The following is a 144,179-nucleotide window of genomic DNA, read 5'->3' as shown; positions in this document are numbered from 1 at the left end:
AAGTAATCCCTGAAAGAGACCTGAACAAAGTCCAAGAAAGAGGATTAGAAAAGTAACTTAGAAGGGCCCGACATGATGAAGTCGGCCCAAAACACAAAGTTATAGAAGTAATCCCTGAGAGAGACCTGAACAAGGTCCAAGAAAGAAGATTACAAAAGTAACTTAGAAGGGCCCGACATAACGAAGTCGGCCCAAAACACAAAGTTATAGAAGTAATCCCTGAAAGAGACCTGAACAAGGTCCAAAAAAGAGGATTACAAAATAACTTAATCCGACATGATAAAGTCGGTCCAAAACATAAAGTTATAGAAGTAATCCCTGAAAGAGACCTGAACAAAGGTCCAAAAAAGAGGATTACAAAATAACTTAATCCGACATGATAAAGTCGGTCCAAAACATAAAGTTATAGAAGTAATCCCTGAAAGAGACTTGAACAAAGTCCAAGAAAGAGGATTACAAAATAACTTAATCCGACATAACGAAGTCGATATACATAAAGTGCAAAGGCTACAAAAAGTAATACTTGCCAGAGACCCCACAAAAGGTCCAAAATAACAAGAATTTTTTGCCTCAAAAGGAATCCAAGACAAAAGCACCAAAGCCACTCAAAGAGATCGAGCGACAAGACCCTAAGCACTACCAAAAGCCTAGAAAAAGTGCCTAGACGAGAAAAAGATCGATATAAAAGGCGCGAAGTTGTGATAAAAACAAATTCAAAAGGGCTGCCCAAATCAGCCTCAAGAACTTGGAAGCTATTTTTTGTTTTTAGCATAAGGTTGCTAGACAAGCAACTAAACAAGCATCAACAGTCAGCAAAATACAATTTACAAAATAAAAAGTTTAAAAGCCCACCAGTCAGGCTATCTACACAACCAAAGATAAAAAGTTCAGTTAAACATCAGAAGCCTTCCCGGTAGTATCAGCACGGGGAGAAGGAGGGCGAGTCTGAATGGGCACAGCATCCACGGTCCCATCATCTCGATTCAGGATTTGACAGTCCAGATCGGATACGGGATGACCGACATCAGCTGAAGGAACTGAAGAAGTTGACACTTTGGCAGCAGGCGCAAGGGGAGGTTCAACATCATCGTCATCTGAGTCATCAGGGACAATCTTACCATCCCTCATAACATTGTCCAGGCTGAAGAGAGACAAATCGACCTCGGGAGCCAGAACTCGAACCTGCTCCTTCAGGTTCTCATAAGCAGCATTCACGCTGCCGACAAGGTGACCTTGGAGCTCGGAGTAATCAGTTCGGGCAGACTCTAACTCCTCCCTCAGACGCATTACCTCCCGATAGGATGTAACATAGCTGTCTTTATGCCTCAATGCCGTGTCCTCGACCAACCTCACAGAAGCCGCCAAGGCAAGGGAGCTAGCCTTCTCGTTCTCCAGCTCCTTCTCCAGTTTTGTCACTTTCACTTCGAGCCCCTCCTTCAAGCCCTTCATCCGATCAAACTCCTGTTTAGCCTCCTCAATGAAGGCTTTGGTGGCATGAAGAGGAAGATTTTGGGCAGTTCGGTAGAAGGCAGCCTCCATGTGCGCCATCTTAACACTACTCCGAGTTATAAAGTCCAAATAGCAAAGGAGCGATACATCATCCATAGGGAGGACACCGTAAGGACCGATCTGCTGATCTACGAACTCGACCGCATCAAAATCCGGGGCATCAAGGTTGAAATGCTCAATTGTTTTTTACTTTTTATTGGGAGGAGCACCAGAAGTAATAACAGAGGCTTGGGGAGGATCAATCAAACGAACCCGGGGAGTTGGGATTACCTTCCTCGCCCCAGGTGAGCTCGGAACGGACGGCTTTGACTGAGCCTGGGAAGATCCCTCCCTGGCAGCCTTGGCCGAGATGTTTTTTGTTGCGGTAGCTTTCGTCGCCCTTTTAAAAGCCTTCATAGATTCATTATCCTTAATCATCTCTGCAAAGCAAAACACAAACAGTAAGGAATCAATTAACAAATCAGAAAAGAGCTTGCAAACAGTATAGGAGCAAACAAAAGAGGAAAATCAAAAAATTAACTACCCAGCTCAGTTCGGAGGAGAGAGGGGTTCGTTAAAAACTTCTTTGTGTCGAGATGGGGAGGCTGACCCCAGGTCTCTTCCAAAACAGTCATGAAAGCTTGCTCAGCCTCATCCAACATTTCCCATGAATATCTAGATACCCTTATGTCCTTTTTCCATTTCCAAGGGAAAGGCGGGCTCGTCATTTTCATCCAGAAAAAACGGCCGAGCTCTTTCAACAGCTCGGACTTTAAAAAAGTAATTTTTAAAATCACGGAAAGATTCATCAAACATGGAGAAGACCTTCTTTCCCTGGAAAGCTCGTAAAGAAACCCAAGCAGCTTTTTTCTTTACTACCCCAGGCTTCGTCAAAACAAAAAGATAGAAGAAAAGAGATTGCGAGGCAGGAATACCAAATCCATGACACAACAATTGAAAGATTTTTATGAAACCCCAAGAATTGGTGTGAAGTTGGGAAGGAGCAACATTACAGGACCATAACAGGTTGGTCTCAAAATCAGTAAAAGGAAGGGTGATACTCATCGGGCCAAAAAAGAAATCGTAAGCATAGAAAAAAGGGCGATCTCCAGCAACCCAAGTAGAGAAACAAATTCTCTCTTCAGAAGTGGGAGGTACAAGTTCGTAATTCTTTTCCTCACCAGCACTACTACAAACCCTATGAAATTGCCTAAGCTGCTGACAAAATTTAGAATCAACCAAAGAAACACACAAAAGAACCATTGAATCCACCCAATCAGCCATGTCCTCAGGGACCTGGGAAGATGTCTCAACAATGTTCTTGCGAGAAGACATGAAATCAACTAGTCCTACAGCAAGAAGAAAAGAAAACAGATTACTAACCCAAAAACATCTCGGATAAAAACAAAATATCTCAGAACAGCTCGGACAAGTGCGATTCGGAGCAATACAAACAAAAGAAAACCCCGGGACTCACATTAGAGACCCAGGGGCATCCTTTTGGGGGCAAGTTAGGGAGCGAAGACTCAAGGAAACACTACAAGTTTACATCTCTACACGACCTGACAGGAAGATAACACTCCGAGAAGAAAAAGTTGCGAGTTACAAATCAAAAATCATCAAAATAATTACCTCCTAAAATTCACAGTCTCAGACAGAACTAATAAGCAAGAAAAGCATCAAGAGGAAGTTAAGAAAACGCACTCCGAACAAAAGGTGAAAATTAAATTATGGGTATCGTTATCTCCTACAAAAGTACAGCAACAAGGAAAGCCACCAAAACAGAGTAGTAGTCAAGGGGGAATCTTTTGAAATTGTGAGCAAGATACAGTTTTTTCAAAAAACAGTCAGAAGCAACAGTAGAACATGCAAAGCCCTAGGAAGCCCCAAACGGAAATACCAGGAATATGCATAAAAATGAAAAAGAAAAAACACATTACAGCGACAAGTAAACACAAGATCATAGAAAGGTCCAAGCTTTTTTCATACAGTCAAATATCAAAGAGTCACCAAAAAACAAAAAACAAAGCAACGAAAAAGTGAAGAAACTGTAAATGAAACCAACTTGGAAAAAAGCAGAAAGCTTCAGAAGAGTCGAGGATGGGAGACGAAATCCTGAATCGCCCTCGCACAAGCAAAAGCACCAGGCAATGTCGCAGGAAGAAACGCGAAATTACAAACTCCAGGCGAAAACAGAAAATGAGAAAGAAAAGGGAAGTTACGGTAACAAGAGAAGAAAAACCGTCTTTTCTGTGTGTAAAGATTCAAATTAGAAAGCCAAGAGAAACGGGGCATTAAAAACCAATTAATAAGGGTATTAAAAACCCTCGCCCGTTCCCAAGAACAGAGCGCTAATACAAAAGCGCGCGCTTTTAGAAGAAAACGTTCCGCATTCAAAAACGAAGACTCTACAAGGAAGAAGTCGACTGGTGCCCGAGTTCGGCTTCATCAGAACAGGATCGAAGTCATAAAAATAAAGACTCGACCTCCCAAAAAAAGACCGAACTCGAGCAGAGGCACTGTTCATACCCTGGGTCGAGTTGTCCGACCCGGGATAATTGGCGACAAAGTGACCGACCTCTTCCGGTCAGACTATCCGACCTCTTTTTAAAGAGAGCTCGGCCAAACCGACAGGAAAGCTCAGTAAGGGGCCCAAATAGAGGAACACGACCCAAATCCAAAGGCAGTCCAAGCCTATAGAGATAAGGGTGGTTCCCTTGAAGATAAGCTGACCTCACTCAAAGATAAGATAAGATAACTAACTTATCTTATCTAAAAAGGTCACTCTACACCATTATAAATACACTGGAGCACCCATGTATAACTCATACTCTAATTCTACTAAAAACTTGTTTAATACCCATGCTAACTTAAGCATTGGAGTCTCTTGCAGGTACCCCCCACCCTCCGGTGACTAAGGATCAGCAGTGCAGCCAGTCCAACAAGTTGGACACGACAGCTCTGGCCTTCACCCATCAACCGGACACATCATCTCTGACAGTATAGAAGATCTCGTCCGAGATTGACCTACAGTTTTAGGTAACCCTCGGAACAGTCGGCGGGGTGAAAACCAAATTCACCGCCCGATCAAGATAAAAGTCGGCAAAGATGAAACCAGAATTCATCGCCCGATTTCGACATGGTCGGCAAAAAAGTGAAAGCTGAATTCATCGCCCAATTATAAAGCTACAGATCGGCAGAAAGTGAACATCAAATTCACTGCATGATCACGATAAAAACTCACAAAGATGAAAACCAAATTCATCAAAAGGTCGACCAAACGGGGATCAAACCCAATTTCTACAAAATCGGCAAAGATGAAAATAGAATAATGCAAGAAGTTATCGAAAGTGGTCCATAGAAAGGACCTGACGAGGTCTTAATAAAAATGGGTTGCTAAATAATAACTTAAAGACTGGCCGACGTAAAGAAGTTAGACCAGTTGCAATAACCGAAGTTATAAGTAAATCCCTGGAAAGAGGTCTGGCCAGCCCTATAAAAGAGGATTACTATAACTTAGAAGGGCCCGACATGATGAAGTCGGCCCAAAACATAAAGTTATAAAAGTAATCCCTGAAAGAGACCTGAACAAGGTCCAAGAAAGAGGATTACAAAAATAACTTAGAAGGGCCCGACATGATGAAGTCGGCCTAAAACATAAAAGTTATAAGAGTAATCCCTGAAAGAGACCTGATAAAGGTCCAACAAAGAGGATTGCTGGAAATAACTTAGAAGGACCGACGTGATGAAGTCAGCCCAAAATGAAAAGTTATAAAAAGTAATCCCTAAAAGAGACCTGACAAGGATCCAAAAAAGAGGATTACTAGAAATAACTTAGAAGGGACCGACATAATGAAGTCAAAAAGTAATCCATAAAAGAAGATCCGACAAAAGGTCCAAATAAAATGGAATTACTAAGAAATAACTTAGAAGAGGATGACATGAAGAAGTCAGCCCGAGCCAATTAAAGCTACAGATTGGACCAACAAGAAGAAGTCGGACCAACGAAAGCTACAGCTTGGACCGACAAGAAGAAGTCGGACCAACGAAAGCTACAGCTTGGACCGACAAGAGAAGTCGGACCAATGAAAGCAAAAGAAGGATTGACAAGAGAAGTCGAACCAACGACAAACGTGCACTAAAAGGGACATAGCTCCGCCCAAAAAGCCACAGCTTGACGTTAGAGATTTTTGCCAGTAAAGAATGTCATAAAAACAGTCGCGTTGTGGATATAGTCTCTAAACCGAAAAAAATCCCTTCGTACAAACGTTTTGGGTGTCACAAGTAACAAACCCCTTTAGAAATTGTTAACTGAGTATTCAAACCTCGGGTCGTCTTCTCAAGGAACTGCGAAGAAGTATGTTCTTATTATTGGCTATAAAGGTTGTAATCGGGGTTTAGAAGATGAGAAGCAAGTAAAGTAAATGGCAGTTAAAATAAATAAATACTGTAAAGCAGACTTTTGGCAAGGTAAAAGAAGTTGGAGGTCCAACGTAGTTATTTCGCTCAACTATAATGAAAGTTGAATCTAAACTCCACTTGGTCGACCTTTACTAAAGCAAAGGAGATTCAAGGGACTAATTAATCTGGCCTTTGAATCCTATTTATTTCCTAAGAAAAGGTTGGGATTATTTAAGTTCAGCTTAATTAGCAAGATAACGATTATCAATTATGTTGAGTTTAATAACTGTTGAGTTACTAAATTCTTAACCAGAACCAAAAGGGGAAAAAGTAAAATTGGTAGAATAATAAAAATATCCTTAGATAGGAAGCAATGGTAACTTAAATCAAAGAGAACAATCATAAACTGAAAATACCTCAATTATCATTAATTCAAAGAACAATCTGTGACATAGAATAATTCATAAATCAAATTATAATAATCAATTCAAATGTTGGAATAAATAAATAAAAGTAAAACTAAAATAAAAGAACATTAAACCTGGGATCCAGAGTTACTCTTAAGACAAGAAGAAATCCTAAATCCTAAAAGAGAGAGAGAAGATCTCCCTCTCAACTAAATCTAAATCATTGAAAAGTAAAATATATGTGAGCTCTCCTTTGAATGAGTGCATTCCCACACTTTATAACCTCTGGTCTATGCTGTCTGTACTTGGATCTGGGCCAAAAAGGGCTTCAGAATTCGCTGTGGGCGTATTCTGTAATTTCTGGTGCGTGGCCTCTGTCACGCGTCCGCGTGGGTCACGCGATCGCGTCATTCGAAGCTTTTCCTTGCCACGCGGTCGCGTCAGTCATGCGACCGCGTCAGTCATGCGGCCGCGTCGCTGCTGATTCGTGCTTGGCACGCGATCGCGTCGTCCATGCGATCGCGTGAATACCAGTTTCCTTAAAAGATCCGTTTTGCTTTCTCCTTCCATTTTAGTATGTTTCCTTTTCCATCCTTTAAGTCATTCTGCCTTAGAAAATCTGAAACTACTCAACACACTAATCACGGCATCGAATGGAAATAAAGGTAATTAAATTAATTAATTTTAAAGCTTAGGAAACATGTTTTTCATTTACATCACATAATAAGGAAGGGAAGGTAAAATCATGCAATTAATGTGAATAAGTAGGTGAAGGATTGTATAAATCACTCAAATTAAGCACAAAAGAACTCATGAAATATGGGTTTATCAACCTCCCCACACTTAAACACTAGCATGTCCTCATGCTAAATCCAAGGTAAATAATTAAGGTTAAAGTGATGGAATGTCATGCAATGTAACCTAATTTAAATGTAACTACCTAAATGAATGATGCATTATGCAACTCTAACTTATTCACTTATATATAAAGCTTACATGTAGTCAAGTTAATTCACATTCTCAAGGAGTCATGTATATGTATAGCCAACCCTTAAATAATAAAGCATTTTAGCAAATGAAATGGGAAAGAAAGCATTGTACAAACTTGCAAAACAATCAGTAAATATAAGCACAGATATATGTTGATGAGTTATAGAACCCTCACTGGATTTTGTGTTTACTCTCTAGTCACTCAGTAATTGTTGGGTTTATTCACTCTATTTTTCTTTTTATTCCTACTTTCTATAACTTTGTTCTTCATCTAACCAATCAACAATTATAGAATATAGTCATACCAAAAAGTCATGAGGTCTTTAATTAAGGTTGTAATGGGGCCAAGGTAAAGGTAAGGATTTATGTATAGGGTCAAGTGAGCTAATAAGTGAATCCTTAATTAGACTAAGATATCACCTAACATACATATTTAGTAAAACAAAACTTCTTTGCTTATTCTCCCATATTATCCCACTTATTGTTACATGCTCATGTTTCACTTTTTATTTTTATCCCATGTGCATTGTTTTTATTTTATTTTATTTTATTTTATTTTATTTTATTTTTTTTAATGCACATGGTAATTGAATCACTTAGATTTTCTCATGAGCATGCTCCCCAAATTTATTTTGTTTCTTTTAACTTTTCTACCTTTTTGTTTCTATCATCCATGTTCCCAAAAGGTTTCCCACATTTAACTCTATTTGTAATTTTCTATCTTAAGCTAACCAAGGATTCACTTGGGATTTTCTTTTGTTTTTCTGCTTAAGGCTAGTAATTTGGCTAAATAGAATAAAGGGGTTTTAAAAAGGCTCAAGGGGGCTGACAAGGGTGATGTAAAAGGTAGGCTAATTTGGGGTAAGTGAGCTAAAATCAAATGATGGCCTCAATCATTCTCTTGGTATGTATCTATTCTATATTCTATAATTGGACATATAGATTAAAGCAAAGTAAAGAACATCAGAATAAAAAGAAATGAAACACACAGAAATGAAATTATGGTTTGAATGCAACCATACAATTAAGCTCAAAACTCACAGGCTGTGTGTTCTCTAACTCAAGCATCATATATCATTTATATATTGTATGCAGGTTTAGTTAAAAATTCCCATTATTCTCATAAAAAAATTGTTTAGGGTAGCTTTTAAAGTTTTAATGTTCCTCCTTGATGAAATGTTGTCAGCTTAACTACATCATGTAATGCTATATATAAGGTTTGTGGATTTAAATCTGATATGTTCAATTTCCTAGCTTACTTCCTTTTTATATTTTTCTATTTAAACTATACTATCTTTTGCTAAAAAAGGGTAAACTATACTAATTAATCCACTAATAAATCAGAATTGCAAACTAAACTAAATAACTAAAAGAAACTAAATGGCTAAAATGTGAACTAAAGATGCAAAATGCAGAAAATAGAGTAAAAATACATAAAAGCAATGTATAAGTACTCAGAAAATAACAGTAAAAAGAAAAATACAAAAATATCCAAAATAAAAGAAAAAGTATGTAGTGGTTCACCAAAATAAATGCTAGAGATGGCGACCTCCCCACATTTAAAAGGAAGCATCGTCCTCGATGCTCAATCAAGCTGGGTGTGAAGGAGTGTCATCACTAGGAGGGATGGTAGCTGGAGTCTCAGTGGTGGTGGTGGGCTGAGGGTCTGGCTGCTGTGGAGGAGGTGCTGACTGGATCGGGATCTCAAGATCCGCAGCCTCAATCTGATGTGGGACCGCTGCCTGTGGTGTGGCAGGTGTTGCCTCCTGGGGATGGGTCTCTGCCTCGGGCGCATCTGCCTCCTCCTCAGATGCCTCGGACGGTGTGTCGGGCTCGGAGGGGATGTCACCGGATCGTATCATCAGCTTTAGGTGCTCATAGTGCCGCTTATTGCGACGCTCTATCTGGTCAAGTCGTCGGAACAAGCGGTGCACCAGATGATATACGGGCTCTGTGGCAGGTGGAGCTGCAGTGGTGGTAGCAGGGGTAGGTGGTGCAGCAGTGGAGGAAGAGGGTCCAGCAGACGGTGGGGCTGACTCATCAGTAGTAGTGAATGGTGGTGGTCTGTGGCCCAAGGCTAAGAAGTTCCGGCTGTGCGGAATGATCTTCCTGCAATCCGCTGCTGGTGGTCTCTCATCGGCATCCTCCCATGGCACGTCAGCTCGACGGCCAAGCTGTGTAACTAGATATGGAAAGGGGAGGATGCCTCGGACGTGGACCCTGGCCATATAGTGCCGAATGAAACGTGGCAGATAAAGGTCCTTACCCTCCAGCACACACCAAAGGAGGGTGATCATAGCAGCCGGGATCTCCGTCTCGTAAGTACTCGGCATCACATAATTACTCAAGATCTGATGCCATAACCGAGCCTCATCGTTTAAGTATGCTCTCTTGATCCCTCTAGGCATGGTAGTGTCCTGACCCATCTCCCAAGGAACAGTCGGGTCGAGAGCTAGCCGTGCCTTCACGGCATCCCAATCAAACTGCATCTGACGCATGTCCTCCTCAGCCTTTGAATAACCATCAGGCTGATCGGACTTGGCTGGGAGCCGGAGAATGTCCTCTAAGGCCTCTTCAGTGATCAGAATTTGTTTTCCTCTCAGGTTCACTGCATCTAGGGTAGTGAGATAGTAGTTGCAGTAGAATTTCCGTACCCAAGATGAATTGACCTCTGTCAGTGTTCTTTCTAGAAAGAACCAGCCCCTTTGCCTGATTTGCTCAGTGGTGTACTGCTGGAGGGCTTCTGGAATCTTCAGAGTTCGTTCCAGGTATAGATTTCTGGAGTTTGCAAAAGCCGGGTACTTCAGCTCACAGTACCGGTTTGCAAATTTTATAGGATCATTTGCAGGGAGCAACTGGTCAGCTTTTTCCTGCTGTGTGAAGTTCTTCTCCCGCCATGAATAATCGTGCATTAGAGCAATGATGGACTGGGAGGAATCTCCTCTCTTGCGCTTGCCAGTAGCCTTGCCTTTTCCTTTCCTCTGTGAGGCAGACATCTTGAAAAACAGAGAACCAGGATATGGATAAAATAGGAAAGCAAATAGGCAATTAAACAAAGAAAACTCAAAGCATCAAGGGAGAATTAAAATAAGGAAAATGAGTATATAAAATATGATTTAATTTATGTTAAATGGAAAAATAATCAACATGCCATGGTTAGAAAGTTAGAGGAAAGTGAAAATAATCAGAAAAGAGATCAAAAGGGTTAGTATGGTTAGAATTTGAAAAAGAAATTAGTAAATTAAAATTAGTGAGTTAGTAAAGTGCGGGTTAAAGTAAGTGGCATAGAAAAATTCCATATAACAAGGATTCACAGGTAAGAATAGAAGTACTCATAATCGAACAAGGAAAACAGGGTGATGCTAATTCGAATAGAAATAAAGAAAGCAAAAATTGGAATCAGTGAATCACAAATGCAGTTTACAAACCAGGAAATCAAAGAGGATAAGAATGTCTGCCATAGCATTCATGAAATGGTTTGGGTAAAGTAGAGTAAAACAGAGTTTAGAAATGCCAAACCAAAACATGAATGAAAACAATTTTAAAAAATTTGGGCAGCATTCCGGCTAAAATTGGATTGTCCCAAAAAATAAATAGCAATCATAGCAGTTCATATGAATTAAAAACTTGCTGCAGTTATCAGTAATGAATAGAAACAGGAAAATTTAGAGTAACAAGCAGCAATTGCAAGAAAGCACAGCATATGAACGAGGTCACAGGAACAGCAGAATGGTAGTTATGATAAAACATAAATAGGAACAGTACAAGTAAACAGACCTAGATTCACTAACCAGAGCCTAAGCTACCTAACAACCTAAAAATCCACTACAGCATGCATATCTATCTATCCTAATGATGAACAGAAACGGAAAAAATTACAGAAAAATGACAAACGGATAAAAAGGGGTTTCATTTTGCGGAACCTAGTAGGCGGGAGGGGTGGAACGGGGAAGAAGGTGGCTGCGGCGGCGTCCGGCGTGGTGGCGGGGCACGGCGTCGCGGTGGCGGTTGAGGGGGTTAGTGGCGGAGAGGGTTTTGGGGTTAGGGATAGAGGAAGGGGGGGTTTTCGGGTGGGTGGCGGAGAAAGGGGGCGCGGCTGGGTGGCCGGCGGTGGGGGGCGGTGGACAGTGGTGGAGAGGGGAGGAGAGAGGAAGAAGGGAGAAGAAGGGAGGGGAGGGGGCTGCGGCGGCGGCATCCGGCGTGGCGGCGGCGTCTTGGTGGTGGCGCAGTGGCGGCTGGGTGGTGCTGGGTGGTGGTTGGAGGGAGAGGGAGCAGAGAGGGAGAAGAGGGTTGGGGTGGGGGGCTGCGCGACTGAGAGGGTTCGCGGGCTGGGGGGTTATATTTTCGAATCCACGCTGCCGCGTGGGGCACGCAGTCGCGTGGTTGGTGCGAAAATGGGAGTGATGCGATCGCGTGGGCGGCGCGATCGCATGAGAGGGGGGAAAGAGAGGTGATGCGATCGCGTGGGTCACGCGATCTCGTTGCTGGAATTTGTGCTAAACGCATGACTCCAGCGCCGTTTTAGCGCAACTCTCTATCTCCTTTTGGGGGTGATGTGCAATCCATGCGACGCGATCGCGTCGCTCACGCGGTCGCGTGGGATTGGTATTGTGCAAGTGATGCGATCGCATGAGGCATGCGATCGCGTGGGCCAATTTGTGCGAAACGCACCAGGGCCGCACGATTCCAACCTAACTTTCTGTTTGTTGGATCCTTACGCCGATATATATATCACGCGGCCACGTGGGTCACGCGGTCGCGCGGGTGGTGTTTTTCGCAATATGACGCGATAGCATGGGGCATGCGGTCGCGTCATGCACCCCTTTTTTTATATATATATGCATGAAAAATGCATAATGCAATGATTAACATGAATGCTATGCATGATTCCAGGTTTAATAAATTAAAATGAAAAAAATAAAAAATGAAAGCAGTTAACAAGAAATAAATTGAAAAAGAAGCGACCACACCATGGTGGGTTGTCTCCCACCTAGCACTTTTAGTTAAAGTCCTTAAGTTGGACATTGGAGGAGTATCCTGTTATGGTGGTTTATGTTTAAATTCGTCCAAAAATCTCCACCAGTGCTTGGAATGCCAATAGCCTCCGGAGTCCCAAACTAGGTACGCAAAGCTTCTAAACAGCTTCAAACAGATTTTCAGGCTCCTGGGACTACGATTGTCAGGATAGAGTCTAGGATTCCAAGCCTTGCTTTTAAATCCGCCTCCGTCTTGATCTACATGTTTTCATTCGGGTGGGTTAAAAAGTAGAATCTCACCTTGGTGACCATGTTTTCTGTGATCCATGTAATTGAGCATGATACCAATCCGTGTACTTCGAAGTGAAGCGTGGAACCTTATTGAGCCTTGTGCACCAGCTCTGAGTACAAGCCATTTCCCTCTTACTCTTAAAGCCGCAGAGAGCTCTAAGCTGGCCATCTGTTTCAAGCAAACCATATTCAAGTGAATAAGTAAAATTATAAGTTAAGGATTGTACCCACTTGAAGCTTGTATTAGGTGGTAATGGCCTTGGGATAGGTGTTTTTGGTGGTTCTGCAAGTTCCGTTTCCTTATGTCCTTTTGTGAATTCCTTCACTTCTTTGCAAAGATCTTCAATTGTATCTGTGTCCTTGTCAAAGTCTTCTATGTCTTCCTCATCACTTGAGTCATAGATTGGAGGTTGAGAGAAATCTACCTCTGCATCATCTTCATATTCACTTGGGGAAGATTCTTCGATCTCAGAGAATTCACTTGCGGATGCAAGTTCATCACTAAGAGAGTTAGACTTGTGACTATCATCATCAAGGGAATTTGCTTCTTGGATTATTCCGTCTGATTCTTCATAAACGACTTGCCTTGGAGAAATATCCTCCTTAGCATCAACTGTAGCATCTTGGACGGAGTTTGCCTCAATTCTGGATTCCCATGGAGGTTCAGCATCTCCTAGATCTTCAACCAACTCTTCTTCTTGAACAAAGACAGCTTCTTCTAATTGTTCTAGTACAAATTCATTCTCTGTCTTGTCCACTGGAGTTTCTGGTATCTCTTTCATGCTGCGCTCTTCATTGGGTTGTCCACATGGAGCTGTGGCTGATCCTTGTGTATTTAAGCGCCTAGAAGCCCATTGAATCATTGCTTGCTCCAGTTGTTTAATGGTTGTTTGAAATTTAATTACTGTTTCTCTTAGGCGATCCTCTGCTTCTCGGGTTGCTGGACTTGGACATGATACAAAGGAAAGTGGTGGTGATTGGGAGTGATTGGATTGGCATTGGGGTAAGGAAGGATCATATAGTGGCGAATGGTGAAGAGAAGCTTGTGAGTGTGGTGGTTCGAGGTTATGTTGAAAGGATGGTTTATATGCACGGGGTGGGGCTTGTTGGTAGTTACAAGGTTGTCCACCATGTCTTTCAGCTGGGTATGCACTGTAGAATGGTCTTTGTCCAGGATATCTCGGAGGGTGTTGCTGCCAAAAGGGTTGATTAGATCCTCTTGGTTTCATCCATCCTTGATTGGTCTGACCTTGATGCACATTCCTGCTGTAACTTCTATTTCCTTTAACAATATTAGAACCAAACTCAAAGCGAGAGGGGTGAGAGTTCATAGTAGCAAATAAAGATAAAAAGGAAAAACAAAAATAAATAAACAAGCAAAGGAAAAATATTTACAATAACCAATAATAAGGCACACGTTAGCAGTTCCCCGGCAATGGCGCCATTTTGACGTTAGAGATTTTTGCCAGTAAAGAATTTCATAAACACAGTCACGTTGTAGATATAGTCTCTAAACCGACAAAAATCCCTTCTTACAAACGTTTTAGGTGTCACAAGTAACAAACCCCTTTAGAAATTGTTAACCGAGTATTCAAACCTCGGATCGTCTTCTCAAGGAACTGCGAAGAAGTATGTTCTTATTATTGGCTATAAAGGTTGTAATCGGGGTTTAGAAGATGAGAAGCAAGTAAAGTAAATGGCAGTTAAAATAAATAAATACTGTAAAGCAGACTTTTGGCAAGGTAAAAAAAGTTGGAGGTCCAACGTAGTTATTTTGCTCAACTATAATGAAAGTTGAATCTAAACTCCACTTGGTCGACCTTTACTAAAGCAAAGGAGATTCAAGGGACTAATTAATCTGGCCTTTGAATCCTATTTATTTCCTAAGAAAAGGTTGAGATTATTTAAGTTCAGCTTAATTAGCAAGATAACGATTATCAATTATGTTGAGTTTAATAACTGTTGAGTTACTAAATTCTTAACCAAAACCAAAAGGGGAAAAAGTAAAATTGGTAGAATAATAAAAATATCCTTAGATAGGAAACAATGGTAACTTAAATCAAAGAGAACAATCATAAACTGAAAATACCTCAATTATCATTAATTCAAAGAACAATCTGTGACATGGAATAATTCATAAATCAAATTATAATAATCAATTCAAATGTTGGAATAAATAAATAAAAGTAAAACTAAAATAAAAGAACATTAAACCTGGGATCCAGAGTTACTCTTAAAACAAGAAGAAATCCTAAATCCTAAAAGAGTGAGAGAAGATCTCCCTCTCAACTAAATCTAAATCATTGAAAAGTAAAATATATGCGAGCTCTCCTTTGAATGGGTGCATTTCCACACTTTATAACCTCTGGTCTATGCTGTCTGTACTTGGATCTGGGCCAAAAAGGGCTTCAGAATTCGCTGGGGTGTATTCTGTAATTTCTGGTGCGTGGCCTCTGTCACGCGTCCGCGTGGGTCATGCGATCGCGTCATTCGAAGCTTTTCCTTGCCACGCGGTTGCGTCAGTCATGCGGCCACGTCGCTGCTGATTTGTGCTTGGCACGCGATCGCGTCGTCCATGCGATCGCGTGAATACCAGTTTCCTTAAAAGCTCCGTTTTGCTTTTTCCTTCCATTTTAGTATGTTTCCTTTTCCATCCTTTAAGTCATTCTGCCTTAGAAAATCTGAAACTACTCAACACACTAATCATGGAATCGAATGGAAATAAAGGTAATTAAATTAATTAATTTTAAAGCTTAGAAAACATGTTTTTCATTTACATCACATAATAAGGAAGGGAAGGTAAAATCATGCAATTAATGTGAATAAGTAGGTGAAGGATTGTATAAATCACTCAAATTAAGCACAAAAGAACTCATGAAATATGGGTTTATCACGGCTCCATGACAAGGCTATCAAAATTGTTCAGACCAACTAAAAAGGTTCTACCAAGATCACTAAAAAGTTGTCGGACAAGTTAGCCCCAAAGGTCATCCCACCTAAACCGAAGACGGACTAAACAAGAAGAGGTCGGACAGCAAAGTACCAACACTCTATAAACATCTCACAAAGGCCAAGGAAAGGTCAAAAGACCAAAGCCAGAAGTGCTTCGCTGAAAAGTACAAAGTCTTGAAAAAAGACACTACTTAAAAAGCAAAAAGCACGGCCTCAAAGACGGAGCTAAAAAGTCGTCCAAACAAACTATAAAAAGGTTCCCCATTGGAATACTACCTAAAAAATTGTTGGATTATGACTAAAAAGCCCGAGCAGTGAAGACAAACAAGTCGGAAGAAAGCTGAAAAGATCTCTCAACAAAAAAGGGCAATACCAGACCCGCACAAAGAGAAACTACTCAAGATCGACCAAAATTCATGAGCATGACTTCCCCAAAGAGATCAAAGCTCTGAAAGCACGATCTCACGGAAAGATCCGAACTCAAGCAGGGGAAAAGTCGTACAGGTCGACGTCAGCTAAGAAGAGGCACAAGTACGATCTCAAAAAAGAACAAGCCAAAAGGTTGGGAAACAACTTAAGGCTCAAATGTGCTTAGCTAAAAGGGATACAACTCCACTCAAAGAAGGCACAATCTCAAATAGGGCTACGAACGTCATCCGAGACTAAAAAAGGTTCTATATAAAGAACACTAAAAAGTCATTGGACAAGTCACTAAAAGCCCGGATATCAAGCCGCAAGGATAACTTCGCTAAAGCAGAGGGTTGTCAACACAAACTTAAAGCAAGGCGTGATCCAGAAGGCAAGGGTAGAAAACCGACACTACCACTCAAAAGAGGTTGGACTCTGAAGTACCAAAAGCCCTAGAAAAGCACGATCTCATGGAAAGATCCGAACTCAAGCAGGGGCACTGTTCATACCCTGGGTCAAGCTGTCCGACCCGGGATGTTTAGCGACAAGCTGACCGACCTCTTCAGGTCAGACTATCCGACCTCCTAGAAAGTTGGCCCATGACCAACCTCTTGGAAGGTTGGCCCATTACCGACCTCTTTACAAAGAGCTCGGCCAAATCGCCGTAAGAGGCCCAAGCAGGCCCAAACGAAGGGACACAGCCCAATCTAAAGGCAGCCAAAGCCTAGAAAGATAAAGGCGGTTCCCTAGAAGATAAGATGACCTCACTCAAATATAAGATAAGATAAGATAAGATAACTAACTTATCTTATTTAAGAAGGTCACTCTACACCATTATAAATACACTGGAGCACCCAGGTATAACTCATACTCTGATTCTACTAAAAACCTGCTTAATACCCTTGCTAACTTAAGCATCGGAGTCCCTTGCAGGTACCCCCACCCTCCGGTGGCGAAGGATCAGCAGTGCAGCCAAGCTCAACAAGTCGGATACGATAGCTCCGGCCTCCACTCATAGCCGGACCCATCATCTCCGATCAGCACAGAAGATCTCGACCGAGATCGACCTACAATTTCAGGTAACCCTCGGAATAGTTACCTAATTCCCTTAGTCTAGGCCAAGGGTATAGAAAATTACTCTAATAGTAGTAGAAATATTTTATCAAACACCTAGAGTACAATAAGAGTAAACATTACAAAATACAAGAATTAATAAAAACCATAGCTAACACAAACAAGAAATCAACAATAGCAACTAAGATATACATAAAAAGACATGGAAACAAAAAATTGCATTAAAGAAAATAAAAATTCAACAAGGGTTCATGAAAGTAAAAATGGCAAAATAAGGAAATTAACAAGAAAATCCAAGAGGATTAAGACAATAGAACAATAAAATATAAAGAGAGTTGAACTAAAAACAAGAATTAAAAGTTGGATCTAAGAAAGTTTGACCTAAACTACCCTAAATTCTAGGGAAAAGGGAGAACTTCTTTCTCTAGAATTCTAACCTAAAGCATGATGAAAAAAACTAAACTATGACTACTCCCCCCCCCCCAAATTCCCTTTCAATTCTTGGGTTCAAAAGCATCAGAAATGAGTTTGATTTGGGCCTCCTTGAGCTCAGAAATCGCCCTCAGTGTTTTGCCTTTAATGAGGTCACATGCCGCTTGTCACGCATATGCATGGGTCACGCGTACACGTCGCTGGCAATTTCCTTCCCACGTGCACGCATGGGCCTCGTACACATGTCGCTGGAGATTTTGAAAATCCCATTTCTTCATGAATTTTCAATTTTTGCATGCTTTTTCTTCATTTCTTCAACCCAATCTTTACCTTCTAAACCTGAAATCACTTAACTAACATATCAAGGCACCGAATGGAAATAAAGTGAATTAAATTTATCAATTTTAAAGCCTAAAAAGTATGTTTTTACTCTTAAGCACAAATCAGGAGAAATTCACAAAACTATGCTATTTCATTGAATAAATGAGATAAGTTGATAAAATCCCCCAAAATTAACACAAGATAAACCACAAAATTGGGGTTTATCACCGACATACTATTGGCGATTTTCGACTCCAAAAATCTAAACCCTCATCTAGTGATGGGGGACCGGGAGAACGGTCGGTCCCACGTAGGTAAATCATCATCTTTATCTTTCCTTGTTTGCTTTCCTTGATTCCTATTCTTCCAGGGTTTTTGACACCCTATTTATTGACTTCGTTACTTGTGTTTTTTTGCGTAGTTTCCATGGCTGCCGAAAAAATACTATGGCTGCGTTGATAGCCAATTTTCTTGGTGGAAGTGATGACGAAGACTCCTCGGTGACTCATTCGGAGGTCTCGGGTCCCGATGTCATTGGAGAGGGCAGTGGTCGGTTTGTTGCAGAGGATCAAGGTGATTCCCAGCCTTCTGGGAACGCCCAAACCGAGTACCTTCCGGAGGACGTGGCTGTGGAGGAGCCGATTCAAGAGTGGGAGGTTGGTCCCAAGGCTGACTCCGATCTGGTCATTGTGCCCAACCCCAAGAAACGAAAGGGTCCCACGGGGAAGACTCTGACGGTGATGGAGAGGAACTTTGACGCCAGTCATTTTGTTGATTCTCAGATTCTCCCTAGGACTGAAGGATTCTTTCAAGAGGAGGACTTTGCTGCTTAGGTGAGGTAGACCTATCGTAACCTCCTCCGAGCCTGAGCCATTGCACAGAAGGTGGAGCCCGTTCTGGCTCAGTGCCAGGCTCTAGAGGGGAAACTTCGTGCCTCTTAGAAAGATATTACTGAGTTGAAAACCCAATATGCCGAGAAAGAGAAAAGGGCGAAGGAGGACGCTGATCAAAAAATTGGTGGAACGTGACCTCTCCATCTCCAAGGAACTGAACACTGCCCGGCGTCAAAGCTATTTCTTCTGAGGCCAATGTTAAAGAGCTAGAGAATAAATTAAAAGAACTGGAGAAAAAGCACAACGAGGTTGAGAGGTTGGCCCAGGCCACACATTAAGAGGTCGCTTCCTTGAAGAAGAAAAATAAAGACATTGTGAGGGATGCCAAGAAGGTCGTTAAGGCTACCGAGGACGAGATCAAGGCCCAGATTGCCGTCTTGGCTCCCGATCTGGATACCTCCCTGGTTGGGGCCTTCAAGATGGTTCAGGATGGCGAGATTGTAGACATTCCCAAGAAGTCGGGAACTCCTCAGTATTTTTAGTCACAGTTGTTTTGACTTGTCTTTCTGTAATTTTAATTTGTTGTTTTAACTTGTTGGGCTGATGCGATGCCCTTGTTTTGTAGTACTTTTAATTTGTTAGGCCAATGCGATGCCCTTCTTTGGTGATACTTATCACGACTTGCTTTATATTGTTCTTGGCCCGACTAGTTACCTTTGAAGAATATTTGTAGCTTTCTTATTTTCGAGCTTTATCGTTTGGCCGGTAGGCTGTATATTTTGCCTTTGTGGTATTCTTTGCTTCGGCTGAGGCTCCCAGGGTGATCAGTCTCGGTTAGCTGTGGAAGGGAAAAATAAAGATAAAACATGTAACTTTAAAATCAGTAAAATTACACAATGCAAGTGTTCATGGTATTTATAATGAAACGAGATAACAAAGTAAAATAGAAAAGCAATGAACAGTAGTGAATGAAGTATTTATAATGGAACGGAACAAGGAAACAAAGTAACGAGCGAGGTAAAAAAAAACAGTTAAACCGGGGTCGTCTTTTAAAGGTAGAATCTTTTCAAGTTCGCTGCGTTCTACGTTCTTGGCACCACGCTCCCATTCAAACTTTCCAACTTGTAGGCCCCTTTACCGAGTACTTCTCTTACTCTGTATGGGCCTTCCCAATTAGCCGCTAGTTTGCCTTCTCTCGGAGTAGGTAACCCAATGTCGTTTCGCCGCAGCACCAGGTCATCTGGTTTGAAGCTCCTTTTTAGAACTTTGGCGTTGAACCTTAAAGCTACCCTTTTCTTTAACGCAGTTTCTGTTAAATGGGCCATCTCCCTGGTTTCGTCGATCAAGTCCTTCTCCACTGCCTTATCAATGCCCCCAAGAAGTAGCCTTGGGCTCGGTTCCCCAATTTCCACAGGAATTACCGCGTCGACCCCGTAGGTAAGCCGGAAAGGCGTCTCCCCAATAGATGATTGCGCGTTGTCCTATATGACCATAGGACCGAGGCCAACTCGTTTGCCCACAAGCCCTTTTTCTGGTCTAATTGTTTCTTTAGGCCTTGGAGGACGATCTTGTTTGCCACTTCTACCTGGCCATTGCTCTGTGGGTGCCCGACTGAGGAGAACTTCTGTTTGATCTCCAATCATGAGAGGCCAAACTTTTTATCCATGAACTGTGTCTAGTTATCCGAGATAACGACCTCAAGGATTCAAAACTTGGAGACCACTTGCCTCTATATGAACTTCCAACAGTTTGCCGACGATATACTGGCCAATGACTCTACCTCAATCCACTAGGTATAGTAATCAACGGCCATGATTAGATACTTAACCTAACTGGGATCCACCGGGAACGAACCTAGGAGGTCAACTCCCCACTGAGCAAAAGGTCGGGAGGCCATCATTGAGGTTAACTCCACCGCTGGGGACTTGTGAAAGCTGGCATTCTCTTGGCATCTTCTACACTTCCTCACGAACTCTTGTGCATCCGACATCATGGAAGGCCAATAGTATCCAGCTCTAACAAGCTTCCTAGCCAACGCCTTTCCCCCAATATGGTGGCCACAACATCTTTCGTGGACTTCGCTCAAGACGTAGTCCGTTTGGTCGGGGCGCAGGCACTTCAGCAGGGGTTGATTAAGCCCTCGTTTGTATAGCTGATCCTGTATCACTACATACTTGGTCACCTCCCGTCTTACCGTTCTAGCATCCTTCTCGTCCTCAAGGAGCTCGCCGTTCTCCAAGAAACGGAGGATCGGATCTATCCATGAGGGAGGGCTCAGTGCTTGTGTTACGTAGAGAGTTACCGACGACTTCTTTACCAGCCCTTGAATCAAAGATCGGTTTCCCGTGCCTGGCTTTGTGCTTGCCAGCTTCGATAGGAGGTCAGCTCTCGCGTTTCTTTCTCTAGGTACATGTTGAATCATGACCTCTTCGGAATCTTTGCACAACTTTTTCACTTTTTCCAAGTACTTCTGGTGTAAGAAGTTACTAGCTTGATATGTCCCATTGACCTAGGAGGTAACGATTTGGGAGTCACTATTGACCTCAACTCACGATGCTCTGACTTCTTTGGCTAGGAGCAAACCCCCTATCAAGGCTTCCTATTCCGCTTGGTTTTTGGAGACTGGGAAGTCAAACTTAACTGATTGCTCATAAGTCATCCCAGCTGAGCTTTCGAGGATTATTCCTACCCCTCCGAATGCTTGGTTGGAGGCTCCGTCAACATGGAGCTTCCACTGTGTGCTCGTGTTCTCGGGAGCGTCACCAATTACCTTGACCAAGAAGTCTGCCGTCGCCTGGGCCTTGATCACGTGCCGGGGTTTTTAGTGTAAGTCTTATTGAGATAGCTCAACCACCCATGTCATCATCCGGCCTGCCAGGTTGGGTTTTTGTAACACTTGGCAAATGGCTTGATCGGTCCTGACGGTGATCGGGTGTCCTTGGAAGTATTGCCTTAACCTCCGGGAAGAGGTTAGTAAAGCATAGGCCAATTTCTCCAACTTGGTGTATCTTAGCCCCACTCCTTGGAGCGCCTTGCTAATGAAGTACCCCGGCTGTTGAATTTTATCCTCTTCTCGGACAAGGACTGCCGCCAAAGCTTGGTCTGTTACTGCCAGGTACAAGAACAATGTCTCCCCTTCTTTTGGCTTGCCGAGGACAGGGAGCGCTGATAGTATCCTTTTGAAATGACTGAATGCCTCTTCACAGGTCAGGGTCCATTCAAAAGCTATTACCTTTTTCATCAGATTGAAGAAAGGGAGGGCATTTGCCGCTGAGGCGCCAAGGAAACAAGATAAGGCGACAAGCCTCCCAGCCAACCTTTGCACATCCTTGTGTTCCCTAGGCTCGTCATTTGTAAGATGGCTTTACACTTGTCTGGGTTAGCCTCTACTCCCCTCTACGTTATCATGAAGCCAAGAAACTTTCCGGCCTCCATAGTGAAAGCGCACTTGAGGGGGTTGAGTATCATGTTATGCTTACGGAGAGACTCAAAGACGGTCTCTAGGTCTCTGACCATGTCACTTGGCTCTCTAGTTTTTACCAGAATGTCATCAACATTAACCTTAATCGATCTACTAATAAGGTCACTAAAAACCTTGTTCATCAGCCTCTGGAAGGTTGCTCCGGTGTTTTTTAGTCCGAACGGCATCACTTTGTAACAGTAAGTAACAGTGGGCGTTATAAACGCCGTCTTCTCCTTATCAAGTCGGTGCATGGGTATTTGGTTATACCCAAAGTATGCATCCATGAAGTTTAAGAATCACTATCCCGCTATTGCATCAACCAGAGCATCAATGTTTGGAAGGAGAAAAGAGTCTTTTGGACACGCTTTGTTAAGGTCCGAGTAATCGACACACATCCTCCACATCCTGTTGGCTTTCTTGACGAGCACCACGTTCGACAGCCAAGTCGAGTACTCAAGCTCCCTGATGAACCCGACATCTAAGAGGCTGGCCGTTTGCTTGGCTACCTCATTAGCTCTTTTCTGCGGCATTTTTCTTCTTCACTGTGCTATGGGCTTAGCATCCGGTTTTACAGCATGCCGGTGAGACATGAACTTGGGGTCCACCCTTGGCATGTCGGCAGGAATCCAGGAAAAAAGATTTTTGTTTGCTCTGATAGTTTCATGAGAGGTCCTTTTAGGTTGCAGGAGAGGTTTCTATTCACAAAAGTGAACTTTTCCTCCATGTTCCCAACTCGAAACTTCTCTAAGTCCCCCTTGGGTTCTGGCCTTGGTCTGTCGTCTATTCTTGCATCCAGATCGGCTAGGAAAATCCCAGATGCCTCCTTTGACTTCTTCCTCAGGGAAAGACTGGCGTTGTCGCACGCGACAGCCGTTTCTAGGTCTCCTCTGGTGGAACCAATAGTTCCGGCATCCGTGACAAACTTCATGGCCAAAAACTTGGTGTATATTACAGCAGAGAACTCATTGATTTTCTTCCTTCCTAGGATGACGTTGTAGTCTATGGAGTCTCTCAAGACAACAAACTCCATCATTACCATCCTCTTTCCTTCACCTGACCCTATACAGACCAGAAGGATAATTACCCCGTCGGGTTTTATGTAGTTGTCCCCAAGGCCTATCACCCCACGTTGATGGGTCTTGAGGTCGGTTTCTCTAAGTCCCAAGGCATCGAACACGTTTCTAAACATGATATTTGAGCCAGCGCCAGCGTCAACGAGAATTCGTTTGACTAGACCCATCCCAATTCTTGCCGTGATCACCACGGGTGGGTTTTTCTGAAGCTCGCGAAGCCATTGATCCTCCGGGCCAAAGGATATCCTCGGGGGGGTCCTCGGATTGAATCCTGTGGCTTCTTGATGACACGGCTAAAAATTTGGCGTCCTTTTTTGTTGCCTACTTAGACTTGGGGGCGCATCTCGCCCGATCACAACGTTGACAACTACCGTAGGGGCGTCGTCAGCGTTCTGAGCTGGCGTTTGCTTTGGTTTCACAACCCGGCTACGATCTTCCTCGGATCATTTGCGTTCCCTTCATCTCAACTCCCTTATGAATTGGAAGAACTCAGTTAGCTTCCCCTTGCGAATGGCTTGCTCCAAGGTGTCCTTTAAGTCAAAGCAGTCCTGCGTCTTGTGGCCATATCCTTTGTGATAGTCGCAGTACAAGCTTTTGTTCCTGTCTGTCCTGTCTTTCAATTGCCAGGGCTGTGAAGGGGGTGTAGTTTATGAATTTTCCCACCTGCGGAAATGACTTAAACTGTTTTGCTGGTGCCCCTTCCTTGAGGGCCTCTTTCAATCTTTTAACGTACCCGGCCTGACGAGTAGGTGGATTGGTCGGCTGCCATTTGTTGGCTGCAATAACTTGGCTAACCTCCTCATCGCCGATGTACTCTCTTGCCACATTCTGGATCTCTTGCATGGTCTAGACGGGTTTAGTGGTAAGGTATTTTCTGAAGCCTTCATTCAGCAAACCATTCGTCAAGCACAGGTTGGCTACCGAGTCGGTCAAGCCATCGATTTCCAAGCATTCGTCATTGAACCTATCCAAAAATTTTCAGGTCGGTTCCTCATTTTTCTGGGTTCCTAGAAGGTTGATCGGGTGTCTGGCCTTGGCGATCACGTGGTAAACTGTGCCAGGAAACTGCGACTTATATCCGAGAAGGCCGTAATGGACCCCTGCGGAAGCGCGTTGAACTAATAAATCGCCGGGCCTGCTAACGTTACCGGGATAGCTCGACACCTCACTGCGTCGCCGACACCTCACTGCGTCGCCGACACCTTACAGGTTCATCCTGGCCTCGAAAGTCGTCAGGTGTTCTTGGGGGTTTTGGGTGCCATCGTACCTCATGTCCGTCGACTTGTCGAAATATTTTGGTAGCCAGACATTAAGGATGGAGAAGTGGAAATGGGTAGCTCCCATGATGATGGGTTCTCGTCGTCTTCTCGATCTCTCTCAGTGGGTCTCTTCGTGCCCTTCGGATCTGTTCCGAGGGTTACCTGAAACTATAGGTTGATCTCGGACGAGATCTTCTCTGTGGGTCAGCGCTGATGTGTCCGACTCGTGGGTGGTGGCCGGAGCTGTCGCGTCCGACTTGTTAGACTAGTTGGTGATGCTGATCCTTCGTCACCGGAGGGTGGTGGTACCTGCAAGGGACTCCGATGCTTAAGTTAGCAAGGGTATTAAGCAGGTTTTTAGTAGAATCAGAGTATGAGTTATACCTGGGTGCTCCAGTGTATTTATAATGGTGAGGAGTGACCTTCTTGGAGATAAGATAGTTATCTTATCTTATCTTTATTTTTGAGTGAAGTCATCTTATCTTCAAGGGAACCACCCTTATCTCTATAGGCTTGGGCTGCCTTTGGATTTGGGTTGTGTTCTTCTGTTTGGGCCCTTTTGGGCCTCTATAGTGATTTGGCCGAGCTCTTAGAGAAGAGGTCGGATGTTCCTGACCAGAAGAGGTCAGTTGGCTTGTCGTCGATCATCCCGAGTCGGACATCTCGACCCAGGGTATGAACAGTGCCCCTGCTCGAGTGTGGTCTTCCTTTTGAGATCGAATCTTTCTCTAGAGAAGCCAAGCTCGAGCATTGTCGATTTCTTCCTTGTAGAGTTTCTGTTCATATCCTGGGTCGAGCTGTCTGACCCAGGATGTTTAATGACAGGTCGACCGACCTCTTCAGGTTAGGACTATCCGACCTCTTCTCAAAAAGCTCGGCCAAGTTACCAGAAAAAGCCCAAATAGGGCCCAAACAGAGGAACACGACCCAAATTCAAAGGCAGTCCAAGCCTATAGAGATAAGGACGGTTCCCTTGAAGATAAGATGACCTCACTCAAAGATAAGATAAGATAAGATAACTATCTTATCTCCAGAAAGGTCACTCCTCATCATTATAAATACACTGGAGCACCTAGGTATAACTCATACTTTGATTCTACAAAAAACCTGCTTAATACCCTTGCTAACTTAAGCATCGGAGTCCCTTGCAGGTACCACCCCCTCCGGTGACGAAGGATCAACATCACCCACAAGTCCAACAAGTCGGACACGGCGGCTCCTGCCACCACCCACAAGCTGGACACATCAGCACCAGCCAGCACAGAAGATCTCATTCGAGATCAACCCATAGTTTCAGGTAACCCTCGAAACATTAGCGCCATTGCCGGGGACCTGAAAGTCATCCCATCATCATGGTGGACAACCTTGACAATGACCACAACTCTAATTTAGAGAACAGAATGCCACATAAGAATACGGAGGTCACAATAGACGATACTCCTCAACCCAACAAAGACAAAATTTCTCCAAACACGGGAGCCATGGAGGCACTTCAGGATCGCCTAAAACAACTCGAAAAGGAGGTCGAATATCAACGGGAAGCCGAGAGAGACCTACGAAGGGAAATTAGACGATGACGCAAGTTAGAGGACAAGCTCCTAAAGCTCGAAGCGGATCTCAAGGCCAAAACTACTCGATCCAGCCACGAAGATAGCTCGTGTAAGGACCAAGACCCATTCACCAAAGAGATCATGAAGACCAAAATCCCAAAAGACTTCAAACCTCCCAACATGACTCTATACGATGGCACAGCAGATCCTAGCCATCATCTCAGTAATTTCAGAAGTAGAATGTACCTCACTGACGCCTCAGATGCAGTCCGCTGCAAAGCCTTCCCAACTACCTTAACAAAGACAACAATTAAATGGTTCGACAACCTGCCTCCTAGGTCTATCTCAAGCTTTGACGACTTAGCCAAGAAGTTTCTGGCCAGATTCTCCATTCAAAAAGACAAAACTAAGCACGCCCCAAGTCTATTAGGAATCAAGCAAGGAGATCGGGAAAGTCTCCGCAGCTACATGGAAAGATTCAATAAAGCATGTCTAGACATACAAAGTCTGCCAATGGAAGCAGCGATTATGGGTCTCATCAATGGCTTGCGAGAAGGACCTTTTAGTCACTCGATATCGAAAAAACAACCCACATCCCTAAATAAAGTGCAAGAACAAGCAGAGAAATACATCAACATGGAGGAAAACTCTCGACTGGGAGAGACCTCAAAGTTCGGATTCTCATACTCCTCCCGGGATAAGGACAAAGAGTCCAAGAAAAAAGAAGATCAGCATGGAGAAAAGATCAAGAAATACCATAATTACACTCCTCTTCGGGTGTCTCTTGTAGATGTCTACCGAGAAGTATGCCATACTGAAAAGATACCCCCAGCTTGCCCACTCAAAAGCAAGAGAGGAGGAGGAAATCGGACTGAATACTGTGAGTACCATCGAATCCATGGACATCCCACCAACGAATGCTTCGACTTAAAAAATGTCATAGAAAAACTGGTGAGAGAGGGAAAATTAGATCGGTACTTAGCCAGCAGGGCAGACGAAACAAGAAAAAGAAGAAAGGACGAAGATATCGGACGAACTGAACGACCACCTCGTACACCGAAGAGACTGATAAACCACTATTTTATGGTTTATCTTGTGTTTAATTGAATGGTTTCATCAAGTCTTCACCCACTTATTCATACTAATTGCATGATTTTATAACTCCTTCCTAATATTATTTTATGATTGAAAACTTGCTTCCTAAAGATCTTTAATTAGTATATTTTAATTCTCCTCTATACCATTCGATGCCGTGATCCGTGTGTTAAGTGTTTCAGGCTTCATAGGGCAGGAATGGCTTAGAGAATGAAGAGGAAGCTTGCAAAAATGGAAGGAACACAAGAAACTAAGGAGATGACCATCGAACACCGACGCACGCGCATGGCTCACGCAAGCGCGTGGAATAGAGAAAATCGCAACGACGCGAGCGCGTGCTTGACGCGTACGCGTGAATTGGAGTCTGCACGAATGACGCGAACACGTGGACGACGCGTACGCGTTATAAGGAAAATTGCTGAATGACGCAAATGCGTGGACGACGCGTACGCGTGACCTGCGCGATCTGCAGAATTAACAGAAAATGCTAGGGGCAATTTCGGGTCGTGTTTTGACCCAGTTTTCGGCCCAAAAACACAGAATAGAGCCAGGGAACAAGCAGAGACTCAACACACACACATAGACAGAGATACACATTCATATTAGGATTACTTTTAGTTTTAGATCTGAATCTAGAGAGAGAATTACTCTTCCTCTAGTTTCTCTTTACATTCCTAGTTATTGTTTCATGCTTTTGGATATTGAATAGTCATTACCTCCGTTGAAGACATTATTCTAGTTTGTTTCCTTACTTACTCTTTTATTTATTCCATATTCTTAATTCTTGTTTAAAGTGGTAATTGGATTATTTTCATGGATTATTAGTGAAAAGTATTATTTTATCTTTAATTAATTTATTATGTCTTCTTATATTTTTCTGAGTATTATATTCATGTCAATGGAGTAGATTCCATACTTGACATGGGGATTGATTAAAAGGAGACACTTGAGTTGGAAGGCTTAAGTGCTGATTAAATTGGAAGTTGTTGGCTAGTTCTGTATTCACTAACGCTAGACCTTCCCAAGGGAGAGGACTAGGATTTGCAAATAAGGATTAGCTCAATCACTTGAATTTCTTTTATTTAGTAAGGGTTAACTAAGTGAAAATAACAACCTTTTTGATACCACACTTAAGAGATCCCAACAAGGATAGGACTTCCAATTAACCATTCCCCCAGTCAAGGCTTTTTATTAGAATATTAATAATCATTCTTAGTTTTATTGCTTTAATTTATAATTATTTAATTGCTTATTATCCAAACTCAAACTCTCTTGAAAATTTCTGATTAATAAGTTAGCACCCTTTCCTGCAACTCGTTGGTAGATGACCTGGAACTCATACTCCCAGTATTATTATTTCTAAATTTCGTGACAACTTTTCTAAATTGACAAGGCGGATCTTAACTGAAAAAGAACTATACTCTCAACGCATTCTCTATATTGATTTCTTAATTGGCCGACTTCTGCCTGCACGTCAGTTTTTGGCGTCGTTGCCGGGGAGTTGCAATTGTGTGCTGAATTATTAATTAGTGTATATATTTTATTTTATTTTCATATTTTATTTCTATTTTTACCATGAGCTATATGTTTCTTTCATTGAATGATGCGTTCACTACCTGATTCGAGCTTAGCCGCGTTTGATCCTGAAATTGAAAGAACTCTTTCACATATTAGGTGAGCTCGACGCAGGATAGTCTCTGAGGGTGGTGAAGTGATTGTTATCGATTCACCAGTCTCATCTGAGGGCGAATCTGAACCGCCATCTGAGAACAAAACAAGCTCCTTTACTAGTGATTCAGCTAATTCACGTGCAGATAGAATGGCAGCACCTAGGAGGATTACTCTCCAGGAGGCTGGAGCCCCAGATTTTACACTGCTGCTGTATCAAGTGCTTCATCCAACTCTGGCTGCAGATTTTGAACTAAAGACTGCACTAATTAACTTGATGCCCAAGTTTCATTGCTTACCTGCTCAAGAGCCTATCAAGCACCTAAGGGATTTCCAGACAGCCTGTTCTACTGTTAGGCGTAATGGTGCAGATGAAACTTCTATTCTGTTAACCACCTTCCCGTTTTCTCTTGAGGGAAAGGCTAGGGAGTGGTACTACTCCCAACCTGAAGCGACTGTTACCAACTGGGATACGCTCAGGAGAGAATTTTTGGAAAAATACTTTCCAGCTGAAGTCACAGATAGACTGAGAAAAGAGATCTCCTGCATTGTTCAAGGAGAATTAGAGACTCTTTATGAGTACTGGGAGCACTTTAAGAACCTTCTAGATGCATGCCCCCATCACATGATCGACAAACTGGTGTTGATCAGCTACTTTACACAAGGCATGAAGCCTCAGGATAAAACTACACTGGATGGTGCTAGTAATGGTTCTATGAAAAAGTACAAGACCGCAGATGAAGCATGGCAACTGATCAGCGACTTAGTTGAGTCCACTAGGAATCACAGGCACAGGCACAGCCACTCAAAAGCTGTTCAGAGGTTTTCTCTAGCATTGAAACTACTGCTCTTACACATAGTATATGTGAAATGACCAACCTACTGAAGCAAATGCAGTTAAACCAACAACAACAAGCTTAGCCTCACCCACCACAACAGAGCCAACAGTTAGTCCCACAGAGAGTATGCGGAATCTATGTTGATTATAGTCATTATACTGATGAATGTTGATAAACCCCAATTTTGTGGTTTATCTTGTGCTTATTTTGGGAGATTTTATCAACTTTTCTCACATTTATTCAATGAAATAGCATGGTTTGTAATTCTCCCTAGATTTGTGCTTAAGTGTGAAAACATGCTTTTTAGGCCTTAAAATAGCTAAATTTAACTCACTTTAATTCCATTCGTAGCCTTGATATGTTTGTTGAGTGATTTCAGGTTCATAAGGCGAGTATTGGATGGAAGAAGTGAGGAGAAAAGCATGCAAAGTGGGAGAACTCATGAAGAAATGAAGGAACCGCAAAGTTGTCAAGTCTGACCTCTTCGCACTCAATCGACCATAACTTGAGCTACAGAGGTCCAAATGATGCAGTTCCAGATGCATTGGAAAGCTAACATCTGGGGCTTCGAAATGATATAAAATTTGCCATAGTTGCCTGACGTATAGAGGTGCGCACGTGCCATGTATGTGTGCACGCCGATGCAGCACATGATTCACTAAAAGTGAAATCGTGGCCAGCGATTTCGCAGCTCATTTTGGGCCCAATCCAACCCATTTCTGATGCTATTTCATGCAAAATTCAAGCTTGGGCAAAGGGGGAGCAATTGTTTGGAGTTTTGGCATCATGTAGTTTAGTTTCTAGAGAGAGAAGCTCCCTCTTCTCTCTAGAATTAGGTTAGGTTAATCTCTTCTAGATCTAGGTTCAATTACATGCTTTCATCTTGTTTCTTCTACATTTTCATGCTCTAGTAGTGTAATTCTCTTATTCTCTCTTGTTATTTTCCCTTTTTGCTCTCTTTTGTGATGATGAACTCTTGATGGATTTGGATCTCTTTTATGAAATTTATGTTTGATGTTCTTTTAATTGTTGATTTGAGTTGTTGATTTACTTTCCTTGCAATTAGTTGTTATTAGATTTTATTATTCTTGCAATTTATGATGTTTACTTTTATTGCACTCTACATGTTTGATGAAATATTTTCTTTAGTTTTTGAGTAGTTTTCTTGACTCTTGGCCTAGGCTAAGGGAATTGGATAAACTTGAGTCATTGGGTATAATGGATTGGTAATTTGAGAACCCTTGGTGATCAATTTGATACCCATTGACACTAATCCACTACTAAGTCAATTAGTAGATAGGTTGGGACTTATGAGTTGATGTGATCAAATCTATTTGACATACTTCAAGCTTAGGAGTAGATCTTACGTACTTAAGGCTTTTGGGAAGTAGACATAATGTATTGGCATCTCATAATTATCAATATTTGGTTTGTTGACAAGGATGGTGACCTCAATTTCCCATGTCTTAGCCAAGAGTTGTTTACCATTTCTTTATTAGTTCTTATCTTTTTACTTTCTTGCCATTTATTTTCTTGCCCTTTTATAAACAAAACCCATTGTTTTCTTCATAGCCAATAATTGACCATTTCATTGCAATTCCTTGTGAGACGACCCGGAGTTCAAATACTCCGGTTAATTTTCATTTGGGGTTTGTTACATGTGACAACCAAATTTTTGATTGGGAGAATTGTTTGTTGGTGTAGAACTATACTTGCAACGAGAATTCATTCATTTGTGTGAAATTCTATACCGACACAAGAATTCACTCATCAAATGTCTGCAGCTCCAACAAGAAGACAACACTGTGGCAGCTACTCATAACTTCTATGACCGCCCGAATCAATGATACAATCAACAAGGCGGCAATTACAACCAAGGTGGAAACTATAACCAAGGATGGCAGGATAACTCCAACCAGGGTTAGAGAGATAATTCCAACCATAGCTGGAGGGACAACTATAACAGAGGAGGCAGAGATAACAATGGAAACCAGAGGTGAAATAACAACAACAGACAGCAGAATCAAAACCAGCCTTACAGAGCACCTCACCTAAGACTATCTCAAGGATCCCAACATAACCAACAACAAGTTTCTCAAATCACCTAGCTTAATTCCTCATCAAATGACGAGATGCTTCGTTCTCTTGCACAAGGACAACAAGACATGCAGACACAGTTGAACTCCACTTTAAATGGTCTAAATGCCACTTTACAAGCTCTCGCCTCCAGGATAGATTCATTACCTAATTCTATTAACCAACCCTCAAGCTCCAGTAGAATTCCTTCTCAACCCCTACCTAATCCCAAAGGTGGCAACAATGCCATCACATTGAGGTCCGAAATCACACTGCAAGAAAGGAACCATGAAGAGCCAAGCCCACCAGAACACGCCCCAACTGAGAATGTGGTGGAAGTGGAAGATGCTGAAGAGGAAGAGGACGTACAAGACATAGTTGAAAAAGAAGCAGCTCAACCAAGGAACGGAGAACCAAAGGAAGCTAAAGCTGTACAAGACGCCATCCCTATCCCATTTCCACACCTTGCAAAGAAATCCAAGAAGCAGATGGAACTTGATCCCAAAATGGTAGAAATATTCAAAAAGGTTGAGGTAACTGTTCCCCTTTTTTATGTCATTCAGCAGGTACCTAAATACGCAAAGTTTCTAAAAGATTTATGCATTCATAAAAATAAAATTAATGAGTTAGAAACTATTCCTTTAGGTAGTTCTATATCTGCTTTAATGGGAGGTATACCTGAAAAATGTAGTGATCCAGGTCCATGCATTGTTAACTGTACCATTGGAGGTGTAATATTTTCTGATTGCATGTGTGACTTAGGAGCGTGTGTTAGTATAATGCCTTTGTCTATATATGATACCTTGAGGCTCCCTCCCTTAAAAAGGTCGGCAGCTCATTTTGTGTTAGCAGATAAGAGCATTATTACAGTAGTTGGAATTGCTGAAGATGTATTAGTGAGCATTAAAGGGCTCACATTTCCTATTGACTTCTATATCCTGGAAATACCCCCTAATGACTCAGGAAGACCATCCTCAATCCTGCTTGGAAGACCATTCCTGAAGACTTCAAAGTTCAAGCTGGATGCATTCTCAGGAACTTACTCCTTTGAAAAAGATGACAGAGCAGTGAGTTTCAATTTAAATGAAGCTATGAAGCACCCTCCGAAAGATCATTCTATCTTCCAGTGCAACATTATTGATGAAACTGTAGCTGAAGTTCACCAAGTAGAAATAGAAGAGAAGCACATGGAGCAAGGTCCAAGTGTGGGGACACCCTATGAACACAATGCGGACACTTTGCCATTATCTCTAGCCCCGAATGATCCAGAGCCCAGCCAAGAGCATAAATTAGAATTAAATCCCTCCCTCCACACCTCAAGTATGCTTACCTTGAGGATAATCAGAAGTTCCCAATTATCATTGCAAGGGAACTCACTTTTCAACAAGAAGAGCAACTGCTCAGTGTGCTGAGAAAACATAAGAAAGCAATTGGATGGAGCTTGCCGGATATAGTAGGCATCAGCCCTCAAGTTTGTAAACACAGAATATTCTTAGAAGAGGAAGCAAAGCCTGTCCTTCAGCCTCAAGGAAGATTAAATCCAACCATCTTAGAAGTTGTCAAGAAAGAAGTAACCAGACTACTTGAAGCAGATATCATTTACCCCATCTCAGACAGTGAATGGGTTAGTCCAGTACAGGTGGTGCCCAAAAAGTCTGGAGTCACAACAATAAAGAATGAGCATGGAGAGCTCCTGACAACTAGAGTGCAGAATTCCTGGAGAGTTTGCATTGACTATAGGCGTCCCAACCAAGCTACTCGCAAGGATCACTACCCCTTGCCATTCATTGATCAAATGCTTGATCGCCTGTCAGGTAAACCCCATTATTGCTTTTTAGATGGTTATACAGGCTACTTTCAAATTCATATAGCTCCTGAAGATCAGAAGAAGACTACTTTTACATGTCCCTTTGGAACGCATGCATATGAAAGGATGCCCTTTGGCTTGTGTAATGCACCGGCTACTTTCCAAAGATGCATGATGAGCATCTTTTCAGATCTTATTGAGAACTGTATGGAAGTATTTATGGATGATTTTAGCGTATATGGTGATTCATTTAACCTTTTCCTGGATAGTTTATCTAGAGTATTAGACAGGTGTGTTAGTACAAACCTTGTATTGAATTTTGAAAAATGTCACTTTATGGTAAAACAAGGAATTGTACTAGGACATGTGTCTAATACTGGTATTTCTGTAGATCCAGCAAAGGTAGATGTCATTTCTAGTTTACCTTACCCCTCCTCTGTGAGGGAAGTCTGTTCGTTCCTTGGCCACGCAGGTTTTTACAGGAGATTCATTAAGGACTTCAGTAAGGTAGCATTGCCTTTATCCAGACTGCTGCAGAAAGATATTGAGTTCGAATTCAGTGAAGATTACATGAAAGTCTTTGATAAGATGAAAATCGCCCTGAACCAAGCTCCAATGTGAGAGGACCAGACTGGAGCCAGCCATTTGAAATTATGTGTGATGCCTCCAACCATGCAGTAGGAGCAGCGCTGGCTCAGCGCAAAGGTAAAGACCCTTTTGTAATTGCTTATGCGTCTAAGACTTTAGACGCTGCTCAGTCTAATTACACTACTACCGAAAAAGAACTTCTAGCTATTGTTTTTGCTCTGGATAAATTCTAAGCCTATTTACTTGGTACCAAGGTGGTAGTGTACTCAGACCATGCAGCTCTAAAATATTTATTAGCTAAAAAAGAGTCCAAACCAAGGCTAATACGTTGGATACTGTTGTTGCAAGAATTTGATTTAGAAATTAAGGATAGGAGTGGTAACCAGAATTTAGTGGCAGTCCACTTGAGTCGCCTTGAGCACATTAAGCATGACTCTACCCCTATCAATGATACTTTCCCATTTGATAGTTTGCAAGCAGTATCTGAAGTAGTTCCTTGGTATGCACCTGTAGCTAATTATCTAGTTAGCCATACTTTCCCTCCCAATTTTACTAAGCATCAAAGGGACAAGCTGAAAAGCGAGTCTAAATATTTTATATGGGATGATCCATATTTGTGGAGGTGTGGTACTGATCAGGTAATTAGAAGATGTGTACCACAATCAGAATTCCAGTCCATTTTAGAGGCATGCCACTCTTCTAAGAGTGGAGGACATTTTGGCCCTCAAAGAACAGCTAGAAAAATCTTAGACTGTGGGTTCTGGTGGCCTACTCTTTTTAAAGATACTGCTAAATTTTGTAAATCTTGTTCCCCATGCCAAAGGTTTGGTAATATATCCAAGAGGGATGAGATGCCTCAACAGATTATGCTTTTCTATGAAATTTTTTATGTTTGGGGCATTGACTTCATGGGACCCTTTCCAAACTCTAATGGTTACCTTTATATATTGTTAGCTGTAGATTATGTTTCTAAAAGGGTGGAAGCAATTCCTACCCGTACTGATGATGCTAACATTGTTGTTTCCTTTGTTAGAAACCATATTATTTGTCACTTTGGATCACCACGAACAATCATGAGTAATCAAGGCACTCACTTTTGTAACAGGAGACTGACAGAATTACTGAAAAAGCATGTGATTGTTCATAAAGTAGCAACAGCTTATCATCCCCAAATCAATGGACAAGCAGAAGTGTCTAATAGGAAGATTAAACACATTCTAGAGAAGATAGTAAAACCTCATAGGAAGGACTGGAGTGCCAGGCTACAAGATGCACTCTGGGCATATAGAACAGCGTACAAGACACCCATTAGGATAAGCCCCTTCCGCTTAGTATACGGAAAGGCTTGCCACCTTCCAGTGGAAGTGGAACACAAGGCTTTCTGGGCTATGAGGGAGTGCAATATGAATTTTGAAGAAGTTGGTATTGAAAGGAAGCTGCAACTAGTAGAATTGGAGAATCTTCGCCTAGAAGCATATGACAATTCCAGGCGATACAAAGAAAAGATGAAGGCTGTCCATGACAAGCACATAAAAAGGAGAGAATTCAGACCAGGAGAGCTGAGGCTCATGCCAGGTAAACTAAGATCAAGATGGGAAGGTCCCTATAGATTAGAAAAGGCAGAGCCATACGGAGTTTTTCACCTCCGTCATCCTTCTAGCTCTAAATTCATCAAGGTCAATGGACATCGCCTGAAGCTTTACCATGGAGAAAAGATTAAGGATCACAAAGAACTAGAGGTTTTCCTCTTGGAAGACCCACCAACAGAAGTAGAATGAGCCTAAAGAACGTCCAACTTAAGGACGTAAAAGCAAAGTGCTAGGTGAGAGACAACCCACCATGGTATGATCGTTCAGTTTCAGTCTTAGTTTTATTTTACTTTATTCTATTTTTATTTTTGTTAATGACTCTTCTCATAATCTCTGCATATAGCCTGCATTTGCACTTGCATACTAATATATATATATATATATATATGCACGCGACCGCGTCGCTGACGCGTCCGCGTCATAGATGCATTCGGAAGAAAAGAGAATTGAACAGAAAGTCATGCGAGAGCATGGCTGGAGGCGTGCCTTAAGCACAAATATGCCCACGCGACCGCGTCGCTGACGCATTCGCATCATGTTGAAAAATAGCCTCCCACGTGACCGCGTCACCCACGCGACGGCGTGGCCCTACAAAATTGACGTAAAGAGGTGTATGGCAGAGAGTTATGATGGAGCTGGGCTGGACTCGTGCTAGAAACACAAACCCTATCACGCGAACGCGTGCCCCATGCGTCCGCGTCGTATTTCAAAATATGGCCATTCACGCGACCGCGTCACCCACTCGAACGCGTCACTCAGATTTTTGGCAAAATGCGTATAAAACAGAGAGTTGTGCGTACGCGAGGCTGCACTCGTGCCAGTAGCACAAATCAGGCCACGCGATCGCGTCACCCATGCGTCCGCATCACATGCGACGCACAGCTTACACAGATCAGCGCCAAATATCTTATCATTTCTTTCCCCAAATCAACATCTTTTCCTATCCCTTCTTATTTCTTTCTTCTCCCTTCTTCCTTCTTTATTCTTTCTCACTTTTTACTTTCCCCCCTCATTATTTTTCACATCCATTATCAAGGTTCTTTTCTTTTCTTCTTCCTATTTTAGTTTTCCATTATTATTATTATTTTTATTTATGTTTTCTTCTTCTTTTTCTTTTTACTTTCATTATCTATATTTTCTTTTTTATTATTCCTATATTTGGTGTTCGAAATTTATTTGGGTGATTATTTTCTTTTACATTTTGCTTGTGGATTATTGTGGAATTGTTTGACAATTAGTATTACTTCTTAAAGGGTTGCTTGCATATTCAATTTAATATTTTCAATAACATATTTACCATGCATGCTAAGTGTTTGTGAAAAAGCCCGTATGGCATCATGCATTACTTTTATGTCATTCTACTACTCTAATGCCTGTTTTTCACAAAACTTCTTTTATATTTTATTGATTAAATATAATTGTCAATACAAACAGGTTGTTAGTTTGAAAGAGTTGATAATCTAACTTGAGCATTTGATGCTTGATCTATGCTACTCATGCCTTTGCCAGGATGCCAATAAACATGCATTTAATTGTCATCACCTGCACTTGCTATATTTCCAGTGATGAACTTTTTCACATGTAGTCATGACCATGTATTAATGACATCCTTCTTTACCGTGCATTGATTATCACGCATCCTGTCCTCTTCCTTGCTCTAACCCTTGAAGTTTTAAAAGTACTTACCCTTTCCCTTTCAGGATGGCTACCAAGAAGGGTAAAGAGAAAGCTACTCCCAAACCACCAGCAAGGAAAGGAACAAAAAGAGCACTAATGGCAGAGCCATCTTCAACAGCGATGAAACCCTCAACAAAACGAATCAAGAGGATCATCAAGGTCGATGAAAAAGAAAAAGCTTTTCCAGCAAAGGACACTGCGCGGTTCACTAACCGCTACTGTGAGCAGATGTTCCCTATCCTGGCTGAGAGGAATTATAACAATGAGCACCTTCTTATCCTCTCGACTAACATTACTGAATTTGTTGAGTCCCGCATTGAGCGTAGACAATGGGGATTCCTACAGAGACAGCCACGGCAGGTTAATCTATCATGGGTAGTTGAATTCTACTCCAATTTTCACATGCCAACCCTACAGTCTGTCTATGTCCGTCAGAAGCAAGTCCCCATAACTGAAGAAGCCATTCAGCACGCTTTAGATCTTCTCCCTGCTCCAGAAGGATTGGACGTATTGTAAGAAGCCTCACTCAAGCGTAGACATACCAATTTGACTGGGATGCCGTTCTCAGAGTTATCGCACAACCTGGCAGCATATGGATCTACGGATACCATCGGTCCCGACCTAAGGGCATATTGGCTTCAGCACTCACCTTGGAGGCTCGAGTATGGGCACAGATCATGTCCCATTACGTCTTTTCGAGCACTCATGAGTCCTCCTTCACTGCAGACATGGCTGTTCTACTCTGGTGTATCCTTACAGACCAGCACCTCAATTTACCAAGACACATTCGGCATGCTATGGAACACGTACAAATTGCGGGCAACTTACCTTTCCCCGCCTTGGTTTTAGATCTAGTCGCAGCAGCCGGAGTCTCCTACAGAGCCGAGGACACCAAAGCCATGATTCCACGGGATGATCAGTACGTCCCTAACGGGAAATATATCAAACCCCCAGCAGCCAATATCAACTGGAGCACAAAACTAGCAGAAGATATCCCTTCTTCTACCACATCACAAGCACCTTCAACAAATCAGCTACTCCTACAGATAATTCAAAAGTTAGACCGGCTTGAGCAGAAAGGAGAGCAGAGGGAGCGCCGTAACAAGCACCGATTTACATACCTCAAGGAGCTGATTATTGGTAACCACCCACCTAAAGAAGACCCAGATACCCCAGACTCCACTTCATTTACCAGCACAGGGAGCCATGACGGTCCCAATGGTGGAGATGCTGCTACCAGCCCCCATTTGTTCCTGACAGATGGCACCGAGGACGGTGCAAAGCTTTAAGTGTGGGGAGGTCGGTCAATACCTAACTTCCGAAGGTAATTTCTCTTCCTTAACACCAATAAAATAGGATATTTATTTTATTTTTTTCTTCTTTTGTTAGGATAGGATAAATTGCATAATAATAGGTATTTGCATGCATGTTCTATTTGGTTGAAAAATTAATAAGTTTCTTTTTAAGACCCTATTTTTGAAAATTTTCACTAATTTAAATTAAAATTTTTGTGTTAAAATTGTTAGAAGTTGTAGTTGGAACATAGTCTAAAAAGCTAAGAACACACAACCTGTGAGATTTGAGCCTAATTACATGGTTACATTATTTAACCATAAATATTATTCTTGTGTGTTTACTTCTCTATGATTGTAATCTTTATTTTGTTCCATCCTATATGTCCAATGTTTAATGTGTTATATGCATGCGTATGATTGAGGCCATTAATTGTTTTATCTCACTTATCCCAAAATAGCCTACCCTTCCTTTTACCTTGTTAGCCACTTTGAGCCTTTTAAACCCCATTTATTCTATATTTTACCACATTACTAGCCTCAAGTGGAAAAACAATTAAATATTCTAATTGAATCTTTGGTTAGCTTAAGATAGAAATTGTGTGTCAATTAAGTGTGGGAAGATTGTGGGAACATGGGTTAATAAGGGAATGTGTCATGAAAAAATAATGAGAATTTGGGTACCTACTCATGTGAAACTAAAAAAAATTGAAAATCCATTTGCATTGATAATGTTATGTTTATTTTTATGCTAAAAAAAATCCAAAAATACTCAAGTAATTAAGTAATTAAATAAGGGGACAAAATTATTCCAATGCTAAGTTAAGTTAATGAAAAGATCAATGCATATGTGATAAAAATTAAAGGAAAAGTTTATGCATGAGTATGTAATGCAAATGTGAGAATTTTGGGTAGCTAGGCATGAACTTAAAGTATATAGAATGTGTATATAGGTAAGAGATTATGTTAATCAAGGATTCAATTTATAACTCACTTAGCCATATATATACCCTCACCTTTACCTTGGCCCCATTACAACCTTGAAAAGACCTCATGATGTTTGCATTGGTACATTAAATATTTGTTGATTGATTAGGTCAAGAACAAAGTTTAGAAAGCATGATTAGAGAAGAGTAGAGTGATTACCCTATACACTAGAGAGACTAGAGTGCATATACACCACCAGTGAGGGTTCAATGCTTCATTCTATGTTCCCTGCTTTCATGAGCTGTCTTCTTACAAGTTACTTGTCTTTACTGTATAGTTTGAATTAGTGGAGTTTGAGTTATTTTTGTCTTGAAAAATTTATATATTTTAACCAAGTAGACAGAATCATGTAGTTGCATTCATATACATAGGTTGCATTGCATTGCATGAGTCTTACTTTTCCCTACTGTATTATTTTATCTCCTTAAGCTAAGCATGAGGACATGCTAATGTTTAAGTGTGGGGAGGTTGATAAACCACTATTTTATGGTTTATCTTGTGTTTAATTGAATGGTTTCATCAAGTCTTCACCAACTTATTCATACTAATTGCATGATTTTATAACTCCTTCCTAATATTGTTTTATGATTGAAAACTTACTTTCTAAAGATCTTTAATTAGTATATTTTAATTCTCCTCTATACCACTCGATGCCGTGATCTGTGTGTTAAGTGTTTCAGGCTTCATAGGACAGGAATGGCTTAGAGAATGAAGAGGAAGCTTGCAAAAATGGAAGGAACACAAGAAACTAAGGAGATGACCAGCAAACACCGACGCACGCGCGTGGCTCACGCGAGCGCGTGGAATGGAGAAAATCGCAGCGACGCGAGCGCATGCCTGACGCGTACGCATGGATTGGAGTTTGCACGAATGACGCGAATGCGTGGACGACGCGTACCCATGACAAGGAAAATCACTGAATGACGCGATCGCGTGGACGACGCGTACGCGTGACCTGCGCGATCTGCAAAATTAACAGAAAATACTGGGGGCGATTTTGGGCCGCATTTTGACCCAGTTTTCGGCCCAGAAACACAGAATAGAGCCAGGGAACAAGCAGAGACTCAACACACACACATAGACAGAGATACACATTCATATTAGGATTACTTTTTGTTTTAGATATGAATCTAGAGAGAGAATTACTCTTCCTCTAGTTTCTCTTTACATTCCTAGTTATTGTTTCATGCTTTTGGATATTGAAGAGTCATTACCTCCGTTGAAGACATTATTCTAGTTTGTTTCCTTACTTACTCTTTTATTTGTTCCATATTCTTAATTCTTGTTTAAAGTGGTAATTGGATTATTTTCATAGATTATTAGCGAAAAGTATTATTTTATCTTTGATTAATTTATTATGTCTTCTTATATTTTTTGAGTATTATATTCATGTCAATGGAGTAGATTCCATACTTGACATGGGGATTGATTAAAAGGAGACACTTGAGTTGGAAGGCTTAAGTGCTGATTAAATTAGAAGTTGTTGGCTAGTTCTGTATTCACTAACGCTAGACCTTCCCAAGGGAGAGGACTAGGATTTGCGAATAAGGATTAGCTCAATCACTTGACTTTCCTTTATTTAGTAAGGGTTAACTAAGTGAAAACAACAACCTTTTTTACACCACACTTAAGAGATCCCAACAAGGATAGGACTTCCAATTAATCATTCCCCCAGTCAAGGCTTTTTATTAGAATATTAATAACCATTCTTAGTTTTATGCTTTAATTTATAATTATTTAAATGCTCATTATCCAAACTCAAACTCTCTTGAAAATTCCTGATTAATAAGTTAGCTCCCTTTCCTACAACTCGTTGGGAGACAACCTGGGACTCATACTCCCAGTATTATTATTTCTAAATTTCGTGACAACTTTTCTAAATTGACAAGGTGGATCTTAGCTGGTTAAGAACTATACTCTCAATGCATTCTCTATATTGATTTCTTAATTAGTCAACTTCTGCCTGCACGTCAGAGTCATGTCCACATGATACACGGAGGATTTGCAGGAGGAGGAATCTCCAAATCATCTCGCAAAAGACATCTTAAAGAAGTATATCATGTTGAGGGAGGAGAAGAAGCACCCGACATCCCCACTATCACTTTTACTACAGAGAACGTAGTTGGCATCATCTCAGGACATGACGATCCCATGGTCATCACTATCATATTGGCCAACGCTAATCTCCACCGCACACTGGTAGACCAGGGAAGCTCGGCCAACATCTTGTTCACAACCGCCTTCGACAAACTCGGCCTAGAAGAAAAAGAACTTAGAGCATATCCGAATAGCCTATTCAGGCTGGGAGACAATCCAATCCAACCACTTGGATACATCTCACTTCATACAACCTTTGGAAAAGGAAACCGATCAAGAAAACTCAACATAGATTACATCGTGGTCAACGTAAGTTCAGCCTACAATGCCCTAATAGGGCGGACAACATTAAATCAGCTCGGCGCAGTAGTCTCGACTCCACATCTGTGCATGAAGTTTCCAACCGCAGAAGGAATAGCTACGATAAAAGCAGACCAGAAGACAGCGCGTCGCTGTTATAATGAGAGTCTAAACCCTAGTGGCAGAGGAGAAGAATTCCATACCATCGAATTGATTTGTGTGTTAGAAAGAACATGTTCACCCGAGATGGTTTTCTTCTATTAGGATTTTTCATTTCCTATTAAGAAAAAACACAATCAACAAAAAAAAACTAGCAAATAAGACAACAAAAACACATTAATTCTACTTCCTCTTTAAGTATTTCAACAAATGTTTTCAATACTGTTGTATGTTGACTTGTATTCTTTGCTCTACTAGCTTTATTCTTCTTGCTTTGTTCTTTTAAAATCATAAAAAGATAATTGAATAATTAAGCCTAAAAATACACAAACAAAATTAGTTAGTATAACTAAATAGAATGTCAAGAAAATTACATGCAAATATTTAATATACCTTAATCATATAAAAACTCCAAAATTGTACAAGAATCTTCCAATAATCATGTGGAACGGCACAAGGACAATTCTTCATATTGTAAGCTAGTGCCATGTTCTCCTTAAAATATTGTTTTTTCAACCAACTTTTATATGTCCTCCAAGATGAACCTAAGGTTTTGAAAACCCACCCTTTATCAAGTACTCAAATGTCAAACTTTTCCTACACCATAATGATCATAGACATGATAATTAATATTTAGTTTTTAAAACCAATCAAGAAAGAAAAACACTTAAGCTAAAAGAGTAAAAACGTAACACAATGATAGCTTCTCACAAATCTTCCCAATTATCTTTAAGTCCACGCTAGCTTATGTTTGTCAACGGAGCAAGGTGTGCATTTCTAACCAAAGTCCCCAAATGACTGCTTAACTTGGCTCGATTACAACCAAATGGTTGATCACGCTTATTTAATCTAATTGCAGCTGATCCTCATAGCTTAAACCATGAGTTTTAAGACATTTTGACGGACCCCTTTTCCTCTTGGTTGTTGGTCCTGGAATCAATAAATAAAAAATAATTATGCAAAGAATAATACACATTTATTATTAGTATTAAACTAAACATAAAACATAATTATTACTTATCAATATCATTAGCTTCAGGTGTTAAAGCTGGTCTTATTTCAAGAATAAGAAAGTCAAAAAGAGAGAGGAGGAAATTTCTGAAATACATCTATTTATTCATTCAATCTAACCTTGTAAAAATGCAATTTCACCTAGATCAAAACATAGTAGAAAGCAGAGCACCTAAATCGTAGATATAGTAACTACCTAAAATATCTAATAACCATTTTCACACTATATAACAATAAAAATCACATATCATTAGTAAATCAATTACTCACAACACTCAAAATATATAAAAAAAATACAATAGAGGCACACTTACTATCATCATTGGCATGTGGTACTAAAGGTGTTTGTGAAGAGCTTGATGCACTGTCCTCTAGCTCACCAATGATATTAACCATAGACCCACCTTTCAATCCTCTATTTTTCTTCACAGTGGATATTAATTGAGATTGATGAGGACCTAATCTAATTTGCTCTTCTTGTTCATAGATGATATCTCTTATTGAGATGCTTGACCTTAAAGCTTTGTCTTTCTTGTTTGCCATAATCCTATAACAACTATAGAAGGTATGTAGGATAAAATCTCAAGGCCAAATATAGGAGAAGTACCTCCCCAAACTTTCTACCAAACAATTAGTAGAAGAGATCAAAGAACACTTGATAATACAAGTTTCTTTTACAATTTTGAGCCCACTCATTGGCATTTGTGCACAACAAAAGAGTAGAGAAAAAAGTGGTACCGGGCTTATGAATTGGGGTTCGGGATTTGGGTTCGATGCAAAAGAAGCATGAATCTTGTTCTAGCAGAACGAAGGATACTAGATGTACAAATTTCAGACCAAGCAGCTTCAATTCAAACAGGTCCAAACCTTCTATCTAGCCAACTGATAATTACATGACATTATTCATCAAAATCTGATTCTCCATCAGTTTCTTCAAATTCACTGTATTCCTACCAATCATCAACAAAAAAAACTATTTTCATAACAAGGTAAACTACACATATTTTGCTTCAATAGTTTTTCTACTTAGTAGTATGAAAGGTCCACTGGTTAAGCATTAAAGGGAACATTATGCTGGGTGCATCAAAATTCAAATAATTGAACTAGCTGGATAACACAGGCATTTACCATTCAGTTATGATAAAAGTCTATCCAAACCTGATTAAAATATAATATATACAAAATTCCACATACATGACATTATATATTTTATATATAATGCCTAAAAGATAAGTTTGAGATAAATAAGGCTTCAAACCAATTTTCCAAAGCTACATATCTACCATTCAAACAGAAAAGTATGCACTCAAAAGTACATGATTTCCATTAAGTACATCTTCAATATAATTATCATTAAAAGATATTAAGAAACAGCTGACTTCCATGGGATGGAGATTAACCAATAATGCCTAGTATTTTTTTATCAAGTGTTCATCTTCATCATCATCATTATACAAATTACAAATGACCAACTCCATAAGGAACTATAACTTTTGATTAGATTATACACTTAGGACTCATCATTGTATGCAAGATGACAAAAAATACACCAAAACATAAGCAATTAGTCTTGGATCAATTGTTCATTACAACACTAAACGAAATGACAGCATCCATAACAAAAGATAACCTTTGACCAGATTATACACTCATCATATTATACAAAACAAAAAATCCAGAAAAGAAACTGTTCACACCCTGGGTCGAGCTATCCGATCCGGGATGTTCAATAACAAAGCGACCGACCTCTTTAGGTCAGGCTATCCGACCTCTTCTCAAAGAGTTTGGTCAAATCGACAGGAAAGCCCAAAAAGGGGCCCAACTTAAGGAATACGACCCAAATCCAAAGGCATCCCAAGCCTATAGAGAGAAGGGCAGTTCCCTTGAAGATAAGCTGACCTCACTTAAAGATAAGATAAGATAAAGATAAAATAACTAACTTATCTTATCGAAGAAGGTCACTCCACACTATTATAAATACACTGGAGCACCCAGGTATAACTCATACTCTGATTCTACTAAAAAACCTGCTTAATGCCCATGCTAACTTAAGCATCAGAGTCTCTTGCAGGTACCCCCACCCTCCGGTGACGAAGGATCAGCAGTGTAGCTAGATCAACAAGTCGGACATGACAGCTCCGGCCGCCACTCACCAGCCGGACACGTCATCACCGACCAGTAAAGGAAATCTCGTCCGAGATCGACCTCCAGTTTCAGGTAACCCTCGGAACATTGGCACCATTGCCGGAGAACCTGAAAGTCATCCCATCACCATGGCGGACGACCATGACAACGACCACGATTTGGATCTAGAAGATAGAACACCGCACAAAAACGCGGGAAATACGCTGAAAGATACCCCGGAATCTAACGGGGACAAAAACTCATCAAATCCGGGAGTGATAGAAGCGCTTCAAGATCGTTTAAAGCAACTTGAAAAAGAAATCCAGTACCAACAAGAAGTTGGGAAGGATCTACAAAGAGAGGTAAGGCGACGCCGAGAATTAGAAGATAAACTTCTAAAACTCGAAACCGATCTCAAAGCCAAAGCTACTCGGTCCACCCCTGAGGATAACTCTCGCAAGGATCAAGATCCATTCACTAGGGAAATCATGAAGACCAAAATCCCCAAGGACTTCAAATTTCCGGATATGACTTTGTACGATGGCACAACAGATCCCAACCATCACCTCATCAATTTTAGAAGTAGAATGTACCTCACCGACGCCTCAGATGTAGTTCGCTGCAAAGCTTTTCCAACAACTCTCACAAAGACAGCAATTAGATGGTTCGACAACCTACCTCCAAAGTCCATCTCAAGCTTTGATGACTTAGCCAAAAAGTTCCTGGCCAGATTCTCCATCCAAAAAGATAAGGCTAAACACGCCCCCAGCCTATTAGGAATCAAGCAAGGAGATCGGGAAAGCCTTCGCAACTACATGGAAAGATTCAACAAAACATGCCTAGACATACAAAGCCTACCAACAGAGGCCGCCATCATGGGCCTCATCAATGGCCTAAGAGAGGGACCTTTTAGCCAATCTATATCAAAGAAGTACCCCACATCTCTGGACGAAGTGCAGGAACGAGCGGAGAAATACATCAACATGGAAGAAAATTCTCGACTAGGAGAAACCTCAAAATTCGGATTCACCTACCGAGACAAAGATAAAGAGTCCAAAAAGAAGGAAGATCGACAAGGGAAAAAAATTAAAAAATATCATAATTACACCCCTCTTAGGGTGTCCCTGGTGGATGTTTACAAAGAAGTCTGCCACACAGAAAAAATACCCCCAGCTCGACCACTCAAAGGCAAAAGAGGAGGAGGAAATCGGAATGAATATTGTGAATACCATCGAGTCCGTGGACACTCCACCAACGAATGCTTCGACTTAAAAAATGTCATAGAAAAATTAGTGAGAGAAGGAAAACTAGATCGGTATCTGGCGACCCGAGACGATGAGCAAAGAAAAAGGAGAAGAGATGAGGAGGTTGGATGAACCGAGCGATCACCTCGAACACCAGAAAGACATGTCCATATGATACACGGAGGTTTTGCAGGAGGAGGAATCTCCAAATCATCTCGCAAAAGATATCTCAAAGAAGTATATCATGTCGGAGGAAAGGAGGAAGCACCTGACATCCCCGCAATTACGTTTACCAAGGAAGATGCATCCGGCATCATCTCAGGACACGACGATCCCATGGTCATCACCATTATACTGGCAAATGCAAATCTCTATCGCACACTGATAGACCAAGGGAGCTCCGCCGACATCTTATTCAAAACTGCCTTTGACAAGCTCGGCCTGGAAGATAAAGAACTCAAAGCATATCCAAACAGCCTGTTCAGACTGGGAGACACTCCAGTGCAACCACTGGGATACGTCCCGCTTCACACAACCTTTGGAAAAGAAAACCAATCCAGAACACTCAAAATAGACTACATCGTGGTCGACGTGAGTTCAGCCTACAACATCCAAATAGGTCGGACAACATTAAATCAACTCGGCGCAATAGTTTCAACTCCACATCTATGCATGAAATTCCCAACTGCAGAAGGGATAGCTACGATAAAAGCAGATCAGAAGATGGCGCGCCGCTGTTATAACGAAAGTCTAAACCTCAGAGGCAGAGGAGAATAATTCCACACAATCGAACTTGGTGGAGTTCAGAGGCGAGAAGAACTCCGTCCACAACCTGAAGGTGAAATAGAGAAAGTCCAGATCGGAGACATCCCGGACAAAACAACCAATATTGGCACGACTCTAAAAGGAGACATAAAAGAATCACTCGTACAGTTATTACGAGACAACGTCAACCTCTTTGCGTGAAAGGCTGCAGACATGCCAGGCATAGACCCCGAGTTAATGTGTCATAAGCTAGCAGTCTACCCTGGGTCTCGGCCAGTACAATTGAGGCGTAGAAAGCTCAGACCCGAAAGATCCCAAGCTGTGGAAGAGCAGGTAAAAGCTCTACTAGAGGCAGGATTCATAAGAGAAGTGAAGTACCCACTATGGTTAGCTAATGTAGTCTTGGTGAAAAAATCAAATGGGAAGTGGCAAATGTGCACCGACTATACAAATCTCAACAAAGCCTGCCCAAAAGACCCTTATCCATTTCCAAGTATCGACACTCTGGTAGATGCTTCCTCCGGATATAAATATCTCTCGTTTATGGATGCATATTCCGGATACAATCAAATCCCCATGTATCCACCCGATCAAGAAAAAACCTCGTTTTTAACACCAAAAGCGAATTACTGATACATCGTGATGCCTTTTGGTCTCAAGAACGCGGGAGCTACTTATCAAAGGCTAATGAATAAAGTCTTTTCAGATCATATCAGAGAAGTCATGGAAGTCTACGTGGATGACATGTTAATAAAGACACAAAGTGAAGAGACATTATTGTCCGACCTGGTCCAGGTGTTCAACACTATAAGGAAGCATGGCATGCGACTTAATCCTGCAAAATGCACCTTTGCAATAGAAGCAGGCAAGTTCTTAGGTTTTATGCTCACACAAAGAGGAATTGAGGCAAATCCAGATATATGCCAGGCTATACTCAACATGAAGAGACCAACTTGTGTCAAAGAGGTTCAACAACTCAACGGGAGACTAGCAGCCTTATCCAGATTCCTAGCGGGATCAGCGATAAGATCTCTTCCCTTCTATGCTACTCTAAGGAAAGGAAAGAAGTTCGAATGGACAACAGAGTGCGAACAAGCCTTCCAAGATTTCAAAAGATTTCTAGGATGGCCACCTATTATATCTCGGCCACGAGAAGGAGAACCACTCATATTATACCTCGCGGTAGGGAGTCGGGCAGTAGCCTCAGCACTAGCTCAAGAAGAGGACAGTGGGCAACAACCCGTATACTTCATCAGTAAAGCATTACAAGGATCCGAGCTGAACTACCAAAAAATAGAAAAGTTTGCCTATGCTCTCATACTAACATCTCGACGACTTCGCCTATACTTCCAAGCTCACACTATTAAGGTTCGGACCAACCAGTCCATAAAAGGGATATTGCAGAAAACAGATCTAGCAGACAGAATTTTACAATGGGCAGTCGAGTTATCCGAGTTTGACCTCCAATATGAAGCTCGGACAGCCATAAAATCACAGTACTTAGCCGACTTCATTGCAGAATTTACAGACACCCCGGAAACCCCCACAGAATGGAATCTCTACGTGGACGGTTCCTCGAATAAGACTGGAAGCGGCGCAAGTGTGATAATTGAAAGTAATCAAGGAACCCAAATCGAACTCTCTCTCAAATTCGGGTTTCCTGCCTCAAACAACCAGGCGGAATATGAGGCACTACTAGTTGGTTTAAAGCTGGCTAAAGAGGTCGGAGCTCAAAGACTCATTATCTTCAGCGACTCACAGGTGATCACTTCACAAATAACGAGGAGCTACCAAGCCAAGGACCCCAATATGAAAAAGTACCTGGGCAAAACCAGGGAATAGCTCGGACAATTCCGGGAATATGAGATCCGCCACATACCCTGCGAGCAGAATGCCCGAGCTGACGCACTCTCAAAACTAGCCAGCACCAAACCAGGATGCAACAATAGAAGCCTCATCCAAGAAATACTACAGAACCCGTCAATCTCGGAAGAGGAAAAAATCCTAGCCATAACAGGTCTAGATCAAGGATGGATGACTCCTATAATTAACTACCTCAAAACAGAAACTCTTCCTACAGATGAGAAGGAGGCAAAAAGGTTAAAACGGGAGGCACAATACTACACTATCATAAACAATACTCTATACAAAAGAGGAATTTCAATACCATTGTTAAAATGTGTACCGACTTCCAACACGAAAGATGTTCTAGAAGAAATACACAGTGGCATCTGTGGCAATCATCTCGAAGCACAAGCGCTCACCAAAAAAGTACTCCGGGCAGGATTTTATTGGCCAACTCTACAAAAGGAGGCCACAGAGTTCGTAAAGACATGTCCACCATGTCAAAAACATGCCAACTTTCACATCACCCCGCCAGAGGAGCTCATAAGTGTAACCTCACCTTGGCCATTTGTAAAATGGGGACTCGACCTTCTCGGACCTTTTCCTCAGGGATCGAGACAAGTTAAATTCCTCATATAGGGGTAGACTATTTCAAAAAGTGGATCGAGGCAGAACCCCTAGCTAACGCCACTTCTCAAAGAAGTCAAAAATTCCTATATAGGAACATTGTCACAAGGTTTGGGGTTCTATACTCCATCACCACAGACAATGGCACATAATTCACAGATGCAGGCTTCAAAAAATTAGTAGCCGACTTGAACATAAAGCACCAGTTCACTTCCGTCGAACATCCCCAAGCCAATAGACAAGCCGAAGCTGCCAACAAAGTCATATTGGCTGGGCTAAAACAGAGATTACAAGACGCAAAGGGAGCTTGGGCCGAAGAGCTCCCACAAGTCCTATGGGCATATCGAACAACGCCACATTCCACCACAAAAGAATCACCCTTCCGATTAGCATACGGGACGACGGCAATGATCCCAGTGGAGATCGAGAAGGGTCGCCTAGAGTGGTCCATTACAATGAGGAAGTCAACTCCCAACTTCAAAGGGAAGAGCTTGACCTACTTCCTGAAATCCAGGAAAGAGCTCGGATAAAGGAAGAAGCACTAAAACGTCGAATGGCTTCCAGATATAATCAAAAGGTAGTGCCAAGAAGTTTCGCTGAAGATGATCTCATCCTAATCCGAAATGATATTGGAATAACTCGACCTGGAGAAGGAAAGCTGGCAGCAAACTGGAAAGGACCCTACCGAGTCATCAAAGTACTTGGGAAGGGCTACTACAGACTATCCGAACTGGATGGGCGAGAGCTTCCTAGGTCGTGGCATGCCTGCAACCTAAGAAGGTACTATAGCTAGAGACGGTAAAAGATCTCAGCATAAGATGCACTCTTTTTCCTGAAAAGGTTTTTTAATGAGGCACCAAGTTGAGATCCAGAAATTATCCGACTCAAAAGGATAAAAACTCCGTATGTACATATTTTCATTTTCTTTCAAAATATATTAGACGTTCTACAAGTTTTCAAGATGCATTAATCTGAAACATTCATCGTCCGATTATAAAGCAACAAATTGGCAGAAAGTGAAAAACAAATTCACTGCACGATCACAATAAAGACCAACAGAGATGAAAACCAAATTCATCTAAAGGTCGACTAAACGAGGATTGAACTCACCTTCTACAAATCGGCAAAGATGAAAACAGAATAATGCAAGAAGTTATCGAAAGTGATCCAGAGAAAAGACCTGACGAGGTCTTAATGGATTGCTAAATAATAACTTAAAGACTGGCCGACGTTAAGAAGTCGGACCAAGTCAAACCAAGTTATAAGTAAACCCTGGAAAGAGGTCTGGCCAACCCTATAAAAGAGGATTACTTTAACTTAGAAGGGCTCGACATGACGAAGTTGGCCCAAGACATAAAAGTTATAAAATTAATCTCTGAAAGAGACATGAACAATGTCCAAGAAAGAGGATTACAAAAATAACTTAGAAGGGCTCGACATGATGAAGTCGGCCCAAAACATAAAAGTTATAAAAGTAATCCCTGAAAGAGACCTGAACAAGGTGCAAGAAAGAGGATTACAAAAATAACTTAGAAGGGCTAGACATGACGAAGTCGGCCCAAAACATAAAAGTTATAAAAGTAATCCCTGAAAGAGACATGAACAAGGTCCAAGAAAGAGGATTACAAAAATAACTTAGAAGGGCTCGACATGACGAAGTCGACCCAAAACATAAAAGTTATAAAAGTAATCCCTGAAAGAGACCTGAACAAGGTCCAAGAAAGAGGATTACAAAAATAACTTAGAAGGACCCGACATGACGAAGTTGGCCCAAAACATAAAAGTTATAAAAGTAATCCGTGAAGGAGACCTGAACAAGGTCCAAGAAAGAGGATTACAAAAATAACTTAGAAGGACCCGACATGACGAAGTCGGCCCAAAACATAAAAGTTATAAAAGTAATCCCTGAAGGAGACCTGAACAAGGTCCAAGAAAGAGGATTACAAAAATAACTTAGAAGAACTCAACGCGAAGAAGTCGGTCCAAAACATAAAGCTACCAAAATAATCCCTGAAAGAGACCTAAAAAGGGGTCCAAAAAAGAGGATTATCAACAATAGCTCGGACAAAACCAACATAATGAAATCGACGACCTTAGTGTTATACAACGAAAAGTTCCAGCACTACCAAAAACCTAAAAAAGGCACCAAGATAAGATAAATATCGACATGATATTAAAGGCGTGGAGATATAATAAAAACAAGTTCAAAGAGGCTACCCAAATCAGCCCCAAGAACTTGGAAGCTATTTTTTGTTTTTCAAAATAAGGTTGCTAAACAAACAACTAAAAAGTGTCAACAGTCAGCAAAACATCAATTCCAAAATAAAGAGTTTAATAGCCCACAAGCCGGGCAATATACACAAACAAAGAGAAATTTCAACTAAGATCTGAAGCCTTCTCGGTAGCATCAGCACGAGGTGAAGGAGGGTGAGCTTGGAGAGGCACTGCATCCACTGTGTCATCATCCCTATTCAAAATTTGGCAATCAGGATCTAATTCTGGAGGAACTGTAGAAGTCGACACTTTGGCAGCAGGCGCAGAGAGAGGTTCGACATCATCATCATCTGGGTCGTCAGGGACAATCTTACCATCTCTCACAATATTGTCCAGGCTGAAGAGAGTAAGGTCGACCTCAGGAGCAAGAACTCGAACCTGCTCCTTCAAGTTCTCATAAGCAGCATTTACGCTGCCAACAAGGTGACCCTGGAGCTCGGAGTAATCAACTCGGGCAGACTCCAACTCCTCCCTCAGACGCATTACCTCCTGATAGGATGTGACGTAACTGTCTTTATGCCTCAATGCCGTGTCCTCGGCCAACCTCACGGAAGCCGCCAAGGCAAGAGAGCTAGCCTTCTCGCTCTTCAGCTCCTTCTCCAGTTTGGTCACTTTCACTTCAAGCTCCTCCTTCAAGCCCTTCACCCGATCAAACTCCTGTTTAGCCTCCTCCATGAAGGCTTTGGTAGCATGAAGGGAAAGATTTTAGGCAGTTCGATACAGGGCAGCTCCCATATGTGCCATCTTAATGCTGCTCCAAGTTATAAAATCTAAATGGCGAAGGAGTGATACATCATCCATAGGGAGGGCACCATAAGGACCGATCTGCTGATCGACAAACTCCACCGCATTAAAGTTAGGAGCATCAAGGTTGAAAGGTTCAATTGTTTTTTGTTTTTTGTTGGGAGGAGCACCAGAGATAGCGACAGAAGTCTGTGGAGGGTCGGCCAGACGAACCCGAGGAGTAGGGATCACCTTCTTCGGCCTAGGTGAACTTGGCACGGGCGGCTTCACCTGAACTTGAGAAGATCCCTCTCCTGCCACCTTGGCCGATATATTTTGAGCAGCAGTAGCCTTCCTTGCCTTTTTGAAGGCCTTCATAGAGTCATTATTTTTAGACATCTCTGAAAAACAGAATCAACCACAGTAACGGGTTACAAACACAAAAAGATGAAGCAAAGCTAAAAACAAGTATAAAAACAAGTCAAACAGTACCCAAAGCAGTTCGAACCAGGGACGGGTCCCCCAGAAACCTTTTTGTATCAAGGTGGGGCGGTTCCCCCCATATATCTTCAAGAACAATTACAAAAGCCCGTTCAACCTCGTCAAGCATCTCCAATTACGAGACACTGACACATTCTTTTGCCATTCTAGAGGAAAAGCAGGCTCATCATTCCCATCAAGAAAAAAGGGGCGGGCCCCCTTAACAGCTCGAGCTTTAAAGAAATAGTTCTTAAAATCCTTAAAGGACTCATCATACATGGCAAAAACTTTATGTCCCTGGGCAGACCTAAAAGAAACCCAAGAAGCTTTCTTTTTGGAAGAAGCCCCAGGCTTGGCCGAAACAAAAAGATAAAGGAAAAGAGTTTGAGAAGGTGTTACGCCTAACTCCTGACAAAGCAGCTGAAAGATCTTGACAAAACCCCAGGAATTCGGGTGAAGATGAGATGGGGCAACGTTACATGACCACAACAAGTCGGTCTCAAAAGCAGTAAAGGGAAAAGTAATGTCCAACTGGCTGAAGAAATACTCATAGGCATAGAAGAAGGGACGCTCCCCCGCAACCGAGGTTGGAAAACAAACCCTCTCGTCAGAGTCGGGTGCTACAAGCTCATAATCCCTCTCCTGGGCACCGCTTCCACAAATCCTATGATGTTTTCTCAGCTCTACACAAAACTCAGCATCCACCATAGAGACACACATTAAGACAAGGGAGTCCAGCCAATCGGACATCCCCTCAGAAACTTTAGAAGACATCTCTATAATATTTTTGCGAGAAGACATGGCTAAACTAGTCCTACAAACAAGAAAAGAAGATTGGATTACTAAAAAATATCTCGGACGAAATCAGAATAACTCGGCCAACATAATCCAGTACAGTACAAGCAACAAAAGGAAATCCCAAGACCCATACCAAAATGATCTAGGGGCATCCTTTGGAGGCAGTTGACAGGACAAGGACTCAGGAAAACCTACAAGTCTACATCTCTACACATCTTAACAGGAAGATAACACTCTGAGAAGAAATCCACGAGCTACAAATCAAATAAAGTCATCAAAATAACTACCTCCCAAATTCACAGTCGCAGACGGAACTACCAAGCAACGAAAGTATCAACAAGGAGTCATCAAAGACGCCACCTTTTTCAGAAAATAAACACCCCAAACAAACAAGCCACTAGAGAAAATCATTAATTTCTACAAAGGATCATCAGTAAAATCATCAACAGAGCGAAAGTCATCAAAAGGAGCAACCTTCTGGGCAAAGTAAAATAGGTTCATAAAAAACTAGAAAAACATGCAGCACAACGACAAGTGAGCATGACAATGTAAAAAGATTCAAGCTTTCCAAACATGCATTCAAAACCAAAACTTTACCAAAGAACCGAAGGAAAAAACAACAAAAGAAGCACAAAGAAAGAAAAACCAACCTGAACGAAGGAAGAAGCTTCGAAGGAGAGTGAAGATAGAAAGATAGAATCGCCCAGAAAATCGGCAAATGACGCCGCAACGCAAGAAAGGCAAAATGTAGGCGAAAACAGAAAGCGAGAGAGTGAAGGGAGAGGTTACAAAGAAAAATGAAGAAGAGAAACCGTTTCTGATTGCAAAATTCAAAATAAAAAGCCAAGGGAAACGGGGCAATTAAAACCAATTAATGAAGGTATTAAACTCTCACACGTTCCCAAGAACAGAGCGCTGATATAAAAGCGCGCACTTTCAGAGGAAAACGTTCCACATTCAAAAAATTTCTACAAGGAAAGAAATCGACAAATGCTCAAGTTTGGCTTCACTAGAGAAGGATCGAAGTCAAGGACTCGACCTCAAAAAAAAAATCGAGCTCAAGTAGGGGCACTGTTCACACCCTGGGTCGAGCTATCCGATCCGGGATATTTAGTAACAAAGCGACCGACCTCTTTAGGTCAGGCTATCCGACCTCTTCTCAAAGAGCTTGGTCAAATCGACAGGAAAGCCCAAAAAGGGGCCCAACTTAAGGAATACGACCAAAATCCAAAGGCATCCCAAGCCTACAGAGAGAAGGGCGGTTCCCTTGAAGATAAGCTGACCTCACTCAAAGATAAGATAAGATAAAGATAAAATAACTAACTTATCTTATCTAAGAAGGTCACTCCACACTATTATAAATACACTGGAGCACCCAGGTATAACTCATACTCTGATTCTACTAAAAAACCTGCTTAATGCCCATGCTAACTTAAGCATCAGAGTCTCTTGCAGGTACCCCCCACCCTTCGGTGACGAAGGATCAGAAGTGTAGCTAGATCAACAAGTCGGACACGACAGCTCCGGCCGCCACTCACCAGCCGGACACGTCATCACTGACCAGTAAAGGAAATCTCATCCGAGATTGACCTCCAGTTTTAGGTAACCCTCAGAACAGAAACACTGCATGAAACTGAAACAATTCATATAACTTGCACTACTGCACAAATATTGTCAAAATAAAAAATCAGGTTTCATCCATAACATAAAATTTATGTTAGAGAGGCATCAAGCTTAGTTTTGCTCGATTGAAAGGTCAGTATTGCCCATTAGGAAACAAGGTGCTAAAAGAATCTTACAACTCTCTAACGGAACCTTTGAATGCCATTTTACGATATTCTGCAGATGAGTTGGTGGTGTTTTCATGATGAGAAATAGGGGATGGTGAGATAACAGTAAAATGCAACAAATAAACACATTCAAGAATTGAATTCAAAAATTGGAAAGACTTGAACAGAGAAATAACGATTCAAGAATTGAATTTTAACACAGTACCGATTCAAATTGTTTCTATACCAACAACTAATCACATTAAAGTATTTTGGGTACACAGGGACATTCCAATTTGGTAAAAGGAAAGTAAAGTATCATAAGTAGCCAAGTATGTGGTGTCAATCTTAACTAATATAACAATATTCACACACAGGCCTCCCATTTTTCCCAGTTAGATTTTATTGGCTTCACCTACTCTAGAAGCCGTTTTGGTATGAATGGATCATATAATTCCTAGATTTCTATCACACAATCCTAATACTAGTACTACTCTCTTCCTATTTCTCACTGTAAAATCATGAGGACCAAGATCACATACAATCGGGTCCCAACTCTCAAGTATAGGACACAGGGCTGAACAAAAATAGAATACATGAAATAATGCAGCCAGCATGTGACAAGATTACATGTGGCACTCAATAGTGATAATGATAAAAAAATTATTTTCGTTTAATTAAAAAAATAAGATAAATTAAGCACTACTAATCTTTATTTTATCATTTTAACAACTAGATAAAATAAGCAGAATAGATTATTCATTTGGATCTTTTCTATTTGTCATTGTTCGATCGGCATGAAGAACATAATGAAGCAGCCATTTAAGAACATGGTAAACAGAAAAAATAGTAACAGAATCTACAACCCAATAATGGCGATTCGCAATGTCCGAACCGCCTCGGTAGCGACTAAATCATCGTAGAATATCCGCCTTGGTGCTATAGCCTCTTGTGTAATCTTATTCTTCAAGGGACCGAAATTCTCTTCCCCTTAAAACAGAACAATATAGAAAACATAATCAATTATATAACATAATTCAAGTATTAAAAGACTATAAGCAATTAAACTTCACTTCATTTCTATAGACTACTCAAATAACTAATGCCTAATTATTCAATAATCATGAATAAATTTTCTTCTGCATTTTCCTAGTATCCTATTTTTAAGAAGTTGGTTAATTCAACTCTAAATCTAATATTTTTATGCAAAGAAGAAAAAAGAAGGAATGACAAGAGATGTTGGTGTTCAAAGCACACCTCAATATCTTAGTTCAAGCAGTCCTAGCCCTGCTTCAACACCTTCAATCATAGAAAGGGCAAAAATAAAGGTGCAGATTCACCTAATTCAAATGCCAAAACAAAATCTTAGGAAGAGGTATGTGTATGTGGTATGAAGTTTTAGTAGAATTTTCTTTTGCATTAATTACACTTCAATTAACAGCTCAAACAATTTAGGATTATGATTCCTTTATCTTTGATCATTAAGTTAGCAATGAAATTAGTGAAGAGTATTTTAGTGTTTAAACTTTAAATAATGAAGATACTAATTAGTCTATAGTATTTCCCTTTATGCAGGTGTTGGTCAATTTAATTTTTAATTTTCTGTATTTAGTATTTCTAACTTATTAGTGGCTTTCTCTTTTTCTGACAACTCATTACTTACTACTACACTGTCTTCATCATTAGTCTCAAGCAAGCATGGTTTACAAGACCTGAATTTGTATAAGTTGAATTATTATATCAATTTGATGTAGGATTGAATGTAAAATTAGCATTAACTAAAAAAAATATGATCCAAAATGTCCAAAAAATGAGTCCAAATTATTTCAATTCTCAGTAATAAATAACAGCAGAATGAACTTGCTTACTCGAAAGGGCCTAAATTCCCAAACTGAAGAAAACAAGAAAGAAGATAATGGAAATTTAACTTACAAGTAGAAAGTGATTGAGGAGGCAAAATGAGATCCAGAGATTCAAAGTGCTGAGAGATTGAGAAGGAGATAGAACAAGATGGAGAGATTCAGAGCAATGAGAGTGAGAGTGAGAACATGCGATGCTTACAGAGATCTTCCGGCATGGAGAACTGGTAGCTACCGGTGGGCTTCCTCTTAAATTTTCCCCTTCTCATCGCAATTCTGATTCAATCACTCACGTACACTACGATCAGATTAGAATATTGCTACTCTTCTTCTGCAAGTAACTTTTTGGAACAAAATTAAAAAGAAATCGGAACAAGCATAAAACAAAAATGAAACAATCAGAATCGAGAATAATCAAACCCTAGAACTAGATTGAGATTGAGAAAGGTTTGAAGGAGAATAAATCACGATCCAAAGAAAGAGAGGAAGAGATTGTGATGCTAATGGTTTTTTGATTCTTGATTTCAAAGGAAATAATGATTGTGAGAACCGATTGGAAGCAATGAGTGAGAAAACACACAATGGTTCATGAGAGAGTTTTTGGGAGAGTATGAACCAATAATTAACTATATTTATTATCGTTTTATTATAAATGTTTTCTAAAATATATTTTTATCTACATTGCTAACATTTAAACAAATGTTAAGAGACAAACATAACTAAATATATAAAATGTAGTAGTGGGTACCTTCATTAGGATCTCTAATACGACTTGGTGCGAAACTTAAGCTAATAATCAGCTTCCTCCTATTGATCCTTCCAAAGCCTTGGATATCCCAGGATTGTCCGTAAGAGTTATGGACAATGGACAATCTAATATGTTTCATTGTTGTCTCCAATTTTGTAGTAATAATTATTTTCAATTTGTAATGGATCTGCCGAGTGATGTTTGGTTGTGCTGCTATTTCATAATTATCTTTTGCTATTTGGTTCAACCCACTAGCCACTTTTGATCATGGAACATGCCCGAAGACTAGAATTGTATATATTCTTTCTGGGTCATACTTAATACATATATTATTGTTGATTTGAATACTGCAGTATATATAAAAGCACTATATATTCTAATTCCACTCTTTTCACCGAAAAAGAAATAGCAAACTTATATAGTAATGGGTGTAATGATCTTACAACTTTTGATTATGTGCATATTTTATAATTCATGCAACTTTTAGGCTATATGGGACTTCTTGTGATTTTGTTTAATTGTTTTTTTTATTTTGTTCAATTGCTTTGGTGATAATTAGGAAAATGAAAGAGCAGTACCTATTGTTTTGTCTAATTGGTTGTGCACAGTACTTATTATTCTGCTAATAATTTTTAGGGTTTTTTACTGTTTGTCGCTGTAAAAGTTCTGTAATGGACTTGAAATGACAAGTGGCTATTCTATTGTTGACAATAGCGGTTACTATTGTCCTATACAAGATTTTTCTGTGCTACTAGAAGAAATGTAAACAAGTTTAGGAGGATTTTATTCAACTAGATTGGAGACTAAGAAATGTTTTAAATCCCGCTAGAGAACAAGACAATTTCAGTAAGTATTTAGGCTTTATATCTTAAAAATTTGATACTTTATATTTATCATATCCTTCACTGTTTTAAATTTTCAGACAACTACTGGGAATTTATTGCAAGTTCTTCTCTTGAAGCATTGGACCATATCAACATGAAGGGGCAGAGTGAATTCTTCTCTCTCCGCAGGATTTAGTGAATTGCATTGTTAAGATGGAAGATGACAAGATGGATGGATTTTAAATAGAAAATACATTCCATTTGATAAACAAAAATTGCATGGTGTTCGAAGAAGATTGTCCATACGTAGGAGTAGTCCAAGAAGACTACATACACTAGTTTTTCAAGGTAAAATCCACCTTAAGGAAACTCTTGTATGTAGTCTTCTTGGACTATTCCTACGTATGGACAATCTTCTTCGAACACTATTCAGTTCTCGCTTATCCAAAGGAATATATCTTCTATTAAAAATTCATCCATTTTTTCATCTTCCATCTTATGCAATTCACTAAATCCTACCGAGAGAAAATCGACTCTGCCCCCTATACGGTGCAATACTTCAATAGAAGCACGTACAGTAAATGCTTAACAATTGTCTTAAAACGGTAAAAAATATGATAAATATAAGAAATCAAATTTGTAAGATATAAAGTCTAAATACTTAACGAAATTGTCTTGCTTTCTAGTCGGATTTAAATTATTTTTTAGTCTCCAATATAGTTCAATAATATCCTCTTAAATTTGCCTACATTTCTTTTAGTAATCCAAAAAACTTGTATATAAGACAACAGTGACCACTATTGTCAATATAGAATAGCTACTTATCTTTTCAAGACCATTACAAAACCTATAGCAACAAACAATAAGAAAACCTAAAAATTATTTACAGACTATACACAACAAATTACACAACAATAAGTACTGCTCTCAATAAAACTCGCTTTCAACTTCACTTTAAAAAGTCTTCCCAAAAAGATTCAAAACTATTTTTACTTTGCAATCGAAACAAAATCACTTATTTTGGACCAATTACTTTAAAATTCATTAAAAACACCCCAAAACACAATCCTTTCATTGGTTAATCAAAATCAATTAAAATAATTCTTAAATCCAAATTTTTTAAATAACATTTCGAACAAAGTCTCTAATTTTTTTAAAAATTTCAACATCTCTTCTAAAATTGGGACTATGTCACCCTTCAAGGATTACAACCAAACCAAACCAGATATCTCTCAACTGTCCAAATCATTTCCAATAAATTATTATCACAACAACACCAACTCAACTCAAGGAAATCATCAAAATCCAAAATTCAAGCAACCAATCCCATCAATCACTATAATTCAGCTGCAACACGTTCAAACACTCGATAGTCATTTTATCACACTCAACTCATGATTTTTCAATCCCACAACAAACATAGTGTTATCAGGCAACCACTAAGCAAACATTCTCATTCAATCAGTAAATCAAGTAAGTAAACAATCACATTTATCCAAAACAATTCAATTCAATCCATGAGACTCACGTAATCATAACAATACATTTTTTTGTATAAATATCGACTTGTAGTAATAATTATTTTCAATTTGTAATGGATCTGCCGAGTGATGTTTGGCTGTGCTGCTATTTTATAATTATCTTTTTCTCTTTGGTTTAACCCACTAGCCACTTTTGATCATGGAACATACCCGAAGACTAGAATTGTATATATTCTTTTTGGGTCATACTTAATACATATATTATTGTTGATTTGAATACTGAAGTATATATAAAAGAACTATATATTCCAATTCCACTCTTTGCACTAAAAAAGAAATAGCAACCTCATATAGTAATGAGTGTAATGATCTTACAACTTTTGATTATGTGCATATTTTATAATTCATGCAACTTTTAGGTTATATGGGACTTCTTGTGATTTTGTTTAATTGATTTTTTGATTTTGTTCAATTGCTTTGGTGATAATTAGGAAAATGAAAGAGCAGTACCTATTGTTTTGTCTAATTGGTTGTGCATAGTACTTATTATTCTGCTGATAATTTTTAGGATTTTTTACTGTTTGTCGCTGTAGAAGTTCTGTAATGAAATTGAAATGACAAGTTGACAAATTCAGATCAGGAAGTTTATTCATAAAGAAGATAACAAAAATCACAACTTTCAGAGTCTTACATTTTTTAACATGATTTCTTATAGGAGAAGTAACAGACATATTATTATATGTAGCATTTTTAAATAACTTATGACCGTCAAACATAGGTGCATAATCATATTGTTTTATCAATTTTTAGCAAATTGATGGTGGTTTGATATCTAGTGATTTGGGAGTAAAATCTACTCTTCTTTGCAGGCACCAGTTTTCTAAAAGTGCATCAAAGCGTCTTCGATTAGACCGGAATTGGGAAAGAAAAACAAATTAAAATTGATAAATCAAAGAAAAAGAATAAAAGGAAGGTTTTCGAAAAGAAAACATATTGAAAACAGTAAAATTTATGTTGAATTTAAAGGAAAACGATAAAATGCCTTTGACTGGATCAAAAGACTTTAAATTAAAAATAAACAATGCAGAAATATAAATTGGACAAAGATGAAGATAAAGAATACTTGGAAAATAAATTTACTTAAAACATAAACTTTACAGAAAGATAAACTGAAAGAATGAAAAGATGGAAGGAACCCTACAGAAAAGTTACTCGATTGCAGACTCAGGAATTTCTTGGGATGTGAGTATGCTTGAGTGTTTTCTGGGTAAAAGTTCCAACTTTTATTCCTTAACACTTCTTAGTATTTATAGACTAATCTTACATAACTGACAATTAATTTACAATTAATTACAATTAAATACAAAATTACAAATTTGAAATGCAATCCCTCTTGGTAACCGTTCCCGCTGCGTGATTGTAGATATTCCCCATGATTTTCTCGTGTAATAGAAGCCACTAACTTTCTCACTTCTATGACAATTCGACCAGCTCATCAAAAATCTTACTCAATTTCTCGAATTGAATCTCCTATTTGATCAGACCTACTCGATTAATAAAACAATCGAAATCCAAATCAGTGCCAATTACTTCCAACCTCATGCTCATGTGTATATCTTCTCGAGAGACCATACCTGACTCATTCCGAATCAATTCATTCTTATCGAAAATATTTTTTCGATCAACACATATATCATAGAATCAAGCATAGTAAGTGTAGAAGAGGATTTTGGAACAAAGAATTTTTTACAAAACAAATTATTTTCATCAAATTACACATGTCCAGAAATAAAGACCTTACCAAGTTACCATTAGGTGATAAGAATTTATATCCTTTATATTTTGACGAATATCCTATAAAATTACATTTATGAGACCTAGATTCAAGTTTGTTTTTATTATATGCATAATCTAAAGGTAACATCAATGTTCTGAAAACCGGTTCGAACCGGCTGGTCGGACCGGTCGAATCATGAACCGGACTGAAAAACGGTTCAGACATTCATCAAAACCGTGAAATTCAAAAACCGGAATTGAACCGACGAACCGGCCAGTAACCGGTCGGTCGAACCGAACTATGACCCGGCCGGTTTTTTAGATGGCAACAAAACGTTGTCGTTTTTTGTTCTGAATCCCTAAATCACCAAAACTCCAGATGCTGAGATCCCTAAATCACCAAAACGCCTTCCCTTCGCTGCTTCAGTGGTTCTCATTCTTCGAGCAGGCTTCGCTGAAGCTGCTTCCAACGCTTCACTGAGTCACTGTCACACTCACACCGTCATACGGGTCGAGGGCTCGCCGTCAAGCCACCGCCTTCGAGCCACCACAGAGCCGTCGAGAACTGAGAAGTGAGAAAACTTCACTCACACACGGGTCGAGCCACCGCCGTCGAGCCACTGCCGTCGAGCCACCGCCGCAGCCGTCGAGAACTGAGAAGGTGCCTTTGCTGTCTCCCACCGCCTCACACTCACTCTCCATGTTGCATGTTCTGCCTTGAAGGTGCCTTTGCTGTCTCATTGTCTCCCACTCTCCTTGTTTTATTTTTCTTTGAACTGTGTAGTGTGATTACTCAAACTGGATGATTTTACTTTGAATTGAAACTGATCTATAATTCAGCATGATGAACACCGAAACTGTGAATTTTGAAATTCTGTCTCCCTATTTTATTTTTTCTTTGAACTGTGCAGTGTGAAACTGTGAACTGATTCAAGATTCAACTGATTGGAGGGAGCTAAATTGTACTGTGATTTATTGACTAGTGAGTGATTACTGAAACTGAACTGTGATTCAACATGATGACTGATTGTTGTTTACTGATTAGTGATTAACTGATTACTGAAACTAAACTGATTTTGGTTTGTTTACTAAAGTGGATTTTGTTGTTTGTTGAATAATTGTGAATAATTTTGAATAATTTTGGATGTTGTTTGTTTACTGAACTGATTTTGCTCTTCCTTTTCTTCCTGTTGGCGCTCTCCCTCTTCCGTTTCTCTTCTCCTTCCCATTCACTCTCGCCTCCAATCCAGTAACTATCTAACTAACTACTCTCCAATTTTGTTCCACTTATTTATTTATTATCATAATTTGATTGCATGATTGTACTTTGATATTATTTAATTGAAGTTAGAACTATGCTTTTGGATTGTTCATATTCTTAATTTGATATGGGATTAGGTGAAATTTGTGTTGATTTTTTGCCTTTATTCTATTTGCTACTTCAGCTTCTGCAAATGGAGATATTGGGGTTGAATTACCTGGTGATCAAGCAAAGATTATATTCATGGGGACTGGAACTAGTGAAGGGATACCTAGAGTTAGCTGCTTGACTAATCTTCAGAAAAATTGTTTGGTACAATGAAGAAAAAAACAATCTTTGTGGAAAAAATAATTAAGATTTTGCTGCAATGGAAGTGAATGTTCAGGGTTTTGTTAAGATTTCTATATTTCATGATTGTTGTAGGTATGTTCAAACTTCAAAGGCTGCACAGCCGGGCAATAAGAATAGGAGACTTAAACATATAAAGATTGCTCAGCCGGGCAAATTGGTAGAATGTTTTTTAACATATAAAGACTTGCTGGAATACGTACTGGATTACAGTAAGCAGACAAGAGATGATTTAGTTAAATTGTTTGGGATATTTTGATGCAGCAATGAATCATATTAAAACTTTAGACCTATGCAGGTAGTAATTAGAATAAGTGAGGTAACGGTTGAGAACTTAGGTTGGGAATATAAGGTGCTCCTAATGGTCTTTAGGGACATGTAATTACAACTTTAAGGTTTATATTAGACTATAATTATGTTTTAATGTGTTTATTTATATTTTATTTATTATTTTATTAGAAAACGATTTTTTCGATTCAACCACAGTCGAACCGGTTGAATCTATAAACCAGTTAACTAGTAGCTAAAACGGTTCGATGACCGGTTCCGTTTTCAACACTTCCAAAAACTCTTAGCATATAATAATTCGATTTGTATGAGAATAACAATTCATAAGAAAATTTATTTGACAGATTCAGATTAGGAAGTCTATTCATAAGGAAGGTAGCAAAAATCACAACTTCATCCCAATATATAAGTTGCGTGGAGGTTATATAAAATATGGTGAATGATACGGTGTAAATTGATAAAAATATCTATATCTATAAAAACCGCGTGGCTTAGTTTTTAAGTGACAAGTGGTGACTTATATGCTGATTTTACCAAATTCAAATCCAAAAACTGTTATACCTTAATTGATAACTGACAATACATAAAGTAATTTGTCTGCTTAAAATGTAATTAACCATTAGAGTTAATTTTTTTTAGATACTGAACCAAACAAAAGTTGGACCAATCATAAATTTTATCTAAAAGTCTAAAACAACTAAATGTTAGCTTTCTTCACTTTTTTTTTGTCGTTATCTCTTTTTTTTTTTCAACATTTTATTTTACTTTTTTACATTTAAATATAACAAAATAAAAATTTGTTTTGACCAAAAAATAAAAATCTATCGACATCCTCTTCCTAAACTAGGCAACCTCTTTTTATTTCATCTCTTCTGTGTATGTTATTAACTATTAAGATTATGTCTATTATAATTATTTAGAATTTTAAATATTATTTATAAAAGAATTCTAATTTTCAAGTAAAATAAAATTTATGTGATATAAAATAATTATTTCTATTAAATAACTTGGTCTCATTTTTATTAAATAATAAGTCTTTTAATAACTATTAATTGGTACACTATTAATGAAATATTCTTCTCAAAAAAATTTGGTCAAAGATTTAATTAAGTTCTTAATTGTAAGTACTCTCAATTTTTAAAAAAATATTTCGTTAATTCTAACATTTTTATATTGGTAAGGACCTAATTATAAAATTAAAAACAGTATAAGAACCCAATTAAAAAAAATATAGACTTAATTACAAATTTGATGAAATTATAAAAACTAATAAAATAATTAAACCATAATTAAATTAATTCTTCAAAAAAATTATAATATTATATGTGTATAGAAAAAAATTATTTATTTTCATAAATACAAAAATCAATTTAATAGTGAGTTATTTGTCTTCTGATAAAACAATTTTGGTGCATTATCATTTCAGCTCATCACATTAGTGGTATTTAGTGTACCAATCAATAGTTATTAAAAGACTTATTATTTAACAAAAATGAGACCAAATTATTTAAAATTGTACCAAATTATTTACAGAAATAATTGTTTCATATCAAATAAATTTTATTCTACTTAAAAATTAGAATTCTTTTGTAAATAATATTTTAAATGCTAAATAATTATAATAGATATAATCTTAATAACATAAACAGGAGAAATGAAATAAAAGGAGGAGGTTGTCTAGTCTAGGAAGAGGACGACGATAGATTTTTATTTTCTGATCAAAATAAATTTTATTTTGTTATATTTAAATGTAAAAAAATAAAATAAAATGTTGAAAAAAAAAAAAGAGATAACAACAAAAAAAATGAAGAAAGTTAATATTTAGTTGTTTTAGACTTTTAGCTAAAATTTATGATTGGTATGATTTTTGTTTGGCTTAATATAAAAAGAACGTAATTCTAATTGTTAATTACATTTTAAGCAGACAAATTATTTCATGTGTTGTCAGTTATCAATTAAAGATATAACAGTTTTTAGACTTAGGCTTGGCAAAAATAGCATACAAGTTACCACTTGTCACTTAAAAACTAAGCCACCCTATTTCTATAGGTATAAATATTTTTATCAATCTATACCATAGCATTGACCATAAAATATAGCTTAACTCATTTCAATTAAGTGTCTATGATTTCTTTTAGCTAATTTATTTTGCTCAGGTGTATATGGGCATGAAAATCTATTATGTATGCCTTTTTATGTGAAAATTCAATAAAATAGTTTGAGGTATATTCAATTCTATTGTCAATTTGAAGTTCTCTAATCTTATAGTTTGTTAAGTTTTCAATATATGCATTTTATTGAAGAAAAACATGATATACTTCAAATTTGTTAACTAACAAAAATGTACAAAAATACCTAGTGTAAGCATCTATGAAAGTAACATAATACCTATAACCTAAATGCGAAATAATTGGTGCATGGCTCCAAACATCTGAGAACACAAGCTGTAAAGGTGAGTGAGACTCAGTAATAGAGCCAGTAAATGGCATCTTATGCATTTTGGTATTTGCACAATTTTCACAAACTCTAAATAACAACTCCAAATTAGTATTATTGATATCTTTCAAGGAAATGTTACACTGTTTTAAGGCTAATTATTTAATTCTGGTGGTTGAGTGCCCAGCTTCTTATGCCACAAATCAAAGAAAGAATAATGCAAAGAATATAAAGAAGGAAACATATTATCAGATGTTGATTGAGGAACACAGATATTGATAAATTTGTACAGTTCTCTATTTTTAAACCCCTACAAAAGAATCTTTTGAGTGAATTCACATTTTACAACACAATATGATACATGAAATTGAAAATAGACTTTATTATGTTTTGCAAATTTCTTAACATTAATTAAATTATTTGTTATTTCAGGTGTATGTATAAATTTTTGTAGTGAAAATCATCTCTTAGAGTCTATAGAATATAACAACGCATGATCAATATGTGTAATAAGGATACTAATAAAATTGTGAAAGAATAGGAAAATAAAAGAATTGTGAAAGAAGAAGATGAAGAAATTTTATTGATTGTTGATTGAATGAATTGTAAACTATGAAGGTAAAACTAAGTATATATAAAGTATTGGCCTATGAAAGATAAAAGTAGATAAAGATAAGATAGAGATAAAGACAAAGATAACTATAAGATAAGATAAAGAGAAAATTATAATTTAATTTGTGTATTCTGTTGGGCTGAATTTGTGGGCCGTGAGACGTCTTTATTGTTGTCATGGGTTAAGGTGGAAGAGTGGTTTAATACGCCCCCAGAAGCTGGAGGATGAAAGATGTCAAGAACACTAAGCTTATGCAGATTAAGATGGAAGGGTCGAGGAGACAAAGGCTTGGTGAAGATGTCAGCTAGTTGCCCAGAAGAGGGAATTAGGAGAAGTTTCATCACTCCAGCTTGAGCTTTTTGTCAAACCAAGTGACAATGAACCTCTAAATGTTTAGTTCGTTCATGAAAAACCGGGTTAGCAGCAATATGAAGAGTACTCTGATTATCACAATATAAAACTGGTGGGCGGATAGGAGAGATGCGTAAAAATTGTAACACATTTAGTATCCATTGAACTTCACAAGTTGTGTTGGCAAGTGCACGATATTCTGCTTCCGTGGATGAGCGGGCAACGGTGGTTTGTTTCTTGGTCTTCCAAGAGACTAAAGAACTGCCTAAGAAGAAACAATAACCTATTAAAGATCGCCTAGTGTCAGGACATCTGGCCCAATCAGAGTCACTGAAGCTGAGAAGCTGAATTTCTGATTCCCTTGGAAAGAAAAGTCCTTTGCTGGGACTAGTTTTCAAATATCGTAACACATGTTTGGCAGCTTGAAGATGAGATTTAGTAGGAGATGCCATGAATTGACTTAATTGTTGAGTGGCATACATGATGTCCGGTCGAGTAGTGGTAAGATAGATAAGACGGCCAACCAAACGACGATATACAAAAGGGTCGGATAGCAGGGGGTTTTTGTCATGATATAGTCTTGTGGTACTATCCATTGGAACAGAGGCAGGTTTAGCACCTAATAAACCAGAATCCTCCAAAAGATTAAGACAATATTTTCTCTGAGATAAGCAAATTTCCTTCTCTGATTGAGCAACCTCAATACCCAAAAAATATTTTAATGGGCCCAAGTCTTTAATTCGGAAGTGTTGGTGCAAAATAGACTTAATGGCAGCAAGTTCAGAAATAGAATTACCAGTGAGAACAATGTCATCAACATAGACTAAAAGGATAGAAATTTGATCACCAATAAATTTGACAAATAAACTATAATCAGATGAGGTCTGCTGATATCCATGAGATAGCAAAAGATGAGAAAGTTTGTCATACCACATACGACTAGATTGCCGTAAACCATACAGTGACTTTAGTAGCTTACAGCATTGATTCGGTTGAGGAGATATAAATCCGGGTGGCAGAGTCATATAAACATCCTCAGAAAGATTCCCATGTAAGAAAGCATTATTGACATCCAACTGATATATAGGCCAATGCTTCATAGAGGCCAATGCCAAAACTAATCTGATGGTGGCAGGCTTGACAACAGGGGAAAAAGTTTCCAAGAAATTAACACCTTTAGTTTGAGTGAACCCTTTAGCCACAAGGCGTGCTTTATATCGATCAACTGAACCATCAGGCTTGCGTTTGATGCGATAGACTCATTTACAACCAACCGGCTTAACCCCTGCAGGGCAATCAACAAGACGCCAAGTTTTGTTCAGCTCAAGAGCATCCAACTCATGTTTCATAGTACTACGCCAATTAGAGTATTGATTGGCGTCCTTAAAAGACTTTGGCTCAACGTCAGAATGTAAAGATAAAAGAAATTTTTTATGTGAAGATGAAAGAGAAGAAAAAGACATGACTGAAGATAAAGGATACTTGCACTTTGAGGGAGATTGATTTGTAAAGATGAGAGAGGAATTACACAAGTAATTAGAGAGATATACTGGAGGTCGGTGAGGCCGGTCGGAATGACGAGGATGGGGTTGCTCAGGCGGTGAAGAAGGTGACGGGGGATGAGAAGGTGATGGTGGACTGGTGTCTAGTGTTGAAAGTGATTCGATGGTCATGGGTTCAACTTGGTTAGGAAATGATAGTGAGGAAGAAGGAGAGGTTGTTGGAGAAAATAAAGAACTAGGTGGAGTTGGGTCAATGGGTATAGGTGAGGGTTCAACTGGAAGACTAACTGAATCTTATTTTTGAGAAGGTGTGTTTGGCAATGTTGGGCTGAGTGTCTAGAATTGGACATTTTTTGTGACTAAGGAAAAGATCTTTTCATAAAAAATCATGTTTCTAGAAATTTCAATTCTTTTATCTTCTAAAACATAAACAATATACCCTTTAAAACCAGATTGAAAGCTAATAAATACAGCCTTTTTGGCTCTTGGATCAAATTTTGATCTGTTTGCCATTTGGGTAGAAACAAAACATAAGCATCCAAAAATTTTAAGGTCATGATAATTTGGTGGATGATTGAATAAAATCTCAAATGGTGTTTTAAAATTAATTGCGGATGATGGAACTCTATTAAGTAAATAAACAGCATGTCTAACAACATAAGACCAAAAAGATGATGGTAAATTAGATTGAAACATAAGAGCACGAGCTATATTCAAAATATGTTGATGCTTGCGTTCTACCCTTCCATTTTGTTGAGGAGTTTCAACACAACTACGTTGATGAATAATGCCCTTTGAAGCATAAAAATTAGGTAAAATAAATTCTGGTCTATTATCAGAATGAATAATTTTGACTTTGGAGTTGAATTGTGTTTCAATTAAAGTAATAAAATTTTTTTATTTGATTTTGTACTTCTCCTTTTGATTTTATTAAAGTAACCCATGTAAAACGGCTAAAATCATCAACAATAGTAAAAAAATAATTATGATTATGAATAGAATTTTGTCGAAACGGACCCCAAATATCAAAGTGTAATAAATCAAAACTTGCATTGGCTTTGTTAAAACTTTGAGAAAATGAAAGTTTCTTTTGTTTAGAAAGATGACAAATGTCACAAGCCTCGTCATGATGCATAGAGATAAAAGGAAATTGTTTATGTAAATGATTAAGTCTTTGCCCAGAAAGGTGTCCTAAACGAAAATGCCATATATTGGAAGGTGTAATGGGTGGAGATTGGATGGAATTTATGTAGTGTGTAGTGGATGAATTTTTACCGACATTGGGTTCAAAGACATATAATCCCTCTCTCATTCTGGCCAAATCAATCGTCCCCAAATTGTTACTCTGTAGAGTGCAAGAAGAAGATGAAAAAGTGAGTTCACATATGAGTGCTGAAGTAATTTTTGAAACAGAAATAATATTAAAGTTGAAATGAGGTAAATAAAGAACATCATGAAGAACCAAGGATGGTGAAAATTGAACGATGCCTTTATAAGAAACAGTAGTTCGAGAACCATTTGGTAAATGAACAATAATAGGAGAAATTTGTGTGTAAGAAATAAACCAAGACAAATTTGATGCAATGTGATTGGTGCACGAAATTGTGATCATCAATGGCGCCAACAGCTTGGTACGCACAATTGTAATCTCAACTCTTTGTCACAACTCTGCACAACTAACCAGCAAGTGCACTGGGTCGTCCAAGTAATAAACCTTACGTGAGTAAGGGTCGATCCCACAGAGATTGTCGGCTTGAAGCAAGCTATGGTCATCTTGTAAATCTCAGTCAGGCGGATTTAAATGGTTATGGAGAATTGATAATTAAAATATGAATAAAACATAAAATAAAGATAGAGATACTTATGTAATTCATTGGTAGGAATTTCAGATAAGCGTATGAAGATGCTTTGTTCCTTCTGAACCTCTGCTTTCCTATTACCTTCTTCCAATCATTCATACTCCTTTCCATGGCAAGCTGTATGTTGGGTTTCACCATTGTCTATGGCTACCTCCCGTCCTCTTAGTGAAAATGTTCCAAATGCGCTGTCACCGCACGGCTAATCAGCTGTTGGTTCTCGATCATGTTGGAATAGGATCCATTGATCCTTTTGCGTCTGTCACTACGCCCAACACTCGCGAGTTTGAAGCTCATCACAGTCATCCCTTCCCTGATCCTACTCGGAATACCACAGACAAGGTTTAGACTTTCCGGATCTCAAGAATGGCCGCCAATTGATTCTAGCCTATACCACGAAGGTTCTAATCTTAGATTAGAAACCCAAGAGATACACATTCAAGCTTGTTTGCATGTAGAACGGAAGTGGTTGTCAGGCACGCGTTCATAGGTGAGAATGGTGATGAGTGTCACGGATCATCACATTCATCATGTTGAAGAACGAATGGATATCTTAGAACAGAAATAGGCTTGAGTTGAATAGAAAAACAATAGTACTTTGCATTAATTCATGAGGAACAGCAGAGCTCCACACCTTAATCTATGGTGCGTAGAAACTCCACCGTTGAAAATACAAAAGTGATAATGGTCTAAGCATGGCCGAATGCCCAGCCTCAAAGGTCTAAGGACTAAACGTCCAAAGATGAAAATACAATAGTAAAATGTCCTATTTATAGATAACTAGTAGCCTAGGGTTACAGAAATAAGTAACTAATGCAGAAATCCACTTCCGGGCCCACTTGGTGTGTGCTTGGGCTGAGCATTACAGCTTTCATATGTAGAGTCTTTTCTTGGAGTTAAACACCAGCTTTGGTGCCAGTTTGGACGTTTAACTCCAGCTTTTATGCCAGTTCTGGCGTTTTGACGCTAGAATTTCTATGCTGACTTGGAACGCCGGTTTGGGCCATCAAATCTCGAGCAAAGTATGGACTATTAAATATTTCTGGAAAGCTCAGGATGTCTACTTTCTAACGCAATTGAGAGCGCACCAATTAGGCTTTTGTAGCTCCAGAAAATCTACTTCGAGTGCAGGGAGGTCAGAATCCAACAGCATCTGCAGTCCTTTTTCAACCTCTGAATCATATTTTTGCTCAGGTCCCTCAATTTCAGCCAGAAAATACCTGAAATCATAGAAAAATACAAAAACTCATAGTAAAGTCCAGAAATTTGATTTTTAATTAAAAACTAATAAAAATATAATAAAAACTAACTAAAATATACTAAAAACATACTAAAAACAATGCCAAAAAGCGTATAAATTATCCGCTCATCACAACACCAAACTTAAATTGTTGCTTGTCCCCAAGCAACTAAAAATAAAATAGGATACAAAGAATAGAATATACAATGAATTCCAAAAACATCTATGAAGATCAGTCTTGATTATATGAGCGGGGCTATTAGCTTTTTGCTTCTAAATAGTTTTGGCATCTCACTTTATCCCTTGAAGTTCAGAATGATTGGCTTCTATAGGAACTCAGAATTCAGATAGTGTTATTGATTCTCCTAGTTCAGCATGTTGATTCTTGAACACAGCTACTTTATGAGTCTTGGACGTGGCCCTAAGCACTTTGTTTTCCAGTATTACCACCAGATACATAAATGCCACAGACACATAACTGGGTGAACCTTTTCAGATTGTGACTCAACTTTGCTAGAGTCCCCAATTAGAGGTGTCCAGGGTTCTTAAGCACACTCTTTTTGCTTTGGACCATGACTTTAACTGCTCAGTCTCAAGTTTTCACTTGACACCTTCACGCCACAAGCACATGGTTAGGGACAACTTGGTTTAGCCGCTTAGGACAGGATTTTATTCTTGTTGGCCCTCCTATTCACTGATGCTCAAAGCCTTGAATCCTTTTTATTTTACTCTTGCCTTTTGGTTTAAAGGGCTATTGGCTTTTTCTGCTTGCTTTTTCTTTTTCTTTCTTTTTCTCTTTTTTTTTTCTTTTTTTTTCTGCAAGCTTTGCTATTCACTGCTTTTTCTTGCTTCAAGAATCATTTTTATGATTTTTCAGATTATCAATAACATTTCTCCTTTTCCATCATTCTTTCAAGAGCCAACAATTTTAACATTCATAAACAACAAATTCAAAAATATGCACTGTTCAAGCATTCATTCAGAAAACAAAAAGTATTGCCACCACATCAAAATAATTAAACTGTTTTAAAATTCGAAATTCATGTACTTCTTGTTCTTTTGTAATTAAAAACATTTTTCATTTAAGAAAGGTGATGGATTCATAGGACATTCATAGCTTTAAGGCATAGACACTAAGACACTAATGATCATGTAATAAAAACACAAACATAGATAAACATAAAGCATAAAAATTCGAAAAACAGAAAATAAAGAACAAGGAAATTAAAGAACGGGTCCACCTTAGTAATGGCGGCTAGTTCTTCCTCTTGAAGATCTTATGGAGTGCTTGAGCTCCTCAATGTCTCTTCCTTGCTTTTGTTGCTCATCTCTCATAATTCTTTGATCTTCTCTAATTTCATGAAGGAGGATAGAATGCTCTTGGTGTTCCACCCTTAGTTGTCCCATATTGGAACTTAATTCTCCTAGGGAGGTGTTAATTTGCTCCCAATAATTTTGTGGAGGAAAATGTATCCCTTGAGATGAATCTCTCCATCTCCCATGACTCGGAGGTGGAAGCTTTTGCCTTCCCTTTCCTCTTTCAAGAGGTTTCTCCGGCCTTAGGTGCCATAAATGGTTATGGAAAAACAAAAAGCAACGCTTTTACCACACCAAACTTAGAAGGTTTGCTCGTCCTCGAGCAAAAGAAGAAGGAAGAGAGTAGAGGAAAATGAAATAGAGGAGATGGAGGGGGGTTAGTGTTTCGGCCAAGGGGGAGAAGCAGTGTTTAAGATGTGTGAAAATGAAGAGGTGAAGATGGGTTTATATAGGAGTGGGGAGAGGGTAAGGTTCGGCCATGTATGGGTGGGTTTGGGAGGGAAAGTGGTTTGAATTTGAATAGTGAGGTAGGTGGGGTTTATGATGGATGGATGTGGATTGGTGAAGGGTTTATGGAGAAGAGGGTAGGATTTTGATAGGTGAGGGGTTGTTGGGGAAGAGATATTGAGGTGATTTGTGAAGGATATTTGGGGAAGAATATTATGAAAAGGTGTGAAGAAGAGAGAGAGTGAGTTGAGGTTGGTGGGGATCCTGTGGAGTCCACAGATCCTGAGGTGTCAAGGATTTCTCATCCCTGCACTAATTAGGCTTGCAAAACGCCCCTTGCTGCCAATCCTGGCGTTAAACGCCAGGTTGCTGCCCATTTTTGGCGTTTAACGCCAGCCTCTTGCCCTTTTCTGGCGTTAAACGCCAGTCTGGTGCCCATTTCTGGCGTTAAACGCCCAGAATGGTGCCAGACTGGGCGTTTAACGCCCATTCTGCTGCCCTTACTGGCGTTTAAACGCCAGTAGGCTTCTCCTCTACGGTGTGCTATTTTTCATTCTATTTTTCAGTTTTTTTTTTTTGCTTTTTCAATTGTTTTTGTGACTTCACATGATCATCAACCTACAGAAAACATAAAATAACAATGGAAAATAGAAATTTAACATAGATAAGTAAAATTGGGTTGCCTCCCAACAAGCGCTTCTTTAATGTCAGTAGCTTGACAGTGGGCTCTCATGGAGCCTCACAGATACTCAGAGCATGATGATGGCCTCTTAACACCAAAATTAGAGTTTGGTTGTGGCCTCCCGCCACCAAACTTAGAGTTTGAATGTGGGGGTTTTGTTTGACTCTGTATTGAGAGAAGCTTTTCATGCTTCTTCTCCATGGTTACAGAGGAAGATCCTTGAGCTTTAAACACAAGGGAGTCCTCATTTACTTGAAGGACCAATTCTCCTCTGTCAACATCAATTACAGCTTTTACTGTAGCTAGGAAGGGTCTGCCAAGGATGATGGATTCATCCATACACTTCCTAGTATCTAGGATTATGAAATCAGCAGGGATGTAGTGGTCTTCAACCTTTACCAAGACATCCTCTACAAGTCCATAAGCCTGTTTCCTTGAATTGTCTGCCATCTCTAGTGAGATTCTTGCAGCTTGTACCTCAAGGATCCCTAGCTTCTTCATTACAGAGAGAGGCATGAGGTTTATGCTTGACCCTAGGTCACACAGAGCCTTCTCAAAGATCATGGTGCCTATGGTACAAGGTATTGAGAACTTTCCAGGATCTTGTCTCTTCAGAGGTAATTTCTGCCTAGTCAAGTCATTCAGTTCTTTGGTGAGCAAGAGGGGTTCATCCTCCCAAGTCTCATTACCAAATAGCTTGGCATTTAGCTTTATGATTGCTCCAAGGTACTTAGCAACTTGTTCTTCAGTAATATCTTCATCCTCTTCAGAGGAAGAATACTCATCAGAGCTCATGAATGGTAACAGGAAGTTCAAAGGAATCTCTATGGTTTCTGTATGAACCTCATATTCCTTTGGTTCCTCAAAGGGGAACTCCTTACTGGTCAGTGGACGTTCCCTGAGGTCTTCCTCACTGAGAATCACTGCCTTTTCACTCTCTCCAGGTTCGGCCACACCAGGTAAGGTTATGGCCTTGCACTCTCTTTTGGGATTCTCTTCTGTATTGCTTGGGTGAGTGCTAGGAGGAGTTTCAGTAATCTTCTTACTCAGCTGACCCACCTGTGCCTCCAAATTTCTAATGGAGGACCTTGTTTCATTCATGAAACTTAGTGTGGTCTTAGATAGATCAGAGACTATGGTTGCCAGGCCAGAATGGCTCTGTTCAAAATTCTCTGTCTGTTGCTGAGAAGATGATGGAAAAGGCTTGCTATTGCTAAATCTATTTCTTCCACCATTATTGTTGAAGCCTTGTTGAGGCTTCTGTTGGTCTTTCCATGAGAGATAGGATGATTTCTCCATGAAGGATTATAGGTGTTTCCATAGGGTTCTCCCATGTAATTCACCTCTGCCATTGCAGGATTCTCAGGATCATAAGCTTCTTCTTCAGAAGATGCTTCTTTAGTACTGTTGGATGCAGCTTGCAATCCATTCAGACTCTGAAAAATTATATTGACTTGATGAGTCAATATTTTGTTCTGAGCCAATATGGCATTTAGAGTATCAATTTCAAGAACTCCCTTCTTCTGAGGCGTCCCATTGTTCACAGAATTCCTCTCAGAGGTGTACATGAACTGGTTATTTACAACCATTTCAATGAGTTCCTGAGCTTTTGCAGGGGTTTTCAGATGAAGAGATCCTCCTGCAGAATGGTCCAATGACATTTTTGACAACTCAGACAGACCATCATAGAATATACATATGATGCTCCATTCTGGAAGCATGTCAGCAGGACACCTTTTGATCAATTGCTTATATCTTACCCAAGCTCCATAGAGGGACTCACCTTCCTTCTGTCTGAAGGTTTGGATTTCCACTCTAAGCTTGCTCATCTTTTGAGGTGGAAAGAATTTGGCCAGGAAAGCACTGACCAGCTTTTCCCAAGAGTTCAGGCTTTCCTTAGGTTGTAAATCCAACCATGTTCTAGCTCTGTCTCTCACAGCAAAAGGGAAAAGCATAAGCCTGTAGACCTTGGGATCAACTCCATTGGTCTTGATAGTGTCACAAATTTGCAAGAATTCAGATAAGAACTGATGGGATCTTCCAATGGAAGTCCATGAAACTTGCAATTCTGTTGCATTAGAGAAACTAATTGAGGCTTAAGCTCAAAGTTGTTTGCTCCAATGGCATGAATTGAGATGCTTCTTCCATAGAAATTGGAAGTTGGTGCAGTGAAATCACCAAGCACCTTCCTTGCATTGTTGTTGTTGGGTTCGGCCATAGTTGTTTTCTCTGTTTCGAAAATTTCAGTTAGGTCCTCTTTAGAGTATTGTGCTTTAGCTTCTCTTAGTTTCCTCTTAAGAGTCCTTTCAGGTTCAGGATTAGCTTCAACAAGAATGCCTTTGTCCTTGTTCCTGCTCATATGAAAGAAAAGAGAACAAAAAAGTATGGAATCCTCTATGTCACAGTATAGAGATTCCTTCATGTGAGTAGAAGAAGAGGATAATAGAAGAAGGAGAAGAGAAAAATTCGAAAATTAATAAAAATATTTTTTTGTTTTTATTTTAAATATTAATTAGAATTCAAAAAAAGAAAAATTAAATTAAATTAAAATTTAAAACAATTAGTTAATTAAAAAGAATTTTGAAAAAGGGGGAAGGAGTTTTCGAAAATTAGAGAGAGAAAATTAGTTAGGTGATTTTGAAAAAGATATGATTGAAATAGAAGATTTTTAAAATCAAATAGAAAGACAGGTAGTTAATTGAAAAAAAAGATTTGAAAATCAAATTTGAAAAGATAGGAAGTTAGAAAAGATTTTGAAAATTGATTTTTGAAAAAGATATGATTGAAATGATTGAAATTATTTTGAAAAAGATTTGAAAAGGAAATTAAAAAGATTTGATTTTTGAAGAAGATTTTGAAAAATTTTAAGCAAGAATTCAAAAATATAAAAAGGAAATTGAAGAAGATTTGATTTTGAAAAAGATTTGAAAAGATAGAATTTTTAAATTGAAATTTATGAGTAAAATAAGGAAAGATATATTTTTTTTTTTGACTTTTTAATGAGGAGAGAGAAGAACAACTAAATGATGCAAAACATAAAAATTTAAGATCAAAACTAATAATGCATGCAAGAACACTTAGAATGTCAAGATGAACACCAAGAACACTTTGAATGTCAAGATGAACACCAAGAACTTATTTTTGAAAATTTTTTTGTGAAAAGAAAAACATGCAAGACACAAACTTAGAAATTTTCAATTTAGACTCTAATAAATCTAAAATGCATATGAAAAATAAGAAAAGACACAAAACAATAAAAATTAAAGATCAAACATATAAAATCATCAAGAACAACTTGAAGATCATGAAGAACACATGCATGAATTTTTGAAAATTTTTAAGAAAAGTTAAAAAGATGCAATTGACACCAAACTTAAAAATTGACACAAGACTCAAATAGAAAACACAAAATATTTTTGGTTTTTATGATTTTATTGAATTTTTTTTTGGTATTTTTTTCGAAAATAAGAAATAAAAAGCTTAAAATTAAAATAAAATTACCTAATCTGAGCAACAAGATGAACCGTCAGTTGTCCAAACTTGAACAATCCCCGGCAACGGCGCCAAAAATTTGGTGCACGAAATTGTGATCATCAATGGCGCCAACAGCTTGGTACGCACAATTGTAATCTCAACTCTTTGTCACAACACCGTACAACTAACCAGCAAGTGCACTGGGATGTCCAAGTAATAAACCTTATGTGAGTAAGGGTCGATCCTACGGAGATTGTCGGCTTGAAGCAAGCTATGGTCATCTTGTAAATCTCAGTCAGGCAGATTTAAATGGTTATGGAGAATTGATAATTAAAATATGAATAAAACATAAAATAAAGATAGAGATACTTATGTAATTCATTGGTAGGAATTTCAGATAAGCGTATGAAGATGCTTTGTTCCTTATGAACCTCTACTTTCCTATTACCTTCTTCCAATCATTCGTACTCCTTTCCATAGCAAGCTTTATGTTGGGTTTCACCGTTGTCAATGGCTACCTCCCGTCCTCTTAGTGAAAATGTTCCAAATGCGCTGTCACCGCACGGCTAATTAGCTGTTGGTTCTCGATCATGTTGGAATAGGATATATTGATCCTTTTGCGTCTGTCACTACGCCCAACACTCGCGAGTTTGAAGCTCGTCACAGTCATCCCTTCTCTGATCCTACTCGGAATACCACAGACAAGGTTTAGACTTTCCGGATCTCAGGAATGGCTGCCAATTGATTCTAGCCTATACCACGAAGGTTCTAATCTTAGATTAGAAACCCAAGAGATACACATTCAAGCTTGTTTGCATGTAGAACGGAAGTGGTTGTCAGACACGCGTTCATAGGTGAGAATGGTGATGAGTGTCACGGATCATCACATTCATCATGTTGAAGAACGAATGGATATCTTAGAACATAAATAGGCTTGAGTTGATTAGAAAAACAATAGTACTTTGCATTAATTCATGAGGAACAGCAGAGCTCCACACCTTAATCTATGGTGTGTAGAAACTCCACCATTGAAAATATAAAAGTGATAACGGTCTAAGCATGGCCGAATGGCCAGCCTCAAAGGTCTAAGGACTAAACGTCCAAAGATGAAAATACAATAGTAAAAGTTCCTATTTATAGATAACTAGTAGCCTAGGGTTACAGAAATAAGTAATTAATGCAGAAATCTACTTTCGGGCCCACTTGGTGTGTGCTTGGGCTGAGCATTGCAGCTTTCATGTGTAGAGACTTTTCTTGGAGTTAAACGCCAGCTTTGGTGCCAGTTTGGGCGTTTAACTCCAGCTTTTATGCCAGTTCTGGCATTTTGACGCCAGAATTTCTATGCTGACATGGAACACCGGTTTGGGCCATCAAATCTCGGGCAAAGTATAGACTATTATATATTTCTGGAAAGCCCAGGATGTCTACTTTCCAACGCAATTAAGAGCGCACCAATTGGGCTTCTGTAGCTCCATAAAATCTACTTCGAGTGCAGGGAGGTCAGAATCGAACAGCATCTACAGTCCTTTTTCAGCCTCTGAATCAGATTTTTGCTCAGGTCCCTCAATTTTAGTCAGAAAATACCTGAAATCACAAAAAAACGCACAAACTCATAGTAAAGTCCAGAAATGTGATTTTTAATTAAAAACTAATACAAATATAATAAAAACTAACTAAAATATACTAAAAACATACTAAAAACAATGCCAAAAAGCTTATAAATTATCCGCTCATCAGTGATCTGTGGCACCAGAATCAGTGATCCAAGTATTCAAGAATGAATCTCGATTTGAAGAATTGTTAATAGTAGAAAAGGTATTGAAAGAACAAAGATAATGAGTAGTTGGATTTGGCAAAAGCTCAAGTTGGTTCGAAGGACGAGCTTCTTCATTGAAAGGAAGTGCCATGAAAGAAAAGTGTTGGACTGACGAAAGGTCCAAAAGAGGCTTCGGATGAAGTTGTTGGTGTGCCCTTTCTCCTTGATCCATGGATATCAGCAGAGCTCAAGAGGAGCTCCGATACCATAATAAAATTGTGAAAGAATAGGAAAATAAAAGATTGTGAAAGAAGAAGATGAAGAAATTTTATTGATTGTTGATTGAATGAATTGTAAACTCTGAAGGTAAAACTAAGTATATATAGAGTATTGGCCTATGAAAGATAAAAGTAGATAAAGATAAGATAGAGATAAAGATAAAGATAACTATAAGATAAGATAAAGAGCAAATTATAATTTAATTTGTGTATTCTGTTGGGCTGAATTTGTGGACCGTGAGACGTCTTTATTGTTGTCATGGGTTAAGGTGGAAGAGTGGTTTAATAGATATCTTTTCCATTGCTAATTTGCATCTGATCAGGACCATTGTATTCTGATCTAGAGAGCAAATTTGAAGGATTATGTGTTATGTGGTATGAAGCACATGAATCGGAATACCAAGAAGGGTCAGTGATGGAAGAAGGGGCAACAAATATGCTGATGGATTGTGAAAAGATGATGCTGGTGGTGGTGGAGTAGAAGTTGTAGGACTGCTTTGTGATACTGAAGAGGGTGATGAATTAGTGCCAAAGGAGTCAAATCTTGATTATTGATGTTGAGAAGATAGTAGTATTTCTTAGTTAAATATGTGAAAGAAGTGCCAAGCAATATGGCCAATTCTTCTACATATTTGACACGGTGGTTTTAGAGATTAGTAGAATGATCTACCATCTCTTTAGAATCTACCACCATTTCTACCTCCTCTATGCCCTCCATTGCCATGATTGAAATTTGGTATGGTAGGATATGATGATCGAGTAAGATTGGCTTGAACCATTGTAATTTTTGTTTTTCTAAACTTTTCGTGTATCCTCATGTGTTAACAAGAGAGTTTGAACCTCACATAGGGTAAATGTTTCTAGTTTTGCATTGATTGTTGTAACAAGCATTTGATAGTCTTCATTAATCCTTCTAAAATAATTTGTATTTGCTTTTCAGTTTTGACGTATTTTTCAAGAGTTGCTAGAAAATCTACAATTGTTTTGATCTTGGAAATGTAATCTGATGCTGAAAGACCTTATTTCTTATTCCTTTCAACTGATTTTTCAATTGTTTAATTCTGAATTTTGTTGACTCTTGAAAATAATCTGGTATCTTTTTCAAGATTTGATAACTGTAGGTGCATCCCACCATTTTTGGTTTGAAGACCGAATCCATCGAAGTCAATAACCATGATATAAGATTTTGATCATCTTGAATCCATTGAGTGTATTGTTAAGATTCAATATATGTTCTTTGATATTTTTATTTTTATAATGTTGTGGAATCTTTTTTTTGTGTAAATGATCTTGTAAACATTGTCCTCTTATGGCTGTAAGAGCTTGTTATTCTCATATCTTGGGATTATTCTCACAAAGTTTATCCTGAATCGGATTGAATGGCCTTTGAGTAAGAAACTGTGTTAAAATTAAATTGTTGAAGATGCTATTGTTTGAATTGACAGCCATGTTTATTGAAGATGGAGATTCATTAGCATGAGATGCTATGGATCAATAAGAACTTTGGCTCTGGTTACCATAAAAGAAACATGAAAACCTGATAACTTGAAGAACAAGGAACTTGTTCTTTAGAGAATGCATAAATAGAAATGACGCATAAAAGAGTGAAAAAAGTATTTTGAACTGAACTAAAGAACATTGAAATACATGAACTACTCTATTACAAATAATAAGGAGTTCTATTTATACATAATGCTAGCAGAGTAGCTATAACTCGATACACACGACAACAAACTTAAGGGGTTGTTTGGATTTATAGGAAATGAAGTGGGGAAAATGAGAAGAAAGAAAAAGGGCGAAAAAGTGAAGTTTTTGTTGTTTGGATGGGGAATGAAAATTTGGTGAAAAGAAAAAATATGAGATGGTTCCATAAAAAAATTTTCTCTCCATAGATGAGATGAAAATAGAAGGAAAATGGATAAAAGTTAGTGAAATTACAAATTCATCATTTGATTAATAAAGAAAACAAAATACTTAAGGATATTAATATAATTTTAAACTATTATAATTTTTTCTCTTTCACTTTTCTTTCCATCCAAACACAAAAAATTTTTCGGTCTATATTTTCTTTCTATCCATTTTTTCTTCATCCAAACAACACACAAATAACTATTTTTTCTTCCAAATTCTTTTTTCTCATTTTCTTTCCTCTTATTTTCTTTCCTTTCATTTTCTTTCCTATATCCAAACAAAGTGTAACTAATAGTTAGCTAATTCTAACAGAATCTGTTTTGAACTCTTTACTATTTTAGGTCGTGCTACTGTATAGATGGAAGTTCATACAGATTTACAGATATTTTTTTCTATGCATCTTTTGTTAACGCGTGTTGTCTCTATTTTACAAAATGGAGCAGGTTTTCAGCAAATTGCGGGCGCTCATGGAATGGTCGGCCGAGCCGAGTTGGTAGCATGAATTAGAACGTGATTTAATTGTGCTGGGTTCCGTAGGTGCCTGCTTCGCAAGTTGGGCCTTGTTGGTCGTTCCAAAAAAGAAATAGATGAAATGGATGCAGGTCAGGTCTTCAGATCACTCTTCTCCTCTCGTGAAAGTGATGAGCGGATAATTTATACGCTTTTTGGCATTGTTTTTATGTAGTTTTTAGTATGATTTAGTTAGTTTTTAATATATTTTTATTAGTTTTTAAATAAAAATCACATTTCTGGACTTTACTATGAGTTTGTGTGTTTTTCTGTGATTTCAGGTAATTTCTATCTGAAATTGAGGGACCTGAGCAAAAATCTGATTCTGAGGCTGAAAAAGGACTGCAGATGCTGTTGGATTCTGACCTCTCTGCACTCAAAGTGAATTTTATGGAGCTACAGAAGCTCAAATGGCGCGCTCTCAATTGCTTTGGAAAGTAGACATTCAGGGCTTTCCAACAATATATAATAGTTTATACTTTTCTCAAAGATAAACGATGTAAACTGGCGTTCAACGCCAGTTCCATGTTCTTTTCTGGCGTTAAATGCCAGAAACAGGTTACAAGTTGGAGTTAAACGCCCAAAACAGGCTACAACCTGGCGTTTAACTCCAGAAACAGCCTAGGCACGTGTAAAGCTCAAGTCTCAGCCCCAGCACATATTAAGTGGGTCCCGGAAGTGGATTTCTGCACTATCTATCGTAGTTTACTCATTTTCTGTAAACCTAGGTTACTAGTTTAGTATTTAAACAACTTTTAGAGATTTATTTTGGATCGGATGACATTTTTAGATCTGAACTTTGTATCTTAGATGGTATGAGTCTCTAAACTCCATTGTTGGGGGTGAGGAGCTCTGCTGTGTCTCGATGAATTAATGCAACTATTTATGTTTTCTATTCAAACACGCTTGTTTCTATCTAAGATATTCATTCGCACTTCAATATGATGAATGTGATGATCCGTGACACTCATCACCATTCTTAACCTATGAACGTGTGCCTGACAACCACCTCCGTTCTACCTTAGATTGAATGAATATCTCTTGGGTTCCTGGCTCATGAGTCTGATCACCTCTCCTGACAACAGAACTTTCAGATCCGTGAGACCAGAGTCTTCGTGGTATAAGCTAGAATCCATTGGCAGCATTCTTGAGATCCAGAAAGTCTAAACCTTGTCTGTGGTATTCCAAGTAAGATCCGGGAAAGGATGACTGCAACGAGCTTCAAACTCGCGAGTGTTGGGCGTAGTGACAGACGCAAAAGGATCAATGGATCCTATTCCTTCACAAGTGAGAACCGACAGATGATTAGCCATGTACATGGACCTTTTTCACTGAGAGGACGGATGGTAGCCATTGACAACAGTGATCCACCAACATACAGCTTGCCATGGAAGGAGCCTTGCGTGCGTGAAGAAGATGACAGTAGAAAAGCAGAGATTCAGAAGACAAAGCATCTCCAAAACTCCAACATATTCTCCATTACTGCATAACAAGTACTATTTAATTTATGCTTTTTACTCTTCATAAATATAATCACTCTTATCATTGATTTCCTGACTAAGAATTACAAAATAACCATAGCTTGCTTCAAGCCGACAATCTCCGTGGGATCGACCCTTACTCACGTAAGGTATTACTTGGACAACCCAGTGCACTTTCTGGTTAGTGGTATGAGTTGTGAAAAGTGTGATTTACAATTCGTGCACCAAATTTTTGGCGCCGTTGCCGGGGATTGTTCGAGTTTGGACAACTGACGGCTTATTTTGCTGCTTAGATCAGGAAAAATTTCTCTTTCTTTTTGGTTTAGAGTCTTCTATTATTGTTTCTGGTTAAAATTTTAAAATCATTATTTGATTTTTCTAAATTATTTTCGAAAATCTTCAAAACCAATAACTTCATAATTTAGTCTTCTGTTTGAGTTTAGTTTCATATTTTAAGTTCGGTGTCCTTTGTGTTCCTATTTTCCTAAATTTTCTTTTATTTTATTAGTCTCTCTTAGTGTTCATTTTGATATTCAAAGCTTCCTTGTTTGTTTTCCTTGTTTTGATCTAAAAATTTTAAGTTTGGTGTCGTTTTTACTATTTTTCTCTTTCTTCATTAAATTCAAAAATATTTTCCTTTTTTATTCTAATTGATTTTCGAAATTTTCCTTTAAAAATTCAGATTTTTATTTTAAAACTTTATATTTTGTCTTATCTTAGTTTTAAAAATTCAAAATTCAAATCTTTTTTTGAAAATCATATTAAAAAATTTTCGAATCTTTTCAATTAATTAGTTAATTCAATATTCAAATTTCTTTTTAATTCACTTTTTTTTAATTTTCAAAATCTATATTTTGTCTTATAATTATTTTACTTTATTTTATTTCATTTTTTCGATTATTTTTAATTAAATAAAATAAAAATAAAAATATATTTTACTTGCAATTCACAACATCTCCCTTTCTCCATCATGGATCTAAGTGGAAATGAACAGTCAAGAAGGACTCTGGGGTCATATGCTAACCCCATTACTACTGCATATGGGAGTAGCATCTGTATACCTCCCATCAAAGCAAGCAGTTTTGAGCTAAATCCTCAGCTCATTGTCATGGTGCAGCAAAATTGCCAATATTTTGGTCTTCCACAGGAAGAACCTACTGACTTTCTGGCGTAGTTCTTGCAAATTGCTGACATAGTGCGTGACAAGGAGGTAGATCAGGATGTATACAGGCTGTTACTATTTTCGTTTGCTATAAAAGATCAAGCTAAGAGGTGGTTAAATAACCAACCCACAGCAAGCATAAGAACATGGGCACAGTTATCAGACAAATTCCTAAATCAATATTTCCCTCCAAAAAGGATGACACGGCTAAGGCTGGACATCCAAGGCTTTAAACAAGAGGATGATGAATCTCTTTATAATGCCTGGGAGAGGTACAGAGGGATCCTAAGGAGATACCCCTCTGAAATATTTTCAGAGTGGGTGCAATTAGACATCTTCTACTACGGGCTTACAGAGAAAGCTCAGGTATCTCTAGACCACTCAGCTAGTGGATCTATACACATGAGAAAAACTATTGAAGAGGCTCAAGAGCTTATTGATATAGTTGCTAGAAATCAGTATCTATAGATAAGTAGTGGGTCCTCCATAAAAGAAAAAGCCGAAGCAGTATCTACCAAACTTGGTCTTCCAGAACAAGTTGCTGAATTCAATCAACAATTGTGTTTTCTAACAAAACAGCTAGCAGAATTTAAGGAGATGCTACAAGACACTAAAAATACTAATAAAAATATGGAAGCACAATTGAATCAGACAAAACTGCAATTATCAAAGCAGATAATAGAAGAGTGCCAGGCAGTTCAATTAAGAAGTGGAAAAACATTAAATACCTCACTTCAGAGCAGCAGAAAGCCAAGAAAAGAACAACTGACAGAGGATGAGCAAAATATTATCCAAAATCCCTCTGAGGGCAGTAAGAGCCCAGAGAGGAATAACTCTGGCGTTCAAACGCCAGGAACAGGCAAGGAGCTGGTGTCAAACGCCCAATGGAAGCTCAGATCTGGCGTTTAAATGCCAGAAACAGGTAAGAAGTTGGCGTCCAATGCCAATCCAGCTTCCAACCCTGGCATTTAAACGCCAGTGAGGGATCAGACACACACAAGTGCTGATAGCAACCCCTCTAAAAAGGCTTTTCCAACCACCTCTGTAGGAAATAAACCTGCAGCAACTAAGGTTGAGGAATACAAAGCCAAGATGCCTTATCCTCAAAAACTCCGCCAAGAGGAGCAGGATAAGCAATTTGCCCGCTTTGCAGACTATCTCAGGACTCTTGAAATAAAGATTCCGTTTGCAGAGGCACTTGAGCAAATACCTTCTTATGCCAAGTTCATGAAAGAGATCTTGAGTCATAAGAAGGATTGGAGAGAAACTGAAAGAGTTCTCCTCACTAAAGAATGCAGTGCAGTCATTCTGCAAAGCTTCCCAGAAAAGCTTAAAGATCCCAGGAGCTTTATGATACCATGCATATTAGAGGGTAATTGCACCAAGACAGCTTTATGTGATCTTGGGGCAAGTATCAACCTAATACCTGCATCCACTATCAGAAAGCTTGGTTTAACTAAAGAAGTCAAACCAACCCGGATATGTCTCCAACTTGCTGATGGCTCCATTAAATACCCATCAGGCATGATTGAAGACATGATTGTCAGGGTTGGGCCATTCACCTTTCCGACTGAATTTGTAGTGCTGGAAATGGAAGAGCACAAGAGTGCTACTCTCATTCTAGGAAGACCTTTCCTAGCAACTGGACGAACTCTCATTGATGTCCAAAAGGGGGAAGTAACCCTGAGAGTCAATGAGGATGAGTTTAAGTTAAATGCTGTCAAAGCCATGCAGCATCCAGACACACCTAAAGACTGCATGAAAGTTGATCTTATTGACTCTTTGGTAGAGGAGATCAACATAGCTGAGAGTCTCGAATCAGAGCTAGAAAACATCTTTAAAGATGTCCAGCCTGATCTGGAGGATTCAGAGGAAATAAAAGAGCCTCTGAAAATTCCTTAGGAACAACCTCCTAAACCCGAGCTCAAACCACTACCACCATTCCTGAAATATGTATTTCTGGGAGAAGGTGACACTTTTCCGGTGATCATAAGCTCTGCTTTAAATCCACAGGATGATGAAGCACTACTTCAAGTGCTAAGGACACACAAGACAGCTCTTGGGTGGTCCATAAGTGATCTTAAGGGCATCAGCTCAGCAAGATGCATTTACAAGATCCTATTGGAGAACAATGCTAAGCCAGTGGTTCAACCACAGAGGCGGCTAAATCCAGCCATGAAGGAAGTGGTGCAGAAAGAGGTCACCAAATTACTGGAGGCTGGGATTATTTATCCTATTTCTGATAGCCCTTGGGTAAGCCCTGTCCAAGTTGTTCCCAAGAAGGGAGGTATGACAGTGGTTCATAATGAAAAAAATGAACTGGTTCCTACAAGAACAGTTACAGGGTGGCGTATGTGTATTGACTACAGAAGGCTCAACACAGCCACCAGGAATGATCACTTTCCTTTACAATTTATAGACCAGATGCTAGAGAGACTAGCAGGTCATGAATATTACTGCTTTTTGGATGGTTATTCAGGCTATAACCAAATTGCAGTAGATCCTCAGGACCAAGAGAAAACAGCATTCACATATCCTTCTGGAGTGTTTGCCTACAGAAGGATGCCTTTTGGTCTGTGCAATGCACCTGCAACCTTTCAGAGGTGCATGCTCTCTATCTTCTCTGATATGGTAGAGAAATTATTGGAAGTCTTCATAGATAACTTTTCAGTATTTAGAGACTCATTCAGCTCCTGCCTTGACCATTTAGCACTTGTTCTGAAAAGATGCCAAGAGACTAACCTAGTTTTAAACTGGGAAAAATGTATGGTGACTGAAGGAATTGTCCTTGGGCATTGGTGCACGAAATTGTGATCATCAACAATGGCGCCAAAGGACTTAGAGCTCTTAAACATGAATCACACTTTATCACAATTCCGCACAACTAACCAGCAAGTGCACTGGGTCGTCCAAGTAATACCTTACGTGAGTAAGGGTCGATCCCACGGAGACTGTCGGCTTAAAGCAAGCTATGGTCACCTTGTAAATCTCATTCAGGCGAATTCAGATGGTGATGGAGAATTGATAATTAAAATATAAATAAAACATAAAATAAAGATAGAGATACTTATGTAATTCTCTGGTTGGAATTTCAGATAAGCTTATGAAGGTGCTTTGTTCCTCCTGAACCTCTGCTTTCCTATTGCCTTCTTCCAATCATTCATACTCCTTTCCATGGCAAGCTTTATGTTGGGCATCACCGTTGTCAATGGCTACTTCCCGTCCTCTCAGTGAAAATGTTCCAAATGCGCTGTCACCACACGGCTAATCATCTGTCGGTTCTCGATCATGTTGGAATAGGATCCATTGATCCTTTTGTGTCTGCCACACGCCCAACAATCGCGAGTTTGAAGCTCGTCACAGTCATCCCTTCCCAGATCCTACTCAGAATACCACAGACAAGGTTTAGACGTTCCGGATCTCAGGAATGGCCGCCAATAATTCTAGCCTATACCACGAAGGTTCCAATCTTAGATCAGAAGCCCAAGAGATATACATTCAAGCTTGTTCATGTAGAACGGAAGTGGTTGTCAGTCACGCGTTCATAGGTGAGAATGGTGATGAGTGTCACATAATCATCACATTCATCATGTTCTTGGGTGCGAATGAACATCTTAGAGAAGAAATAGACTTGAGTTGAATAGAAAAACAATAGTACTTTGTATTAATTCATGAAGAACAGCAGAGCTCCACACCTTAATCTATGGTGTGTAGAAACTCCACCGTTGAAAATACGTAAGAACACAAGGTCTAGGCATGGCTAAATGGCCAGCCTCCCAAAGAGGGTTCAATCATCAAAACATGATTCTAGGATGATCAAAAGATGAAAATACAATAGCAAAAGGTCCTATTTAAAGATAACTAGTAGCCTAGGGTTTACAGAAATCAGTAATTAATGCAGAAATCTTCTTCCGGGCCCACTTGGTGTGTGCTTAGGCTGAGCGTTGAAGCTTCCATATGTAGAGACTTTTCTTGGAGTTAAACGCCAGCTTTTGTGCCAGTTTGGGCGTTTAACTCCAGCTTTTGTGCCAGTTCCGGCGTTAAACGCCAGAATTCTTGAGCTGACTTGGAACGCATGTTTGGGCCATCAAATCTCGAGCAAAGTATGAACTATTACACATTTCTGGAAAGCGCAGGATGTCTACTTTCTAACGCAATTGAGAGCGCATCAATTGAGCTTCTGTAACTCCAGAAAATCCACTTTAAGTGCAGGGAGGTCAGAATCCAACAGCATCTGCAGTCCTTTTTCAGCCTCTGAATCAGATTTTTGCTCAGGTCCCTCAATTTCAGCCAGAAAATACCTGAAATCACAAAAAAACACACAAACTTATAGTAAAGTACAGAATTGTGATTTTTATTTAAAAACTAATAAAAATATAATAAAAACTAATTAAAATATACTAAAAATAATGCCAAAATGCGTATAAATTATCCGCTCATCACAACACCAAACTTAAATTGTTGCTTGTCCCTAAGCAACTGAAAATCAAATAGGATAAAAAGAAGAGAATATACAATGAATTCCAAAAACATCTATGAAGATCAGTATTAATTAGATGAGCGGGGCTTTTAGCTTTTTGCTTCTGAACAGTTTTGGCATCTCACTTTATTCCTTGAAGTTCAGAATGATTGGCATCTATAGGAACTCAGAATCCAGATAGTGTTATTAATTCTCCTAGTTAATTATGTTGATTCTTGAACACAGCTACTTTATGAGTCTTGGCCGTGGCCCTAAGCACTTTGTTTTCCAGTATTACCACCGGATACATAAATGCCACAGACACATAACTGGGTGAACCTTTTCAGATTGTGACTCAGCTTTGCTAGAGTCCCCAATTAGAGGTGTCCAGGGTTCTTAAGTACACTCTTCTTTTTGCTTTGGATCTCAACTTTAACCACTCAGTCTCAAGTTTTCACTTGACACCTTCACGCCACAAGCACATGGTTAGGGACAGCTTGGTTTAGCCGCTTAGGCCAGGATTTTATTCCTGTGGGCCCTCCTATCCACTGATACTCAAAGCCTTGGATCCTTTTTATCACTCTTGCCTTTTGGTTTAAAGGGGTATTGGCTTTTTCTGCTTGCTTTTCTCTCCTTTTTTTTATCTTTTTTCTACAAGCTTTTCACTGCTTTTTCTTGCTTCAAGAATCAATTTTATGATTTTTCAGATCATCAGATAACATTTCTCCTTTTCCCATCATTCTTTCAAGAGCCAACAATTTTAACATTCATAAACAATCAAATTCAAAAATATGCACTGTTCAAGCATTCATTCAGAAAAACAATAGTATTGCCACCACATCAAAATAATTAAACTATTTTGAAATTTGAAATTCATGCACTTCTTTTTCTTTTTCAATTAAAAATATTTTTCATTTAAGAAAGGTGATGGATTCATTTTCATAGCTTTAAGGCATAGACACTTAGACACTAATGATCATGTAATAAAGACACAAACATAAATAAACATAAAGCACAATTTTCGAATAAAAAAACAGAAAATAAAGAACAAGGAAATTAAAGAACGGGTCCACCTTAGTGATGGCGGCTTGTTCTTCCTCTTGAAGATCTTATGGAGTGCTTAAGCTCCTCAATGTCTCTTCCTTGCCTTTGTTGCTCCTATCTCATGGTTCTTTGGTCTTCTCTAATTTCATGGAGGAGGATGGAATGCTCTTGGTGCTCCACCCTTAGTTATCCCATGTTGGAACTTAATTCTCCTAAGGAGGTGTTGATTTTCTCCCAATAGTTTTGTGGAGGAAAATGCATCCCTTGAGGTATCTCAGGGATTTCATGATGAGGAGTTTCCTCATGCTCTTGTCAATGAGTGGGATCTCTTGTTTGCTTCATCCTTTTCTTAGTGATGGGCTTGTCCTCACCAATGAAGATGTCTTCCTCTATGTCAATTCCAGCTGAATTGCAGAGATGACAAATGAGATGAGGGAAGGCTAACCTTGCCACAGTGGAGGACTTGTCCGCCACTTTGTAGAGTTCTTGGGATATAACTTCATGAACTTCTATTTCCTCTCTAATCATGATGCTATGAATCATGATAGCCCGGTCTATAGTAACTTCAGACCGGTTGCTAGTGGGAATGATTGAGCATTGGATGAACTCCAACCATCCCCTAGCCACGGGCTTAAGGTCATGCCTTCTTAGTTGAACTGGCTTCCCTCTTGAATCTCTCTTCCATTGAGCGCCCTCTTCACAGATGTCCATGAGGACTTGGTCCAACCTTTGATCAAAGTTGACCCTTCTAGTGTATGGGTGTGCATCTCCTTGCATCATAGGTAAATTGAATGCCAACCTTACATTTTCCGGACTAAAGTCTAAGTATTTCCCTCTGACCATTGTAAGCCAATTCTTAGGGTCCGGGTTCACACTTTGATCGTGGTTCTTGGTGATCCATGCATTGGCATAGAACTCTTGAACCATTAAGATTCCAACTTGTTAAATGGGGTTGGTGAGAACTTCCCAACCTCTTCTTCGAATCTCATGTCGGATCTCCGGATATTCGCCCTTTTTGAGCTTAAAAGGGACCTCGGGGATCACCTTCTTCTTGGCCACAACTTCATAGAAGTGGTCTTGATGCACCCTTGAGAGGAATCTCTCCATCTCCCATGACTCGGAGGTGGAAGCTTGTGCCTTCCCTTTCCTCTTTCTAGAGGTTTCTCCGGCCTTTGGTGCCATTAATGGTTATGGAAAAACAAAAAAGCTTTAGCTTTTACCACACCAAACTTAGAGGGTTGCTCGTCCTTGAGCAAAAGAAGAAAGAAGAGAGTAGAAGAAGAAGAAATAGAGGAGATAGAGGGAGCTTAGTGTTTCGGCCAAGGGGGATAGGTAGTGTGTATGTTGTGTGAAAATGAAGGAGTGAAGATGGGTTTATATAGGAGTGGAGGGGGGTGATATGGTTCGGCCATTATGGGTGGGTTTGGGTGGTAAAGTGGTTTGAATTTGAATGGTGAGGTAGGTAGGGTTTTATGAAGGATGGATGTGAGTGGTAAAGAGAATGGTGGAATTTGATAGGTGAGGGGTTTTTAGGGGAAGAGGTATTGAGGTGATTGGTGAATGGGTGAAGAAGAGAGAGAGAGGTGGGGTAGGTGGGGTCCACAGATCCTGAGGTGTAAAGGATTTCTCATCCCTGCACCATGTGGCGTGTAAAACGCCCCTTGCTGCCAATCCTGGCATTAAACGCCAAGCTGCTGCCCATTTCTAGCGTTTAACGCCAGCTTCTTGCCCATTCCTGGCGTTAAACGCCAGTCTGGTGCCCATTTCTGGCGTTAAACGCCCAGAATGGTGCCAGACTGGATGTTTAACGCCCATTCTGCTACCTTTACTAGCATTTAAACGCCAGTAAGTTTCTCCTCCAGGGTGTTCTATTTTTCATTCTGTTTTTCCTTCTATTTTTGCTTTTTTAATTGTTTTTGTGACTTCACATGATCATCAACCTACAGAAAATATAAAATAACAAAAGAAAATAGAAATTTAACATAGATAAGTAAAAAAAATTGGGTTGCCTCCCAACAAGCGCTTCTTTAATGTCAATAGCTTGACAGTGGCTCTCATGGAGCCTCACAGATGTTCAGAGTAATGTTGGAACCTCCCAACACCAAACTTAGAGTTTGACTGTGGGGGCTCTATTTGACTCTGTATTGAGAGAAGCTCTTCATGCTTCCTCTCCATGGTGACAGAGGGATATCCTTAAGCTTTAAACACAAGGGAGTCTCCATTCACTTGAATGATCAATTTTCCTCTGTCAACATCAATCACAGCTTTTGCTGTGGCTAGGAAGGGTCTGCTAAGGATGATGGATTCATCCATACACTTCCCAGTCTCTAGGATTATGAAGAGAGCAGGGATGTAGTGGCCTTCAACCTTTACCAAGACATCCTCTACAAGTCCATAAGCCTGTTTCTTTGAATTGTCTACCATTTCCAGTGAGATTCTTGCAGCTTGTACCTAAATGATCCCTAGCTTCTCCATTATAGAGAGAGGCATGAGGTTTATACTTGACCCTAGGTCACACAGAGCTTTCTCAAAGGTCATGGTGCCTATGGTACAAGGGATTGAGAATTTTCCAGGGTCTTGTCTCTTCAGAGGTAATTTCTGCCTAGTCAAGTCATCCAGTTCTTTGATGAGCAATGGAGGTTCATCCTCCCAAGTCTCATTACTAAACAACTTGGCATTTAGCTTCATGATTACTCCAAGGTACTTAGCAACTTGCTCTTCAGTAACATTTTCATCCTCTTCAGAGGAAGAATACTCATCAGAGCTCATGAATGGCAGAAGTAAATTTAATGGAATCTCTATGGTCTCAGTGTGAGCCTCAGATTCCCATGGTTCCTCATTAGGAAACTCCTTGGAGGCCAGTGGGCATCCATTGAGGTCTTCCTCAGTAGAGATTACTGCCTATTCCTCCTCTCCAGGTTCGGCCATGTGAGACGTGTTTATGGCCTTGCACTCTCTCTTTGGATTCTCTTCTGTATTGCTTGGGAGAGTACTAGGAGGGAGTTCAGTAATTTTCTTACTTAGCTGACCCACTTGAACCTCCAAATTTCTAATGGAGGACCTTATTTCAGTCATGAAACTTTGAGTGGTTTTGATTAGATCAGAGACAATGGTTGCTAAGTCAGAGTGGCTTTGCTTAGAATTCTATATCTGTTGCTGAGAAGATGATGGAAAAGGTTTGCTATTGCTAAACCTGTTTCTTCCACCATTATTGTTGTTGAAACCTTGTTGAGGTCTCTGTTGATCCTTTTATGAGAGATTTGGATGATTTTTCCATGAAGGATTATAGGTGTTTCCATAGAATTCTCCCATGTAATTCACCTCTTCTATTGCTGGGTTCTCAGGATCATAAGCTTCTTCTTCAGAGGAAGCTTCCTTAGTACTGCCTGTTGCTGCTTGCATTCCAGACAGACTCTGAGAAATCATATTGACTTGTCGGGTCAATATTTTATTCTGAGCCAATATGCCATTCAGAGTATCAATCTCAAGAACTCCTTTCTTCTGAGTTGTCCCATTATGCACAGGATTCCTTTCAGAAGTGTACATGAATTGGTTATTTGCAACCATTTCAATGAGTTCCTGAGCTTCTGCAGGCGTCTTCTTCAGATGAAGAGATCCTCCAGCAGAGCTATCCAATGACATCTTGGATAGTTCAGACAGACCATCATAGAAAATACCTATGATGCTCCATTCAGAAAGCATGTCAGAAGGACATCTTCTGATCAATTGCTTGTATCTTTCCCAAGCTTCATAGAGGGATTCACCTTCCTTCTGTCTGAAGGTTTGGACTTTAACTCTAAGCTTGCTCAATTTTTGAGGTGGAAAGAACTTTGCCAAGAAGGCATTAACTAGCTTTTCCCAAGAGTTCAGGCTTTCTTTAGGTTGTGAATCCAACCATGTCTTAGCTTTGTCTCTTACAGCAAAAGGAAAAAGCATAAGTCTATAGACTTCAGGGTCAACCCCATTGGTCTTGACAGTGTCACAGATTTGCAAGAATTCAGCTAGGAATTGATGAGGATCTTCCAATGGAAGTCCATGAAACTTGCAATTCTGTTGCATTTGAGAAACTAATTGAAGCTTAAGCTCAAAGTTGTTTGCTCCAATGACAGGGATTGAGATGCTTCTCCCATAGAAGTCGGGAGTAGGTGCAGTAAAGTCACCAAGCACCTTCCTTGCATTGTTGGCATTGTTGTTTTCGGCTGCCATGGTTTCTTCTTCTTTGAAAAGCTTTGTTAGGCCCTCTAGAGAGAATTGTGCTTTAGCTTCTCTTAGTTTTCTCTTCAAGGTCCTTTCAGGTTCAGGATCAGCTTGAACAAGTATGCCTTTATCTTTGTTCCTGCTCATATGAAAGAGAAGAGAACAAAAAAGTAGGGAATCCTCTATGTCACAGTATAGAGATTCCTTGAGGTGTCAGAGGAGAAGAAGAATAGAAGGAGGAGGTAGATAGAAGAGAATTCGAACATATAAAGAAGGATAGAGTTCGAATTGCACCTTGAGGAGGAGTGTTAGTCCCTTAAATAGAAGGATGTGAGAAGAGGGGAAGAATTTTCGAAAATAAATTAAGAAGATTTTGAAATAATAAAAAGAAATTTGAAAATTTGATTGAGATTTTCGAAAATTAAGATTGGGAAAGAAATTAAGTGATTTTTGAAAAAGATTTTGAAATTAGAAATAAAAAAGATATGATTGAGAGTTAATTTTGAAAAATATGTGATTGAAAAGATATGATTGAGAAGATATGATTGAAAATCAAACTAAAAAGAGAAAGTTTTAAAATTAAAGTTGATTTACTTGACTAACAAGAAATTAGAAGATATGATTCTAGAATTAAAACTTTTGATCCTTTCTTAATAGGCAAGTAACAACTAGAAAATTTTGAAGTAAATCATTAATTATAACAAGGATTTTCGAAAATAATAAAAAATGGAAAGAAATTGATTTTGAAGAGATATGATTGAAAAGATATGATTTGAAAAAGATTTGATTTTGAAAAATTATGAAAATTTGAAAAATATTTGAATTAAAAACAAAATCTTCCCTCTAGTGTAACGCCTAAAATGCTACCTTTTTGGGCGTTAAACGCCCAGCCAGGTACCATGGCTGGCGTTTAAACGCCAGTTTTCCTTCTTCACTGGGCATTTTGAACGCCCAGCTACTGTTTGATTCCTCTGCTGAATGTTCTGAATCTTCAATTCTCTGTATTATTGACTTGAAAAGACACAATTTTGAAAATATTTTTGAATTTTTAATGATGAGAAACAATCAAAATACAACTAATTTTAGAAAACTCAAATCAAACAATGCATGCAGGACACCAAACTTAAAAATTTTCATATAAGAGACACTAACAAATTGAGAATGCATATGAGAAACAACAAAACACACAAAACAAGAGAATTTAAAGATCAGAGCACTGAAATCATCAAGAACAACTTGAAGATCAATGAAGAACATATTTCATGTATTCAAAAAATGCAAGAAGAATAAAAACATGCAATTGACACCAAACTTAAAAATTAATACTAGACTCAAACAAGAAACATAAAATATTTTTGGTTTTTATGGTTTTATAAATTTTTTTTGTGATTTTTGAAACTTATATAGAAAAGAAAATAAAGAGAATCAAAACTTTTAATAAGAATTCCAGGAATCATGCAATGTTAGTCTAAAGCTTCAGTCTAAACAGATTAGACATGGTTGGCCAAGCTTCAGCAGGACATTACATTCAGCAGCTAAATTGATGAGAATCAATCAGCTTTTGTGATGATAAGAACATCACCTTGAAACTCTAGAATTCATTCTTAAAATTCTGAAAAGTACCTAATCTAAGCAACAAGATGAACCGTCAATTGTCCAAACTCGAACAATCTCCGGCAACGGCACCAAAAACTTGGTGCACGAAATTGTGATCATCAACAATGGTGCCAAAGGACTTAGAGCTCTTAAACATGAATCACACTTTGTCACAATTCCGCACAACTAATCAGCAAGTGCACTGGGTCGTCCAAGTAATACCTTACGTGAGTAAGGGTCGATCCCACGGAGACTGTCAGCTTGAAGCAAGCTATGGTCACGTTGTAAATCTCAGTCAGGTGAATTCAGATGGTGATGGAGAATTGATAATTAAAATATAAATAAAACATAAAATAAAGATAGAGATACTTATGTAATTCTTTGGTTGGAATTTCAAATAAGCGTATGAAGGTGCTTTGTTCCTCCTGAACCTCTACTTTCCTATTGCCTTCTTCCAATCATTCATACTAATTTCCATGGCAAGCTTTATGTTGGGCATCACCGTTGTCAATGGCTACTTCCCGTCCTCTCAGTGAAAACGTTCCAAATGCGCTGTCACCGCACGGCTAATCATCTGTCGGTTCTCGATCATGTTGGAATAGGATCCATTGATCCTTTTGCGTCTGTCACACGCCCAACAATCGCGAGTTTGAAGCTCATCACAGTCATCCCTTCCCAGATCCTACTCAGAATACCACAGACAAGGTTTAGACGTTCCGGATGTCAGGAATGGCCGCCAATAATTCTAGCCTATACCACGAAGGTTCCAATCTTAGATCAGAAGCCCAAGAGATATGCATTCAAGCTTGTTCATGTAGAACAGAAGTGGTTGTCACTCACGCGTTCATAGGTGAGAATGGTGATGAGTGTCACATAATCATCACATTCATCATGTTCTTGGGTGCGAATGAACATCTTAGAGAAGAAATAGACTTGAGTTGAATAGAAAAACAATAGTACTTTGTATTAATTCATGAAGAATAGCAGAGCTCCACACCTTAATCTATGGTGTATAGAAACTCCACCGTTGAAAATACATAAGAACACAAGGTCTAGGCATGGCCGAATAGCCAGCCTCCCAAAGAGGGTTCAATCATCAAAACATGATTCCAGGATGATCAAAAGATGAAAATACAATAGCAAAAGGTCCTATTTATAGATAACTAGTAGCCTAGGGTTTACAAAAATCAGTAATTAATGCAGAAATCTTCTTCCGAACCCACTTGGTATATGCTTGGGCTGAGCGTTGAAGCTTCCATGTGTAGAGATTTTTCTTGGAGTTAAACGCCAGCTTTTGTGCCAGTTTGGGCGTTTAACTCCAGCTTTTGTGCCAGTTCTGGCGTTAAACGCCAGAATTCTTGAGCTGACTTGGAATGCCTGTTTGGGCCATCAAATCTCGGACAAAGTATGGACTATTATATATTGCTGGAAAGCCCAGGATGTCTGCTTTCCAACGCAATTGAGAGCGCGCCAATTGGGCTTTTGTAGCTCCAGAAAATTTACTTTCAGTGCAGGGAGGTCAGAATCCAACATCATCTGCAGTCCTTTTTCAGCCTCTGAATCAGATTTTTGCTCAGGTCCCTCAATTTCAGCCAGAAAATACCTAAAATCATAGAAAAACACACAAACTCATAGTAAAGTCCAGAATTGTGATTTTTAATTAAAAACTAATAAAAATATAATAAAAACTAATTAAAATATACTAAAAACATACTAAAAACAATGCCAAAAAGCGTATAAATTATCCGCTCATCAGGCATAAAATTTCAAACAAGGGAATAGAGGTGGATCAAGCTAAAGTGGAAGTAATTGAAAAATTACCACCACCTGCCAATGTTAAGGCAATCAGAAGCTTTTTGGGGCATGCAGGATTCTATAGGAGGTTTATAAAGAATTTTTCAAAAATTGCACAACCTCTGAGCAATCTGCTAGCTGCTGACATGCCATTTGTGTTTGACACAGAGTGTCTACAGGCGTTTGAAACTCTGAAAGCTAAGCTGGTCACAGCACCAGTTATTTCTGCACCAGACTGGACATTACCATTTGAACTAATGTGTGATGCCAGTGACCATGCCATTGGTGCAGTACTGGGACAGAGGCATAACAAGCTTCTGCATGTCATTTATAATGCTAGCCGTGTTTTAAATGATGCCCAGAAAAATTACACAACCACAGAAAAAGAATCGCTTGCAGCGGTTTATGCCATTGACAAGTTTAGATCATACTTAGTAGGATCAAAAGTGATTGTGTACACTGACCATGCTGCTCTTAAATATCTACTCACAAAGCAGGATTCAAAACCCAGGCTCATAAGATGGGTGTTGCTTCTGCAAGAGTTTGATATAGAAATAAGAGACAGAAAAGGGACAGAGAACCAAGTGGCTGATCATCTGTCCCGGATAGAGCCAGTAGAAGGGACGTCCTTTCCCTCTATTGAGATCTCTGAAACCTTTCCGGATGAGCAACTGTTTGCCATTCAGGAAACACCATGGTTTGCAGACATTGCAAACTATAAAGCTGCAAGATTCATACCCAAGGAGTACAGCAGGCAACAAAAGAAAAAATTAATTACTGATGCAAAGTACTACTTGTGGGATGAACCCTATCTCTTTAAGAGATGTGCAGACGGAATAATCCGTAGGTGTGTGCCTAGAGAAGAAGCATAGAAGATCTTATGGCATTGCCATGGGTCATAATATGGAGGCCATTTCGGAGTTGAGCGAACAGCCACCAAGGTCCTCCAATGTGGCTTCTACTAGCCTACCCTCTATAGAGATTCCCGAGAGTTTGTACGTAACTGTAACAGTTGCCAGAGGGCTGGTAATCTACCTCATGGTTACGCCATGCCTCAACAAGGAATCTTGGAGATTGAGTTGTTTGATGTATGGGGTATTGACTTCATGGGGACTTTCCCACCATCATACTCAAACACATATATTCTGGTGGTAGTAGACTATGTATCTAAATGGGTAGAGGCAATTGCAACACCCACTAATGATACTAAGACAGTGCTGAAATTCCTCCAAAAACATATCTTCAGCAGGTTTGGTATCCCTAGAGCACTAATCAGTGATGGGGGCACTCACTTCTGCAATAAATAGCTCTACTCTGCTATGGTCCGATATGGAATTAGCCACAAAGTAGCAACCCCATATCATCCACAGACAAATGGGCAGGCTGAAGTCTCTAATAGAGAACTAAAAAGAATCCTGGAACGGACTGTAATTACTCGTAGAAGGGATTGGGCAAGAAGCTTGGATGAGGCTCTGTGGGCATACAGAACAGCATTCAAGACTCCTATAGGGACCTCTCCATACCAGCTTGTGTATGGTAAGGTCTGTCATCTGCCCGTGGAACTAGAGCACAAGGCCTACTGGGCAACCAGATTCCTAAACTTTGATGCTAAATTAGCTGGAGAAAAAAGATTACTCCAGCTGAATGAGCTAGAGGAATTCAGACTCACTGCTTTCGAAAATGCCAAGCTTTACAAAGAGAAAGCAAAAAGGTGGCATGACAGAAAGCTGTCATCTAGAGTCTTTAAACCAGGACAGAAGGTTCTGCTGTTTAACTCTAGGCTCAGGCTATTCCCCGGGAAACTGAAATCCTGGTGGAAGGGACCATATGTGATTACAAGTGTGTCACCATATGGCTATGTGGAGCTTCAAGACATTGATTCTAATAAGAAGTTCATTGTTAATGGACAGAGAATCAAGCATTATCTTGAAGGCAATGTTGAGCAAGAGTGCTCAAAGCTGAGGCTAGATTAAAAGCTCAGCAAGGTCCAGCTAAAGAGAATAAAAAAGCGCTTGCTGGGAGGCAACCCAATGTTATTTAACTATATCTAATTAGTTTCCATTGCTATTTTATGTTTTCTATAGGTTGATGATCATGAGAAGTCACAAAAACTACTGAAAAATCAAAAACAGAATGAGAAACAGCATTAAAAATAGCTCACCTTGGAGGAAGAGCTTACTGGCGTTTAAACGCCAGTAAGAAGCAACAAGCTGGCGTTTAACGCCAGAAAGAAGCATCAAGGTGGCGTTAAACGCCAGAAACAAGCACCAAGTTGGCATTCAACGCCAAGAAAGGGGAAAAGCTGGCATTTAACGCCAGAAACAAGCAGCAGTCTGGCGTTAAACGCCAGGATTGCATACTAAGGGCGTTTTGCATGCCTCAATAGAGCAGGGATGCTAAATCCTTGACCCCTCAGGATCTGTGGACCCCACAGGATCCCCACCTACCTCACTATTCCAATTCAAACCATTCCCCTCCCATACCCACCCATTCACACTTCTCCTTCTACTCCCTTCTATCTTCTTTTGCTCGAGGACGAGCAAACCTTTTAAGTTTGGTGTGGTAAAAGCATTGCTTTTTGTTTTTTCCATAACCATTTATGGCACCTAAGGCCGGAGAAACCTCTAGAATGAGGAAAGGGAAGGCAAAAGCTTTCACCTCTAAGTCATAAGAGATGGAGAGATTCATCTCAAGGGTCCATAGTTCAGTGGTAGAGCATTTGACTGCAGATCAAAGAGCTATGAGGGAGGAGCAACAAAGACAAGGAAGAGACATAGAGGAGCTCAAGAGCACCATTGGTTCTTCAAGAAGAGGAAGACGCCACCCTCACTAAGGTGGACCCGTTCCTTAATCTCCTTGTTCTTATTTCTCTGTTTTTCGTTTACCATGCTTTATGTTTATTTATGTTTGGGTCTTATTACATGATCACTAGTATCTAAGTGTCTATGTCTTAAAGATATGAATGTCCTATGAATCCATCACCTTTCTTAAATGAAAAATATTTTCTGAAAAAGAAAAAGAAGTACATGAATTTCGAATTTTAAAATAGTTTAATTATTTTGATGTGGTGGCAATACTTTTTGTTTTCTGAAAGAATGCTTGAACAGTGCATATGTCTTTTGAATTTGTTGTTTATGAATGTTAAAATTGTTGGCTCTTGAAAGAATGATGAAAAAGGAGAAATGTTATTTGATAATCTGAAAAATCATAAAAATGATTCTTGAAGCAAGAAAAAGCAGTGAAGAACAAAGCTTGCAGAAAAAAAAAGCGAAAAAAAAGAGAGTAAGAAAAAGAAAAAGCAAGCAGAAAAAGCCAAAAGCTCTTTAAACCAAAAGGCAAGAGAAAAAAGCCAATAGCCCTTAAAACCAAAAGGCAAGGGTAATAAAAAGGATCCAAAGCTTTGAGCATCAGTGAATAGGAGGGCCTAAAGGAATAAAATCCTGGCCTAAGCGGCTAAACCAAGCTGTCCCTAACCATGTGCTTGTGGCGTGAAGGTGTCAAGTGAAAACTTGAGACAGAGCGGTTAAAGTCGAGGTTCAAAGCAAAAACAAAGTGTGCTTAAGAATCCTGGACACCTCTAATTGGGGACTTTAGCAAAGCTGAGTCACAATCTGAAAAGGTTCACCCAGTTATGTGTCTGTGGCATGTATGTATCCAGTGGTAATACTGGAAAACAGAGTGCTTAGGGCCACGGCCAAGACTCAAAAAGTAGCTGTGTTCAAGAATCAACATACTGAACTAGGAGAATCAATAACACTATCTGAATTCTGAGTTCCTATAGATGCCAATCATTCTGAACTTCAAAGGATAAAGTGAGATACCAAAACTGTTCAGAAGCAAAAAGCTAATAGCCCCGCTCATCTAATTAAGACTGATCTTCATAGATGTTTTTGGAATTCATTGTATATTCTCTTCTTTTTATCCTACTTTGTTTTTAGTTACTTGGGGACAAGCAACAATTTAAGTTTGGTGTTGTGATGAGCGGATAATTTATACGCTTTTTGGCATTGTTTTTAGGTAGTTTTTAATATGCTTTAGTCACTTTTTATTATATTTTTATTATTTTTTAAATAAAAATCACATTTTTGGACTTTACTATGAGTTTGTGTATTTTTCTGTAATTTCAGGTATCTTCTGGCTGAAATTGAGGGAGCTAAGCAAAAATCTGATTCAGGCTGAAAAAGGACTGCAGATGCTATTGGATTATGACGTCCCTGCACTCAAAGTGGATTTTCTGGAGCTAAAGGAGTCCAAATAGCACGCTTTCAATTGCGTTCGAAAGTACACATCCAGGGCTTTCCAGTAATATATAATAGTCCATACTTTGCTCAAGGATAAATGATGTAAACTGGCGTTCAATGCCAGTTCCATGTTGCATTCTGGCGTTAAACGCCAGAAACAGGTTACAAGTTGGAGTTAAACACCAGAAACAGGTTACAACCTGACGTTTAACTCTGGAAACAGCTTAGGTACTTGTAAAGCTCAAGTCTCAGCCCCAGCACACACCAAGTGGGCCCCAGAAGTGGATTTCTGCACTATCTATCTTAGTTTACTCATTTTCTATAAACCTAGGTTACTAGTTTAGTATTTAAACAACTTTTAGAGATTTATTTTGCATCTCATGACATTTTAGATCTAAACTTTGTACTCTTTGATTGCATGAGTCTCTAAAATCCATTGTTGGGGGTGAGGAGCTCTGCTGTGTCTCGATGAATTAATGCAATTATTTCTGTTTTCTATTCAAACACGCTTGTTCCTATCTAAGATGTTCATTCGCACTTCAATTTGATAGATGTGATGATCCGTGACACTCATCACCATCCTCAACCTATGAACATGTGTCTGACAACCACCTCTGTTCTACCTTCGATTGAATGAGTATCTCTTGGATTCCTTAATCAGAATCTTCGTGGTATAAGCTAGAATCCATTGGCAGCATTCTTGAGAATCTGGAAAGTCTAAACCTTGTCTGTGGTATTTCGAGTAGGATTCAGGGATTGAATGACTGTGACGAGCTTCAGACTCACAAGGGTTGGGCGTAGTGAAAGACGCAAAAGGATTAATGGATCCTATTCCAGCATGAGTGAGAACCGACAGATGATTAGCCGTGCGGTGACAGCGCACCTGGACCATTTTCACTGAGAGGACGGATGGTAGCCGTTGACAACGGTGATCCACCAACACACAGCTTGCCATAGGAGGAACCTTGCGTGCGTGAAGAAGAAGACAGGGGGAAAGCAGAGATTCAGAAGACAAAGCATCTCCAAAACTGCAACATATTCTCCATTACTACATAATAAGTATTTAGTTCATGCTCTTTTATTTTTCGCAATCCAAACTGATAATTATAATTGATATCCTGACTAAGAATTACAAGATAACCATAGATTGCTTCAAGCCAACAATCTCCGTGGGATTCGACCCTTACTCACGTAAGGTATTACTTGGACGACCCAGTGCACTTGCTGGTTAGTGGTACGAGTTGTGAAAAGTGTGATTTACAATTCGTGCACCATCTATCCTATTGGCTCGTGATATCACTTGTCGGTTCAAAATGCTAACCCGATACATCCCCGGGATGTTGCCTTTCTGCCACGACAAGGGATATAGTGACCTGTTCACTCTTTCTTTATCTAGCTTACGCCCCGCGAGTTATAGTGCCCGGCACACTCTTTCGAGTTATAGTGCCCGAGTTCACTCTGGCAACAGAAAGGTTATGTGAGTGGGAGACTACCACAACCCTCACATCTCAACGTAGGCTGGAGACTGCCTTGGCCCCTATGCCAGCACCGCTACCTCGACAAGCGGGAGACTGCCACATCCCTTGCCAAAGGCGCATAGCAACTTTCCAAATTAATGCATGTCGCGTGAGCGGCAGACTGCCACAGCCCTCACATCCGAACATAGGCGGGAGACTGCCACAGCCCCTACAACGGTGAACAATGCATTCCACAACCACACACTCGAACTCATCATCAGTTTTCAATTTCTCAAATCAATTTTCTTTAAAATCCAAACCCATTATTTTTTATAACAATCTCCAAAAACGTCAGCAACTTCAAAGTCATACCAAAATGGAAATCTCTTTGAAAAGACTCAAAATCATTCACTCTTAAAATCAGTCGTGTAACTATTTTAAATCAGGGGTTATAAAATAACCATCATGGCAAAGTCTCAAGATTTTAAAGGGGAACCCACCAAAGTTCAATTTCTTAAATTCATTAAAGATCCATAAAAATCATTGCTTCCTATATTAAATCAACCAAATAAGGTTCCTAAATCAAATCAAAACCAAAGTCAATCCCAGTTTCATCCTTGAAACTAATTCTTTAACTTTTTCCAAAATGTCGCAAATGAAGTTATTCAATCAAGGTCCAATTTCCTTTAAAATCACTAAAAGCTCCTCTGAACGAAATCCTTAAGTCCAACTAAAAACAAAAGCCCTTTTTTATATTTAAAATCCATATTCGAACATAATACTTTTCTTCAGTGATTTAAAATCGCAAAGTAAGTCTTTTCTAAATAACTGGAACTCAGGACATATAGTTTTCTTAAATAAATTCAACTCGAAAACATAACTATTTCTTAATAAATCAAATAATACAATTTCTCAATTCCAAACCTTTCTAAATAACCTTTGAAACAAAGTCTCAGATTTTTTATAGGAATTTCGACAGCACCTCCCCTAAAACTTGGACTTTTCCACCCTTTTTGAGTCCCAACCAAACCATTCTGTAACCCTTTTTAACGGGCCCAAAATCAAATCAGTTCAAAAGCAAGCTAAATGCAACCTTTCATATCATTTTCATATCTCAAGGAAACCGATTCAAAATCAAATCATTATCAATTGATCAAACTCATTTCCAGAACTTTAAAGAGACAATTCAGCAACAGTCCATTTATCAAAACCAAACAATAATCCAATCAAACATATAATCAGATTCATCCAATAAGACTTATACAATCACTAAAAGTATATATTTCTCACATTTATATCCATTTATAACAATTCCAAAATATAAACATAAGTTCTTAGAAAAACACTTCTACCTGACAAATCAAAACCACAACCCAAATGCGTCAACGCAACCTTTTCTCTCAACCCGAAATCAACGGCAGCCGCAACCTCAAATTCGTTAACCAAACACAATAGAATACTAACGCGAGAATTTTTCAAAACATAATTACTTACTGAAATAACAAAACAAAGCAGCTGCAACTCCGAATCGACCTGGTAGTAGCTCCGACAATAACTTCAAGCGATTGCAGCGAGCAAAAACCCCGGTGACAGCGACTGTAACAATCACACCGCGTCAATAATCTTTCCGGAATCCAAAAGAACGGAAACCAAACTTAAAACCCCTTACTGCCAGTGGTCATCGGCGATGGCAACGGGGTTTCGAACGGCAGAGGAGGTGTAGAGCTTGGCGGTGCACCTCCATCAGCAGCGACAGGGCTCGCGACAGCAGCAGGGTGCAGAGGCAGTGGCATAGGATATTAATTTGAACTCTAATTAAATCCTTAAAAATGGTTTTAAAATATTATTTGTTGTACCAAAATACTAATTAATTTAAAATCAAATACTTTAATTGAAATTATAAGATAATAAAAATTAATTTCTTTTATTTTTAAACTTAAAATATTGAATTATAAAAATATCAACTATTTAAATTAAATCATATAAAATTTTTATTATTTTATAACTACTAACGTTAAATTTAAATATAGAAAGTAACTTAATAATTATAAAATTAAATAAGGATATTAATTTATTTCAAATTTAATTAATTAAAATTTATTTTAATTATTTTTAATAAAGTAATTTTTAAAATTAAAATCACAAATAAATAATTAAATTTAAAATTAATTTATAGTAAACCTTTTCAAAAGTTTTAGGTTTTATAGGATGAGCCTGATCCTCTGATTTATGGCCGTAGTTGTAGAAATACTTAGAAGACGATGTCTAGTCAAACTTTTACTGAAAATAAAACTGGTTTGCACTCAGATGAAAAGCATGAATACAGATTGTGCCACAAAAGGGACAAACTTTTCGTTAAACTTAATCCCAAAGATAGCTGGTGGCATGAATAATTTCGAGCCATCTGTCGATCATATTGTTGATATGAATCCAACACAAGCAAGAGCGAGATGAATACATGATGGGTTACAATGTTACATGATACTTAGCAATATTAGCAACTTTGTTAGGAGTAGTAGTTAAAATAAAATAAACAAATAAAGTATTAATATATTTTTAATTAAATTTTGACTTATTTCAATATAAATTTTTTGTCATGATTTTAACCTTAGATGAATTCGTATTTTTATTGTATGTTATGCGAATATTTAGGTATTATTTTAGAAAGGATGAGATATATCCTTGCTTCCATTTAGTAGAGAACTGAAAATTGTATCTTTACTAGTGCAATGATCAATTGCGATACATAATTCTTTTTGAGAGATTCTCACTTACCATATATTCCCTTAAAAAAATTATTTATATTATTATTTAGTATTTACTTCGAAAAATAATTATTTATATGATTAACTATTATTTATTTTGGAAAATAATTATGTTCATAATTAATTATTATTCACTTCAAAAAATAATTATCTATATGATTAATTATTATTTACTTTGAAAAAATAATATTAATATTAAATAAAATGTCATAAAAGATAAATAATAGAGAATTTCACTAGTTAAACTTACAGATTATTTGTAGACCTAAACATAAGGGAGGATTGAACTTTAAAGATTTAAAAGCCTTCAATATTACAATGTTCGCAAAACAAGGCTGGAAACTTCTCAATAGATCCAATTCATTAATTAACAAGGTGTACAGAAACAAGTACTATAGGTTCACTAATTTTCTGAGAGCAGATATCAAAAATAATCCATCATGGGGTTGGAAGAGCGTCTTTGAAAAAAGGGTTTTAAAAAGTGACAAAAAATAGATTTAGAAATTTATTTAATAAAAAATTGATTGACAATAATAATATTTTTCTCAATTTAAAGATTGTTACTTGTTTTAAAGATTAATAATTTAATTATTTATATAAGATAATTTTTTACTCTATTTTTTAAAATGCAACTACTTAAAATGCAATTACGAATTATGTTTATAACTTATTTTTTGAACATGGCCTTGGGCTAGAGAACTGACCCGGCTAAACAGACAGAACCTATTCGCCCTGCAACCCAACCCACTTGAAGCCCGACCCTACTGGATCCTAGTCCTGTCTTCTTCGATTTCTTCTTTCAGGGATCTCCCATTGTTACTAGAGCTTCCTTTAAAATACTTGAGACTTGGTGCATGGACCTGAGGCCGAGATCCACCTTCCTCGATGCCGTTGTCAACCCAAATATGGAGGTTTTCCTTTTGAATTAGGCCGCCGCACTGTGCCGAAGATGCGCCTCTCTGAAAAAGTGAATCACTACTCCTCGCCATCAATGTCGGGTCCTATACCTGTAACTCGTTTCCTCCCGCCATACGCCATACCTCGAACCACTCTGCTTTCCTTGGGCTGCATTTGGGTCTGCCCTGAAGCTCCTAGTGTTTCTGTAATGTGATAGTCCCTGCCACTCCTCTGCCTCCACACCTTCCGCGAAGCAGTAAGTCCCTCGGCGCCCCCACCTCAGTCCCTGTTTGCTATGTCGATTATTTTCTTGTGGATATCGTTGTTAGGCTGGTGCATTGCTGTGGGTCAAAACCGTTCCTTCCCTTCAGCTTCTTGCCTGTCTTGGATTTTCGTTTCCACCCTCCTAGGTAACCCCTCTTCTATTTGAACTCCTTGATGACTAGTTGAAACTAAAACCTTGTTGACTTGATTCTATATACATTGATTATGCTGAAGTGTTGCGAATCTTGCTTTTGTTTTGATTGTATTCCTGACTTGAATAGGTGGGTTAATTGTCCATTGTCTCCATAGTTCATTCCCGGCTGCCATCGCCACCAGTTGGTAAGCTAATTTGTTGCCTTCCCTTGGAGTCCAGGTAGCTCCCACATCTAGAGCCTCATCTAGCAGTTGGAGAATGTCTCAGATGATTGCATCTGCTCCTGCTATAGGCATTTTTGCCTTAATTGCTTGAACCAGAGGTAAGCAACTCTGTTTCAATTATAACTTATAACCATGATGTTATGATTACTGGTCCAATAAAGGAGCCGAATTTATATTCATTGTTGGAGGCATATAAATGAGCCCACCAATATTGACAACAAAAATATAATATAATAGAGCCAACTAGTTATTTACCAAAATAAATTTCCTAAACACTAAACGGTATTTGCAATGTAATTGGCTCTCCAACTAACTACCTCCCATCAGCCAATTCAACAAGTTGCAAAATTTTCTCTAAACTTCTCTCCCTGAGTTTATATCTATACGCTATATAAATTTTATTTTTTTATTCTTTATTGCATTTATACTCACATTATAATTTTATTTATTTTTGTATCTCTTATACAATTATAGTGGAGAATTAAAATTGTCTATTGAAGTTATCATTTATATAAATTTTTTATGTATTATACAAAAATAATTCCTTTGTGTATTATACAAAAATAATTAATAAAAATGTAAAATTTCGTGGTTGGAGAGATTTGGTCTCTCATCAATCTCTGTCAGATGAGTCCGAAGGTGAAGCGTGAAGAACTTGGAGAAGAGAGTGAGAGAAAGATGAACAGAGGAGAAAGGTTAAAGTGAAGAAGAAACTGCTAGTGAATTAGAATTTGGATAATTAGAATCTGCAGAAAAAGAGAATAAAAGAAGATGAAAAAGAGGGATTTTGGCAAAGATGAAAGTTGTGTTTATTTATCATCTATTTCTGCATTACATGCTTATCTTTATATAGTTACGCAAGAGCTAATTAACTTAATCTGCCTAACTAACTTTGCTAGCTGGAAACTCTAACTGACTATACTAATAGCAGCAATTAACTAACTAATTCTAAGTCTGTTATATCAGGTTACAGCCTCCCTTAAACTAGGACTATGAATATCCAAAATGCCTAATTTGGAAATGTTGCTTGAGAAGGGACCAGGGGCTAAGGCCTTACTAAGGAAGTTAGCCAACTGGTTCGATGAAGAAACCGGCATGAGATGTGTAAGACCTGAGAGGTGTTGGTTTCGAGCAGTGTGGCAATCAACCTCGATGTGCTTAGTACTCTCGTGGAAGATAAGATTAGTGGCAATGTGGATGGCTGATCTATTGTCACAGAAAAGTGTGATAGGCTCTGTCTGTGGCATCCCCAAATCATTCATGATGTAAGATAGCCATTGAGCTTGGCATGTTGCCAGGGCCAGAGCTCTGTACTCAGCTTCTGAGGATGACCTCGCAACAGTGTTCTATTTCTTGCTTTTCCAATTAATGAGTGACTTTCCAATATAGAAGCAATGGCCAGTGATAGATTTTTTGGAATCTGCACACGTTGCCCAGTATGAATCCGAGAATCCTGTGAGTTTAAGATCATTGGCAACCAGGAAGAACAGACCAACTGAGGGACATCCTTTTAAATATCACAGCACCCTGTGAGCAACTTGTAGGTGTACATCTATAGAATAATCAATAAACTGACTATGTCTTCCCATTGCATAAGCTAAATCTAGCCTTGTGTTGGTCAGGTACAAGAGTCTACCAACTAGTTGTCTCTATGGGGTTCGATCTTCTAATGCATTGCCGCTCTCCCTTGACAATTTTGATGCAGAAGTATAATCCATTGGAGTGCTAGCTGGCTTGCACTCTAAGAAGCCGAAGTATTTGAGGATGTCTAAGGCATACTTGCATTGACAAAGATGGATCCATTTTGATGAGCGGGCCACTTCCATGCCTTAGAAGTACTTCAAGTCCCCCAAATCTTTAATTTTGAATTTTTGATCAAGTAGCTGCTTGATTGAATCAATCTCAACAAGATCATTGCCTGTCAGGACCAAGTCGTCCACATGAACCATGATGATTGTAACCCTCTGAGCTGTGATTTTGGTGTACAGAGAATGATCCAATTCTGATTTGGAGAAACCAACCGAGCCCAATGTTTCAGTCAATATCAAATTTCACTGCCTACTAGCTTGCCGCATGCCGTAGAGCGATTTCTGCAATTTACACACTGAGTTCGCTGCTAGTTCAGATTGTTGAAGTCCTGGCAGAAGCCTCATATAGTCTTCATGTAGGTCACCGTGTAAGAAAGCAGTATTCACATCTAACTGCTTGATACGCCATTGTTTTGCAGCCGCCAAGGCTAAAACCACTCTCAAAGTTGACATTCGAACCACTAGGTTGAATGTGTCAATGAAGTCGACACCTTTAATTTGTGTGAAGCCCTTTGAAAACAACTTGGCTTTGTATCTTTCGATGGTTTCATCAGGGAGGAATTTAATCCTGAACACCCACTTGCAGCCTATAGCTTTCTTGCCATGAGGGAGTGTTGTAATTTGCCAAGTTTAATTCTTCTTCAAAGCCTCAAGTTCACTTTGTATAGCTTCTCTCTAGCGAGGGTGAGTAGCATCTTCCTCATAGTTACTAAGTACAACGTTTTCATCAACAGCCAAAGAAAAAACCTTGTGTTTTGGATTGAGTGCGAAATAGGATACCTGTAAAGAGGATGAGCAGAGCTAGAAACTGAATTGTTCACTTTACAATGATAGTCTTTGAGATAGGCTGGTAACCTTTTAATTCTTGTGGATTTTCTAAGTTCAAGTAGTTGTGGATTTTGATGCGATGGATGTGATGTAAGATTTTCTGTTTCTTCAGCAGTGTGAGCTGAATGTGCATGTTCATTTATGGTGTGATCAACAAATTCAGAATGCAAATTTGATAGTGTTTGAAAATTTTGATAGTTTTAATGATGTGCAAGTGGAACATGAGTTTGAGGCATGTGTGGTTGATGCAAACTAGGAGCAAATGAGTCAGTGTAATGAGAATCATAAGTGAAAGGATCAAAGTCGTAATTTTGCTATGAAATTTCAGTGTGACTGTGAAGATCAGAATCATGGGCACAATATGAAAAGTGATTCTCATAGAAAAAAACATCTCTAGATATGAAAATTCTTTTGGTTTTCACATCAATGAGTGTGAATCCTTTTGTTCCTTCTTTAAAACCGAGAAAAGAACATTTTTGTGCTCTTGGGTCTAATTTAGTTCTTCCATTTGTAAGAGTTGATGCATAGGCGGGACATCTAAAAACCTTTAAATTGGACAGATCAGGTATTTGGTTGAAAAAAAGCTCAAAAGGTGATTTGTCATTGAGAAATTGGCTTGGCAATATATTGATGATATGCACAGCATGCTTTACAGCAAAATTCGAAAAACATTTAGGCATAGATGAGTGGAATAGCAATGCTCTAGCCACCCTCAAAATGTGTTGGTGTTTTCTCTCCACTATCCCATTTCGCTGTGGAGATTCAACACATGAAGTGTGGTGCACAATGCCTTGGGATGCATAAAATGATTGCATAGTAAACTCAGGACCATTGTCAGTCCTTAGGCACTTGACAGTGTGATTGAATTGAGTTTGAACAAATTTTATAAAGGTTTTAACTAAGTCAAAAGTTTCTGACTTTGCTTTCATACAAAAAATCCAGGTGTATCTACTTTTGTCATCAACTATGGTAAAAAAATATTTGTGAGCATTAATGGAAGGGACCGAAATTGGTCCCAGATATCAAGATGAAGCAAATCAAAACAAGCATTAGATTCAGAATTGCTATAAGAGAAAGGTAAGTGTTTTTTCTTTGCTAAATGACAAGAGTTACATGGGTTTATTTGCTCATTACAATCAATGAAGGGATAAGTTTTCTGCATTACATGCAACATATTTGGAGGGATATGCCCTAATCTAGAATGCCAAAGTGCATTTATTTGAATTGATGGTGCAGTGCAAGTTGCAGTGCTATTATTGGTTGAAAGTGCTATTATAAAAGTGAGCGACAACTTTCCTGAATTATGCATGCTATGATTATTGTGTGTTGCAGAAACAAAATTAAAAGGTTGGCTATCCATTGTATAGAGACCGTCAGCACATTTAGCTACTCCAATCCTCTTCAAAGTAGCTTGGTCTTGAATCTCATAAATTTTATCATCAATTAAGATTTGACACTTCAATCCATCAGTCAATTTTAAAACAGAAATCAATTTGAATTCAAAAGTTGGAATGAATAGCACATTTGAAAGAAATAATTGATGAGAAAATCTAATGGTGCCAATGATGCAACTTTTCGTGTGGCTGCCATTAGGCATTCTAACAATTATAGGATTTACTTTGTAGTGTGAATAATAATCATTCATGTCAAAAGTAACATGATCAGTGGCCCCTGTGTCTATGACCCAGAATGGGGGATTTTGCAGTAACAAAGGATGAAATGTTACTACTGTATTTTAAAACAACAGTTTTACCTTGATTCATGGGAGTAGTGTTTGGAGGGTGTTGAACCTGGGTTGTGACTTGAGGTTGCTGTTGAGCCTCTTGTCCTTTGAGAAATTTGATAATTGCTTCCTTTTGGAGTGAATTGAGATCATAACTTGGCTCCTCAATAGCTTCCTTATGGCAATTGCCCAAACTAACTTGGTTGAGATCATCATTTCTCTTCTCAGCATGTGGGTCAGCAGTGGTAAAATTGATGCTACCAGTTTGTCGTTGCCGTAGATGGGGTGGCAAGCCATGCTTTTTGTAGCATGTATCAATGGTGTGTCCTTATTTGTCATTGAATGTGCATTGCATTCTAGTACCTCTGCCTCTATCATTTCCTTGGCATCTCCCTCTACCTCTGTCTCTCCCTCTATTTCTGTCATCAGTTGGTTGATAAGGAGGTACTGCTTTGTTAAAAAAGATCTTTGAATCTTGGCAATCATTGAATTGTCTTTCCTGTTGTGTCAGCATGGAGAAGGCAGTGTCTATATCAGGCATGGGAGTCATCACCATTAGTTGCGATCTGACAGCAGTATACTGGTCATTGAGACTTCTCAAAAATTTTTTTGTGTAATCCTCTCTTCTGAATTCTCGTATCACAGTCCACATGTGCATGATTGTTCACAATGAGTGCACTTTGGAATTGGCCTGAAATTATTCAAGTCTTCCCAAATTGATTGTAACTTCGTGTAGTAAGCAGTTATAGTAGCATCTCCTTGCCTGAGTTGGAAGAGCTCTTCTTGTAACTCAGCAACTCTGAACTTGTCACCTTGATAGTACCTCCGTTTCAATTCTTTCCACAAATATGAGGCGTTGTTGTTCCAAATTACAATTCCTGAGATTTTTGGGCTGAGGGACACAGTTATCCATGACACCAAATAGGTGTTGCACTTCTCCCAGGTTTCAAATAGTGGATCGAGTTCGTTCGGTTTTCAATAGATCCATTGATAAATTTCAACTTATTCTTTGATTTCAGAGCTAAAAGCATGCCTCGACTCCACGAAATATAATTGCTTATATTCAATTTAATAGGTATGAGAGGATTACCCAGACTTTCACTTAGATGGATGAAATAGGGGCTCGCTGGATCTTGCATCGGATTTACAGTAGTTCTTGCTACATTAGCTTGAATTGCAGAGATCTGACTCAAAAAATTTGCAATTGATTGTGCGTCCATAGGAATGGCTGGATTCGATTGATTAGTGGTCATCGTCGATTGAGGAATTGATGTAGATTCAAGAAATTGAGAAATTGAGAAAGAATTAGGTCTAACAGCTTCAAAACGAAAAGCAAGCAAAAGAGGAAGGTAATCGATGAATTCGATTTGGTTTTAGATTCAGATCTTTCACCCTCAGTCTCGTTGATCAGAGCTGTGATCTCTCCTCCACGCTCACCGCACCATGTGAAATTTCGTGGTTAGAGAAATTTGGGCTCTCATCAATCTCTGTCAGAGGAGTTCGAAGTGAAGGATGAAGAACTTGGAGAAGGGAATGAGAAAAAGATGAATAGAAAAGGAAGGTGCAAGTGAAGAAAAAGCTGTTAGTGAATTGGAATTTGGAGAATTGGAATCTGCAGAAAAAGAGAATTAGAGAAGATTAGAAAGAGGGATTTTGGTGAAGATGAAAGTTGTGTTCATTCATCATCTGTTTCTGTATTACATACTTATTTTTATATAGTTACACAAGAGCTAATTAATTTAATCTGTCTAACTAACTTTGCTAGCTGGCAACTCTAACTGACTATACTAACAGCAACAATTAACTAACTAATTCTAAATCTGTTATATCAGGTTACAAAAAAAAATAATTTAATAGGTACGAAGTATCTTATAAAGTACTAGTGTGTATATATATATATATATATATATATATATATATATATATTGCAATAGCCAAAACATTGAGATGAGAAGAAAATAGGTTTAGATTAATATAATTGCAAAATTAAAAGGTAATTCATTTGTGCAGAGGTATCAACATATTTATGTAAATGACATTACGTTTTAAAATTAGAAGAATCAAATTTTAATTTAATTTATGCATGCCAAAACTCAACTGAAATGATACACATGTTAATTAGGGTATTTGTGAATTGTGATAATAAGGTTGTTTAAAATTGTTTAATAGATGCTTAAATTATATCTTAGTTTATATCAAATTTATTTTTAAAAAATTAACTAAAGAGTAAATTATTGAAATGGTACTAAAAAATTTGTATCATTGATAAAAATAATTCTAAAAGATGTTAACGATAAATAAATTTTCGAAAAATTTAAAAATGGTACAAAAAAACAAAATATTAAATATATATTTTAAAAAAAGATTTTAGAGATCATATTTTGATACAAGATTTCGTAAGTATTACTAGAAAAATAACAACTTTTTATTCTTAAATTTCGATAATTTTATGCCAAATAAATTAAAAAAAAATTATTATGAATGACCTTTTTTTAAAAAAATAAAAAAAAAACTTTATAGATTAAATTTTGTTTTGCATTTTTTTGTGCACCGTCTAAGTCTTTATTTAAATTTTGCTAAAAAAATTCGAATCAAATATATAAATCGTTTGTTAAATATAAAATTTTTTTGTCACTTATAAAAAAGATAATATTTATTGATTATTTTTATTATATTATTTAATTGTTTAGAGAATATTTTATCAATCTTTTGAGTATGGCTTTTATAGGTAACTCTTTAACTGAATCATCCAATAGCTTCGTTTGGTGACTTGGGTCCCTACATCATCAAGGGGACGTCTGTGGTGGCCAAGGCTTTTGCGTGGCTAAGGTGACAGAATCAACACGGGAATAACACGTGGCAAGTTTGGACAAGTCTTGGGCGTCTGCTGATTTCCGTAATGACAAAAAATCGACTAATTAATCAAGGTAGATACGTGAATGAGTAAAACTAACATGATTAAGCATTATTTAATCTCTCTGGTAAAAATCATTGCATTGCTTAGCTATTTCAAAAATTAGAAAGATTGGTGCTAGAATAGAAACAAAATTTACGTTTTTTTTCAAATAATATTAAAAAATAGGTAAGGTTCTGCCAGGTGCATTGCTGTGGGTGGCTAAAAACTTGAATAAGAAACCGAAAGTTTCATATTGGGCTTCGTTGAGGAGATTGTTTGTCGGCAGCGATAGTCGATGTTGGGCCTGCACGTCACCGATAGGAGCAGTCGTGGTCTTCGTCCTTTGAGAAACGAGAAAGAAGGGTTCAAGGTCTAGCAGAGGCGTTGATATCGGAAGGAAGTCTGTGGCAGGAAACCACAACGACGTGTTGAGGTAGGCCTTGAAGGACTAGAGAAGAGACCGCCACTGCCCCACTAAAGACCTATTTTGGCGAGCGACGCCGCACTTTATCTCCATTGTTACCGCAGCTTACATTAATAACGTGAAGATTAAGGAACGACAAAATTTCATTTTTTCCAATAAAAACGAACCACGTATTCAACTCCTATTCAGTGGTCAACTCTTGGCTATTTTTGGCCTTCTTAGACTTAGCCACCCTAGAACTACCCTATCATCAAAGCAACAAAACTAAACTATTCAAGCAGAACCATTTTTTATCAAGAAAATACATTGTGTATTGACAAATAAAAATAAAAAAATCACTTAGAATCATGGTTGTAAGAACCGGATTGGACCAATCGGTTTGACCGGAAAATCGGTAAACTAGACCCCTAACTGATCCGGTTAATCAATATGATAGGACAAAGAATAGAATCGTAGAGAATCGGGTTAAATCGGCCAGTTCTGACAAAAATTAGAGAACCGGAGGTTTTTGTTCACTCGGCCGGTTCGGAAGTTTTTTTTTAATGAGTAAAGGACAAATAGGTCCCTGACCATTTTTTTTTTTCGGATATTTTCGTCCTCAACGAAGGGAAAATACATTCAACTCCCTCACCCCCGGAAAACATGGACATTTCAATCCTTCCGTTGAGTTCAGGCGTTTGAACTGGATGGAAAAGTCTGACCTGGCAAAGGTGACGCTGACCTGGCCGTTACGGAGGCCACATGGCAGGGATTAATTCGAAATAGGACATAAAAGTCCCTGCAACGAAAACGACGCCGTTTTTGTAACCTCTCCCAATCTTTCAAATTTCTCTGCCTTTTCTTCTTCCTTCGTCCTTTTTCCCTTCCATTCTTCTTCCTCGGCCCCTGCCTCCATCACTGTCGCACAGCCGCGCCTCCGTCAGCCACCATCAACGCCGGCGACCTCCTCCTTCTTCTCGCACAGGCACCGCTTCTAGCAATAACCCATCCGGTGAGGCGGATCCAAATTCCTGCGGCGAAGACACTGTCACCGGCCAGAATCGCAAGTTCTGTCCGCCGCCACTTACGCCGCGATCGCAGCAGAGTTCCAAGTCCCGGTCGAGCCTGCTGCCCCTCCAGCCGTTTCGATAGCCCGGCGGAGCCTCGATGAGTGGCCGCAGGCGAACTCTGATGACATTGGGAAGTGGTTGCCCCCACAGCCACCGTTGACCCCCGGTGGCGGCATGAGAGGTAACCCTGGTGAAAGGTTAAAACTTGATCTCTCCTCAATTCGGATGAACAATGATAGGAATTGCAATAATGGCAGTAATGGTAGTGGTAATAATAATAGTTGTAACAATAATGGTGTTAGTGAACTCTTGAAGAGGGATAGAATTGCATTTTTTGATAAGGAGTGTTCAAAGGTTGCTGAACATGTTTACCTTGGTAGTGATGCTGTTGCTAAGAATAGGGATATATTGAAACAGAATGGGATCACTCATATCTTGAACTGTGTTGGTTTTGTGTGCCCCGAGTATTTTAAGGCTGATTTTGTGTATAGAACATTATGGCTTCAGGATAGTCCTTCAGAGGATATTACTAGTATCTTGTATGATATGTTTGATTACTTTGAGGATGTTAGGGAACAAGGTGGTAGGGTGTTTGTGCACTGTTGTCAAGGTGTGTCTAGGTCTACTTCGTTGGTGATTGCATACCTCATGTGGAGGGAAGGACAGAGCTTTGATGATGCTTTTCAGTTGGTGAAGGCTGCAAGGGGTATTGCCGATCCGAATATGGGGTTTGCTTGCCAGTTGTTGCAGTGCCAGAAGAGGGTGCATGCAGTTCCTCTTAGTCCTACCTCTTTGCTTAGGATGTATAGGATGGCTCCACACTCGCCTTATGATCCTTTGCATCTCGTCCCCAAAATGTTAATGGATCCTTCGCCTTTCGCATTGGACTCTAGGGGAGCTTTTTTTGTACATATTCCCATTGCAATATTTGTTTGGATTGGTATGAAGTGTGATCCCATCATGGAAAGGGATGCTAGAGGTGCTGTTGGTCAGATTATTCGCTATGAGAAAGTGAAAGGACCTGTTAAAGTGATTAGGGAAGCTCATGAACCTGCTGACTTTTGGGAAGTTTTCTCAAGGTTCTTGCCTTTGATGGATAAATCTTACAGTAAAGTAGAAAGTTTCAAATCAAGTACTAAGGTTCAGCCTGGTGAGAGGAAAGTGCGGAGTCTATGATGTTGATTATGAAGTTTTCCAAAAAGCTATTATTGGAGGTTTTATGCCACCATTTCCATCATCAGAGGATTAACATGAAACCCATCTTCCTGCAAGAGAGAGTAGTTGGAGTGCCTTAAGGCGTAAAGTTTCCTCTTCTCATATGAAGGAGATTGTCATAGCCCCTAAGTCATCCCTCCCAAGGGTTTATTCCGATTCCATGTTGTGTATTCATTCAACAAAAACTTCATCTCCATCCTCATCATCTATATCATCATCTTCGCCCTCGTATATCTCTCTAGATTCTGTTTCTTCGCCCTCGTATATCTCACCTTGGAAGGAGGGTGAGAAGAGAGAGAGACTAATAAGAGTAAGAGAGTGAGAAAGGGAAGAAGACGCGAGAAAAGAGGAAGGAGGAGGTCGCCGGCGTTAATGGTGGCTGACAGAGGCGCGGCTGTGCGGCGGTGATGGAGGCAGGGTCCGAGGAAGAAGAATGGAAGGGAAAAAGGACGTAGGAAGAAGAAAAGGGCAGAGATTGGGGGAGGTTACAAAAACGGTGTCGTTTTCCTTGTGGGGACTTATATGTTCTGTTTCGAATTAATCTCTGCCACGTGGCCTCCGTAACAGCCAGGTTAGCGTCACCTTTGCCAGGTCAGACTTTTCCGTCCAGTCCAAACGCCTGAACTCAACGGAAGGATTGAAATGTCCACGTTTTTCGGAAGTGAGGGACTTGAATGTATTTTTCCTTCGTTGAGGACGAAAATGTTTGCGAAAGAAAAGGTTATGGACCTATTGTGAGAAGCTTAATAGGGGGTAGAGGAATTCATTGGTTTAAGCTTCATTTGGCTAGAAAAGGAGGAGATATTAAGTCATGTCGAAAGGTGCCAACTGCAGTGAGACACCAATTCCATCAAAGCATTGAAGAGCTTCGGAGCAAGAAAAGAAAATCTCAAGAACAATATGCAGAAAGTTATAATGCTTGTGATGAAGTTTAAAGAGAATTTGACGAGATCGAACGTAATGAGATGCAACAACAACAAAAATCCAGAGTTCCAGCACCTAGCTCTAGAAAAGGAAAACAAATGAAAGGATTACAATCCTATTTTCCATCAGCAACAACACCCGGAGCTCAAGCAACTATCAAAAGTGTTCTTCAAAGCAAAGAAATTGTGGAGAAGTATGATATTGCTATTGCAAAATAGATGATGGATGCCTCAGTTCTATTTAATGCGGTTAGTTCAGCTTATTATCAGCCAATGATTGATGCTATTGCAAGCATGGGTGCAGGGTATAAAGGGAAAAATTATCCAAGAGTCCGTGGGTATTTGTTGAGTAAATTGGTTGAGGATGTGAGGAAAATGATTGATGGTTATTATAAGATTTGGAAACAAACTGGATGTACTATCATGGCCGATGGATGGACTAATCGTTGTAGGTGTACTTTGATTAATTTTTTAGTTTATTGTCCTAAAGGAACTTAATAAACCCCAATTTTAGGGTTTATCTTGTGTTGAATTTGGTGGGTTTTATCAATGTTTTTCACACTTGTTCATATAAATTGCATGTTTTTTTTATTCCTTCTTAATTATGCCCCATAGTTTAAAACTTGCTTCTTTAACCTTAAAAATGCTAAATTTTAATCCTCTCCTATTACCATTCGATGCCGTGATATGCTTGTTAAGTGATTTCAGGATCTATAGGGCAAGAATGGCTTAGAAAATGGAAAGGAAGCATGCAAAAATGGAAGGAGCATGAAGAATAGAGATTTGGAAAGCTGACCCCGACGCGCACGCGTAGCATGACGCGTACGCGTGAAAATTGCGAAATTTGGCTGATGCGCATGCATGACCCTCCGCGTGTGTGTGGCTTGTGAAGAGCTCAGGCGAAGCGCATGCGTGACCGACGCATACGTGTGACGCTCAGCACGTGACTCATTTATGGAAAACGTGGCTGGCGATTTCTGAGAAGCTCCAGGCCCAAATCCAATTGGATTTTGAATGGGGAAAGGCCAAGAGTTGATGGGAGAAAGGAGGCAAGGAAGCATACACATACTAGGCATAATTTTAGCTAGTTTTTGGTCCTTTGTTTCTAGAGAGAGAAACTCTTGCTTCTCTATAGGCTTAGTGTTTTTTGATCATTTGCATTGTTGAATTTCTGAATTGGAGTTGTTGATTTTAGTTTTCTTGTTCTAACTCTAGTTTTTCTAGTTATAATTTTGCTTAGATCTTGTGTTAGTATTGTGTTCTTCTCCTAGTTCTTCTTTCATTTTCCTTTTTATTAACCTTGTCGATTTTGAACTTTCATTAATGCATTGATGTTTACATGCTCTATAATTTTAGTTGGGTTGATATTATTGTTAATTGTTAGTTGGTAGTTTCAATTTCTCTTTGATTTTGCAATTTGGTTATATCTTTAGTTATTGCCTACCAAGTGTTTGACAAAATGTTTTTATTAATTATGGAGTAGTTTTCTATACTCTTGGCCTAGGCTAAGGGAATTGACTGATCTTGAGTCAATGGGTCTAAGTGGATTGATGATTTGGGAACCCTTTTTGGTCAATTTGATATCCATTAACACTAACCCACTACTAAGTTCATTAGTAGATAGGTTGGGACTTATGGATTGATGTTGATCAAGCCTATTTGACATACTTCAAGCATATAAGTAGACTTGATAGGATTGGTCCCTCGTAATTGTCAATATATGGTTAGTGGACACGGATGGAGATCTCAATTTCTATGCCTTAGCCAAGTGTGCTTTTGCCATTCATACATGAAAATCCAAAATTCTAATTACTCAATTCTTGCTCTAGTTGCTTTTATTTGTTTATTTAGTTCTAGAATAGAATTAGATTTATACATTGTCTTCTTAGATCATCATTTACTTAACTTTTACATTAATTGTCTTGAATTAATTTCTTGCAATTTAAGATTCTTGCTTGTTAAGTTTTGTTAAGTTTAAATTCTTGCTTAAATGTCTTTCAACCCTGGAATTCTAGCTGACTTTGATACACATACTTGCCCATTCTCTTGAGGACGACCCAGGAGTAATACTCTCGGTTAATTTTTATTGGGGTTAAACTTGTGACAACCATATTAAACTTTGATTGAGAGTTAGTTGTCGGTTTGGAACTATACTACTAAGTGATTTTCATTGAAAATTTCTAGACCGATGATTAGCTCGACATCAAGTTTTTGGCGCCGTTGTCGGGGAATGGTTGCAATATGTGCCTTAATGTTGGTTATGTTAATATGTGGATATTGTGAATAGTTCACTTGTTTTAGTTAGGTTGTTTTTATTCTAGGTCTTTTTAATGCATGAGCTTATGGTTTCTGTTCCGTGGGTTACCTGAAACTGTAGGTCGATCTCGGACGAGATCTTCTGTGCTGATCAGAGATGACATGTCCGGCTTTGAGTGGCGGCCGGAGCTATCGTATCTGACTTGTTGAGCTTGGCTGCACTGCTGATCCTTCGTTACCAGATGGTGGGAGGTACCTGCAAGGGACTCCGATGCTTAAGTTAGCAAGGGTATTAAGCAGGTTTTTAGTAGAATCAGAGTATGAGTTATACCTGGGTGCTCTAGTGTATTTATAATGGTATGGAGTGACCTTTTTAGATAAGATAAATTAGTTATCTTATCTTATCTTTATCTTTGAGTGAGGTCATCTTATCTTCAAGGGGACCTCCCTTATCTCTATAGGCTTGGGATGCCTTTGGATTTGGGTCGTGTTCCTCTATCTGGGCCCTTTATTGGGCTTTCCTGGCAATTTGGCCGAGCTCTTTTAAAAGAGGTCGGATAGTCTGACCTAAAGAGGTCGGTCGCTTTGTTGCTAAACATCCCGGGTCGGATAACTCGACCCAGGATATGAACAGTGCCCCTGCTCGAGCTCGGTCTTTCTTTCTGAGGTCGAGTCTTAGTTTTAGGACTTCGATCCTTCTCTGGTGAAGCCGAACTCGAGCATTTTATCGACTTCATCTTTGTAGAGTTCTCCTTTTTTGAATACGGAACGTTTTCTTTTGCTTCTTTTTAAAAGCGCGTGCTTTTGTATTAGCGCTCTTAGCCTTGGGAATATGCGAGGGTTTAATACCCTCATTAATTGGTTTTTAATTGCCCCGTTTCTCTTAGCCTCTCTATTTTGAATTTTCACACTCAGAAAAATGGTTTCTCTTCTCCGTAACTTCCCATTTCTTTCTCTCTTTCTGTTTTCGCCTGGAGTTTGCAGTTTTCGCGTTTCTCCCTGTGACATTGCTTGGTTATTGTTAGTGCTTTTTTTGGCTGCGGAAGGGCGATTTCGGCTTCCATTTCCCATCTTCAACTTTCTTTCGAAGCTTTCTGCTTTTTCCAAGTTGGTTTTTCCTTACTTTCTTTGTCGCTTGCGTTATGTCATTTCTGTTTTTGGCTTTTTGGAAAGTTTGAACCTTTTGTATCACCGTGCATCTGCTTGTTTACTGTTGTGGGGTTTTTCTTGCTTTTGAAATGGTCCTTCTGTACTCTAGGGTTCATACCGTTTATTTTTTCTTCTTTTACGAATTGCATGAACCTGCTTTCTTTCTCAAAAGATATCTCCTTTTGATGTTTTTCACCTATGTTGATAGTTTTCTTTGCTGGTGAATTTTGTAGAAGATAACGATGCTTTTTATTTTCCCAAAAAAGATTGTGTCTTTGATACCTTCTTCTTGATACGTTTTGTTATTTGGTTGCTTCGTTTGTTGACTATGACTGAGACTGTGGGTCTTGGAGGGTAGTTATTTTGATGGCTCATGGTTTTCTATTTAGAGTATCGTCTTAGTTGAAAAAGGATCGTTATCTTCCTGTATCGAGGTGTAGGCATGTAGGTTTTCCTGAGTCCTTGTTCTGTAACTGCCTCCAAAGGATGCCCCTGGATCTTTGGTGTGGGTCCTGGGGTTTCCTTTTGTTGCTTGTACTGCGCTAGATTATGTTGGCCGAATTGTTTTGATTTCATCCGAGATGTTTTTTAGTAATCCAATCTTCTTTTCTTATTTGTATGACTAGTTGGCCATGTCTTCTTGTAAAAATATTATAGAGACATCTTCTAAGGTTCCTGAGGGGATGTCCGATTGGTTGGACTCCCTTGTTTTAATGTGTGTTTCTGTGGTGAATGCTGAGTTCTGTATGGAGCTTAGGAAACATCACCGCCTCTGTAAGAGTAGAGATCAGGAAAGGAATTATGAATTGGTAGCACCTGATTCCAAGGAGAGGGTTTGCTTCCCTGCTCTGACCCAGGGGGAGCGCCCTTTCTTTTATGCTTACGACTATTTTTTCAGCCAGTTGGATGTAACCTTTCCCTTCACTTCTTTTGAGACCGATTTATTGTGGTCGTGTAATGTAGCTCCGTCTCAGATCCATCCGAACTCCTGGGGCTTTATCAAGATTTTTCAGCTTCTTTGCCAAGAGCTGGACGTTACTCCTTCTCAAACTTTTTTTCTTCATTTATTTGTTTTAACTAAGCCTGTAATTTCTTCAAAAAAGAAAGCCTCATGGGTTTCTTTTAGATCTGCACAAGGGTATAAGGTTTTTGCCATGTATGACGAGTCCTTTAGGGACTTCAAGAATTAGTTTTTCAAGGTCCGAGCAGTTGAGGGAGCTCGGCCCTTTTTTCTGGAAGCGAATGATGAGCCAGCCTTCCCCTTGTGTTGGCAGCAGAATGTAGTGGTATCCCGTTATACGTGGGAGATGCTTGACGAAATTGAGCAGACTTTTGTAATTGTTTTGGAGGACATTTGGGGGGAACCTCCTCATTTGGACACTAAAAAATCTTTGGGGGACCCATCCTTTGTCCGAACTGCATTGGGTATTTACTTGATATGTTTTGTTTCTTTTTTTTGCTGCCTTCTTCTTTTTCTGGTTTGTAAAACTGTTGATTTTCATTTTTCAGAGATGGCCAAGAATAATGAATCGATGAAGGCTTTCAAGAAAGCGAGAAAGGCTACTGTGGCTCAGAACATCTCGACCAGGGTGGATGGGGAAGGATCCTCTCAGGTTCTGCTGAAGCCATCTGTGCTGAGCTCGCCTGGACCGAGGAGAACGATCCCTACTCCTCGAGTCTGTGTAGTTGATCCTTTGCCATCCTCTACCACTGTTTCTTACCCTCCGGTCGTTCCTCCTTCCAAAAGACCTCGAACTGTTGAACCCTTCAATCTGGATGCGCCTGATTTCGACGCTGTTGGGTTTGTCGACCAGCAGATCGGTCCTTATGGTGCCCTCCCTATAGATGATGTATCTCTTCTTCGCCATTTAGATTTTATAACTCGGAGTAGCATTAAGATGGTACATATGGGAGCTGCCCTGTACAGAACTGCCCAAGATCTTCCACTTCATGCCACCAAAGCCTTCATGGAGGAGGCTAAGCAGGAGTTTGACCGAATAAAGGGTTTGAAGGAGGAGCTTGAAGTGAAAGTGACCAAGTTGGGGAAGGAATTGGAGGGTGAAAAGGCTAGTTCTGTTGCTTTGGTGGCTTCGGTGAAGTTGGTTGAAGACACGGCATTGAGGCATAAGAAAAGTTATGTCACGACCTACAAGGAAGTGATGCGTCTCAGGGAGGAGTTGGAGTCTGCCCGGGCTTATTATGCCGAGCTCTAGGGTCACCTTATAGGCAGCATAAATGCTGCTTATGAGAACTTGAAGGAGCAGGTTCGGGTTCTTGCCCCCAAACTTGACCTTACTCTCTTCAGCCTAGACAATGTTGTAAAGGATGGCAGAATTGTCCCTGACGACCCTGATGACGATGATGTTGAACCTCCTCCTGTGCCTGCCACCAAGACCTCTGTTATGCCGACTTCTTCAGTTCCTTCAGTTGAGGCCAATCACCCCGAGTCAGAACCTGATTGTCAAATCTTGCACCGGGATGATGGGACTGTGGATGCGGTGCCTCTTCAGACTCGTCCTCCTTCACCCCGTGTTGATGCTGCTAAGAAGCCTTTGGATCCTCAATGATTTTTCTGGATGTTTGTGTGGATAGCCCAGCTTGTGAGCTTTTGAACTCTTTATATTTTGTAAATGGTGGTTCTGGATTTGCTACTTTCCTAGTTGCTTGTTTAGCAACTTTATTTTGAAAAACAAAGTAGTTTCCAAGCTTTTGGGGCTGGTTTTGGTAGCCTCTTTGAGCATGTTATTATCATGTCTGTTTTCATCTATCTTGGTACCTTTTTTAGGTTTTTTGGTAGTGTTGAAGCCTTGTTACTCGACCTCTCTGGATTGCCTTTGTGTTTCATACTTGTGGCTTGATTCCTTTGAGGTTGTGGATGTTTGGATCCAACTGGTATGTCGGCTTCCTCATTTTGGACTGAAGTTATTTCTAGTAATCCGTTTTGTTTGGACCTTTGTGAGGTCTCTGCTAGGAATTACTTTCATAACTTGTTTGTGGGAGGCCGATTTCATCATGTCGGTCTCTTCTAAGTTATTTTTATAATCCTCTTTCTTGGACCTTGTTCAGGTCTCTTTCAGGGATCACTTTTATAACTTTATATTTTGGGCCGACTTCATCATGTCGGACCCTTCTAAGTTATTTTTTTAATCCTCTTTCTTGGACCTTGTTCAGGTCTCTTTCAGGGATTACTTTTATAACTTTATATTTTGGGCCGACTTCATCATGTCGGACCCTTCTAAGTTATTTTTGTAATCCTCTTTCTTGGACCTTGTTCAGGTCTCTTTCAGGGATTACTTTTATAACTTTATATTTTGGGCCGACTTCATCATGTCGGACCCTTCTAAGTTATTTTTGTAATCCTCTTTCTTGGACCTTGTTCAGGTCTCTTTCAGGGATTACTTTTATAACTTTATATTTTGGGCTGACTTCGTTATGTCGGTCCCTTTGAAGTTATAGTAATCCTGTTTTATAGGGCTGGCCAGACCTCTTTCCAGGGATTTACTTATAACTTTGGTTATTGCGACTGATCCGACTTCTTTACGTCAGCCAGTCTTTAAGTTATTTTTTAGCAATCCATTTTATTAAGACCTCGTCAGGTCCTTTCTATGGATCACTTTCGATAACTTGCATTATTCTGTTTTCATCTTTGCCGATTTTGTAGAAATTGGGTTTAATCCTCGTTAGGTCGACCTTTTAATCAATTTGATTTTCATCTCTGTTGGTCTTTATCGTGATCGTGCAGTGAATTTGATTTTCACTTTCTGCCGATCGGTAGCTTTATAATCGGACGATGAATGTTTCAGATTAATGCGCCTTGAGAATTTGTAGAAGATCTAAACAGATTTTATTCAAAATAAAATGCAAATATATACTGGTGGGAGTTTTATCCCTTTAAGTTGGGCAATATGTAGGTCTTGGCTTGGCGCCTCATTAAAAAACTTTTTCGGGAAAAAGAGTGCGCCTTATCCTAAGATCCTTTATTATCCTTAACTATAGTACCTTCTTAGGTTGCAGGCGTGCCATGACCTAGGAAGCTCTTGCCCATCGAGTTCGGACAGTCTGTAGTAGCCCTTTCTAAGTACTTCTATGACTCGGTAGGGTCCTTTCCAGTTTGCTGCCAGCTTTCTTTCTCCAGGTCGAGTTGTTCCGATATCATTTCGGATTAGGATGAGGTCGTTTTCAGCAAAACCTCACTGCACTATCTTTTGATTGTATCTCGAAGCCATTCGACATTTTAATTCTTCTTCTCTGATCCGAGCTCTTTCTTGGACTTCTGGAAGTAGGTCGAGTTCTTCCCTTTGAAGTTGGAAGTTGGCTTCTTCATTATAGTGGATTACTCTAGGCGACCCTTCTTCAATCTCCACTGGGATCATTGCCTCCTGATGACTAGAATTCACACCCCCTTCAAAATTGGTGAATTAGTCCTTTTGGCAAGCGCACCAAAATTATCGTCAAGTAATAACCCACAGTGGAGTGGGATCGTATCCACAGAGATTGGCAAATTTGAGCAGTTTTAATCAATTGATGAATTAGTCAAGCAGATCAATAGGATTGTAGAGTGCAGAATTGTAAATGACATAAATGTAAATGACTAGAATATAAAGAAAAGTAATAAAATGCAGAAATATAAATGGCAGAAAGTAAATGGCAGAATCATAAATGACTTGAATGTAAATGGGAATGGAGAATTGCTGAATGTAAAAATAAGCTGTAAAGAAATGGATAGATAAGAATGGGGAAATTCATTGAGATTGGGAGATGTTGTCTCTTTAAATTGAATCTAGCTTATATCCCCTTCAATCATGCAACTCATTAACCTCTTGGCAATCATGATTGATTGAGCTTCAATCCCTTGGTGTCACAATCTCTTAGATCTTGATCAATAGCCAATTCCTTGGTCTAATTGCTCATGAAGAGAGATATGCTTGGTCCCTGATTATACCACACACCATTATAGGTCCAAGTAGAGGGAGGATTATATGTCACATATCCAAACACCAAAACCCAGATTCTACTCTAGTGTGAGAAGGGATTTCAAGCATGGTTTCATGTTTCCTTTTCCAAGGTTCCCATGAAACCCAATTGCATTAAATCTCTTTCCCATAATAATTGAATACTAAGCATTAAGAATGAAATTCCTTCTAGCAAATCAAAGAGAAGATGAAGAGAAGAAGAATTTCACTAATATCAATCCATCAAGTACAACAGAGCTCCCTCTCTCAATGAGAGGGAAGTTAGTTACTCATTAATGAGCGGATAATTTATACGCTTTTTGACATTGTTTTTAGTATGTTTTTAGTAGGATCTAGTTACTTTTAGGGATGTTTTAATTAGTTTTTATGTTAAATTCACATTTCTGGACTTTACTATGAGATTGTGTGATTTTCTGAGATTTCAGGTATTTTCTGACTGAAATTGAGGGACTTGAGCAGAAATCAGATTCAGAGGTTGAAGAAGGACTGCTGATGCTGTTGGATTCTGACCTCCCTGCACTCAAAATGGATTTTCCGGAGCTACAGAACTCGAAATGGCGCGCTTCCAATTGCGTTGGAAAGTAGACATCCAGGGCTTTCTAGAAATATATAATAGTCCATACTTTGGCCAAGAATAGATGACTTAAACTGGCATTCAACGCCAGCTTTCTGCCCAAATCTGGCGTCCAGCGCCAGAAAAGGAGCCAAAACCAGAGTTGAACGCCCAAACTAGCACAAAAACTGGCGTTCAACTCCAAGAAGGACCTCTACACGTGCAACACTCAAGCTCAGCCCAAGCACACACCAAGTGGGCCCCGGAAGTGGATTTATGCATCAATTACTTACTCATGTAAACCCTAGTAGCTAGTTTATTATAAATAGGACCTTTTACTATTGTATTAGACGTCTTTTTGACCATCTTAGGATCCTGGATTGTATTTTGATCCTGTGATCACGTTTTGGGGGCTGGCCATCTCGGCCATGCCTGGACCTTTCACTTATGTAATTTCAACGGTAGAGTTTCTACATTCCATAGATTAAGGTGTGGAGCTCTGCTGTTCCTCAAATATTAATGCAAAGTACTACTGTTTTCTATTCAATTCATCTTGTTTCGCTTCTAAGATATTCATTTGTACTTCAATCTGAATGTGATGAACGTGACAATCATCATCATTCCCTATGAACGCGTGCCTGACAACCACTTCCGTTCTACCTTCGACTGAATGAGTATCTCTTAGATCTCTTAATCGGAATCTTCGTGGCGTAAGCTAGAATGATGGCGGCATTCAAGAGAATCCGGAAAGTCTAAACCTTGTCTGTGGTATTCCGAGTAGGATTCAATGATTGAATGACTGTGACGAGCTTCAAACTCGCGAGTGCTGGGCGTTAGTGACAGACGCAAAAGGAGTGTGAATCCTATTCCAGCATGATCGAGAACCGACAGATGATTAGCCGTGCTGTGACAGAGCATGTGAGCATATTTTTCACTGAGAGGAGGGGATGTAACCACTAACAACGGTGATGCCCTTGCATAAAGCCAGCCAGGGAAAGAAGTAAGACTGATTGGATGAAGATAGCAGGAAAGCAGAGGTTCAGAGGAACAAAAAGCATCTCCATTCGCTTATCTGAAGTCCCTACCAATGATTTGCATAAGTACCTCTATCCCTATTCTATTATTTATTATTTGAAAACATCATTATCATTTTATATCTGCCTAACTGAGATTTGCAAGGTGACCATAGCTTGCTTCATACCGACAATCTCCGTGGGATTCGACCCTTACTCACGTAAGGTATTACTTGGACGACCCAGTGCACTTGCTGGTTAGTTGTATCGAAGTTGTGAACCATGGTATTGGCACCATGTTCTTGGCGCCATTGCCAGGGAAAGAAAGAGCGATGAATTTTACATAATTAAAGTGTAATCACGATTCCGCGTACCAAGTTGCTCACGTTGCCAGGGATTATTTGAGCCTGGACATCACAACTTCGTGCACCAAGTTTTTGGCGCCGTTGCCGGGGATTGTTCGAGTTTGAACAACTAACGGTTCATCTTGTTGCTCAGATTAGGTAACTTTCTTTTTGTTTTCTTTTCAAAAATTTTTCAAAAATCTTTCAAAAATTTTTCCTTTGTTTTTGAAAATAATAAAAATGTTTTCAAAAATAAATTATTCTATGGCTTCAAAATTTTTAAGAATGAATTCTAGTGTTTCATGAAGCATGTGAAGCCTGGCTGGCTGTAAAGCCATGTCTAATTCCTTTGGGAATGAGTATGTCAGGCGTGTCATGTCTGAATTACATGCTGAAGCTTGGCTGGCCATTGGCCATGTCTAGTGTTTTGGACCGGAGCTTTCATTGAAAGCTTGGCTGGCTCATGAGCCATGTCTAATTCCTGGACTGAAGCTTTAGACTAAGAATGCAAGATTCCTGGAATTCATGTAAAAAAGTTTTGGAATCCTTATTTTTTCTTTTTCATATAATTTTCGAAAAAAAGCCAAAAAAATTAGAAAATCATAAAAATCAAAAACATTTTTTGTGTTTCTCGTTTGAGTCTTGAGTCATATCATAAGTTTGGTGTCACTTGCATATGCATCTTGCATTTTTCGAAAATATCATGCATTCATAGTGTTCTTCATGATCTTCAAGTTGTTCTTGGTAAGTCTTCTTGTTTGATCTTGATGATTTTCATGTTTTGTGTCTTTTCTTGTTTTACATGTGCATTTTTCGTGTCGTAGAGTCTAAACATGAAAGATTTCTAAGTTTGGTGTCTTACATGTTTTCCTTGCATCAAAAAATTTTTCAAAAATATGTTCTTGATGTTCATCTTGACATTCAAAGTGTTCTTGGTGTTCATCTTGACATTAATATCATTCATGCATGCATTCATTGTTTTGATTCAAAATTTTCATGCATTGAGTCTTTTTGTTGTTTTTCTCTCTCATCATAAAAAATTCAAAAAAAAAAAACAAAAAAATATCTTTCCTTTTTCTCTCATCAAATTCGAAAATTTGAGTTGACTTTTTCAAAAATTTTTAAAATCAACTTGTTTCTTATGAGTCAAATCAAATTTTCAATTTGAAAATCTTATCTTTTTCAAAATCTTTTTCAAAAATCAAATCTTTTTCAAAATTCTTAGTTATTTTCGAAAATTCCAAAAATATTTTTCAAAAATCTTTTTCTTATTTTTATATCAAATTTTTGAAAATAACATAATCAATTAATGTTTTGATTCAAAAATTTGAAGTTTGTTACTTGCTTGTTAAGAAAGATTCAAACTTTAAGTTCTAGAATCATATCTTGTGATTTCTTATGAATCAAGTCATTAATTGAGATTTTAAAAATCAAATCTTTTTCAAAACTAATTTCTAAAATATCTTCTTATCTTACCTTTTTCAAAAAGTTGGTTTCAAAATATCTTTTCTAACCTCCTAACTTCTTGTCTTTTCAAAATTTGTTTCAACTAACTAACTAACTCTCTCTCTCTAATTTTCGAAAATATCTTCCCTCTTTTTCAAAAATTTCTTTTTAATTAACTAATTATTCTTATTTTTATTTTTAATTTTAAAAAATTTTCGAAAAATACTAACATTTTTCAAAAACCATTTTCGAAAATCACTAACTCTTTTTCAAAAATATTTTTCGAAAATTCTCCCTCTCCCATCTTATTCTATTTATTTATTCATTTACTAACATCTCATCTCACATCTCAACCCTCCTCACAGTTGTGTTTCTTCCATTACATTACATTCTTTGTCTCCCCCTCTTCTTCTACTCACACAGGGATCCCTATACTGTGGTATAAAGGATCTCTATTATTATTATTATTTTTCTGTGCCCTCTTCTTTGTCATATGAGCAAGAGCAAGGATAAGAATATTCTTGTGGAAGCAGATCCAGAACCTGAAAGGACTCTGAAGAGAAAATTAAGAGAAGCTAAATTACAACAATCCAGAGATAACCTTTCAGAAATTTTCGAACAGGAAGAGGAGATGGCAGCCGAAAATAATAATAATGTAAGGAAGATGCTTGGTGACTTTACTGCACCTAATTCCAATTTACATCGAAGAAGCATCTCCATTCCTGCCATTGGAGCAAACAACTTTGAGCTGAAACCTCAATTAGTTTCTCTGATGCAGCAGAACTGCAAGTTTCATGGACTTCCATCTGAAGATCCTTTTCAGTTCTTAACTGAATTCTTGCAGATATGTGATACTGTTAAGACTAATGGAGTAGATCCTGAAGTCTACAGGCTCATGCTTTTCCCTTTTACTGTAAGAGACAGAGCTAGATTATGGTTGGATTCTCAATCCAAAGACAGCCTGAACTCTTGGGATAAGCCGGTCACGGCTTTCTTAGCCAAGTACTTTCCTCCTCAAAAGCTAAGCAAGCTTAGAGCTGATGTTCAAACCTTCAGACAGAAAGAAGGTGAATCCCTCTATGAAGCTTGAGAAAGATACAAATAGTTGACCAAAAAGTGTCCTTCTGACATGCTTTCAAAATGGACCATCCTGGATATATTCTATGATGGTTTATCTGAGCTATCAAAGATGTCACTGGACACTTCTGCAGGTGGATCCATTCACCTAAAGAAAACGCCTGCAGAAGCTCAAGAACTCATTGACATGGTTGCTAATAACCAGTTCATGTACACTTCTGAAAGGAATCCTGTGAGCAATGGGACGCCTATGAAGAAGGGAGTTCTTGAAGTTGATACTCTGAATGCCATATTGGCTCAGAATAAAATATTGACTCAGCAAGTCAATATGATTTCTCAGAGTCTGAATGGAATGCAAGCTGCATCCAACAGTACTCAAGAGGCCTCTTATGAAGAAGAAGCTTATGAACCTGAGAACCCTGCAATAGCAGAGGTGAATTACTTAGGTGAACCTTATGGAAACACCTATAACTCATCATGGAGAAATCATCCCAATTTCTCATGGAAGGATCAAAAGCCTCAACAAGGCTTTAATAATGGTAGAAGAAACAGGTTTAACAATAGTAAACCTTTTCCATCATCCACTCAGCAACAGACAGAGAACTCTGAACAAAATGCTTCTAATTTAGCAAATCTAGTCTCTGATCTATCTAAGGCCACTGTGAGTTTCATGAATGAAACCAGATCTTCCATTAGAAATTTAGAAGCACAAGTGGGCCAGCTGAGTAAAAGGATCACTGAAATCCCTCACAGTACTCTCCCAAGCAATACAGAAGAGAACCCAAAAGGAGAGTGCAAGGCCATTGACATAAGCACCATGGCCGAAACTACAAGGGGAGTGGAGGACGTGAATCCCAAGGAGGAAGACCTCCTGGGACGTCCAGTGGTCAATAAGGAGCTTCCCTCTGAGGAACCAAAGGACTCTGAGGCTCATCTAGAGACCATAGAGATTCCATTGAACCTCCTTATGCCCTTCATGAGCTCTGATGAGTATTCCTCTTCTGAAGAGAATGAGGATGTTACTGAAGAGCAAACTGCCAAGTTTCTTGGTGCAATCTTGAAGCTGAATGCCAAATTATTTGGCATTGATACTTGGGAAGTTGAACCTCCCTTGTTCATCAATGAACTAAGTGATCTGGATCAACTGACATTGCCTCAGAAGAGACAGGATCCTGGAAAGTTCACAATACCCTGTACCATAGGCACCATGATCTTTAAGGCTCTGTGTGACCTTAGTTCAGGAATAAACCTCATGCCCCTCTCTGTAATAGAGAAACTGGGAATCTATGGGGTGCAAGCTGCTAAAATCTCATTAGAGATGGCAGACAGTTCAAGAAAACAGGCTTATGGACAAGTAGAGGACGTGTTAGTAAAGGTTGAAGGCCTTTACATCCCTGCTGATTTCATAGTCCTGGATACTGGAAAGGAAGAGGATGAATCCATCATCCTAGGAAGACCTTTCCTGGCCACAGCAAGAGCTGTGATTGATGTTGACAGAGGTGAAATAGTCCTTCAATGGAATAAGGACTTCCTTGTGTTTAAAACTCAAGGATCTCCCTCTGCAACCATGGAGAGGAAGCAGAAAAAGCTTCTCTCAAAGCAGAGTCAACCAGAGCCCCCACAGTCAAACTCTAAGTTTGGTGTTGGGAGGCCACAACCAAACTCTAAGTTTGGTGTTGAACTCCCATATCCAAACTCTAAGTTTGGTGTTGGAGAGTCTCAACAAAGCTCTGAATAACTGTGAGGCTCCATGAGAGCCCACTGTCAAGCTATTGACATTAAAGAAGCGCTTGTTGGGAGGCAACCCAATTTTAATTTATCTAACTATATTTTTCTTAGTTATATGTCTTTATAGGTTCATGATCATGTGGAGTCACAAAATAAATATAAAAATTGAAAATGGAATCAAAAACAGCAGAAGAAAAATCACACCCTGGAGGAGCATCTGTCTGGCGTTCAGCGCCAGAACAGAGCATGGTTCTGGCACTGAACGCCCAAAATGGGCAGCTTCTGGGCGCTGAACGCCAGAACAGGCATGGTTCTGGCGTTCAACGCCAGAAATGGCACACAAATGGGCGTTGAACGCCCAAAATGGCCACCAACCTGGCGCTGAACGCCCAGAGTTGTGTGCAAGGGCATTTTACATGCCTAAATTGGTGCAGGGATGTAAATGCCTTGACACCTCAGGATCTGTGGACCCCACAGGATCATCTCAGGATCTGTGGACCCCACAGGATCCCCACCTACCTCCACTCACTTCTTCTCACCACTCTCTTTCACACAATCTCATAAACACTCTTCCCCAAAAACCCTTCACCAATCACCTCAAACTCTCTTCCCCATCACCTCTTCACCACTCACATCCATCCACTCTTCCCCATAAACCTACCTCATAAACTCCACCTACCTTCAAAAATTCAAAACCAATTTCCCACCCATATGGCCGAACCTTAACACCCCCTCCCTTCCCTATATAAAGCCCTCCATTCTTCATGAAATTCACACAACACACCCCTCTACACCCTTCTTGGCCGAAAACACTTCCCACTCTCCCTCTCCTCCATTTCTTCTTCTTCTTCTATTCTTCTTTTCTTGCTCGAGGATGAGCAATATTCTAAGTTTGGTGTGGTAAAAGCATAAGCTTTTTGTTTTTCCATTACCATTGATGGCACCTAAGACCGGAGAATCCTTTAGAAAGGGGAAAGGAAAGACAAAAGCTTCCACATCCGAGTCATGGGAGATGGAAAGGTTCATCTCTAAAGCCCATCAAGACCACTTCTATGATGTTGTGGCCAAGAAGAAGGTGATCCCCGAGGTCCCTTTCAAACTCAAAAGAAATGAGTATCTGGAGATCCGACATGAAATTCAAAGAAGAGGTTGGGAAGTTCTAACAAATCCCATCCAAAAAGTCGGCATCCTAATGGTTCAAGAGTTCTATGCTAATGCATGGATCACCAAGAACCATGATCAAAGTAAGAACCCGGATCCAAAGAACTATATTACAATGGTTCGGGGGAAATACTTAGATTTTAGTCCGGAGAATGTGAGGTTGGCGTTTAACTTGCCCATGATGCAAGGAGATGAACGCCCCTACACTAGAAGGGTCAACTTTAATCAAAGGTTGGACCAAGTCCTTATGGACATATGTGTAGAAGGAGCTCAATGGAAGATTGACTCCAAAGGCAAGCCGGTTCAACTAAAAAGATTGGACCTCAAGCCTGTAGCTAGAGGATGGTTGGAGTTCATTCAATGCTCAATCATTCCCACTAGCAATCGATCTGAAGTTACTATAGACCGGGCCATCATGATCCATAGTATCATGATTGGAGAAGAGGTGGAAGTTCATGAGATTATACCTCAAGAACTCTACAAGGTGGCTGACAAGTCCTCCACCATGGCAAGGTTAGCCTTTCCTCACCTCATTTGCCACCTATGCAATTCGGCTGGGATTAACATAGAGGGAGATATCCTCATCAAAGAGGACAAGCCCATCACTAAGAAAAAGATGGAGCAAGCAAGAGAGCCCACTCATGGAGCTCAAGAGGCGTATGAAGCTCATCACCATGAGATCCCGGAGATGCCTCAAATGCACTTTCCTCCACAAAACTATTGGGAGCAAATTAACACCTCCCTAGAAGAATTGAGTTCCAATATAGAACAACTAAGGGTGGAACATTAAGAGCACTCCATCATACTCTATGAAATAAGAGAAGATCAACAAGCAATGAGGGAGGAGCAACAAAGACAAGGAAGAGACATAGAAGAGATTAAGGACATCATTGGTTCCTCAAGAAGGAAACACCACCATCACTAAGGTGGATTCATTCCTTGTTCTTACTTTCTCTGTTTTTCGTTTTCTATATTATGTGCTTGTCCATGTTTATGTCTTCATTACATGATCATTAGTAGTTAGTAACTTTGTCTTAAAGTTATAAATGTCCTATGAATCCATCACCTCTCTTAAATGAAAAATGTTCTAATTCAAAAGAACAAGAAGTACATGAGTTTCGAATTTATCCCTGAACTTAGTTTAATTATATTGATGTGGTGACAATGCTTCTTATTTTTTGAATGTATGCTTGAACAGTGCATATGTCTTTTGAAGTTGTTGTTTAAGAATGTTAAATATGTTGGCTCTTGAAAGAATGATGACTAGGAAACATGTTATTTGATAATCTGAAAAATCATAAAAATGATTCTTGAAGTAAGAAAAAGCAGCAAAGAACAAAGCTTGCAGAAAAAAAAATAGGCAAAAAAAAATATAGAGAAAAAAAAAAAGCAAGCAGAAAAAGCCAAAGCTCTTAAAACCAAGAGGCAAGAGCAAAAAGCCAATAACCCTTAAAACCAAAAGGCAAGGGCAAATAAAAAGGATCCCAAGGCTTTGAGCATCAGTGGATAGGAGGGCCTAAAGGAATAAAATCCTGGTCTAAGCGGCTAAACCAAGCTGTCCCTAACCATGTGCTTGTGGCGTGTAGGTGTCAAGTGAAAACTTGAGACTGAGCGGTTAAAGTCAAGGTCCAAAGCAAAAAAAAAAAGAGTGTGCTTAAGAACCCTGGACACCTCTAATTGGGGACTTTAGGAAAGCTGAGTCACAATCTGAAAAGGTTCACCCAATTATGTGTCTGTGGCATTTATGTATCCGGTGGTAATACTGGAAAACAAAGTGCTTAGGGCCACGGCCAAGACTCATGAAATAGCTGTGCTCAAGAATCATCATACTGAACTAGGAGAATCAGTAACACTATCTGAACTCTGAGTTCCTATAGATGCCAATCATTCTGAACCTCAATGGATAAAGTGAGATGCCAAAACTATTCAAGAGGCAAAAAGCTATAAGTCCCGCTCATTTGATTGAATCTATGTTTCATTGATAGTTTGGAATTTATAGTATATTCTCTTCTTTTTATCCTATTTGATTTTCAGTTGCTTGGGGACAAGCAAGAATTTAAGTTTGGTGTTGTGATGAGCGGATAATTTATACGCTTTTTGACATTGTTTTTAGTATGTTTTTAGTAGGATCTAGTTACTTTTAGGGATGTTTTCATTAGTTTTTATGTTAAATTCACATTTCTGGACTTTACTATGAGATTGTGTGTTTTTCTGAGATTTCAGGTATTTTCTGACTGCAGTTGAGGGACTTGAGCAGAAATCAGATTCAGAGGTTGAAGAAGGACTGCTGATGCTGTTGGATTCTGACCTCCCTGCACTCAAAATGGATTTTCTGGAGCGACAGAACTCGAAATGGTGCGTTTCCAATTGCGTTGGAAGGTAGACATCCAGGGCTTTCCAGCAATATATAATAATCCATACTTTGGCCAAGAATAGACGACGTAAACTGGCGTTCAACTCCAGCTTTCTGCCCAAATCTGGCGTCCAGCGCCAGAAAAGGAGCCAAAACCAGAGTTGAACGCCCAAACTGGCACAAAAACTAGCGTTCAACTCCAAAAAGGACCTCTACACGTGCAACACTCAAGCTCAGCCCAAGCACACACCAAGTGGGCCCCGAAAGTGAATTTATACATCAATTACTTACTCATGTAAACCCTAGTAGCTAGTTTATTATAAATAGGACCTTTTACTATTGTATTAGACGTCTTTTTGACCATCTTTGGATCCTGGATTGTATTTTGATCCTGTGATCACGTTTTGGGGGCTGGCCATCTCGGCCATGCCTGGACCTTTAACTTATGTAATTTCAACGGTAGAGTTTCTACATTCCATAGATTAAGGTGTGGAGCTCTGCTGTTCCTCAAAGATTAATGCAAAGTACTATTATTTTCTATTCAATTCATCTTGTTTCGCTTCTAAGATATTCATTCGTACTTCAATCTGAATGTGATGAACGTGACAATCATCATCATTCCCTATGAACGCGTGCCTGACAACCACTTCCGTTCTACCTTCGACTGAATGAGTATCTCTTAGATCTCTTAATCGGAATCTTTGTGGCGTAAGCTAGAATGATGGCGGCATTCAAGAGAATCCGGAAAGTCTAAACCTTGTCTGTGGTATTCTGAGTAGGATTCAATGATTGAATGACTGTGACGAGCTTCAAACTCGCGAGTGTTGGGCGTTAGTGACAGACGCAAAAGGAGGGTGAATCCTATTCCAGCATGATCGAGAACCGACAGATGATTAGCCGTGCTGTGACAGAGCATGTGAGCATACTTTTCACTGAGAGGAGGGGATGTAGGCACTGACAACGGTGATGTCCTTGCATAAAGCCAGCCATGGAAAAAAGTAAGACTGATTGGATGAAGATAGCAGGAAAGCAGAGGTTCAGAGGAACGAAAAGCATCTCCATTCGCTTATCTGAAATCCCTACCAATGATTTGCATAAGTACCTCTATCCTTATTCTATTATTTATTATTCGAAAACATCATTATCAATTTATATCTGCCTAACTGAGATTTGCAAGGTGACCATAGCTTGCTTCATACCGACAATCTCCGTGGGATTCGACCCTTACTCACGTAAGGTATTACTTGGACGACCCAGTGCACTTGCTGGTTAGTTGTATCGAAGTTGTGAACCATGGTATTGGCACCATGTTCTTGGCGCCATTGCCAGGGAAAGAAAGAGCGATGAATTTTACATAATTAAAGTGTAATCACGATTTCGCGTACCAAGTTGCTCACATTGCCGGGGATTATTTGAGCCTGGACATCACAATTTCGTGCACCACTCATAGATCAAAAAGTACTCAAAAGTGAAGTGTAAAAGTGGATCTAAAACTGACTGCTTGACCCCCTTCTTCAGTACTCCTTGGGGGTATTTATACTACTCCTAGTAAAATAAAAGAATAACAAAAGTGAAAAAGGAAAATTACATTTTGGAGGGAAAAGAAAACACTCAATTAGCATGACTTCTCAGCTGGCGTGTGGCTGGCGCTTTTTTGGCGTGTCACGTGCCCTTCATTTCCAGCTTGGCGTGCCACGCCTACTCCTTCAAGTGGCACGCTCGTCCCTCTCTCAACCTTGGCGTGCCATGCCTTCGAACTCAAGTGGCACGCCATAGTGGATTTCTTGTGTGGCACGCCCCTTGCCTTTCTCACTTCTCTTTGCCTCTAAAAACTTGTACTGGTGTGCCACGCCCAAGGTTTGGCATGCCACGCCCTTGCTTCATGCTTGGCTAGGCTTCTCTGAAAAGTTGAACTAGCGTGGCACGCCCAGGGTCTGGCGTGCCACGCCCCTTTTGTGAGTGAGTGGTTCCTCTGTTTGGCGTGACATGCCACGAACTTAAGTGGCACGCCCCAATGCTTCGCTCTGAATGACACTGGCGTGCTACGCCTTGTTGCTCAAGTGGCACACCTAAGTGAAGAATGGTGAGTGGCGTGCCACGCCTTCGATACCAAGTGGCACGCCCCATATAATTGGCCTCCTTCATCCTCTCTGGAAACTTATACCAGCGTGCCACGCCTAAAGCTGGCATGCCACGCCCATGATCTTGTCTTGGTTCCAGTAGTTGGCGTGCCACGCCTCAGTCTTCAAGTGGCACGCCATAGTGAAATGCTAAGGTTGGCGTGCCACGCCTTCGAACTCAAGTGGCACGCCCAGTCCTTGCTTTTGGTCCTTTGTGCATTGGCGTGCCACGCCTGGTTGCTCAAGTGGCACGCCCAGTCTTCAATTGCCTTCATCCCCTTCTCTGGATTGTTGTACCAGCGTGCCACGCGATGCTGCTCAAGTGGCACGCCCATGGATTTGTGAACTCTTCAAGCTTGGCGTGCCACACCTGGGTTCTCAAGTGGCACGCCCAAGTGACTTGGGGCTGGCGTGCTACGCCTTCGACACCAAGTGGCACGCCATAGTGAAGGTTCTTCTTGGAATGGTGAGTTGGCGTGCCACGCCCCTTTGCTTCAAGTGGCACGCCCATAGTAATTGATGGGCCAGGCGTGCCACGCCCAACCTGGCGTGCCACGCCCAACCTGGCGTGCCACGCCCTTTGTGTCCTCCATTGTAGCTCTCTGAAATTTTGTATTAGTGTGCCACACCCAGTCTCTGGCGTGCCACGCCAGTGCATTTTTGTGGCGTTTGCTTCAAGTGGCATGCCAGTTTCACACGCCCAGCTTCTTGTTTGTCTTCTACCCAATTTTTGATGCTTTTCTCACCTGAAATTCAACACAAATCATCTCAAAGTAGTGTACCATAGTATTCATCAAATAATGCATGAATTGTACTGATCAAATGAGATTTATGCTCTTTTATGGCCTTCTTTATGCAAGAAAGAAGGGTAGATGATGCAAGTCATCACAACACCAAACTTAAGTTTTGCTTGTCCCAAGCAAATCAATGTGAGTAAACCTTTATAACTTGAGGCCTTGGCTTTGAGTGATTACAATACAACTAAGAGTAAGACTAAGTGTTCAACACATGTATGAATGTTTTAATGTCATGGGAAGCTCTTGGCTCCTTGAGGGTTCTTTCAAGTATAGGCCTTAGGGGTCCTTTCTATTGATTGTCACCTTGAAATAGTAAGGATTGTTTTGCTTTCTTGACCACGACTCTAAGTGTTTTGTCTCAATTAGCACTCCCAAACCAGTTGGTTTTAGGGTACTAGGTGTTGAGACACCCCTAAGAATTTACTTGCCCATGTCTCTTCTTGACACATCTTCACCACAAGCATCTACTAAGATCTTTAATTCTTTTTGAGCTTTTTAACGTTTCTTTTTTTTTTCTATCCCAGAGTTGATGCTCTGAGCCTTGGGTCTTTATTGCTTACTACCTCTTGGTTCTATGGATATTCAAGGAACACCCTTTGGCCTTCCCTGGTTATACCTTCTAGGACTAGTTGCTCTTCCATGATTCATTTTCTTTTTAGTTCATCCAAGGTTCTACACTTAGTTTCTTATTTCTTAGTTTGTTTGATAATCCATCTTGGTCTTGGTCTCTCTCACTATTTTTGCACAACTCACAATGACTCTTATAGAGGCAAACTCTACTTTTATTTTTGTTGAAATGAAGACTTGAAATACATGGCATTTTCTTTCTTGAAAAGAAGAACTCATAAAGACTTCAAACAGGAATTTAAAACTAAGCATAAAGCATAAACTATCCTAGCATGACTATTTATTCAAAAAGTAAATAAAGCAAAAACTTAAACAAGATTTCAGAAGTTGGAAAGTGTCAACCATGGGACTTAACAATCTTGAGCAGCTTCATCTTTAGTTCATTGGCCCCTTCCCTTTGTCCTTCTTCTTGGAGGGGAAAGAACCACCTTCATCTAGCTTTGAGGAACCTTCTTGTGCTTTGGTGTCCTTGGGCTTCCAAAATCCTGCCCTTCTCATATAATTCCTTTCATCCTCCTTATGTTTGGCTAGAATTTCCTCTTGTCTTGCACTTAGCTCTTCCATTCCTTGCATGAAGGTTGGGTATCCTGGGTTTAGAGCGGCTACGGCGTTACACAAGTGATTCAGCTTCGCTTGTGTGTTGATGTTATATTGCCTCCTGGATATGGTTCTGGCATCATAGAGATGTCTGAATTCGGCCAAGTTCCTCTGTTGCCATTTGCCTTGCTCGACTATTTTGTCCAGTGCACTTCGCACATTTCCCCAGTCAAATTGTTCTTGCTGCTCCTTCCTCATATGCTCCCAATTCCCTTGGAGTTGTTGAATATTTTGGTTGACTTGGCTCCATTGTTGTTGTTGAGTTTCCTTGAGTTGGTTGACATCTTCCCTCAAGTGGTGTAGATCTCCCTTCATTTGGTGTACATCTCCTTGCAATTTCTCCCAATTGAATCCCTCTTAAAATTGCTGATATTGGTATTATGGTGGTGGTTGAAGTGTCAGGAATTGAGGTTGCTCTTCTGCCTCCTCTTCTTGTTGTTGTTGTTGTTGTTCATGGGCATGAGCTCTTCGTTCTCTGGCCCTGTGGAGTGGGTGAACAGCCACCACCTTGGCCATCTTTTTGGTAGTTATGAACTTGTCTTGCTTTACAAGCACTTCATCAATGATCTTTTTAACTCCAGCCTCATCACATAGCCTCTGTATAATGCTGGAGAATGCCAACCTTGTGTTGTCATTGGTGCTTTTTAGCACTTTGTTGATGTTGTTGGCAATCATTTCCCCCACGTTGATGTTCTCTCCTTTCATGATGCTGTAGATGAGTACAGCTCTCTGCTTGGTCACCTCTGAAGTGTTGGATGTGGGGATTAGGGATCTCCTCACAAATTCTAGCCACCCTCTAGCTTGGGGGCTCAAATCTCCTCTCTTTAATTGATTGGGTATCCCATCCTTGTTATTGATCCAACGCACATGCATCACATAAATCTCATTCAGGATTTCATCAAACCCAGGGTCTTGCTGCTTCATTCTTTCTTCATAGCTCCGAGTGGAGCTTGTCCTCTTCACCATTAGCATTCTTTCTATGCTAGAGGGACTGTAGTCAATGGACTTCCCCCTTACATAGCTAATGTAGCCATATTGTTGCCCTGGTTGAGGCACTGCGTTGGCATAGAATTCCCTTACCAAGCTCTCTACCACTTTCCTTGGTGGGTTGTATAGAAGTGACCAACCTCTATTGTTGATCTCAATATTGATTTCAACGTGCTCGTTCTTCCCTAATTGGAACCCAACTTCTAGAATGATCTCCTTCTCACTCACCCAACCATAGAATTGATTTTGGTTGAATGCGGAGAGAAACTTGTAGTCATTGAAGGAACTTGAGGATCCAGAGGTTGGTTCCTTGACTTTTCTTTTCTTTGAGGCTGAGCTTTTTGGTGGTGCCATGAGGTTGAGAGAGTGTGTTTGAGAGTGAAATGGGGGTTGCAAGAAAGAGCAAGCAAAATAAGGTTTTGCTCCAACACCAAACTTAGGACTTGATTGTCCCAATCAAGAAAAAAAAAGAAAGAAAGAAAGTATGGAAAGAGATGGTAAAAGATGAACAGAGAAAGGAAGGTGAGGGTTGTATGCTCTTCGTGTGTGATTGGGGTTGTTGAAGTGGAATAGGAGATGGTGAAGTGAGGTTTTTATAATGGGTGAATGTTGTGGTGGGAAGGGTAGGAAATAAAAAGGGTTAAATGTTTTCCCACTTGGGGAGTGGCGCCAAGGGTGGGAAGAGGCGCCAACTCTTTTCTCACTGTGTCTTCTGCGTGTGTTGAGTCCCAAAGTGTAAGTACACTTTGATTTCCTTGCTTTGTGAGTTGATTACCATGTGGGCTCCATCTTCTCTCCTGAAATGAAACAAACCATTAGTAATGACAAAAGAACCCTTTCACATTCCTTCTCATCAAGAGTGAATTGGATTGCAACTGATGGGTGTCCCTTGGGACACCAAACTTAATTCTTTGGCATCTTAATAAATTAGTTTCATCATTGTGTATTTAATGTGTTCATAAGAGTGGAATAACATCAATCTTTTCATTTTCCTTTTGATTCCAATTCCTCTGAACTCATTAAACAACATTCATGTTCTTACCCAAAGCATTAAGTGCTTTCAAACTAGGTGACTTGGGCTACTAGATGATTCTTGGTGGTGGCCACACCAAACTTAATCCTTGGGCTTACTCTTCAAATCAAGATATAAATTGTTTGCACACCTAGATTAAGTTGGTGAGAGGCCACACCAAACTTAGCAATTTATCTAGTCCTCAGTCCATTCACTCATCATGATCTATGCTTTCATCAAGTTGTAATTCCAGAAAAAAAATGTAAAGAAAATCTAGCTACCAAAGCTAAAATCAACTTTCTAATCTGCAATTGTAAACTGTTCACACCCTGGTTCGAGCCATCCGATTTGGGATGTTCAGTAATAAAGCGACCGACCTCTTCAGGTCAGGCTATCTGACCTCTTCTCAAAAGAGGTCGGTCAAATCGACAGAAAAGCCCAGTAAAGGGCCCAAACAGAGGAACACGACCCAAATCCAAAGACAGTCCAAGCCTACAGAGATAAGGGCGGTTCCCTTGAAGATAAGCTGACCTCAACTCAAAGATAAAAGTCAGATAAGATAACTAACTTATCTTATCTAACAAGGTAACTCTACAACCATTATAAATACACTGGAGCACCCAGGTATAACTCATACTCTGATTCTACAAAAAACCTGTTTAATACTCGTGCTAA

The 144,179-nt window shown here is 39.2% G+C and overlaps 1 long non-coding RNA gene, 2 other non-coding genes and 1 pseudogene across 3 annotated transcripts; 2 read left to right on the top strand and 2 right to left on the bottom strand.

The window, feature by feature from the left end:
• Positions 1 to 56,443: 56,443 nt before the first annotated feature.
• Positions 56,444 to 58,491, bottom strand: LOC112773242 (uncharacterized). Its single transcript, XR_003187848.3, has 4 exons — positions 58,360 to 58,491; positions 57,685 to 57,942; positions 57,010 to 57,092; positions 56,444 to 56,742 (listed from the first exon to the last, which is right to left on the bottom strand). It is a non-coding gene; the product is annotated as an uncharacterized lncRNA (long non-coding RNA).
• A 4,790-nt stretch (positions 58,492 to 63,281) lies between these two features.
• LOC112770056 (uncharacterized) lies at positions 63,282 to 124,929 on the top strand (annotated as a pseudogene).
• Positions 94,553 to 94,660, top strand: LOC112773360 (small nucleolar RNA R71). Its single transcript, XR_003187914.1, has one exon. It is a non-coding gene; the product is annotated as a small nucleolar RNA R71 (small nucleolar RNA).
• Positions 124,930 to 132,072: 7,143 nt separating the features above from the next.
• On the bottom strand, positions 132,073 to 132,180 carry LOC112773972 (small nucleolar RNA R71). Its single transcript, XR_003188489.1, has one exon. It is a non-coding gene; the product is annotated as a small nucleolar RNA R71 (small nucleolar RNA).
• Between the last annotated feature and the right edge of the window lie 11,999 nt (positions 132,181 to 144,179).

This window comes from Arachis hypogaea, chromosome 18, assembly GCF_003086295.3.
Source record: "Arachis hypogaea cultivar Tifrunner chromosome 18, arahy.Tifrunner.gnm2.J5K5, whole genome shotgun sequence".
NCBI lineage: Eukaryota > Viridiplantae > Streptophyta > Magnoliopsida > Fabales > Fabaceae > Arachis > Arachis hypogaea.
The sequence above is the reverse complement of the archived record's forward strand: the minus strand, read 5'-3'. Positions and strand labels throughout refer to the sequence as shown.